Raw genomic sequence first — 144,179 nt, forward strand, 5'->3', positions numbered from 1 at the left:
CTTCTACAGAGGTTAATCCTTTCCAAGTGGGATGGCATGCCTTATCGGATCAGATCTCAAATGATCTCCTTGACTCTGGAGGTTCGTCTGTCACTGAGCTGGTGGCTACAGGACCAGCAGTTGAGCAGGGGCCGTCCCTTCTGGATCCCCAACTGGGTCCTACTGACTACAGACGCCAGTCTGAGGGGTTGGGGCGTGGTGCTGGAGCAACACTCTCTCCAGGGTCGCTGGTCCAAGGAGGAATCTCTCCTCCCGATAAACATTCTGGAATTGCAGGCAGTGTTCAATGCTTTGACTCTTGCCCTGCCTCTAGTACAGAACAGGCCTGTTCAAGTACAATCAGACAACACCACCACGGTGGCATACATAAACCATAAAGGCGGCACTCGAAGCCGCATGGCAATGATGGAAGTGTCAAAAATCCTTTGTTGGGCGGAACGCCATCTGTCAGCAATATCGGCAGTGTTCATTCTGTGAGTCCTCAACTGGGAAGCGGATTTCCTCAGTCGTCAGGACATACATGCCGGAGAGTGGAGTCTTCATCAGGAAGTCTTTCAACTCCTAGTGGACAAGTGGGGTCTACCAGATGTAGACCTGATGGCGTCACAACACAATCAATAGGTTCCGGTCTTTGGATCAAGTACAAGGGATCCTCAAGCAGCGTTCGTGGACGCACTGGCAATTCCATTTAACTTTCGGCTGCCCTACGTTTTCCCTCCAGTGTCACTTCTACCCAGGGTACTACGGAAATTCAAGCAAGAAGGAGGAATACTACTTCTAGTCGCTCCAGTGTGGCCCAGACGGCATTGGTTCTCAGACCTGCACGGTCTGTCGATAGAGCGTCCTCTTCTACTTCCTCATCGCCCAGACCTCCTCATTCAGGGCCCTTGTGTCTACCTGGACCTGGCCAGACTGGCTTTGACGGCATGGCTCTTGAAGATTCACTCCTGAGGGCCAAAGGATTCTCCGAGGCGGTTATCCAAACTCTGTTAAAGGCCCGCAAACCGGCTTCTGCACAGATTTATTATAGGGTCTGGGATTCTTACTTCATCTGGTGTGCTGCTAAGAATTACGATGCTTCCAAGTTTAGTACTTCCAGACTTTTTTGCAACAAGGCCTGGATTTAGGACTTCGTCTGGCCTCCCTCAAGGTTTACAAATCTGCCTTGTCGGTGTGGTTTCAGAGAAAAATTGCGTCTATACCTGACGTTGATACATTCACTCAGGGCGTACTGCGGATTCAGCCTCCCTATGTCCCTCCTGTGGCTCCATGGGATTTGTCTGTTGTCCTGAATGCCCTGCAAGAGTCTCCATTTGAACCTATTGAGTCAGTGGACCTTAAATGGCTCACAGCCAAGGTCCTGTTTCTGCTGGCTATTGTCTCTGCTACATGGGTGTCAGACTTAGGCGCTTTGTCCTGTCGTCCGCCCTTTTTGATATTTCATCATGACTGAGCTGTTCTTAGAACTCGCCCTGGTTCCAGCCTTCATCTCTTCCGAATTGTCCTCCAAAGAACGGTCTTTGGATGTGGTAAGGGCTCTCCATATATATGTGGAGAGGACTGCCTCTATCAGGAGGTCGGATACCCTCTTCGTACTGTTTGGTTTCCACAAACGTGGCTGGCCTGCGAATAAGCAAACCTTTGCGCAACCTGGACTCCCAGCTCCTGCTGCTATTAAAGACCATTCTACACTCAGTCTGTTGGACCCTCTTGGACGGACCGTCGTGGCGCATCCGCAGAACAATTGTGCAAGGCGGCTACGTGGTCCTCAGCAAACACGTTTATTAGGTTCTAAGGTTTTTGATACTTCTGCCTCCCAGGATGCTTCCTTTGGACGCCGGGTTCTCATACCCGCTAAGGTGCGTCCCCTCCCTTGAGGAACTGCTTTAGGACATCCCCAATGTATTCCCTGTGGAACACAGTGTACCCCGCTGCAGAAAAGGAGATTTATGGTAGACTTACCATAGTTAAATCTCTTTCTGCGAGGTACACTGGATTCCACAGGGCGCCCACCCTGACGCCTTAGCTTCTTTGGGTTTCTTTGGCATTAGCTGCTAGACCCTTCTCCTGTCGTGAGAACGTGGTTGTATGCGACTAACATCTGCTTTCTCTTTTACCTGCTTCTGCATTGGACTGGTTAACAAAACTGAGCGCACAGTGCCTGGAGGCGGGGTTATAGAGGACGCCCCGCACAATGTATCCTGGGACAGTCTAAAGCTTTAGCCAGTTGGTGCCTCTGGATCAAGATCCATCTCTACACCCTGATGTATTCCCTGTGGAACCCAGTGTACCTCGCAGAAAGAGATTTAACCATGGTAAGTCTACCATAGGTCTCCTTTTTTCTGTATTTATTTCTAACGGTGCATGGCCACGCCTCCTGTGATTAGTCCACGCCCCCTCAAAAGTACCTGGGCCCATCCAGGATCTCTACTGCCCTGGTAGCAGCTGATTGGTTATCGTGGCACACTTCTCCACTCTTACCACTGCTTCATACATTTGCCCTACTGTATCAAGCCACGCCCCCCCCTAGACTGAGGCAGATCTAATAGCTGCCTCCGTTGCGCTGTGTTTTGCAGCCCCACCCCCAGCTACTGGCAGTGTCTATCACAGGGGGAAGACTAAGCTCACCCCACCTCTGCTCTCTCGGTTATGGCTTAAACCAGGTTGAGGAAAAGACTTCTGACATCACCAGGGGGAGGAGCAAGGCAGAATGTGGTACCCGAAATGTATCCTCGCAGGTTTGCTTCGCTCGCCATGCTTCGGGCTTGGTGGCTCACTCTGCTTGCCACCGGGTTACTAAAGGGAATAGTTGTTTGCGTTGATTAATACAGTACTATCCCACCGGCCTTGCTCCTCCCCCTGATGTTAGAGGTCCTTTATCCCACTTGGTTCTAGCATCTACCCTGTTCTCTTCCTGACAGTTCCTGTATTTCCTGTTCACAGCTGCCTCACCCCTGCTCTCTCCCTGACAGTCCCGGTGTGCCCTTAATTTCAGGATACGTGTAATGCAGGCTCATGATTCCCATACTTTTCATACAATAATATTGAATTAAAGCAAAAAGTTTATACTTGAAGTGCATCTCCAGTGTTTCATTTCACATTCATTGTGGTGGCGTAATGAGACAAAATTAAAAAAAATTGTGTCAGTGTCCAAATATATATGGACTTTAGTGTGTGTGTATGTATGTATGTATGTATGTATGTATATATATATATATTATATATATATAATATATACACATACACACACACACACACACACACACACACACACACACATATATACTTACATGCATACTACAAAAATGTGAGCACTCACCAGTCTTCATACAAAATGTATTGATCAGGCCATCAGCAAGAAACAGGTACCATCAACTTTTCGGTCCCTTGTGGGACCTTTGTCAAAGGTCCAACAAGGGACCGAAAACGTTGATGGTAACTGTTTCTTGTTGATGGTCTGATCAATACATTTTGGCCCTCATTCCGAGTTGTTCGCTTGCTAGCAGATTTTAGCAGCATTGCACACGCTAGGCCGCCGCCCTCTGGGAGTGTATCTTAGCATAGCAGAATTGCGAACGAAAGATTAGCAGAATTGCGAATAAATAATTCTTAGCAGTTTCTGAGTAGCTCGAGACTTACTCCTACACTGCGATCAGCTCAGCCCGTTTCGTTCCTGGTTTGATGTCACAAACACGCCCTGCGTTCGGCCAGCCACTCCCCCGTTTCTCCAAACACTCCTGCGTTTTATCCTGGCACGCCTGCGTTTTTCCGCACACTCCCAGAAAACGGTCAGTTTCCGCCCAGAAACACCCGCTTCCTGTCAATCACACTCCGATCACTTCAACGATGAAAATTCTTCGTTCGGACGTGACTAAATCTACTAAGTTTTGAGCTAAAATACTTAGCACATGCGCACTGCGTACCATGCGCATTTTTGCCTTAATCGCTCCGTTGCGAAAATCAGCAATGAGCAAACAACTCGGAATGAACACCTTTGTATGAAGAAAAAAGAAATGTGTGTACAAGTGTGCTATCAACAGCAGCTGGTATAGGGGTGGTCTTAATCTCCAAAGTGGTAATAGAATAAGTGAATAAATAAGGATTTACCAGCACTGGCTATATAAGTTAATACACGACTATTCGGTTTGTTGTTGTTCACATTTATTAATTACAAAAAAATTAAAACATTAAAAAAAGACAATAAGGTCACATGTATATGTATTCCAATATTGTGCCAATGATATTCAGCCACTATTCGCCCAGTGTTTCACTTAGTCTGGCTAGGAATCGCCTGAGGAAGCTGGATATACTATACACCAGCGAAACGCGTTGATCCTGATGCCCAAATAAGAGGACCATAACCTCAGCAGTTTTTGGACACTCTGTCAGCGCATAAAGGACATCCCAGCTGATAAAAGAAGGGGACTGCTCTCTCCAAGGAGTTACCACTGGTAAAATCAATTCAAAGGTTTATAAACCTTGAACCTTTAACATATGCTGTTTAACACTGTTACTATCTGTTAAAGCAGATTATTTATCTTATATAATACCCTTTATGAGGTCTAAGAACACTGTACGCTAACTACGTATGAAGTACCGTAAGGGTACGCACGTTGCGTAACAATCGCTTAGCCGTGGTCGAGACGCTCAAGCGTTACGTTCGCTCACGGCCAAGAGATCACTGGCAGGCACGCTGTTGGCTGCCGAATACCGTAATGATTCGCTATAGCGATGCGACCGCTCGAGACCACGAGGAGATCACCAGCGGCGCATACGCTCACAATGTAAAACCTTTATATCTAAACCATAAACAGTGTATTATGCAGTAAACCCTTTGTGTAGTGATATGGTGTAAATGCAACACAGTATAACCTTACTAGCTTAAAAGCAGTTTGAGCGTCACCGACGCTCTGAGAATACTTAACTCTATAAGAAATACACAGATACCTGGGCTTAGGGTCCAACGCCTAATATATATATATTTTGAATGATATACTTGCAAAAGAATTAATACAAATACAAATCATACACTACAATATAACATAGACTAACTAACCAGGTAACTATACAGTAAATACAATACAATTAAGTTTAAGAGAAAAATGAGAGAAAGAGAAGAGAGAGAAAGATATGGCCCATAATAACAAGAGAGAAACAGTATGATTACGGAGAAAAACTTACGCACAAAGGAAACGATCGCATGCGCCTCTGGACATCCAGCTCCCGATTTTCAGCAATGATAACCGTTGAAGAGTGAGAGCTGGATGTGATCGGCCTTTCTATTTATGCCCCACACACAATGCAATTCAATGGTCCCTACAATCTCATTGTTCATTGGACACAGGAATTCCTCCTCGCATTATAACAAAAGGTCATAGGTTGATTCATACAGGTGGGCTGTGACTATTTCCAACAGCTCAGGTGGGAGGGAAACTGGGTTTCCCGCCGCATGGGTAATAAAGTGCAAATAAAGTAAATGTTCATAAACTTCTTATGTCCATAACTATTCGCACGAGCGATTGATCTGCTTCAAACCAACACCGGAATATTTCTAATTAAATATTCTTCCGATGGATACTAAACACCACTGTATTACTCCTGTCTGACCCTTCGTATCAAACAAAGAGGGATTTCTCTGTTCATGAACATTCTATATTAACCAAACTTTCAGAATCTATCAAAGGGACCATGATCTACAAAATACATTATATAGTGAAAATATGTAATGATTGAGTCGCACGCTACGATCACATAAACTCTACCGTAAATACGCATACCGTGCGCCTGCGGGTGCCCACGACTGTGAGTATGCGCACGTACGGGAGAGCGTACGCATGCGCAGCACGGACCTGTGTGAGGTGCAAATATGGTAGTGTGCATAGAGATATTTTTCTGACTTTGACAGTCCACCCTTTGGCAGTCAACAATAACTGCCACTTCCTGCAAACATTTCAAAAAAAAGAAAAATATATGTTAGGGGTTAATACATTTACATGGTTGGGTAAGGGAGGAGAGGAGAAGGTAGGAAAAGGGTATGACCTAGTGAGATAGCAGAAGCATGTGTGTATGAATCCGTGCTTGGGGGTCATGTATCATCGTGCCGTACGTGTTTTAAATCAAGCTTCGAGGTATTGCGAAGTATACATTTGAATTCCTTCTTATCCCGTGGTACGGGTCTGTGGATGGGCTGTCAAACTTTACCGAGCTCTTTTCGGCTTTGGTTGTAACAAAATGGGGGAGCACATTGTAGTTGATGATACATGAATGGGGAAGATATGTGATTGCTGATATCTGTGCCTGTATTCCCTATCGACTATGTGTGTCATTACCTGAGGGTTGTAGAAATGAAGAAAAGACATAATTACGGTAAATGCGGTGGTATTCTATGTCAGGTAAATGTACATTCGTCGATTGAGGTCTTGTTTGGTGTCTGTTGAATGCAGTCTTCTTTGTGCTTTTGCTCATAAGGTGCGAGCAAAAGCTGTCAATGTCCATAGATTTACAAAAGTGTTGGGCTAGCGTAATTTTAAAATTTCTAGGGAAACTGGGGATCCATGGCATAGTTCATCAAAAATCTGTGTATCAGGTTGTCAAAACTTCTTCTTTAATCCCTCTGTTGTCTGTATATCGGCTCATCAAATTCCTCGTCCAAGTGGGTCTTTTTACCTTGGAGGAAACGGAAAAACAGGTGAAAGAAACGGACCGTAGAAATCGCATTTTCATCACATCATTGTTTCTACATTTGGGTCATAAATCAAGTCCATTGGAATTACAGTTTCCTCACTCCTTAAACTCATTACCCTAGTACAATGATTGCACCTCATTAAAGCCTGACCGCATCTAAATATCAAACCAATCGTTATGATAACACCTAAGATACATAGGAGAAACTTCCCAACATCCATTATAACTCCTTGGGCCCATTCTCCTAAACCGGAGAACCAATTTTGCGGGTTCAGCCATGACACCCAACCAGTCAGCTCATTACTCACAGCAGCAAGGGTGAGATTGTGTCTTCTGCGAAATTCCCACTTTAGTTGGAGAATATCGTCCATCTTTTGGTCTATGACCTCGGGTCCTCGGTGCTATTCGTAATATATGTGCAACATTTCACGCCGTATTGTGTTGCCAGTGTGACACAATATCCGCCTGTTACTGCTGTGAGGTAATTAAGAACCATTCTATGCTGGACTAGTTCTGTTTTGTAAGCCTGAAGTTCCCTTCCAGTATACCTAAACGTGTCATCATACATTTCAGTGATATTATCTAACAAATTGGCGAGCGCAGAAATGTATTTATAATTCAACACTCCTCTAGCGGTGTGAGTGATATCTAACGCGATTAAGAATTGAATCCCGGTGGATTCATGGATCATGTCAGAGGCCGGATGCTCTGTTCTTTCTATCAGGTGTCGTTTAACTACGTGCTCGTAATGGGTGTGAGTATAAGGAGTTTGGGCAACACGGTGTATGTCTTTCATTTTGTCATGTGATACAGTCATTACTTCAGGCAGTACTTTTCCAATATAACACAATCCTTCAGAGTTTGGGGCAAGCCACTTATACGCCTTTCTCCCGCATATGAAATATGCATCATCGGGGAGAACATATGGGACGGAGTAGGACATAACCATATTACACACCTTCCATGTGAAATCTCCTAACCCTAATTCTTCCATCTGCTTAGTACACGTATCAGGTTGTATGATATGTGCACAGTATCCTGGTGATACCTCTCCAACTCTCGTAATCCTATTTCCAAAGGTATACCTATACCGGAAAGATTTTCCTCTACTGGCTATGTGGCGTATAAGCTCTGTATCTGTAGGCATTCTATCTGCTCTGTGTGAAAAGGTCATGGTTTGATTACTCCATGACACTTCCCAATTTCCCAGCTTTCGGGGATTGGAGATGTTAAAACATAATAGGGACCTATCCACATGGTATTGGTGGAGCTTCAAACTAGGAGGGCTGGAGATATTAAACCTCCTGTCCACCGGTCTCCCACCACTTAACTCAAGTACCTCCCCTAACGTTAAAGGAAATGGTACTAGCCCTGATTTGCTATGACCTTGAGGTACTTGAGAGCATACCCAACAATGGGGGAAATTTACTAAGCTCCCGATTTTGACCGAGATGCCGTTTTTTCATCAAAGTGTCATCTCGGTAATTTACTAAGCACTAATCACGGCAGTGATGAGGGCATTCGTAATTTTTTGCAAGTTCAGGTAAAAAATTACGAATGAATACACCATCGGTCAAAACGCGGCTGTTTAAGTATGAATCTCGGTCATTTACTAAGAAGTGCAAAGCAAAAAAAGAACAAACACTGCCGTGAAAAATTACAACTCGTAAAAAAGTGCTAAAAAAAACCAGACCTTTTTTTTTCTTCCCGTGATTAGATAGGCATGCAGGGATCCATGAGATCCGTGCATGTATATCAATGGGAAGGGGTGGGAAAGTGCTTATTTTGTCAAAAAAAAATGCGTGGGGTCCCCCCTCCTAAGCATAACCAGCCTCGGGCTCTTTGAGCCGATCCTGGTTGCAAAAATATGGGGGGGAAAATGACAGGGGTTCCCCCATATTTAAGCAACCAGCATCGGGCTCTGCGCCTGGTCCTGGTCCCAAAAATACGGGGGACAAAAAGAGTAGGGGTCCCCCGTATTTTTAAAACCAGCACCGGGCTCCACTAGCTGGACAGATAATGCCACAGCCGGGGGTCACTTTTATATAGTGCCCTGCGGCCGTGGCATCAAAAATCCAACTAGTCACCCCTGGCCGGGGTACCCTGGGGGAGTGGGGACCCCTTCAATCAAGGGGTCCCCCCCCCCAGCCACCCAAGGGCCAGGGGTGAAGCCCGAGGCTGTCCCCCCCCATCCAATGGGCTGCGGATGGGGGGGCTGATAGCCTTTGTTGTAAAAGAAAAGATATTGGCCCTCATTCCGAGTTGATCGGTCGCAAGGCGAATTTAGCAGAGTTACACACGCTAAGCCGCCGCCTACTGGGAGTGAATCTTAGCTTCTTAAAATTGCGACCGATGTATTCGCAATATTGCGATTACTAACTACTTAGCAGTTTCTGAGTAGCTCCAGACTTACTCTGCCTGTGCGATCATTTCAGTGCTTGTCGTTCCTGGTTGACGTCACAAACACACCCAGCGTTCGCCCAGGCACTCCCACCGTTTCCCCGGCCACTCCTGCGTTTTTTCCGGAAACGGTAGCGTTTTCAGCCACACGCCCCTGAAACGCCGTGTTTCCGCCCAGTAACACCCATTTCCTGTCAATCACATTACGATCGCCGGAGCGAAGAAAAAGCCGTGAGTAAAAATACTTTCTTCATAGTAAAGTTACTTGGCGCAGTCGCAGTGCGAACTTTGCGCATGCGTACTAAGCGGATTTTCACTGCGATGCGATGAAAAAGAACGAGCGAACAACTCGGAATGAGGGCCATTGTTTTTAGTAGCAGTACTACAAGTCCCAGCAAGCCTCCCCCGCATGCTGGTACTTGGAGAACCACAAGTACCAGCATGCGGCGGAAAAACTGGCCCGCTGGTACCTGTAGTACTACTACTAAAAAAATACCCAAAAAAAGACAAGACACACACACCGTGAAAGTATAATTTTATTACATACATACACACATACATACATACTTACCTTAAGTTCCCACGCAGGTCGGTCCTCTTCTCCAGTAGAATCCAAGGGGTACCTGTTGAAGAAATTATACTCACGAGATCCAGGGGTCCAGGCTCCTCGGCAAATCCAGGGTTAATCCACGTACTTGAAAAAATTAAAAAAACGGTGTCCCGACCACGAACTGAAAGGGGACCCATGTTTGCACATGGGTCACCTTTCCACGAATGCCAGAAACCCACTTTGACTTCTGTCTAAGTGGGTTTCTTCAGCCAATCAGGGAGCGCCACGTTGTAGCACTCTCCTGATCAGCTGTGTGCTCCTGTCCTCACTGACAGGCAGCACACGGCAGTGTTACAATGTAGCGCCTATGCGCTACATTGTAACCAATGATGGGAACTTTCAGCTCAGCGGTGACGTCACTTTAGGTCAACCGCAGGGCAGAAAGTTCCCATCATTGGTTACAATGTAGCGCATAGGCGCTACATTGTAACACTGCCGTGTGCTGCCTGTCAGCGAGGACAAGAGCACACAGCTGATCAGGAGAGTGCTACAACGTGGCGCTCCCTGATTGGCTGAAGAAACCCACTTAGACAGAAGTCAAAGTGGGTTTCTGGCATTCGTGGAAAGGTGACCCATGTGCAAACATGGGTCCCCTTTCAGTTCGTGGTCGGGACACCGTTTTTTTATTTTTTTCAAGTACGTGGATTAACCCTGGATTTGCCGAGGAGCCTGGACCCCTGGATCTCGTGAGTATAATTTCTTCAACAGGTACCCCTTGGATTCTACTGGAGAAGAGGACCGACCTGCGTGGGAACTTAAGGTAAGTATGTATGTATGTGTGTATGTATGTAATAAAATTATACTTTCACGGTGTGTGTGTCTTGTCTTTTTTTGGGTATTTTTTTAGTAGTAGTACTACAGGTACCAGCGGGCCAGTTTTTCCGCCGCATGCTGGTACTTGTGGTTCTCCAAGTACCAGCATGCGGGGGAGGCTTGCTGGGACTTGTAGTACTGCTACTAAAAACAATATCTTTTATTTTACAACAAAGGCTATCAGCCTCCCCATCCGCAGCCCATTGGATGGGGGGGGACAGCCTCGGGCTTCACCCCTGGCCCTTGGGTGGCTGGGGGGGGGGGGGAACCCCTTGATTGAAGGGGTCCCCACTCCCCCAGGGTACCCCGGCCAGGAGTGACTAGTTGGATTTTTGATGCCACGGCCGCAGGGCACTATATAAAAGTGACCCCCGGCTGTGGCATTATCTGTCCAGCTAGTGGAGCCCGGTGCTGGTTTTAAAAATACAGGGGACCCCTACTCTTTTTGTCCCCCGTATTTTTGGGACCAGGACCAGGCGCAGAGCCCGATGCTGGTTGCTTAAATATGGGGGAACCCCTGTCATTTTTCCCCCCATATTTTTGCAACCAGGATCGGCTCAAAGAACCCGAGGCTGGTTATGCTTAGGAGGGGGGACCCCACGCATTTTTTTTTATGATTTTACAGTGTTTAATTAAAAAAAAAACAAAAAAAAACCCCAGCACGGATCACACAGATCCGGCCGAGATTGATTGTAAAAAAAGTCGGCAGTGTTTTGCTAATCACTGCCGTAAAAATAGGTAAAAAACCACGAATGACATCGACATCGGAAGAAAAGAAAAACCCGAATACGACAGCTTAGTAAATCCATCGTAATCAATTCAAAAAGTTGCAATTTTACACTGTCGATGTCATTCGTGATTGAACTTGGACATGAATTTGGAAAATACGAATCTTAGTAAATGTACCCCAATCTGTTTTATTTAACACACTACCCACTAAAGAGTGATAGTCACTCAAGGGATGCCGGTCCATATGGATATTAAAACTGGATTGGCATTTCTTTATGCACCCATCCTCAATGACATTGTTACAAAGCCGACAGATACAGTTTTCTTCAGCTAACAATCCTTCACAATTCCTTCTATGGTCAATGCTATCGGATCGTTTTCTGATACTCGCCTTTGCTTGTTGATTATGTTGTTCTTGGAAAACTACGCCTCCATCTCTGTCATCAGAACCCATTCCAGAACCTCTCTCGACCTCCATGGTACTCTCGCCGGAACAGACTGCTCTGGTCAACATCATGGTCAACAGGAAAATCCGGATCACAGTCTCTTGGGGCAAGTCCATCTTGTAGGAGGAAACGGAGAAAAATGAGAAGGGGGGAAAAAATAATTTGAGGTAGAGGGGATGGGAAGTTGGAGAAAAACAATAAAAGGGAACAGGGGGATCGACAACTGCTTTTGATCTTGTGGTTTTCAATGCTCAGGTGCCGCCTCAATCTTCCTGGAACAGACACTCCAGTGATACAACCTCTACCGTCTGTTCCTTATCACGGGACCTCTCTGGATCAGCAACCTTTTTACAGTGGGACGAATGAACCCAAGTCTCTCTCTCAGCAACCTTCAATGCTGTAGTGCTAGTCAATAAGACCTGGTATGGTCCTTCCCATCTGTCAATAAGGCAACCTGAGCGTAGAAAATTCCGTATCATTACATAATCCCCAGGTTCAATGTCATGACAATTACTATCTGGTAACTCAGGAATCACTAACTTCAGATTATCATTTTGATTCCTTAACTGTTTACTCATGTTAATCAAGTATTTTACAGTCACTTCATTGTTACACTTCAAATCATCCTGAGGGTTAATCATAACATGCGGTTGTCGACCAAACAAGATTTCAAAGGGAGACAGATTAAGAGGGGACCTGGGAGTGGTTCTGATGCTGTACAGTACAATGGGTAAAGCTTCTGGCCATGTCAATCCTGTCTCTGCCATCACTTTACTCAGTTTATTTTTAATAGTGCTGTTCACTCTTTCCACTTTCGCACTCGCCTGTGGACGGTATGGAGTGTGCAGCTTGCTATCAATTCCCATCAATTTACACATTCCTTGAAAGACATCACCTGTAAAATGGGTACCCCTATCACTTTCGATAATTCTAGGGATACCATATCTACATACAAATTCCTGCACAATTTTCTTAGCAGTAAACATAGCGGTATTTGTGGCCGCCGGAAATGCTTCGACCCAATTTGAGAAAACATCTATACAAACAAGTACATATTTCAAATTTCGACAAGGGGGTAATTGAATAAAGTCAATCTGTATTACCTGGAAAGGGCCGCCGGCAGGTGGGATATGGGATGGTTCTGTTGGTATTGTTTTTCCGATGTTCTTTCTCAGACAGGTAAGGCATGACATTGCTCTTTTACTCGCATGAGATGAAAATCCTGGGGCACACCAATATGCTCTTACCAACTTGCACATCCCTTCCCTGCCCAGATGAGTCAGCCCGTGAGCTGCCTCAGCTAAACATGGAAGATATGCTCTGGGGGCCACCGGTTTACCTTGTACATCCGTCCAGAGTCCTGAGGACTCCTGGCCATATCCCTTTGCCTTCCAGACTGCCTTTTCCTGTGTGGAACACAAATTTTGCATCTCACACAACTTCTGTGTGTTGATGGTATTAAATACCATCAGTTGTGTGGTGTCTGTCTGTCTGGGGGTACCAGCTGCTAATTTAGCCGCTTCGTCTGCTCGGCTGTTACCAAGTGATATTGGGTCTTGGCTATATGTGTGTGCTTTACATTTGATAACAGCCACTCTGTCGGGTTCCTGTATCGCTGTTAGAAGCCTTTTTATGTGAGCTGCATGCGCTACCGGTGTACCAGCTGCCGTCATGAAATTTCTGAGGCGCCATAGGGCTCCGAAATCATGGACTACCCCGAATGCGTATCTAGAATCGGTGTAGATATTGGCTGATTTGCCCTTAGCCAATTCACATGCTCTGGTTAGGGCGACCAGTTCAGCAACCTGGGCTGAGTGAGGTGGGCCTAGCGGTTCCGCTTCTATGGTGCCTTGGTCATCTACGACTGCGTATCCAGTACACAAGTCTCCCGAGTCTGACTGTCTATGACAACTACCGTCCGTGTAGAACGTAAGTTCTGCATCTTCCAGTGGGTTGTCACTGATGTCAGGCCTTGCGGTAAAATTTTGGGTCAAATATTCCATACAATCATGAGTGTCTTCCTTTGTATTAAATTCTCCTTCCCCACCACTCTCATCCTCCACCCTTTGTGCCTGTCCAGGCACACCTGGGAGATATGTTGCCGGATTTAATGCACTGCATCTCCTTATGGTGATGTTTACGGGGGCCATTAGTGCCAATTCCCATCTTGTAAACCGCGCTGATGAGACGTGTCTGGTTTGTGCAGAATTTAACAAGGCTGACACTGCATGTGGTGTATGAATTGTGAGGTTGTGACCTAGCACGACGTCTTCGCTTTTCGTTACTAGCAATGCTATCGCAGCAACGCTTCGCAAGCATGTGGGGAGGGATCGCGCTACCGTATCTAGCTGAGCGCTGTAATATGCTACTGGCCTGCTGGCATCACCGTGCTTTTGGGTTAGTACGCCTGCCGCGCAACCAGCACTTTCTGTTCCGTATAGTTCAAAGGGTTTCCCATAGTCAGGCATACCTAATGCTGGCGCCTGCGTTAGGCACTGTTTAAGTCTCTCAAATGCTGCCTCAGACTCGTCTGTATGCGAAATCCGATCAGGTTTGTTTGAGGAGACCATCTCCTGCAAAGGTAACGCTAAAATAGAAAACCCTGGGATCCAATTACGGCAATACCCACACATTCCTAAAAATGTTCTGATCTGTTGCTGGGTTTGTGGCAGAGTCATGTCTCTAATTGCTTGAATTCTATCAGCGGTCAGGTGTCTCAGTCCTTGTGTTAGACAGTGTCCCAAATATTTTACCTTAGTTTGGCATAATTGCAACTTGTCTTTGGAAACCTTGTGTCCTGTGTCTGAAAGATGAAACAGGAGCTGTTTCGTATCCTTCAGGGATGCTTCCAATGAATCAGAACACAGTAGTAGATCATCCACGTACTGTATTAATACTGATCCACTCACTGGTTGGAAAGACTGTAAACAATCATGCAAAGCCTGAGAAAATATACTTGGACTATCTATGAATCCTTGTGGTAATCGAGTCCATGTGTATTGGACTCCTCTGTATGTGAATGCAAACAAATATTGACTGTCAGGGTGCAAAGGTACCGAAAAGAAAGCGGAGCAGAGGTCAATAACAGTGAAAAATTTCGCAGTGGGAGGGATTTGCATTAGGATGACAGCTGGATTTGGCACTACGGGGAACTGACTCTCAACTATTTTGTTAATCCCCCTTAGATCCTGCACTAGCCGGTAACCCCTCCCCCCACTCTTTTTAACAGGGAAGATGGGACTATTGGCAGTGCTGGACGTTCTTACCAGAATGCCCTGTTGTAGCAAGCGCTCTATTACGGGATAAACTCCTAACTCCACCTCTGGCTTCAGAGGGTACTGTGGGATTTTTGGAGCTATCCTACCATCTTTTACTTGTACAACTACCGGAGCTACGTTTGCCATTAATCCAGTGTCCTGTCCATCTTTTGTCCAAAGTGACTCTGGTATCTGAGATGTCATTTCTTCTACTTGGGAGGGAGTCCTATTTGTCATAATGGTATGTGACATTAATTTTGACGGGGAGTCTAACATGTCTCGTACTTCCTGAGCGTGATTCTCAGGTATGTCCAAGAATACACCTTCAGGAGTACAATAAATGACGCACCCCATTTCTCTAACGTCCTAGTGGATGCTGGGGACTCCGTCAGGACCATGGGGATTAGCGGCTCCACAGGAGACAGGGCACAAAAGTAAGCTTTTAGGATCACATGGTGTGTACTGGCTCCTCCCCCTATGACCCTCCTCCAAGCCTCAGTTAGGTTTTTGTGCCCGTCCGAGCAGGGTGCAAGCTAGGTGGCTCTCTTAAAGAGTTGCTTAGAAAAAGTTTTTAGGTTCTTTATTTTCAGTGAGTCCTGCTGGCAACAGGCTCACTGCATCGACGGACTTAGGGGAGAGAAGTGAACTCACCTGCGTGCAGGATGGATTGGCTTCTTAGGCTACTGGACACCATTAGCTCCAGAGGGAGTCGGAACACAGGTCTCGCCAGGGCCGGACTGGGACTAAAAATAGGGCCTGGCATTTTTGAAGCACACAGGCCCACCTCTGTGACTCCTCCCCTTACTATTCCTGACTCCTCCCACTTAGTCGTCTATGTTCTTACAAATATAATTAATATTCTAACAACATACAGGCGTACATCATTCTCTATTAAAATATACTCAACCAGTGGTTGAAGTGGAAATTTGTAAGTGGGGGCAAGGAAATGTGAGGTTTGTAACTAAGCGCGCGCCTTCGGCGCGCGCGCTCCGGAAAAGGGGGCGTGGCCACTTAAAGGGGGTGTGGTCACTCAAAAGGGGCGTGGTCTTCGGTGTAGTTTACCACACCATACACCCCTTATACGCATTATGCACCACGATAGTAGGACCCCTTATACTATCTAGTACTGCTGCCCCTTTCACATTATACCACACAGTATGAGCCAAAATTCACATTACAGCACCCGGTATGAGCTGAAATTTACATTATATGCCCCCGATAGTGCAGTGCCAGGTATACAAATGCCCCCACAGTGCCAGGTATACAAATGCCCCCACAGTGCCAGGTATACAAATGCCCCCACAGTGCCAGATCCACAAATGCCCCACACAGTGCCAGGTATACAAATGCCCACACAGTGCCAGGTATACAAATGCCCCCACAGTGCCAGGTATACAAATGCCCCCACAGTGCCAGATCCACAAATGCCCCCCACAGTGCCAGGTATACAAATGCCCACACAGTGCCAGGTATACAAATGCCCACACAGTGCCAGGTATACAAATGCCCACACAGTGCCAGGTATACAAATGCCCCCACAGTGCCAGGTATACAGATTCCCCCACAGTGCCAGGTATACAGATTCCCCCACAGTGCCAGGTAAACAATTGCCCCCACAGTGCCAGGTAAACAAATGCCCCCACAGTGCCAGGTATACAGATGCCCCCACACTGCCAGGTATACAATTGCCCCCACAGTGCCAGGTATACAAATGCCCCACAGTGCCAGCCAATTGCCCCCACAGTGCCAGGTATACAAATGCCCCACAGTGCCAGCCAATTGCCCCCACAGTGCCAGGTATACAAATGCCCCACAGTGCCAGCAAATTGCCCCCACAGTGCCAGGTATACAATTGCCCCCACAGTGCCAGGTATACAATTGCCCCCACAGTGCCAGGTATACAATTGCCCCCACAGCAGCCAGTGCTGCAGCTACTTACCGCTGCTGCACTGCTGCTGCTGCTGCTCCTCCTCCTCCTCCGGGCTGTGAGGGACGGGGGTGAGAGCGCCGGGCGCCCGCCAGCGCGGCTGCTTCTGGTGCGGCAGCGTATAGCATTCAAAGCAGCCGCCGGTTCGTGAGCCAATCAGAGCTCGCGGACCGGCGGCTTCTGATTGGCTGCCGGTCCGCGAGCTCTGATTGGCTCACGAACCGGCGGCTGCTTTGAAATGCTATACGCGCCGCGCCAGACACAGCCGTGCTGGCGGGCGCCCGGCGCTCTCACCCCCGTCCCTCACAGTCACATCTCTCATATCCTGTCAGCTGAGACGCGCTGCCGCCGGTCTGAGCGGCAGCGCGTCTCAGTGACCGCTGGACCGGCCCACGTGGCCATCGGCCCTTCTGGCATCTGCCAGAAGTGCCAGATGGCCAGTCCGGCCCTGGGTCTCGCCCTGGGGTTCGTCCCGGAGTCGCGCCGCCGACCCCCCTTGCAGATGCTGAAGATTGAAGAGGTCCGGAACCAGGCGGCAGAAGACTTTCAGTCTTCATCAGGTAGCGCACAGCACTGCAGCTGTGCGCCATTGTTGTCAGCACACTTCACACAGCAGTCACGGAGGGTGCAGGGCGCGGGGGGGGCGCCCTGGGCAGCAATGTATAATACCTGTATGGCGAAAAATACATCACATATAGCCCTTGAGGCTATATGGATGTATTTAACCCCTGCCAGATATCACAAACTCCGGAGAAGAAGCCCGCCGAAAAGGGGGCGGGGCCTATTCTCCTCAGCAAACAGCGCCATTTTCCCTCACAGAAATGCTGGTGGGAAGGCTCCCATGCTCTCCCCTGCACTGCACTACAGAAACAGGGTTAAAACAGAGAGGGGGGGCACTGATTTGGCGATATGAATATATATTAAATGCTATAAGGGAGGAACACTTATATAAAGGTTGTCCCTGTATAATTATAGCGTTTTGGTGTGTGCTGGCAAACTCTCCCTCTGTCTCCCCAAAGGGCTAGTGGGTCCTGTCCTCTATCAGAGCATTCCCTATGTGTGTGCTGTATGTCGGTACGTGTGTGTCGACATGTATGAGGAAAATGTTGGTGAGGAGGCGGAGCAAATTGCCTGTAATGGTGATGTCACTCTCTAGGGAGTCGACACCGGAATGGATGGCTTATTTATGGAATTACGTGATAATGTCAACACGCTGCAAGCCGGTTGACGACATGAGACGGCCGGCGAACAAATTAGTACCTGTCCAGGCGTCTAAAACACCGTCAGGGGCTGTAAAACGCCCATTTACCTCAGTCGGTCGACACAGACCCAGACACGGACACTGATTTCAGTGTCGACGGTGAAGAAACAAACGTATTTTCCTTTAGGGCCACACGTTAAGGGCAATCAGGGACGTGCAGTCAGGGGAGGCAGGGGAGGCAGTGCCTCCCCTGTCACTAATGACTAAAATAATACAAAGAAGATATATATGACACATATCCTGTGTCATATGTATCTTATTTATATTATTCTAATAATTTTAGTTTATTCAACTAGTCTGGGAGGCACTGATAGCAGTGCCTCCCGTAGACAGTGGGAACGGGGTTAAAGCGGGGGGCGGGGCCAAGCACTGGGCTGTAAAAGCCCGTTAAAACGAGAGGGGAAAGCGGCACTTCTACAAGTGCCTCGCTGGCAGGGAAAGCACACCCCTGCCAGTGAGGCACATGTGATTGGACAGCGGAACCAGTGCTGGATCCGCTGGCCCAATCACCGGTACGCAGCGGCAGGACAAGGTAGGGACTCGGGAGCTCCCCTCCCTTCATTCCCCCTGACCTCTCTCCTGCCGGAGGAACAGCATCCGCCAGCACCCGCAGTCAGATCCTGCTGGCCTCTTGTCTGGCGCGACACAGTTGCTGAGGTAGGGAAAAAGTAAGGCGCACCCCCCTTTGGTATCCCCTTGTCACCTGGTCCGGTCCCCACTCACACATCCATGTGCCACGGCCGCGCTTCCTCTCCTCCCTCTCACTGCGGAGTTGCCGTTGCGTACCTCTGATCGCAAGCTCTCCCCTGCAGCGGCCAGCAAGCACCTTCTTTGTCCCCACTCAGTGACCAGTAAATCACCCTCTCTGTCCCACTCCAGCAGCGGCTCCCCCCCCCCCCCCCCCCGCAGCAGCCGGCAACACCCCTCTCTCCCTGCGTATCAGCTCTTTTCCCCGACGGCCAGCAAACTCCTGCTATCTCCCCCTGCAGAAGCTGTTCTCACCTGCAGGCTGCAGCAGCCGGCAACCCCCATCTCTTCACACGCATTGGCTCTCTCCCCCGGCGGCCAGTAAACCCGTTATATCCCCCTGTGGATGCCGTCTTCATCTGCAGCGGCTTTAAACCCCCCAGCCGATGGGTCGTAGTGTCCACTGGCTGCCTCGAAGCAGAAGGTAGGACTGGGGCACATATGAATCAGTCCAGCCTGGTGGAAGGGGGGAGCACAGCCTGTAAAGAGAGGACGGGGCCAGCCTTTGATGCATCCTGCTCTCTGGCTTTTATGAGCTTCACCCGTGTGAGGCAGCCATGCGCAGGGGGGGGGGGGGGGGGGGACGGCCAATGAGGGGAGCAGGGGACCGGCTGGCCGGGATCTGATCCGGGGTCCCGGCGTCCCAATCCGCCCCTGTAAAGACTGCAACTTATAGGCCCCACACAGTCACACTGGTAGATATTCCTCAAAGATATGAACGATCTCGTTCATTAAGGAACGAGATACCGTTCATATCTTTGAGTGTGGAGGCACCAGCGATGAACGATGCGCGTCCCCGCGCTCGTTCATCGCTGGTGCTCCATCAGCTGTGCATGCAGGGTAATATGGATGATCTCGTCCATATTTGCCTGCACTTCTATGGAGCCGTGTGACGGCGGAGTGAAGAAACCTCACCCACCCCCCCCCCGTCGCCAGGTCGCCCGTCGGCCATATCCGCCGTCGGACAGCTCGGCGGCGGATCGACGAATGTGTAGGGCCCGTAAGATATCTGCATTCTATGCACAAATAGAAGTCAGTATTATTTTGTGTCTACTGACTGACCGCAAAGTTCTAGTTAAATTTTGTGTCTCTTAGCGAGGCGAGGTACATGTGATTGGACACATGGAGTGCCTCCCCAGCCATTGTCCTCACCGCACGTCACTGAGGGCAATGAAGGAGGTGTTACATATTTCTGATACTACAAGTACCACAAAAAAGGGTATGATGTGGGATGTGAAAAAACTACCTGTAGTTTTTCCTGAATCAGATAAATTAAATGAAGTGTGTGATGATGCGTGGGTTTCCCCCGATAGAAAATTATTGGCGGTATACCCTTTCCCGCCAGAAGTTAGGGCGCGTTGGGAAACACCCCTTAGGGTGGATAAGGCGCTCACATGCTTATCAGAACAAGTGGCGGTACCATCTACAGATAGGGCCGTACTTAAGGAGCCAGCTGATAGGAGGCTGGAAAATATCCTAAAAAGTATATACACACATGCTGGTGTTATACTGCGACCAGCGATCGCCTCAGCCTGGATGTGCAGAGCTGAGGTGGCTGGGTCGGATTCCCTGACTAAAAATATTGATACCCTTGACAGGGACAGTATTTTATTGACTATAGAGCATTTAAAGGATGCATTTCTATATATGCGAGATGCGCAGAGGGATATTTGCACTCTGGCATCAAGAGTAAATGCGATGTCCATATCTGCAAGAAGATGTTTATGGACACGACAGTGGTCAGGTGATGCAGATTCCAAACGGCACAAAGATGTATTGCCGTATAAAGGGGAGGAGTTATTTGGGGTCGGTCCATGGGACCTGGTGGCCACGGCAACTGCTGGAAAATCCACCGTTTTTTACCCTAAGTCACATCTCTGCAGAAAAAGACACCGTCTTTTCAGCCTCAGTCCTTTCGTCCATACAAGAGTCATATCTGCCCAGGGATAGAGGAAAGGGAAGAAGACTGCAGCAGGCAGCCCATTCCCAGGAACAGAAGCCCTCCAACGCTTCTACCAAGTTCTCAGCATGACGCTGGGACAGTACAGGACCCCTGGATCCTACAAGTAGTATCCAAAGGGTACAGATTGGAATGTCGAGACGTTTCCCCCTCGCAGGTTCCTGTAGTCTGCTGTACCAATGTCTCCCTCCGACAGGGAGGCAGTATTGAAAACAATTCACAAGCTGTATTCCCAGCAGGTGATAATCACAGTACCCCTCCTACAACAAGGAAAGGGGTATTATTCCACACTATATGGTGGTACTGAAGCCAGAAGGCTAGGTGAGACCTATTCTAAATCTGAAATATTTGAACACTTACAAAAGTTCAAATCCAGATGGAGTCACTCAGAGCAGTGATAGCGAAGGGAAGAAGGGGACTATATGGTGTCCCGGGACATCAGGGATGCTTACCTCCATGTCCCAAAATTTGCCTTTTCTCACCGAGGGTACCTCAGGTTTGTGGTACAGAACTGTCACTATCAGTTTCAGACGATGCCGTTGGATTGTCCAAGGCACCCCGGGTCCTTACCAAGGTAATGACCGAAATGAGGATTCGTCTTCAAAGAAAATGGACGACCTCCTGATAAGAACAAGGTCCAGAGAACAGTTGGAGGTCGGAGTAGCACTATCTCAAGTAGTTCTACGACAACACGGGTGGATTCTAAATATTCCAAAACCGCAGTTGTTCCGACGACACGTCTGCTGGTCCTAGGGATGATTCTGGACACAGTCCAGAAAAAGGTGTTTCTCCCAGAGGAGAAAGCCAGGGAGTTATCCGAGCTAATCGGGATCCTCCTAAAACCAGGAAAAGTGTCAGTGCATCATTGCACAAGAGTCCTGGTAAAAATGGTGGCTTATTACGAAGCGATTCCATTCGGCAGATTTCACGCAAGAACTCTTCAGTGGGATCTGCTGGACAAATGGTCCGGATCGCATCTTCAGATGCATCAGCGGATAACCCTATATCCAAGGACAAGGGTGTCTCTCCTGTGGTGATTACAGAGTGCTCATTTCTAGAGGGCCGCAGATTCGGCATTCAGGATTGGATGCTGGTGACCACGGAGGCCAGCCTGAGAGGCTGGAGAGCAGTCACACAGGGAAAAAATTTCCAGGGAGTGTGATCAAGTCTGGAGAATTCTCTCCACATAAATATACTGGAGCTAAGAGCAAATTTATAATGCTCTAAACTTAGCAAGACCTCTGCTTCAAGGTCAGCCGGTATTGATCCAGTGGGATAACATCACGGCAGTCGCCCACGTAAACAGAAAGGGCGGCACAAGAAGCAGGGGGCAGTGGCAAAACTGCAAGGATTTTTCGCTAGGCGGAAAATCATGTGATAGCACTGTCAGCAGTGTTCATTCCGGGAGTGGACGACTGGGAAGCAGACTTCCTCAGCAGGCACGACCTCCACCCGGGAGAGTGGGAACTTCATCGGGAAGTTTTCCGCATGATTGTGAACCGTTGGGAAAGACCAAAGGTGGACATGATGGCGTCCCGCCCGAACAAAAAATGGGACAGGTATTGCGCCAGGTCACGAGACCTTCAGGCGATAGCTGTGGATGTCCTGGTAACACCGTGGGTGTTACAGTCGGTGTATGTGTTCCCGCCTCTGCTTCTCATAACCAAGGTATTGAGAATTATAAGACGTAGAGGAGTAAGAACTATACTCGTGGCTCCGGATTGGCCAAGAGGGACTTGGTACCCGGAACTTCAAGAGATGCTCACAGAAGACTAATGGCCTCGGGAGCTAAGAAGGGACTTGCTTCAGCAAGTACCATGTCTGTTCCAAGACTTACCGCGGCTGCGTTTGACGGCATGGCGGTTGAACGCCGGATCCTAAGGGAAAAGGCATTCCGGAAGAGGTCATACCTACCCTGGTCAAAGCCAGGAAGGAGGTGACCGCACAACGTTATCACCACATGTGGTGAAAATATGTTGCGTGAGTGAGGCCAGGAAGGCCCCACGAAGAAATTTCAACTAGGTCGATTTCTGCACTTCCTGCAAACAGGAGTGTCTATGAGCCTCAAATTGGGGTCCATTAAGGTTCAAGTTTCGGCCCTGTAGATTTTCTTCCAGAAAAAATTGGCTTCAGTTCCTGAAGTCCAGACATTTGTCAAGGGAGTATTGCATATACAGCCCTTTTTGTGCCTCCAGTGGCACCGTGGGATCTCAACGTAGTGTTGGGATTCCTCAAATCATATTGGTTTGAACCGCTCAAATCTGTGGATTTGAAATATCTCACATGGAAAGTTACCATGCTGTTGGCCCTGGCCTCGGCCAGGCGAGTGTCAGAATTGGCGGCTTTGTCTTACAGAAGCCCATATTTGATTTTCCATTCGGACAGGGCAGAACTGCGGACTCGTCCCCAGTTTCTTCCTAAGGTGGGTCAGCGTTTCACCTGAAACAACCTATTGTGGTGCCTGCGGCTACTAGGGACTTGGAGGACTCCAAGTTGCTAGATGTTGTCAGGGCCCTGAAAATATATATATATATATATATATAATTCCAGGACGGCTGGAGTCAGAAAGTCTGACTTGCTGTTTATATTGTATGCACCCAAAAAGCTGGGTGCTCCTGCTTCTAAGCAGACTATTGCTCGTTGGATTCAGCTTGCACATTCTGTGGCAGGCCTGCCACAGCCAAAATCTGTAAATGCCCATTCCACAAGGAAGGTGGGCTCATCTTGGGCGGCTGCCCGAGGGGTCTCGGCTTTACAACTTTGCCGAGCAGCTACGTGGTCAGGGGGGAACACGTTTGTAAAATTCTACAAATTTGATACCCTGGCTGAGGAGGACCTGGAGTTCTCTCATTCGGTGCTGCAGAGTCATCCGCACTCTCCCGCCCGTTTGGGAGCTTTGGTATAATCCCCATGGTCCTGACGGAGTCCCCAGCATCCACTAGGACGTTAGAGAAAATAAGAATTTACTTACCGATAATTCTATTTCTCGTAGTCCATAGTGGATGCTGGGCGCCCATCCCAAGTGCGGATTGTCTGCAATACTTGTACATAGTTATTGTTACAAAAATCGGGTTATTATTGTTGTGAGCCATCTTTTTAGAGGCTACTTCGTTGTTATCATACTGTTAACTGGGTTCAAATCACAAGTTGTACGGTGTGATTGGTGTGGCTGGTATGAGTCTTACCCGGGATTCAAGATCCTTCCTTATTGTGTACGCTCGTCCGGGCACAGTACCTAACTGAGGCTTGGAGGAGGGTCATAGGGGGAGGAGCCAGTACACACCATGTGATCCTAAAAGCTTACTTTTGTGCCCTGTCTCCTGTGGAGCCGCTAATCCCCATGGTCCTGACGGAGTCCCCAGCATCCACTACGGACTACGAGAAATAGAATTATCGGTAAGTAAATTCTTATTTTTACACAGTAAGTCTCTTCCCAGGAGATTAGTCGGTGCCTATGCAGCCAGCAAAAAGGAATGCTTGGTATGTAAAGGCCCTACTGTAATCTCGGCTGGTTTGCTAACAGGGTAGTGCTGGACTACTCCCGTTACCCCTATGGCTGGAATTGTCTTACCAGTGGTTCTCATGCCCACTGTCGAATTTATCACTGATTTGGCCGCCCCTGTGTCTACAAGAAAGTTTAATGATTTACCAGCTACATTGATTGCAATTTCTGGTTCACTTCCAAGGCTTGCAATCAATTTTACTGGCTGCAGATTACAGGTATGGCCACACCCCTATTGGGTATGGTGACCTCCCTGAATCCCGCTGGCAGCAACTACTTGTGAGGGAGTTAGCTGGGAACTACCAGAGGTTTGCCAATCTCTGTTTGGGGGGTATCTTTTTGTTTCCCCTGCATGTGGCTCATAACTCCGTTTCTGCGGACCCTGCTCCCAATGTCGTGTGTCGTGTCGTTGTCTAGGGGGTTGATAAGATTTTTGTACATTTCTCGATCTACAGTCTCGTGCAAAGTGTCCCTGTCTGTGACAATAATAACATGTTACCACATTTGACTTACCCACAGGGTTTGGTGATGTTAACACAGGCTGTTTTGTGGTCAGGGCCTGTATACTTACTGCCATTAACTTATCACTTTGTTGTTCCCTGTGTCTGGTGATGTTCCTATCGTGATCAATAGCAGCCTCTCTCAAAGTAGCCACAGACAGACCTCGCCAACATGGTTGTGTGGTCTGTACCCTAGTCTTTAATGATTCTTTTAAACCATCCATCAGTACCGATACTGCTACTTCTCGATGGTTTATGTTTGTTTTAATGTCCTCTATGCCTGTGTATTTTGCCATTTCTGATAATGCTCTGTGAAAATACTCTGCAGCTGTTTCTGACTCCTTCTGTTTAATGGAGAATATTTTGTTCCATTTAACTACGGCTGGGAAATACTCCTTTAACTGTAAGCTTATTCTTTTTACATTGTCTTTGTTGTACACATCTGTAAGAGGTACATCCTGATCTAATCCACAGTCAGCTAAAAATTGAGTTGCGTCAACATTGGAGGGTAAACATGCTCTCAGCAATATCTGCCAGTCTTTGTTGTTGGGCTCTACAGTGTTACCTAGGTCTCTGATGTATTTTTGGCTGGCAACTAAGTCTTTTCTAGGGTCAGGGAATTCAGACACTATGGTCCTTAATTCCATTCTGGAAAATGGGCTATACATGGCAATGTTCCTCACAGGGGTGACTCCTGATGTGTCAGTTTTCCCATTTGGAACAGCTATTACCCTAACAGGATTAACTCTAACAATATCACTCTGTGTGGGTTCTACAGCCTGTGGTGAAATGGCTTCAGCATAGTGTATGGTGCCGTACTTATCTGTAGATACGACCTCACCTATCCCTCCGCTAGGGGCCCTTGTTACTAATCTCGTGGGTGGAGCTGTGCCTACTGTGGTCTCTGCTATGGTGGCTGCTAGAGAGAGCGCTGAAATTGTTGCCGATTCGTCTTCTTGATCACACTCCTGAGGAAAGTTCAAAACAGGGTACAACTTGCACGGGTTAATACTTGCATTGGTTAATTGGTTAACATTATCTTTAACATTTACACAGTTGCTAAGTGTTTGTGTGTTACACCTTAGTGCGTCATTCTCCGCAACCAATTTCTCTCCCGATATATATGGTGGCGGTGGGGCCGTGGCTATCAGTTTTCTGATTGAGCCAGATCCCGCCGCCTGAGCCAATCCTCTCTGTATGTCACCCTCCTGTTGCCACAACTGCAAATAATCATAATGCTTGATTCGTCTCTTTGCTGATTTAATGAGACATATCCTTCTCCTTAAATTCGTTAACACTTCTGTGCTGAAGCTACCTACTCTTGGGAATTTCTCCCCGTCATGTACCGTCATTCTCTCCCATTCATCACATAAAACCTCTGTGTGTGAACCGTATTTTTCACACATCACGTACCTTGCCGACCCAACTGGTCGGTTCACTGAATCAACCCGAACCGAGGTTGATCGCCCCCTACCTGAACAAGTGGCCCCCATAGTTCGAAGGTGTTGCTTTATTCAGCCAACCCTTACGCAAACCAAAATGTTCAAAATAGGCTGACGGTGGCGGTTTACCGAGTACCCCACTCACTCGCCCACGCCGACCAATACGACCTGATCACACCGATATGGTGCTGGCGTACTCGACCCAGGGCCCCTGCGACCTGAACCTCTATTTACTGGAACCTGTGAGGGTGATCCGAAGAACACTTACTCTTTCCAGTAACTATTGGTTGTTGGATAGTTCCTGAGTGAGCAGCGAACTTCCCTTAAAATAAAAAAAATTACACAAATCACGTTAGAATGTACAAATAGCGTTTATGACCTTCGTACACAAATAGTACCGGTCAGGTTTACTAATGTACACAATTACGTGCGGTACAATCGTTCAGCACATAAGCAACTAATCTTATGTACGGAGCGACCAGTGGAATCGAAAATTGCGGCTGCGAATTCCTTCAGCAAGAGCTTGTATGGCCTATATGGGTGTTGCACCAACCCTTTCTTGGTGTTGTGCCTGTGGACTGTATAGCGGACTTCCTTGTCTGCTGTACCTGAACCTGCTGGTCTGCTATGACCTCCTGGTCTGTTACAGTATGACCTCCTGGTCTGCTACACTCTAATGCTCAAATTGTATGTTTTAACCAGGGATGCCTCCCTAGCCACCATGTACGTCACTTACACGCATGTACCTCACGAGAACTCGACTTTTCTTGTGGTTCAACCTGTAAAATTGTATACAACACACTCACTCACCACATGTACACTTTTGTTTCTATTTCTATTTCTGCGCAGAAATTTCTCTTTAGACCAGATGTGTTACAAATTAGGAGAAGGATCTATTAATTTAAATTTCGAATTTAAAATAAATTTGTGCGATTTATCGCCTGGCGTTATTTACCGCGTGGCGCTACTTATCGCGTTGAGAGGAGAGAAAAAAAAAACTTGTGATTTGAGTTACGTGGGCGTACCCGGACGCTCCGCTGCGTGATATACGCTGCGTGCGTCGGCCCTTGGATTGCGTACACAAATCTCAGTCCTTTGTTAGAGACACGTGTACGCAAAGCAAAGATCCACCGTAACACAATTTATACGTTTATCAATGTAGATGATCCTTTATCATCTACCACGCACCACACTGACTTTGCCTTGTCTCTCAGGCAGAGCTGTGTGTTTGTCTATACTTTAACTATATTACCTTTACTTTTACACTTTGAAATAGCGGCAAATCTCTCTTAGCACGTTTATCAACTATATAATAGCAAACAGGAGAGTGATATACGAAAATACACGAATGAAAAGAAATGCAGATATGCGTGCGTGTGTACGCAAGACAGAAAAATAAACAGTTTTAAAAGAGACTAGCGTGTTGTTCTTACCTCCGGTTCCCGGATTCCTTCAGCACCCTTTACTAAGAGAAGCAGACGCTTATCCAAACAGCACTACAAGGAATATGATCTCCCGCCCTTTGCTGCTGGATAATGTCTGCTGTAATTACCTAGTGCAGATATGTGAAGGACAGGACGAGCCCGCAATTGTTAAAGCAGATTATTTATCTTATATAATACCCTTTATGAGGTCTAAGAACACTGTACGCTAACTACGTATGAAGTACCGTAAGGGTACGCACGTTGCGTAACAATCGCTTAGCCGTGGTCGAGACGCTCAAGCGTTACGTTCGCTCACGGCCAAGAGATCACTGGCAGGCACGCTGTTGGCTGCCGAATACCGTAATGATTCGCTATAGCGATGCGACCGCTCGAGACCACGAGGAGATCACCAGCGGCGCATACGCTCACAATGTAAAACCTTTATATCTAAACCATAAACAGTGTATTATGCAGTAAACCCTTTGTGTAGTGATATGGTGTAAATGCAACACAGTATAACCTTACTAGCTTAAAAGCAGTTTGAGCGTCACCGACGCTCTGAGAATACTTAACTCTATAAGAAATACACAGATACCTATGCTTAGGGTCCAACGCCTAATATATATATATTTTGAATGATATACTTGCAAAAGAATTAATACAAATACAAATCATACACTACAATATAACATAGACTAACTAACCAGGTAACTATACAGTAAATACAATACAATTAAGTTTAAGAGAAAAATGAGAGAAAGAGAAGAGAGAGAAAGATATGGCCCATAATAACAAGAGAGAAACAGTATGATTACGGAGAAAAACTTACGCACAAAGGAAACGATCGCATGCGCCTCTGGACATCCAGCTCCCGATTTTCAGCAATGATAACCGTTGAAGAGTGAGAGCTGGATGTGATCGGCCTTTCTATTTATGCCCCACACACAATGCAATTCAATGGTCCCTACAATCTCATTGTTCATTGGACACAGGAATTCCTCCTCGCATTATAACAAAAGGTCATAGGTTGATTCATACAGGTGGGCTGTGACTATTTCCAACAGCTCAGGTGGGAGGGAAACTGGGTTTCCCGCCGCATGGGTAATAAAGTGCAAATAAAGTAAATGTTCATAAACTTCTTATGTCCATAACTATTCGCACGAGCGATTGATCTGCTTCAAACCAACACCGGAATATTTCTAATTAAATATTCTTCCGATGGATACTAAACACCACTGTATTACTCCTGTCTGACCCTTCGTATCAAACAAAGAGGGATTTCTCTGTTCATGAACATTCTATATTAACCAAACTTTCAGAATCTATCAAAGGGACCATGATCTACAAAATACATTATATAGTGAAAATATGTAATGATTGAGTCGCACGCTACGATCACATAAACTCTACCGTAAATACGCATACCGTGCGCCTGCGGGTGCCCGCGACTGTGAGTATGCGCACGTACGGGAGAGCGTACGCATGCGCAGCACGGACCTGTGTGAGGTGCAAATATGGTAGTGTGCATAGAGATATTTTTCTGACTTTGACATATCTAAGATCCATAAGGGAGATTCCTAGCCAGACTAAGTGAAACATAGGGCGAATGGTGCCTGAATATCATTGACACAACATTGGAATATATATACTGTACATGTGACCTTATTGTCTTTTTTAATGTTTTCATTTTTTGTGATTAATAAATGTGAACAACAACAAGCCAAATAGTCGTGTATTAACTTATACAGCCAGTGCTGGTATATCCTTATTTATTAAAATTTTATATGAAGACTGATGAGTGCTCATATTTTTGTACTATGGGGGTCATTCCGAGTTGTTCGCTCGTTGCCGATTTTCGCAACGGAGCGATTAAGGCAAAAATGCGCATGCGCTAACTATTTTAGCACAAAACTTAGTAGATTTACTCACGTCCGAACGAAGAATTTTCATCGTTGAAGTGATCGGAGTGTGATTGACAGGAAGTGGGTGTTTCTGGGCAAAAACTGACCGTTTTCTGGGAGTGTGCGGAAAAACGCAGGCGTGCCAGGATAAAACGCAGGAGTGTCTGGAGAAACGGGGGAGTGGCTGGCCGAACGCAGGGAGTGTTTGTGACGTCAAACCAGGAATTAAACGGGCTGAGCTGATCGCAGTGTAGGAGTAAGTCTCGAGCTACTCAGAAACTGCTAAGAATTATTTATTCGCAATTCTGCTAAGCTAAGATACACTCCCAGAGGGCGGCGGCCTAGCGTGTGCAATGCTGCTAAAAGCAGCTAGCGAGCGAACAACTCAGAATGAGGGCCTATGTGTATTGGTGTGGACTGACTTACTGGTCCTGTTCTATATTGGAACGGTGTTCCTGCCCTAGTCCTGGGTCAAAATGTATTTTCCGTTAAGTCCCTTTTGAGTGCCTTCTTTCCTAAAATTTTTTTATTTTTATATATATATATATATATATATATATATATGTATGTATGTGTAAAACATTTTAATAGCTACACCACAGGTCCCGAACTGAAATATTGCACTGTATATGAATGGATTGTAATAAAATCCATCGTACATTACACCATTGTTTAATAGGCACCGTGTGTGATCAGTGAGTACTTTCACCTGGTGAGTAACAGATAAATATTTACAAGCTTCTTCGTGGTCTCTGGTGAATGACATGTGTTCCTAAATCATCAACCAGAGATGGTCGAGCGCAGAGAGTTCAAAGTTCATATCATTCCGACGTTACTTCTTCAATCCAGGGCCATTTAGCCAACTTTACCATAAACAAGGAGATAAAATATTGTTTCTATTAAGTTGGAAATGTTATATATTTGCTAAAAACAATATAAAGTTACTGACTGGTTGCATGATGGCGCTCTAATGTAGACTGTATGTTAGTATACACAACAACTTATTAACATCTTTCAATTTTGTTTTATTTCTGGCACAATTTATCGTACCCACAACAGACTTCAATGACTCAGCGTTACACAACTTGTCCGCCTTTCCTTTGCTCCGGTTGCAGGACAGGATTATACACGTAGGTGAGATGTTGCTTGGAGTCTGTTGGAAAATGTGCTTTTCTGCCAAAGTGCTACTGTGCAAATGTGTCATGCTACCAGTATGGTAGCGTCTAGTTTACCATCGTGGAGAGGACCTTTCCCATAACCCCCTGGGTCCATGTCTCAATCTATTTGGAATAGTAAAGTGTGGCGAGTGAAGTGTCAAAGTCGAAAAATATTGTTATACATATCCATTGTACTAACCCCTCATGCACATGCACGCTGCTCGTGCACCCGGTCCCCCGTACGTACACATACCCGCAAGTTGCGTAAGAGACGCTCCAGCGACTCGTGCGCATGATATGTGTATTTATGGCGGAGTTTGTGAGCGTGTAGCGTGCAACTCGAACGTAGCATATTTAACCCAAATAGTGCATTTTGTAGATATAGTTCCCTTAGATCATGTCAGCGAGTAATGTTAGTTTAAACAGTTCCTGGACAGAGAGATTCGTCTTTGCATGATAGGAAGGGTCAGACAAAGGTTGGTAGGTGATGTCTAGTATCCAGCTGTAGGATATTTTTAGGGTAACATTCCGGTGTTAGCTAGGAAAAGATCGCTTGCTCCTGCGTATAGTTATGTACAAAAGTAGATTATGAACATTAACTGTATTTGCTGTAAATTACACATGCGGCGGGAATCCAGAGGATACCTCCCACCAGAGCAGTTGGGGAAGGACATCGCCTACCTGTTCAAATCCACCTATGACCTTTGCTGTAATGTAGAGACACATCCCTGTGTCCAATGAACAATGAGATTACAGTGACCATTGTATTGTGAATGTATGTTGTGTATAAAAAGACCACTGTTGCCTGGCCAGCACACAAGACTCTGAAGGCTTTCACCCTGATAGCTGAGGACTGGTCCAGGACGCGCTTGCGAACGATTCCCCACGTATGTATATTCTCTGTAGCCATTATTCTCTATTATTCTGTTTAGATTTCCTTGTTAGCCTGTAGTGTATAACTTGTATCTGTTTACCCCTTTTCTCTGAATAATCCGCTGCGGTGTTAGAGCCCAGTGGTTTACCACAAACCGGTGTTGTGTTTTCACTTTCCTGCAAAGGGCTTTCTTAGCGTCTCAATCGCTATAAGGTGTATAAGCATTGTTAAGGTTTTCAGGTATTACATCGTTGCAGTACTAGACTGCTAAGGTTTAAAGTATAAGCACACCCTTACACTGTTTCATTACTTAAGGTTTACTGTATATCACTCTGTGTGCGTCCGCGCCGCGTGTACGTTGTACCCACGGCACGGCGTCTGATACGCTAATAGCGTATCAGTGCGGTACTCAGTACGCTAACAGCGTGCTTAGTACGAAGCGTGAATCCGTGTGCGTACGTGCCGCTCGTGCGTCGCGCCCACGGCATAGCGTCGGATACGCTAAGTGCGTATCCATACGGTACTCAGTACGCAAATAGCGTACTTAGTCCGTAGTGTGTGTAATAAGTCTAGCGGCCATAGCGGCTCCACGGTAATAGTGTACAGCTTTATGTTTTAAGGTAATATTTGACATTATTAGAAGCGAGACAGCGAGCCCGAAGTGTGGCGAGTGAAGCGTGCCCGCGAGGGTCCAGTACTGCATAGAAAAAAAAAATGTACCTCAAACGTACGGAGAACGAAGAAAACATTTAGGTGCTGTAAGGGCGGAAGTTTTCTCCTGCCCTCTCGTTTTGTCACTTCCAGGTCCTGAGCACGAAGGTAACATCGACACAACCCTATCAGTATAGGCTGTAGTGTAATACAGAACAAGGGGCCCAGGAATACCAGTCTTAGGGGCCCATTTATCAAACAATATTGGCATCTACGTCCCCAAAAACACCAGTTTTCTCTAACGTCCTAAGTGGATGCTGGGACTCCGTAAGGACCATGGGGAATAGCGGCTCCGCAGGAGACTGGACACAACTATAAAGAAAGCTTTAGACTACTGGTGTGCACTGGCTCCTCCCACTATGACCCTCCTCCAGTTAGAATCTTGTGCCCGGCTGAGCTGGATGCACACTTGGGGCTCTCCTGAGCTTCTAGAAAGAAAGTATATTTAGGTTTTTTATTTTCAGTGAGATCTGCTGGCAACAGACTCACTGCAGCGAGGGACTAAGGGGAGAAGAAGCGAACCTACCTAACAGGTGGTAGTTTGGGCTTCTTAGGCTACTGGACACCATTAGCTCCAGAGGGATCGACCGCAGGACCCGACCTTGGTGTTCGTTCCCGGAGCCGCGCCGCCGTCCCCCTTACAGAGCCAGAAGCAAGAAGAGGTCCGGAAAATCGGCGGCAGAAGACTTCGGTCTTCACCAAGGTAGCGCACAGCACTGCAGCTGTGCGCCATTGCTCCTCATGTACACCTCACACTCCGGTCACTGATGGGTACAGGGCGCTGGGGGGGGCGCCCCGAGGGCAATATTAGACACCTTGGCTGGCAAATCTACATCATATATAGTCCTAGAGGCTATATAGATGTAAAAATACCCCTGCCAGTATTCCAGAAAAAGCGGGAGAAGTCCGCCGAAAAAGGGGCAGGGCCATCTCCCTCAGCACACTGGCGCCATTTTTCCCTCACAGCTCCGCTGGAAGGAAGCTCCCTGGCTCTCCCCTGCAGTCTGCAAGCTACAGAAGGGTAAAAAAGAGAGGGGGGGCACTAAATTTAGGCGCAGGATATATATATATATATATATATGTGTATAAAAAGCAGCTATAAGGGATAACACTCATTTATAGTGGGATCCCTGTGTTATATAGCGCTCTGGTGTGTGCTGGCATACTCTCTCTCTGTCTCCCCAAAGGGCTTTGTGGGGTCCTGTCCTCTGTCAGAGCATTCCCTGTGTGTTTGCGGTGTGTCGGTACGGCTGTGTCGACATGTTTGATGAGGAGGCTTATGTGGAGGCGGAGCAGATGCCTGTAAATGTGATGTCACCCCCTGCGGGGTCGACACCTGAGTGGATGGTGCTGTGGAAGGAATTACGCGACAGTGTCGACTCCTTGCATAAAAGGTTTGACGACATACCAAATGTGGGACAGCCGGCTTCTCAGCCTGTGCCTGCCCAGGCGTCTCAAAAGCCATCAGGGGCTCTAAAACGCCCGCTACCTCAGATGGCAGACACAGATGTCGACACGGATACTGACTTCAGTGTCGACGACGATGAGACTAATGTAACTTCCAGTAGGGCCACACGTTACATGATTGAGGCAATGAAAAATGTGTTGCACATTTCTGATGTTACCCCCAGTACCACAAAAAAGGGTATTATGTTTGGAGAGAAAAAACTACCAGTAGCTTTTCCTCCATCTGAGGAGTTAAATGAAGTGTGTGAAGAAGCGTGGGCTTTCCCTGATAAGAAGCTGGTAATTTCTAAGAGGTTACTAATGGCGTACCCTTTCCCGCCAGAGGATAGGTCACGTTGGGAAACATCCCCTAGAGTGGATAAAGCGCTCACACGCTTGTCAAAGAAGGTGGCACTACCGTCTCCGGATACGGCCGCCCTAAAGGAATCTGCTGATAGAAAGCAGGAGGCTATCCTGAAATCTATATATACACACACAGGTGTTATACTGAGACCAGCTATTGCTTCAGCATGGATGTGCAGTGCTGCAGCTGCATGGTCAGATTCCCTGTCAGAAAATATTGATACCCTAGACAGGGATACTATATTGCTAACCGTAGAGCATATAAAAGACGCACTTTTATACATGAGGGATGCACAGAGGGATATTTGCCGGCTGGCATCCAAAATTAGTGCAATGTCCATTTCTGCCAGGAGAGGGTTATGGACTCGGCAGTGGACAGGAGATGCAGATTCCAAAAGGCACATGGAAGTTCTGCCTTATAAGGGTGAGGAGTTGTTCGGGGATGGTCTCTCGGACCTCGTTTCCACAGCAACAGCTGGGAAGTCTACATTTTTACCCCATGTTCCCTCACAGCCAAAGAAAGCACCGTATTATCAGGTACAGTCCTTTCGGCCCAATAGGGGCAAGCGGGTTAAAGGCGCGTCTTTTCTGCCCAGAGGCAGAGGTAGGGGAAAAAAGCTGCAGCATACAGCCAGTTCCCAGGAGCAAAAGTCCTCCCCCGCTTCCTCTAAGTCCACAGCATGACGCTGGGGCTCCACAGGCGGAGCCAGGTACGGTGGGGGCCCGTCTCAAATATTTCAGCAATCAGTGGGCTCGCTCACGGGTGGATCCCTGGATTTTTCAGATAGTATCTCAGGGGTACAAGCTGGAATTCGAGACGTCCCCCCCACCCCGCCGTTTCCTCAAATCTGCCTTGCCAACCACTCCCTCAGGCAGGGAGGCAGTGTTACAGGCAATTCACAAGCTGTATTCACAACAGGTGATAGTGAAGGTACCCCTACTTCAACAAGGACGGGGTTACTATTCCACAATGTTTGTGGTACCGAAACCGGACGGTTCGGTGAGACCCATTTTAAATTTGAAATCCTTGAACACATATATAAAAAAATTTAAGTTCAAGATGGAATCGCTCAGGGCGGTTATTGCAAGCCTGGACGAGGGGGATTACATGGTATCACTGGACATCAAGGATGCTTACCTGCATGTCCCCATTTACCATCCTCACCAGGAGTACCTCAGATTTGTGGTACAGGATTGTCATTACCAATTCCAGACGTTGCCGTTCGGTCTATCCACGGCTCCGAGGGTCTTTACCAAGGTAATGGCCGAAATGATGATACTCCTTCGAAAGAAGGGAGTTTTAATTATCCCGTACTTGGACGATCTCCTGATAAAGGCGAGGTCCAGAGAGCAGTTGTTGGTCGGGGTAGCACTATCTCGGGAGGTGCTACAACAGCACGGCTGGATTCTAAACATTCCAAAGTCACAGCTGGTCCCTACGACACGTCTACTGTTCCTGGGGATGGTTCTGGACACAGAACAGAAAAAAGTGTTTCTCCCGGAGAAGGCCAAGGAGCTGTCATCTCTAGTCAGAGGCCTCCTAAAACCAAAACAGATGTCGGTGCATCACTGCACGCGGATCCTGGGAAAGATGGTAGCTTCTTACGAAGCAATTCCATTCGGCAGGTTTCATGCAAGAACCTTTCAGTGGGACCTGTTGGACAAGTGGTCCGGATCGCATCTTCAGATGCATCGGCTGATAACCCTGTCTCCAAGGACAAGGGTGTCTCTGCTGTGGTGGCTGCAGAGTGCTCATCTTCAAGAGGGCCGCAGATTCGGCATACAGGACTGGGTCCTGGTGACCACGGATGCCAGCCTTCGAGGCTGGGGGGCAGTCACACAGGGAAGAAACTTTCAAGGACTATGGTCAAGTCAGGAGACTTCCCTGCACATAAATATTCTGGAACTGAGGGCCATTTACAATGCCCTAAGTCAGGCAAAACCCCTGCTTCAAAACCAGCCGGTACTGATCCAGTCAGACAACATCACGGCGGTCGCCCATGTAAACCGACAGGGCGGCACGAGAAGCAGGTCGGCAATGGCAGAAGCCACAAGGATTCTCCGATGGGCGGAAAATCACGTGTTAGCACTGTCAGCAGTGTTCATTCCGGGAGTGGACAACTGGGAAGCAGACTTCCTCAGCAGGCACGACCTCCACCCGGGAGAGTGGGGACTTCATCCAGAAGTCTTCCAACTGATTGTAAACCGTTGGGAAAAGCCACAGGTGGACATGATGGCGTCCCGCCTAAACAAAAAGCTAGAAAGATATTGCACCAGGTCGAGAGACCCGCAGGCGATAGCTGTGGACGCTCTAGTGACACCGTGGGTGTACCGGTCGGTTTATGTGTTCCCTCCTCTTCCTCTCATACCAAAGGTACTGAGGATAATAAGGAGAAGAGGAGTAAAAACTATACTCATTGTTCCGGATTGGCCAAGAATAGCTTGGTACCCGGAACTTCAAGAAATGTTGTCAGAGGACCCATGGCCTCTGCCGCTCAGACAGGACCTGCTGCAGCAGGGGCCCTGTCTGTTCCAAGACTTACCGCGGCTGCGTTTGACGGCATGGCGGTTGAACACCGGATCCTGAAGGAAAAGGGCATTCCGGAGGAAGTCATTCCTACGCTGATTAAAGCTAGGAAAGAAGTAACCGAAAACCATTATCACCGCATATGGCGAAAATATGTTGCGTGGTGTGAGGCCAGGAAGGCCCCAACGGAGGAATTTCAGCTAGGCCGTTTCCTGCACTTCCTACAGTCAGGGGTGACTATGGGCCTAAAATTGGGTTCCATTAAGGTCCAGATTTCGGCTCTATCGATTTTCTTCCAGAAAGAACTGGCTTCACTACCTGAACTTTTGTTAAGGGAGTGCTGCATATTCAGCCCCCTTTTGTGCCTCCTGTGGCACCTTGGGATCTCAACGTGGTGCTGGATTTCCTAAAGTCACATTGGTTTGAGCCACTTAAAACCGTGGAATTGAAGTATCTCACGTGGAAAGTGGTCATGTTGTTGGCCTTGGCTTCGGCCAGGTGTGTATCAGAATTGGCGGCTTTGTCATGTAAAAGCCCTTATCTGATTTTCCATATGGATAGGGCAGAATTGAGGACTCGTCCCCAGTTTCTCCCTAAAGTGGTATCAGCTTTTCATCTGAACCAACCTATCGTGGTGCCTGCGGCTACAAATGACTTGGAGGCTTCCAAGTTGTTGGACGTAGTCAGGGCCCTGAAAATCTATGTTTCCAGGACAGCTGGAGTCAGAAAGACTGACTCGCTCTTTATCCTGTATGCGCCCAACAAGTTGGGTGCACCTGCTTCAAAGCAGACTATTGCTCGCTGGATCTGTAGCACGATTCAGCTTGCACATTCTGCGGCTGGACTGCCGCATCCTAAATCAGTGAAAGCCCATTCCACGAGGAAGGTGGGCTCTTCTTGGGCGGCTGCCCGAGGGGTCTCGGCTCTTCAACTTTGCCGAGCAGCTACTTGGTCGGGGTCAAACACGTTTGCTAAATTCTACAAGTTTGACACCCTGGCTGAGGAGGACCTAGAGTTTGCCCATTCGGTGCTGCAGAGTCATCCGCACTCTCCCGCCCGTTTGGGAGCTTTGGTATAATCCCCATGGTCCTTACGGAGTCCCAGCATCCACTTAGGACGTTAGAGAAAATAAGAATTTACTCACCGGTAATTCTATTTCTCGTAGTCCGTAGTGGATGCTGGGCGCCCATCCCAAGTGTGGATTGTCTGCAATACTTGTATATAGTTATTGCTTAACTAAAGGGTTATTGTTGAGCCATCTGTTGAGAGGCTCAGTTGTTATCATACTGTTAACTGGGTATTGTATCACGAGTTATACGGTGTGATTGGTGTGGCTGGTATGAGTCTTACCCGGGATTCAAAATCCTTCCTTATTGTGTCAGCTCTTCCGGGCACAGTATCCTAACTGAGGTCTGGAGGAGGGTCATAGTGGGAGGAGCCAGTGCACACCAGTAGTCTAAAGCTTTCTTTATAGTTGTGCCCAGTCTCCTGCGGAGCCGCTATTCCCCATGGTCCTTACGGAGTCCCAGCATCCACTACGGACTACGAGAAATAGAATTACCGGTGAGTAAATTCTTATTTTCGGGGTCTAGCTGCAAATATTAAGCATCCCTGGAATGTAAGAAGGAGGGACAGCAGGAGGCATCTATGGGGGTTGCGATGCTGCCAGATTTACCAGTCGCATTCCCGATATTGTCCCCCGCAGCTACTGCAATCTTTTCATTGCGGTAGCCCATTGTAGCCTATGGGCTACACTTCGGGGGATGTAGTTTCGGCAGGGTTCCTCAGAATGGCGGTTGCCTTGACCCCGGCACCACACTCGGTATAATCGCATTCTGCAGTATGATCATAGCGCCCAGGATTGCATTGAAAATGCGATCATTGGCAAATGGGCCCCTTATCCTGTAACTCCAGACTTGCCACATTGCCAGTTATGTTGTGATGTCTAGTTTGGGTTTAGAGATTCTTAAGTCCTGCCAGGGGTGGGACAGAGTTACCAGTCCCTGTGTATGCGGGGGAACACATTCTATGTATAGAATAAACAGAGCCTATCCACTGGGAACGAGACAACCCAGGGCAGCCGTCAACGGGGTACTGCGGGGACTGGAGTCCTGGGCCCTTAGATAGAGGGGGGCCTCCCCTGGCTCCTACTGCCGATACCCGGAGAGCTGCACAACAACAGCGGGCTGTTGCCTTCCCTGTGCATCAGCTCTCTGTGAATCGTTCCAACAGATCCACAAAGCTCCACCTATACGTAACGTCAAGATGTGTAAGATCACATAGGGGTGGAGCGGTGTGAAAGAACCCTTTTTTTTTTTTTTTCCAGGGAGGGCCCTGTCTATTTTGTCAGTCCCGGGCCCCACAATTTCTGATGGCAGCCCTGGGACAACCTATTCTGCATCTATTGACCAATCGCTCACGAGCAGGAGGGAGGATATAGAGAAGGACATGTCCCAGGAACCAAGGTGAACCAGGGTCCATCGGTAATCATAGGCCTGCTATCTGGGACTGTCCGTAGGTAATGGCTGACGAGAAATTTAAAGAGTAGTGAATCCTTTGGCAATTGTACATCGTGTTTATTTTGTGCTAAGTGTATACAATGTAATAAAGGCAAGAAATAGTCTGACGCAGAAGCACATTATATCATACTTTGGGGCAGATGTATTAACCTGGAGTAGGCATAAGGAAGTGATAAACCAGTGATATGTGCGAGGTGATAAAGGCACCAGCCAATCAGCTCCAATATGTAAATTAACAGTTAGGAGGTGATTGGCTGGTGCCTTTATCACCTTGCACATATCACTGGTTTATCACTTCCTTATGCCTTCTCCAGGTTAATACATCTGCCCCTATGTACTGAACATGAGGAATGGTAGTTTGAGGGGTTAAACCCTGTCCCTGGCCGCAATTTTCTTTTCTCTGTCCCTGCAGAAGGAGTTGTTGGGTAAATGAAATATTGGGGGCACCCCCACTCCTACTGCACACATCCATCTCAGAAACTGCATTGTAAACAGATAATTTGGTGGGAACCCCTCCCCTGGAACCCCACTGTTACCTGATAATCCATGTAGGAGCTTGTGGCTTGGAATGATGGACAGAAGACATCAGCGATCTGTAGGGCAAGTCCATAAAATTGGTACGTCCAGCAATGACACTTCTAATAACATCGCAGTACATGGCCGGGGAAAGAGTAACGGTGAGAGTATGTAGTCATTATGGAGACTAGGGTTAGGTTGGACCTCTAACAGTAGAAAAACGTTTTGTTGACATTCTGGTGTCAACATAATATGTGACACGCAATGTGAGAGTATAAGAGACTGTACTAAATAGGTAGGATGGTGCCACAGCGGAATCCACGGTGTACTACGTTATGCCGGCAGTCGGGATCCTGGCGTCCAGCACACCGGCGCCGGGATCTCGACCGCCAGCATGCCGGCAGCGGGGTGAGCACAAGAGAGCCCCTTGCGGGCTCGCTGCGCTCGCCACTCTGTGGCGCGGTGGTGCGCCACGCAATTTATTCTCCCTCCAGGAGTGTTGTGGACCCCCCCAAGATGGAGAATAGTTGTCGGTATGCCGGCTCCGGTATATTAAGCGCCGGGATCCTGACAGCCGACATATCAAATGCCTCCCCGGATTCCCACCCACCCGTATAAGCATTGTGGAAAGTACGGGGCAGCATTAAATTAAAGGAAGCAGACCTACTGATAAAGCTGGACCGGAGGAAAAAGAATAGTTTTTCACATAAGTGAGATAGGAACGGGGGGGAAAAAAATAAAAAGAAAAAAAAAGGGAAAAACTTTAATTTTGTATCAGTAAACAGGGCTTACAGATGTAGCCACGCTCATCGTGGATTCACTTAGGTGTGGGTGCGCCTTGTTTGCCGCAATGCGCGCACATACCAGGTGTGCGTTCTAATCACCCTCCTGCAGCCATTCACTTTACACTGAAGCAGCAATAGTCGCAGCACGGCGCAGAAGTGCATATGTGGCTGTTTCCCAGCCACGTTGAGCGTGGCTACATCTGTACATTATTTTTTCTGGAGGAACTGGATAATATGTATCAATCTCTACATAGTATGAAATAAAGTCCATCGATGAGATATCTTTAACGGTTTAGGCAGCGTAAACCAAGAAAGCACTCGGACAGATGTTTTTTCTTTGACTTGCTTCACTAAAATAGTCACTGCTCGGATCCTTTTTGTCATAGATTAATGTTTCAAACACCTGATCCTTCCTCGACAATTGCTTTATACAACTGTAAAAACCGCTTTAAAATCCGGTCAGTGGTTCTCGAGATTAGCCCAATCAAACAGACAGACGACTACCGGGGACTAGCCCTGTCCTCAGTCTACATCTTGGCACATATACATAGAATTAGTGACACTTTTATTTTATGTGAAATATAAAAATGAAACACACACAGTGTAATTGCTGAGTACTCTGTGAATCCACTCAGATGCAGACTTTGGGGGAGCTTTATAAATATACTAGTGGGACAAATAGGAAAACTGGTGCAGACACAGCATTGTAACCGTAGCAAACAGATCACATGATTTCAGTAGTACAGATAGCAACGGCAACAGCTGGAAAGTTACTATGGTAACAGCACCATCACCTGTGCACCAGATTTCATAAATATCTCTTACAAACTTCTTCTAGGGGAGCATTATAATAATATAACATAATAAATGTCCAAATGTAACATTCTGTTACAAAACTGGGATAACACATGTTTCAGTGCATTTAGGACTACCGAAAACAATAATTCAAACAAGAAAAAGTGCAATTTACCAATATCCTATTATAAAACACAGTGTACAGTTCACAAATAAATACACTGATAACAAACCAAATATTTTACATATGCAAAAGGCCCATAAAAAAGGTGTAATATAGGTAGTCTATCTATTGTAGAGTCTCTAATCCTGTGCAGTTACTGTAGAGAACTTATCACTCGCTTACCAAACCTGCTTCATAGAAACAGTCAGCATTACCTTTAAGGGGTATATTCAATTGAAGTCGGATCCATTCCGACATTCATTTGTCGGAATGGATCCGACAAGAGCTATTCAATGCCCATCTCAATCCGACTTTAAAAAAAGTCGAATTGAGATGCAGGAGCTGAGACGGGAGAGCCGCGGGCAGACGGGGGAGAGCAGCAATACAGCAGCGGCTATAGCAGCGTAGCCGGAGGATGTGTCACAGCCACCGCTCACGCAGCGTCCACCCGGCTCCAGCAAGCGAGGTTTCGTGACACATCCTCCGGCTACGCTGCTGTAGCGCTGCTCTCCCCCGTCTCCTTCTCTCAGCTCCCTCATCTCAATCCGACTGTTTTTATAGTCGGATTGAGATGATCGGAAATGGGGCCAAAACCTGTCGGATTTGGCCCCGTCTCCAACAGAAGCACATGGATCGGCAGCTATTCCGCCGATCCACGTGTCGGATCATTTTGGGTTATATTGAATAGGTGGGAATCCCTTCCGACCTAAAAAAGTAGAAAACTGCCGTCTTTCCGACAGACGGCAGCTTTCGACTTCAACTGAATATACCCCTAAGTTGTTAATATACAGTGTACCGTCTCACCAAGCCATTAATAGCGCATAGATTTACCTTATTTATGACCATCTTAAAACTATAAAAGGACATCGGTCTTCAATTATCTAATATGAAAATAAAATACAAAGCTGATAAGCATTAAGTCTGTCTCTACTATGTAACACATCTTGAGGTTTTGGGTTTGTTTGGTGCTGTAAAATATGTTCTGCTACATAGGCCTATTTCTGTGTAACGTGTCCCATTGTTTCTCTCAGTCTTGCGGTAAGGCGGCCATGGTGGACACAACCACCAATAGGTCACGCTCGGACTCCAGGCCCATTACTTCAATTCAAAATGCAAATAACTTTAATGACAGAAATACTGGGGAACAAGTAACTAAAATGTTTCCTATTTTAAAAACATTGCGCTCATTTTGTTTATCACACTAGAGTCAATTCTGCCAACTTTCAGGGGGAGATTAAGACTCCCGGGGTGGCATGTAATGCCTCCCGAGATCGGCAGCCGTGTGGGATAGCGGTCGAACTCGGGCGTTTTTTTTAAAGGGGCATTCACGTACAAGGCATTAAAGGGGCAATCACTTACAAGGCAAAACCATGCCTTGTAAGTCATTGCTCCTTTAAAAAAAAAAAAAAAAAAAAAAAAGTCAGAGTTCGGTCGGCATCCCGCACGGCCGCCAAACTCGGCCAGCATTACATCCTGCCCCAGAAGTCAACAGACCAAACTTTAAAACCTAAAACTTTTTTAAAATCAATAATGAACATTGTACTGTACACGGTTTTAAAAACACTGGCATTGCCCAGCGTAAGATTTTACTTATTACGAATTAGTCATTGCTTTAAAATAAAAAATAAAATAAAAAAAAATCTGATAAGGGCATTCTACCTCATTCCATTGTGAAATGTGATCATGTGATCACAAGTGGGTGGAGACTGTTTTTTAAGTACAAATGCGCAGATCAGGGCTATAGCACATAGGAGGGTATTTTTTTTATTTTGCTATCGTAAAAAATACTTAAAATTCTGACTCTGTATAAATAGATTTATCAAAGAGGCTTTATCGCCAAATAGATTCCGCCACCCAATACAATGGCACGATTAAGCTGCCTAATCGGTCAGATTTGTTAATTTGTCAGTTAAACGCAAAGTTAAAAAGGACCAAAACGAGAAATGCGTTGCTGGGATGTAAAGGTTAGGCACTGATTGGGTAACGCAGTAACCATCTATCCAGAGACCCTGTATGGGGGTCCTCCACCCCAGCATCTGTCCAGAGACACCATGTGGGGGTCCTCCACCCCAGCAGCTCCTCACCGTCCTCTGTCTTCCCGCCTCGCTGCTTTTTTATTTCCATCATTGCGTCTGCTGTTCAGCACGCAGACACAGGCTGATACACCAGCCACGGTCTTGGGCAAATCCATGCCCTTCACCCACTTCCCCCTTTCCTTGTCGTATATTTGCACAGTTCTGGAAAATGCTGTGTTCTCCCAGCTGTATCCACCCAGGATATAGATCTTGCTGTCCAAAACAGCCACCCCGGACTCGCTATTTGGTTGCAATAAAGGAGCTATGCGCGTCCACTGGTCGCACTGGGGGCTGTAACACTCCACGCTGAGTATATCAAAACGTTCCATGGATTCCAGGTTGTCATCGCTCCCCCCTATAGAGTATATGCTGTCCTCCACCGTGCACATACTGTGCCAGCCCCTGGCGGTGATCATGGGTCTCCTCTCTTCCCAAACATCGGCACGAGAGTCGTAACACAGCAGGTTTTTCCTGTAAGGTCCAATCTGGTAGTCGTGTCCTCCAGAGATGTAAACAGAGTCCTTGTGGACAGTTCCAGCATGTCCGTATGTCAATCTGAAATAGAACAGTGTCATTATTATTATTATTATCCTTTATTTATATGGCGCCACAAGGGTTCCGCAGCGCCCAATTACAGAGTACATAAACAAATAATCAAACAGGAAAAGAGCAACTTACAGTTGATGACAGTATAGGACAAGTACAGGGTAAATAAACATAGCTACATCAGCAGATGACACTGGAATAAGTATCAGGTGACAGAAGACTGATGATTTGGTGCAGTTGAAGATTATTAAGGTAAGAAATTATAAGCACATGAGGGAAGAGGGCCCTGCTCGTGAGAGCAAACATTCTAAAGGGGAGGGGTAGACAGACAGGGGTGACACAGATGGGGTACATAGAGAGTGTAGAACAGAGGGTTAGGATGAGATTTAGCTGGGTTTGGTGAAGAAGTGGGTCTTGAGAGCCCGTTTGAAGTTTTGTAGAGAGGTGGAGAGTCTGAGGGGAAGAGGTAGGGAATTCCAGAGAAGTGGTGCAGCACATGAAAAATCTTGGAGGTAGGAGTGGAAGGAAGTAATCCGTAGGCAGGAGAGTCGGCGTGCATTAGCAGAGCGAAGAGTACGGGTGGGAGTGTAAAGGGAGATAAGGTCAGAGATGTAGATGGGAGAGGAGTGGGTGAGGGCTTTGTAAGCGAGTGTGAGAAGCTTGAAATGGATTCTGAAAGGGAAGGGAAGCCAGTGTAGGTCTTGAAGGAGAGGAGAGGTGGATGTAGTGCGTTTGGTGAGGAAGATGAGCCAGGCAGCGGCATTGAGGATAGATTGGAGTGGAGAGAGGTATTTGTCAGGAATGCCAGTCAGGAGGAGATTACAGTAGTCCAGTCTGGAGATGACCAGTGAGTGGATAAGAGTCTTAGTAGCATCCTGGGTCAGAAAGGGTCTGATCCTGGAAATATTTTTTAGATGAAAACAGCAGGTTTGTGAGAGGTGCTGAATGTGTGGTTTGAAGGAGAGGGAGGAGTCAAGGATTACTCCAAGACAGCGCACTTGGAGGCTATGGGAGATAGTAGTGCCATCAATAAATAATGAGATTGTAGGAGGTGAGGTTATGCGGGAGGGAGGGAAGATGATCAGCTCGGTCTTAGACATGTTAAGTTTAAGAAAGCGCTGGGACATCCAGGAAGAGGTAGCAGAGAGACAGTTGAAGATATGAGCGAGGACAGCAGGGGAGAGGTCTGGAGTGGAAAGACAGATTTGGGTGTCATCAGCATAGAGATGATATTGGAAACCAAAAGAACTAATGAGCTTACCTAGTGAGGACGTATAGAGAGAGAAGAGAAGAGAACCAAGGACAGAACCTTGGGGTACCCCTACAGTTAGTGGAACTGAGTGGAAGGTGGAGTCATGAGAGGAGACAGAGAATGAACGGTCAGAAAGGTAGGAGGACAGCCAAGAGAGGGCAGTGTCACGCAGACCAATGGAGTGAAGGATTTGCAGTAGGAGAGGATGGTCCACAGTGTCAAAAGCAGCACATAGATCAACTAGAATAAGTAGAGTAGTGTCCCTTAGATTTAGGAGCATGGCGGTCATTGCATACTTTTGTAAGGGCAGTTTCGGTGGAGTGGAGAAGACGGAAGCCAGACTGGAATGGGTCAAGCAGTGAGTGTGAGGAAAGAAAGGAAGTAAGGCGGTTGTAGACAATACGCTCAAGGAGTTTGGAGGCAAAAGGGAGGAGAGATGGGTCGGTAGTTGGAGAGAGTGTTTGAATCAAGGGTAGGTTTTATTTAAGAATAGGAGAGATGAGTGCATGCTTGAAGGCAGAGGGGACAGTGCCTGATGAGAGGGCAAGATTGAGAAGGTGGGAAAGATGGGAACAAGCAGAAGGAGAGAGGTAGCGGAGGAGGCAGGAGGGGAGAGGGTCAAGTGGGGAGGTGGTGAGGGGACAGGAACGAATGAGGGCCATGACTTCCTCTCCAGATGCATGGGAGAAAGATGTCAGAGTAGGTGCGAGGGATGGGGAGGGTTGGTAAGGGATGGGAGAAGGCTGATTACTGATGGTCTGGTGTGATGTGATGTCCTGGACAACTGCATTTATTCAATGCACATATACACCTCGTACTGTGTATTATGTATAAACAGGTACAAAGGCAGAAGAAAGAAATAAAGAGACTCTTTTGTGGGACACTCTTTTATAAAAAACAAAACAAAAAAAACTTCTAAAATATAACTTTTATTTTATGTATTAAAAATTGAACCAATATCCAAAGAAAATGTATAGACATATCCTATTGCTTTTTTACCATCCAGATATTTGTACGGCCCAGAACAGTCTCCCCGGGTAAAAGTTCAGCCCAGCATACACCAACCCGAGGTCCGACTGGAACCCCAACCCCTAGTATGTCTTCTTGGATCTAATATTACCACTCTGTGAAGTTTCCCCTCAAAATCCATCCAGTGGAAGGCCTAGAACAGGCTCCCCGGGCCGAAATTCTGGCCAGCGGACACCAATGGGAGGTCCAACTGGAACCCCAACCCCTAGTATGTCTTCTGGGATCCAATGTTACCACTCTGTGAAGTTTTCTTCCAAATCCATCCAGTGGCAGGCCCAGAACAGGCTCCCGAGACACAGTTCAATCCAGCGCATTCCGCCGCAAGGTCCGACCGGGACCCTGACCCCCTCTTAGACCTGGCCAGGACGCAACTTGACCACTTTGCGTTGGTTTCATCCCAATCGGTGCAGGGGTGCCCGAATATACAACCAGACAGACAAACAAACAAACCATTGAATTTTATATAAGATATATGGCCCTGGTCCCGAAACGGGCAGATTTTTTAGTTTAAACCCTGCCAGTATTTTAAGTTGGATAATGACGGGGGATACATACAATATCCTGGCTGAGGGGATGCCAGCAGTCATATGACCGACACAGGCATCCTGAAGCAGAGATTCAGGTCGGAAAGTATGGTTACCATCCCCCCTTACCCGATAACCCTCCCCGCAATCTAAACCTAACCTTCCCCGGTGGTGCCTAAACCTAACTCTTCCCCCCCCCTCCTTCCCGCATGCTAACCCTACCTCTCCTGCAGCCTAACCCTAACACTACCTAAATGGACCAATCACACTCATTGGGCCTAATTCAGACCCGTTCGTTCACTATTTTTGTTTTTGCAGTCCTGCGTTCGCATAGTCGCCGCCCATAGGGGAGTTTATTTCCGCTTTGCAAGTGTGCAAACGCATGTGTAGTAGAGCCGTACAAACAGATTTTGTGCAGTCTCTGAGTAGCCCAGGACTTCCTCAGCCACTGCAAACACTTCAGCCTGTCCGGGACCGGAATTGACGTCAGGAACCCTCCCTGCAAACGCATGGACACGCCTGCGTTTTTCCAACCACTCACAGAAAATGGTCAGTTGACACCCACAAACGGCTTCTTCCTGCCAATCTCCTTGCGAATGCCCATGCAAATGAATTCTTCGCACAAACCCATCGCTAAGCGTCGATCCGCTTTGTACCCGCGCGACACGCCTGCACATTGCGGTGCATACGCACACGCAGTTTAGACCTGATTATCCGCTGTGCGAAAACGCAGCCTAGCGATCAGGTTTGAATTAGGCCCATTGTGATGACTAAAAAAAAAAAAAAGAGGATTTTGGTACTTACTGATAAATCTATTTTTCTGAATCCACTCGGGACATTGGAATTTAGACAGCTGGGGTGTGATGAATGGAGTCCGGAGGTGGAACAATATATGTAAAATAGCTGCAGTGCACAGCTGGCTCCTCCCCCTTCACACCCACATACCTCCAGTTTGAAAAATGGATGGAGAGAAGAGGGAACATGAAAGAAAACATTTGAGAAGGAACCAAACACGCCATAACGTAAAACTTCAACCAAATACCTATCAAACTGTTATCTGACAAAAAACGTGTTTGAACCAAACAACAAGAAAAACACAGGCTAGCAGCACTGAGGCGGGCATCCAGTGTCCCCGAGTGGATTCAGAGAAATAAATTTATCGGTAAGTACCAAAATCCTCTTTTCTCTGTCATCCACAAGGAAACACTGGAACTTAGGGGACGTCACAAAGTTGGACCATAGAAGCTCCTGTGGCAGCCACCAAAGAAGCTCCTACCGACCTGGTGGTATGAGCACCCACCCGGAACGGGACTATCTTACCACTGGATACATAGGCCTGACGGATGATGAGTCTCATCCATCTGGACAAGTTTTGTTTTGTAGCTGGCCAACCCCTTTTTGGAACATTATACAGCACAAACAAAACCTCTGACTTTCTAAGGGAACTCGTAGCTTGTACGTAAACCCTTAATGCCCTGACCACATCCAGGAAACTGTCACCTTCCAACACCTGAAAAGATGGGACCACAATACGTTGGTTAATGTAAAAACCCGAAACCACTTTAGGCAAGAACCCTGCTCTAGTACGGAGTTCCGCCCTATCCTCGTGGAAAACCAAAAAAGGACTCTTACAGGATAAGGCTTACAATTCCGATACCCTCCTTGCCGAAGCCAATGCCAGTAGCAAGACTGTCTTCCAGGATACGTATTTCAGGTCTGCCCTTTCCAAAGGTTCGATAAGGCCTGATCTTAAAAATTCTAGCACCAGGTTTAAATTCCATGGAGCCGTGGGAGGGCGAAATGGAGGTTGTAGCCTCAACACTCCCTGTAAAAATGTCTGTACCTCCTGTAAGGAGGCCAGACGTTGTTGGAAAAAGAATGAAAGGGCCGAGACTTGTACTTTTAAGGATCCTCACCTCAAACCTCTGTCTAAACCAGCTAATAGAAAGCGCAACAATCTGGTGAGACGAAACTGTCTGGGGTTCCAACCCATAGGCTGGCACCAATCCATGTATCTTTTCCAGATTCTATGATAGTGTGCTGCCGTAACCGGCTTTCTTGCCGCTAACATTGTAGAGATAGCTGCACTGGGAATGCCCCTTTCCCCGAGTATCCTGGTCTCAAGAACCACGCAGTTAACGCAGGCGGTTCAGGTCTGGGTGTAGAAATGGACCCTGTGATAACAGATCCTTCCTCTGCAGAAACCTCCACGGCTCCTCCGCTAGGAGACCCCTTAGTTCCGCGTACCAACTTCTGCAAAACCAGTCCGGTGCTATCAGAATTACCCACGCTTTTTCCTGTTTTACCTTTTTTAACACTCTTGGTAATAGAGGAAAAGGTGCAAAGATGTAAACCAGTTCATAAGGCCAGTGAATCGTCAGTGTATCCACTGCCTCTGCTGCTGGATCCCGTGTACTGTTCACATACCGTGGAAGTTGACGATTGTGTCGTACCACTGCCTCAAAGACTTAGGGGTGTAGACTTCACTCTCCTGGGTGCATGTCTTGACGGCTGAAGTAATCTGTCTCCCAGTTGTTTACTCCTGGAATGAAGACTGCCAATAGAATTATGCTGCGCTTTTCTGTCCAAGACAGAATTGTTGTGGCTTCCCTTAAGGCCATCCTGCTCTTCGTTCCTCCCTGACGGTTTATATAAGCCGCTGCTGTAACATTGTCCGATTGCACTCTCACGTGTTGGGCTTGTACTAAGCTCTCCGCTTAAAGAAGCACAATGTGGATAGATCAGAGCTCCAGCACATTTATTGGTAGACTGCTCTCGTACTGGGACCATCTCCCCTGAAACTGATGGCTGCCCAGTACTGCACCCCAACCTCTGAGACTTGCATCCGTTGTCAAAATGATCCAATCCCATATTCCAAAACGTTTTCCCGCTGATAGGTTCCTGTGGACCGACCTCCAAACCAACAAAATTCTGGCCTTAGACGACAAGAGAATCTTCCTGTGAAGGCACAGGTGCATACCTGCCCCCTGTGTGATCAGGTTAATTTGAAAAGTTCTTGAGTTAAGTCTGCCGTACTGTATTACTTCGAAGGAAGCTAGCATCTTCCCTAGAAGCCGTATACAAAGGTATAGAGACACCGTCTGATTTTGGAAGACCTGGTGAACCATGCGTCTAATGTCTTGAATCTTGTCTTCTGGTAGGAAGACTCAACCGAATCATGTCCAGAACAAGACCTAAGAATTTAATTCTTTGGGTTGGTTGTAAGTTTGATTTTCTGAAGTTGACAATCCAACCGTGCCGAGTCAGGACCTGTTGAGTCATTTGTGCATCCCTGATCAAGATTTCTGAAGACGGGGCCTTGATAAGAAGGTCGTCCTGGTAATGTATTATTGTAAGCCCCATAGACCTCAATTTTGCTACCATGACCGTCATGATCTTGTTGAAGATCCTTGGAACCGATGACAGACAGAACGGTGGTAGTGCTATGAATTGGTAGTGGTTCTTCTCCACAGCAAACCTCAGACACGCTTGTTGTGGTGTCCAAATTTAAACATGGAGGTACGCATCCTTTATGTCCATAGACACCATGAATTCCTGTTGTTCCAATCCTGCAATGACTGACTGTATCGATTCCATCTTGAACCGGTAAACTGTCAGGAGATGGTTTAACACCTTTAAGTTTAGAATGGGCCTAACCAAGCCATTTGGCTTGGGTACCACAAAAATATTTGAATAAAAACCCATCCCTTTCTGTGGTACCAATACTATCACTTCTGTTAGAAGCAATTTTTGGATAGCTGTTTCTAATGCTCTTGCCTTTTGAGGGCACTGAGGTAGACCAGTAGTAAAATACTGACTGTGAGGGCGTATGAGAAATTCTATCTTGTAACCCTGGGAGACTATATTGTTGACCCAGACATCTAGAGAGGTTTCGGCCCAGGCTTCCTGAAACCTTGTCAACCGGGCGCCCACCTTAGGGGACCCAAGGTGAGCTGGGAGACCGTCATGCCACTGCTTTTTCAGTGGGCTTAGAGTCCTGTTTTCGGGTTGATGACTGGGAACGGCCTCTGCCGGTGTGGTTCTAGGGTATGTAGTAGGCAAGAAAGTCGATTTTCCGGCCGTGGTCTGTGAAATCCATTCGTTCAATTCTGGACCAAACAAAGTATCCCCAACAAAGGGAAAAGCTTCTATGGCCTTCTTTGAGTCAGAATCCACCTGCCAATCTCTGAGCCATAAAATTCGCTTTGCCGACACTGCCGAAGACAAAATATGTGATGCTATCCTACTAGCATCCTTTGCGGCTTGGCAAAGATAAGTGGCCGACTCACGGATATGCTCCGCTAAGCGAGATATCGCTTCCTGGTTATTATCTTCTGCCACTGCATGGACTATCTGACCAGCCCAAGCCACAATGGCTTTATTAACCCAGGCACTCACCAGCACTGATCTGTGGGATGCCCCAGCTGCTATAAAGATGGACTTAAGCGCCGTGTCCAACTTGCGGTCCGGAGCATCTTTTAATGTAGTCACATTTGGTATAGGTAAGATCGTCTTTTTTGACAATCTAGCTAAGGACGCATCCACATTAGGTGGAACCTCCCAGTTTGTCATGACCCCTTTAGACAAGGGATAATTTACGGTACATTTCTTGGGTAATTGGAAACGTCTATCTGGCTGTTTCCAGGCTTCACCTATCTGTTCCTGGAGTGTCTTAGGAATGGGAAATACTGCCACCTGTGGCTTCTGATACTCAAACAGATCAAAAACCTCAGGTTCCTTTACTTCTAACTCCTTGAAGTTAAGGACCTGATTTACTGCTTCAATAAGGGACTCCGAGCCCTTGAACTCTGAATCCTCCTGTGGAGGGGAAATCTCAAATACCTCCTCCACCGATTCCCTGTCCTCGTCATCTACCAAGAGACCCTCTTCTTCCTCTGACTCTTCTTGAAGAACAGGAAGGGGTCTCTTTACTGATTTGCGGACAGGTTTCTCTACCTGTGTAGGCGGAGTAAGTCTAATCAGGAATTCCTCCACAGTTCTAAAAAAAAACGCAGCCCATTCTAAATGTTGCTTGCGAGATGCCGCCATTTCTCTGGAAATATCTGCTAAGGCATTTTCCCACGATCCTGATGGACCACTACCCCCGGCCTGTGTGTCCATTCCCAAACATGTGTCGCACACCCCAGGGCTGCCAATGCTTGTGCTCTTTTTCTCACATTTTGAACACACATAGCAAATTTTTGTGTTTTTGGTTGGTGCTTTAGCCGCCATGTTTATAGTACACATATGTACACCACAACCAGCAGTCCTGTCACTCTATTAGAATAGATGGGGACAGACTATAAGTATAGGGGAGCAATGAACAACAGGAGAGATACTCAGCTGGTTCTTTTTAAAAAAAAAAACTAATTTAAGTGTACATTAAAAACTTAAAATAACATTTTGTACCAGCCGTAAGTTTACCAACCCCACACCACCAACTGTTAATTGCAGGTTGTTTCAGGTTTGTTTTGCCTCTGTTGACGTTTTTGATGCTCCCCTCTTCAGGACCTGTCAGCAGCGTCCCTTGGGAGATAATGCATAATGAGAATCAGTGAGACTTGGCGCTATGGTAACTAGAGCCCGCTTTGCTCCACCCCCTCCTATTCCAGGCCGCTCTCTGAGCACGCCTAATCTCTAATTAAAATGGCCGCCACTTCAAATTTTTGATCACCTCGTTCCCTTTGCTATAATGGCAGGAGTGGGCGCTGTACACTGTTTCCAGAGCTCACCTCCGGCTCTATAAACAACCCGCTGAGCTCCCCTTCGCCTCTGAGCTCTATTCTCGGAGCTCGCTGCCGGCGTCGTAACCAACCCGCTGAGCTCCCCTGCACCTCTGCATTCCGCTTCTCCCGCCTGTCTACCTCAGTGCGCTGGATGCCTTATCACGCCTGGCGCATCCGCCGCGCATCAGCCCCGCGTCTCCGTCGGTCACCACCGGACCAGAGACACTATACGCTGGCATCAGCTCTCACTAAGAAAGGGCTCGGTGGGGGAATGCTGCTGTTAGCGGCGCAAGATCTGGATGCCCTCGCTTACTGCAAGCCCGCTGCGGGGAAGGATGGGGGGCCTTTATAACACTCAGTACTCACTGTTGCTGGATTCTCTGAGTGAGCAGCGGATCCCTTCCACCGGGATCTTGTTCACACATACTCCAGAGAGTACCTTGGTGTACCGTGCTCCCTCCCTTAGTGGGGTGGGATTAGGCCACTGCAATCATAAAATCCACTGTTGACTGGAGCAAGAGATCCCTGATGTACTTCTACCGCCTCAGCACAATTTTTCAAACTGGAGGGATGGGGGCATGAAAGGGGAGGAGCCAGCTGTGCACTGCAATTAATTTACATATATTGTGCCACCTCTGGTCTCCAGTCTTCACACCCCAGCTGTCTAAGTTCCAGTGTCCCCTAGTGGATGACAGAGAAAAAATTTTAATTTAAGAATGTTTCCCTTTTGGAGGAAAGGATACATTGTTTACATTTATGTCCATAGCAGAATGTAAAGGGAAAGGCTGAACTACTGCAAACCGGATATAGGCCCTCATTCCAAGTTGAACGCTAGCTGCTTTCGTTCGCAGCGGGGCGATTAGGTAAAAAATAGGATTTTAGTACCTACCGGTAAATCCTTTTCTCCTAGTCCGTAGAGGATTGCTGGGGACTCCAAAAGGACCATGGGGTATAGACGGATCCGCAGGAGCTTGGGCACACTATAAAGACTTAAACTGGGTGTGAACTGGCTCCTCCCTCTATGCCCCTCCTCCAGACCTCAGTTAGAAAACTGTGCCCAGGAGAGATGGACATTTCGAGGAAAGAATTTATAAGTTAAACACAGTGAGTGTTACACCAGCTCACACCACGAACATACCGCAAGACATGGCCTTCAACAGAATACCAGCCCACGATATGAAAACCATACAACCATATGCTGACAGAATATGTAACACAACCCGTGTGTCAACCCAACCACTAATAAGAAAGCACATGCCAAGGCATGAACAACGTCAGTAACAGCCTGAAAAATAAGAAATACCACAAAGTGTCACCAAAACCAATACTGCAGACATAGCACGCACTGGGATGGGCGCCCAGCATCCTCTACGGCAGGGATGGGGAACCTTTGGCCCTCTAGCTGTTTTTGAACTACACATCCCAGCATGCCCTGCTCCAGTTTTAGCATGGCCAAATAGCAAAACTGTTGCAAGGCATGCTAGTACGTGTAGTTTAGCAGCAGCTGGAGGGCCAAAGGTTCCCCATCCCTGCTCTACGGACTAGGAGAAAAGGATTTACCGGTAGGTAGTAAAATCCTATTTTCTCTTACGTCCTAGAGGATGCTGGGGACTCCCAAAAGGACCATGGGGTCTATACCAAAGCTCCAGAATGGGCGGGAGAGTGCGGACGACTCTGCAGCACCGAATGAGCAAACATGAGGTCCCCATCAGCCAGGGTATCAAACTTGTAGAGCTTAGCAAAGGTGTTTGAAACCCAACCAAGTAGCCGCTCGGCAAAGTTAACCCGCCGAGACACCTCGGGCATCCGTCCAATAGGAGCCCATTTACCTAGTAGAATGGGCCTCCCCCAACTTTGTCCACTGCAATCCAGCCATAGAGCTAGCACGCCGAATCGTATCACAGATCCAACGTGTAACAGCCTGCAGAGACGCAGGCGCCCCAAGCACGCCGGGAGCATACCGGACAACCAAAGCCTCTGTTACCCCAAGCGGAACCCAATTTGCGACATAAATCTTCAAAGCCCTGACTACATCGAGAGACTTAGAAGCAGCCAATGCTGAAGTTACCACAGGCATCAAAAACGGCAGGTTTTCCGAGAACACCGAAAACCCTTTCCGGCAGAACTAGTATCCGCGTCCTCAATTCTATCCACTTGGAAGATCACACAGGGCTCTTGTGAGACAAAGCTGCTACTTCCGACAACCGCCTCGCAGTCGCCCAAAGGGGAAAAGCATGACTACTCACCAAGGAGAAAATCTTTCATAACCATTAATAAAGGTTCCAATCAGTGAGACACAAGAAACCTCAACACCACGTCAAGATCCCACTGTGCCAATAGGGCACAAAGGAGGTTGGATGTGCAGTACTCATTTCACGAAAGTCCAAACCTCCGGAAAGGTGCCCTATTTATTTTTTTTAAAGAAAAGTTATAAGGCCAAAACTGCCCTGAAAACCAAATACTGTTGTAAGGCTATTCCGGTACTTCTTTTCTAGCCTGAAGAAGTGTGGAAATGACCACCCTGGGAATACCCATTCGGACTAGGATAAGGCGTACAACCGCCCCGCCGTCAAACGCAGCCGCAGTAAGTCCTGATACACGCCCGGATCTTGTTGTAACAGTTCCTCGCGTAGAGGAAAAGGCCAGGGATCTTATATGAACAAATCTTGGAAAACTGGATACCAATCCCTCCTTGGCTAGACCGAAACAATGAAGATCGCCGGAACCTCCGTTCTTCTTACTTTCATCGCCTTCTGCAGAGTGAAAGCGGAGGGGACACACATACTGAAAACACCCAAGGTGTCACAAGGTCGTCCACCGCTATAGCTCGAGTGACCCTTGACCTGGAATCCTATTTCTGAAGTCTCTCGTTGAGGCGAGACGCCAACATGCCCAATTGAGACACTCCTCAAAAACTTGTCACAACTGCTACACTTCTCGATGACGACAGTCTTTCTCCCGGATGGAGAGGGCGTCTGCAGAGGAAATCTATTTCTCCTTCGTTTACGTCCGGAAACGAAGACTGCTAATATAACCTTTAACAGTCTTTCCACTCAAAGAAACCATTTCAGCTTCTGCCAATGGCGCTCCGGTCCTTGTTCCGCCCTAGCGACTTACTTACGCCACTGCTGTCAAATCGTCCGACAGACTTAATACGGGCAGATCACGAAGAATATTGTTCGTTGAAAACCATTCTTAATTCAAGAAAGCTTATTGTAGACAAGCTTCTCAGCTTGACCTGTTCCTCTGGAAATGCTTCCCATATAAGGACTACTCCCCAGCCTCGGCTATCCGCATACATGGACACCAGGATCTAATTCTGGATCTCGAACCGTCGTCCCTCTAGGAGGTGAGAACTGAGCAGACACCACAGGAGTGATATCCTGGCCATTAGAACTATATTCCGGTGCATGTGCCGGTGAAACCCGGACCACAACCCCAACAGGTCCCATGAAATCCACTCTGGCATTCGACCTGCTCACCGAAAAAACCTCTTAGGCCGTACCCAACTTCCTCATTGACAGAACATGCAGATGGAGTGGCACCACAAATCTGATCCGACTCAGAATCCTCAGACCACTTTTCCACAGGAAAACATAGAACCTCAACAGTTCAGTATCTACCCTGATACTACCTTCGACATCTGCATCGTTGGGAACAACAGCCCTTCCCTGTGTTGAAGAACAATCAGAGAGAAACAACGATTTGGACCACTTGTTTCTTGACCTCGCCTCAAGCAGGCGAACATCTCAGTACAGAATAACAATGGCTCTTACTATTGCGAGAAACCCATCATACTAGCATCACTCCAGGGAAATGGCCAATACCATCCTGGCTATCCCTCCAGGTAATCTGAATGCGTAGAACAACACCTTTTTTTTTTTCTTTTTTTAACCGGGACAGGAGGACAAGGCCTGAACCTGACACACCCTTAGTATGGCGCAGTCTACTACCTCCTCTTCCAGAGGGGAAATGGCAATATCCATTATAAAACCAGTGAGGGGAAACATCAGTAATCCAAAATGTCCCCCTTTGGATTCCATAAGTAACTCACCGGTCCTAGTCTATTCCCAGACTAACCGAAAGTAGTAACTGAGTCCTCACCGGAGCGGGGTCCTGCCATATAGACTCTGTGACATGTGTCGTATGTGGTAGAAAAAGAAACGACATCCTCTTCTGCGAACCTAACAGGCTGCAGAACTCTTACCTTTCCACCTTTCACAGGCTGTACAAAAAGTGAAAAACAAAAAACTGTATTTAACCGATTAAAATGACTTCATCCCCCAAAAGAATGCGTCACCACCTGTTGCCAGGGAATCCAACTCCCGAAGTTAGACTTACCAGGAATATCCACCGAGATCGGCTGAACTGAGGCATCCCCCCTAACCAGTGGTACACCGTCCCAGGGAAAAACTCCAGTAACTCTCGGGATCAGCCTCAGCCGTCCCCTGGCCATACTACCTGTATACGTACGGCAGTCTGCTGCAAAATTATAGAGAAGATCCAATATAAGGAACCTCCCCTCGCTCTTTAGGGTAAATCTATTTTATGACTTACCGAACACAACACTCCCTCACGTGCCTGTAACGCAAAATCCTCACAGCATAGAAAATAATGATATCACTTAGCTTTCCTGTATACGATCTTTTGAGACAGGGCTCCGTGTCGACCAGTCGTTGATTTTCACAATATTCCATCCGTGGCGGAAAAGGAATAACCCTTCGGACTTCTGGAGAGGGTGTGAGTCACGGTCGACCAGCACATGAGAAGAAATACTATTAATTCAGTATTCATTTTAAATCATAATATGAATTTACATATTGTAATACACATATAGCCACATATCCTAAATATATATATATATATATATATATATATATATATATATAACATACATATAATCGGATTGTTCCGAGCCTTCTGGTCCCCAGTGACATTAATGTGGTCTGAACGTGTATGACCATGTACTGAAAAGCCCCAGTTGTGGATCTACCAGGAAACATTATATTCGACAGAAAACCCCAGTATTCGTCGACAGCAGGGATTAGTAACCAGGCAAAATTCCTGTCTTGCGACCTCAGGCGGTCCGATGGAAGCAACGTACAACTGTATATACACAGGTATAAGTCAGATACCGCATGTCCATTTACCCCGGCGACAACAGATGGTGCCGACAGGGTCACCCACATACCATTGTGCCTCCCATATAATATTAACTTTTTATGTTGTAGGGAGTACCCACGTGCGTTGGCGATGCCGACAGGGAACCCCATATGTGTTTACAACAGAACACTCACGCCTGCCGACACAAGTGTACTAAAATGGGTATATCTGACAGGGACACACAGAAATTACACACAAGAATGAATTCATGGTCATTCCTAACTCAACTAGTGGTATGTAAGTGCAACATAACGCTAAAACACTATGCCCCCCTCTTGTTTGTGCTTTACAAACTTCTTGGCGGGGACAGAGGGAAAATGGCGCTGACTGTATGTGTGAGGCTAAGCTCCGCCCCCCTCGGCGCGCTATAGCTCCACTATATTCTATAAAGCCAGGTCGAGCACCGTATATAGTGTAAAGACACTATATACTCACAGAAAGCAATGCTTCTCAGGGCGCCCCCCCCCCCCCGTGCGCCCTGCACCCCAGGCAACCGATGGCGTGTTGGAGCCCCGGCGCGCCGCAGCCCTCTAATGGCGGGTTATCGCATGCAGCGCCCGGGACCCCCAAATCACATATATATACAATAAACTGTTAAATATATATATGCTGCCCAGGGTGCCACCCCCCGGCGCCCTGCACCCATGTAAGCCGGCGGCGGTGGAGAAATGGCGCGCAGTGCGCTATAACGCACTGTACACGGAGCCCCGGCAGCACAAGTTGTCAGCTTAAAAAAAAAAACCTAACTCGCTGCCCAAGGCGCTCCCCCCCCCACCCCCGCGCCCTGCACCCGTGTAAGCGGCGGCGGGGGATCAAAGGCGCGTAGCGCTAAACCATGCTGGCGGGGGAAATGCTTTAAAATGCCAGACTTATTAAGAAAACCAGTAACTTGCTGCCCAGGGCGCCCCCCCCCCCCAGCGCCCTGCACCCTGTGAGTGCGTTGGTGTGTGGGAGCAATGGCGCGCAGCGCGACCGCTGCGCTGTACCTCTGTTACTGAAGTCTTCTGCCGTCACTGAAGTCTTCTGTTCTTCACATAGTCACCCGGCTTCTTTCTTCTGGCTTCTGTGAGGGGGGTGACGGCGCGGCTCCGGGAACAAGCAGCTAGGTGCACCAAGTGATCGAACCCTCTGGAGCTAATGGTGTCCAGTAGCCGAGAAGCAGAGCCCTTGAACTAAGAAGAAGTAGGTCTGCTTCTCTCCCCTCACTCCCACGCTGCAGGGAGCCTGTAGCCAGCAGGTCTCCCTGAAAATAAAAAACCTAACATAAAGTCTTTCAGAGAAACTCAGGAGAGCTCCCCTAGTGTGCATCCAGTCACTCCTGGGCACAAAGTCTAACTGAGGTCTGGAGGAGGGGCATAGAGGGAGGAGCCAGTTCACACCCAGTTTAAGTCTTTATAGTGTGCCCAAGCTCCTGCGGATCCGTCTATACCCCATGGTCCTTTTGGAGTCCCCAGCATCCTCTAGGACGTAAGAGAAAAGTATGCGTATGGGGCACAGTGCGCACGCGCAATGTACTTTCACAAAATCCGATGCAGTTTCACACAAGGTCTAGCAATGCTTTTCAGTCGCACTGTTGGCCGCAGAGTGATTGACAGGAAGTAGGCGTTTCTGGGAGGTAACTGACCGTTTTCCGGGAGTGTGCTGAAAAACGCAGGCATGTCAGATACAAACGCAGGCGTGCCTGGGGAAACGGGGGAGTGGCTGGCCAAACGCAGGGCGTGTTTGTGACGTCAAAACAGGAACTAAATAGTCTGAAGTGATCGCAAGGTAGGAGTGTCACGATCCGGGTATCTGGACGCCATTTCTTACCCATCAGATGCCTCCTAAGGCTGGCTCAGCGCTCCAGGACCGGATCCCATCTGTTATCCTGATGTGTACATTCCTGTATCCTCTCCTGTCACTCTGGGACGCTGTCACAGTAAACGCCATATTACACCTGGCATGGCGTCTCCCGCGGCCTCCGCCGCCGTCCCTGAACTTCTGCATGCAGAGTGTCTGAGTGGCGATTACGTCAGCCGCGGCCTCCGCTGTGTCCGCGTGGTTGGATGTGCATCTGTCAGCCTGGCGCCTCCTGTCTCCGGTGGCCGGCGCCGCCATTACTGTTTTCATTACCACATGGATTACAAACCAAATTTCCCTCCAAGTGTCTGCATGGGCGCAGCCATCTTGGATTCTGTCAGCTGATCATTTCCACCAATCTGTTCTCAGTATTGATAATCTGCATAATTGCCTAGCCAATCCCTTCCTTGCTGCAGGTATAAATACACTGTGCCTGAGCAAGGAAGGCGTCAGTGCTTTGGTTGTCAAACCTAGTTCCTGTTTGTCTCTCTCCTGTGATTGTCTTCCAGGTTCCAGCTCCTGTCTCAAGACTTCCACCATAGAGACCCGCACCAGCATTCCACCTGCGGTGTAGCCTGACTCTCCAATCCATTGTGGATTCATCTGTTTCCAGCTACAACATTACCTGCTTCCAGCTCAGCTTCCAGCAGAGTACAGCTTCCCTTTAAGGGCCGGTGTCCTTTCTACACTTTACCACTCTCCACCGGTATTATTATTTCTCCGCTCTCAAGTTCTACATTTCAGTTCATATTTCATCGCTCCCAAGTTCATTTATTATTTAACTGGTTCCAGCCAGTACCCACTCCGTGCTAACAACAGTCTGGTTCCAGCCAGTATCCACAGCAGCTGTTTTATCTTCAGCAACCCAGCTTTTCCTGGAACACCATCTGGCACAATCCTGGGTTATCTCCACTGCTACAGTCGGGCCTGGTAAGGACTTTCCATCTAGAAGATCATAAGAACTATCTCACACTACCAGTGCCCTGTGGCTCCTGCCATCCTGTAGTACCCAGGAACTGTATTTATTCTTTGCTGACTTTTACGTTTTCTTTTACTGCTGCTGTGTTGCGGAGTTGTCATAATAAACATCATTGACTTTTATCCAAGTTGTCGTGGTCACGCCTTCGGGCAATTATTATTCATGTTACTTACATGTCCAGGGGTCTGATACAACCTCCCAGGTTCCGGTACATCTCAGCCCCTACAACTGAGGCTGCCTCCCGTCAGCTCAGGCCCTCAGTTGTGACAGTAAGCACTGACCTAATGAATCCAGCCGGAGACCAGGATCAAGCGGCCAGGCCGATGCAAGAACTGGCAGCCCGACTAGAACATCAGGAGGCTGCACAGGGCCACATCATCCGCTGTCTCCAGGATCTCTCTACTCGGCTGGATGGGATTCAGACAACTCTCCGTGGATCAGGCGCGTCTGGTGCGTCAACCACAGTGACTCCAGCTATAACCCCACCCACCTTACCCATTTCTGCTCCACGTCTTCATCTTCCAACGCCAGCAAAATTTGACGGATCTCCAAGATTCTGCAGGGGATTTCTCAACCAGTGTGAGATTCAGTTTGAGCTACAACCTGGCAATTTTCCCAGTGACCGTACAAAAATTGCCTACATTATTTCTCTTCTCAGTGGCTCAGCCCTTGATTGGGCATCACCGTTATGGGAGAGGTCCGACACCCTGCTATCTTCCTACACTGCCTTCGTGTCAACATTCAGGCGCATCTTCGACGAGCCAGGCCGGGTAACCTCAGCTTCATCCGAGATTCTCCGTTTACGCCAGGGGTCACGTACTGTAGGACAATATCTGATACAGTTCCAGATCCTGGCATCCGAACTGGCATGGAACGACGAGGCCCTGTATGCTGCATTCTGGCATGGCTTATCTGAGCTTATTAAAGATGAGTTAGCTACCCGAGACTTACCTTCTAAGTTAGATGAGCTAATCTCACTCTGCACGAAAGTTGATTTACGTTTCAGAGAGAGAGCAACTGAGCGTGGAAGATCATCTGCTCCAAAATCTTCTGCTCCTCCTCCTCGTCAACTGTCACCATCTAAAGATGAGCCCATGCAACTTGGCCGTTCCCGTTTAACTCCTGCTGAGCGCCGAAGACGTCTCTCCGAGTTTCTCTGTCTCTATTGTGCAGCTCCGTCTCACACCATTAATGCCTGTCCCAAACGTCCGGGAAACTCCAAATCCTAGCTCGCGAAGGAGAGGGCCGGCTAGGAGTAATGATCTCCTCTCCATCTCCTCAAGATTGTAATCTCCCAGTCTCGCTTCAAGTTGCTCAACGTTATCGGAACGTCATTGCCCTCCTTGATTCCGGAGCAGCTGGGAACTTTATTACCGAAGCCTATGTTAAACGGTGGTCCCTACCCACCGAGAGACTTCCTTCGTCCATTTCTTTAACTGCCGTGGATGGCAGCAAAATTTTTGATGCAGTTATTTCTTTAAGGACTCTACCAGTTCGTCTGAGAGTGGGAGTTCTTCATTCCGAACTTATTTCTTTTTTAGTGATTCCAAGAGCCACACATCCTGTGGTCCTTGGCCTTCCATGGCTCCGTCTTCACAATCCTACAATTGATTGGACGACTACGCAAATCCTGGCATGGGGTTCCTCCTGTGCTGAGACATGTTTGTTTAAAGTATTGCCTGTCTGTTCTTCCTCCCCCAGGTCGTCTGATGTTCCACCTCCTCCATATCAAGATTTCACGGATGTGTTCAGTAAAGCTTCTGCTGATATCCTTCCTCCTCATAGAGAATGGGACTGTCCGATTGATCTCGTTCCAGGGAAGGTTCCACCTCGAGGCCGAACTTATCCGTTGTCTCTGCCTGAGACGCATTCTATGGAGGAATATATTAAAGAGAACCTAGCAAAGGGGTTCATTCGACCTTCTTCTTCTCCAGCCGGCGCAGGCTTCTTTTTTGTAAAAAAGAAAGATGGTGGTCTGCGGCCGTGCATCGACTACAGAGGTTTGAACGACATTACCATCAAGAACCGTTATCCTTTACCCCTGATTACTGAGCTCTTTGACAGAGTTAGCGGAGCTACCATCTTTACAAAGCTGGACTTGTGAAGTGCATACAATCTCATCCGGATCCGTGAGGGTGACGAGTGGAAGACCGCCTTTAACACCCGTGACGGACATTATGAGTACCTCGTCATGCCCTTCGGATTGAGCAATGCTCCAGCTGTCTTCCAGCATTTTGTCAATGAGATCTTCAGAGACATTCTATACCGTCATGTCGTGGTCTATCTAGACGATATCCTCATTTTTGCCAACGATTTAGAGGAACATCGTTTTTGGGTTAAAGAGGTTCTGTCCCGTCTCCGTGTCAATCATCTCTATTGCAAATTAGAAAAATGCGTCTTTGAAGTCAAGTCCATTCCGTTTCTAGGGTACATTGTGTCCGGTTCCGGACTAGAGATGGATCCTGAGAAACTACAAGCAATCCAAAATTGGCCGGTACCCTTAACTCTCAAAGGGGTCCAGAGGTTCTTAGGGTTCGCCAACTATTACCGAAAGTTTATACGAGACTTTTCCACCATTGTGGCGCCTATTACTGCTTTCACTAAGAAGGGTGCTAACCCGTCCAAGTGGTCTGAAGAAGCCATTCAAGCATTTCATCTTTTAAAACAAAGGTTCATCTCTGCGCCTGTTCTGAAACAGCCTGACATCGACTCTCCTTTCATCTTAGAGGTGGATGCCTCCTCCGTTGGAGTAGGAGCGGTGTTATCTCAGAGGGCTAAAGATGGCCATTTACACCCTTGCAGTTTCTTCTCCCGGAAGTTCTCCCCAGCTGAGCGCAACTATGCCATTGGCGACCAGGATTTGCTAGCCATCAAGCTCGCTCTAGAAGAGTGGAGGTATCTGTTGGAGGGAGCTTCTCATTCAATCACCATACTTACAGACCACAAGAACCTTTTATACCTGAAGGGCGCACAATGTCTCAACCCTCGTCAGGCCAGATGGGCACTTTTCTTTTCCAGGTTCGACTTTAAACTCCAGTTCTGTCCGGGCTCTCAGAATCGCAAGGCCGATGCCCTTTCCCGCTCATGGGAACAAGAAAATGAGTCAGAGTCTTCAGACAAGCATCCTATTATAAATCCGTTGGCATTCTCCACGGTAGGGATGGACTCTACGCCCCCATCAGGGAAAAGTTTTGTGAAGCCGATGCTAAGGAAGAAGCTCATGCATTGGGCCCATGCTTCCCGTTTTGCCGGACATACAGGTATCCAAAAAACCCTGGAATTTATCTCTAGGTCCTATTGGTGGCCAACTCTGAAAAAGGACGTCTTGGAGTTTATTGCATCTTGCCCAAAGTGTGCCCAACATAAAGTATCCCGCCAGTCGCCTGCGGGGCAACTGGTTCCACTATCCGTTCCCCGTCGACCATGGACCCACTTGTCGATGGATTTCATTACAGACTTACCCATGTGCAACAAGTTCAATACCATCTGGGTGGTAGTTGACCGGTTCACCAAGATGGCACACTTCATTCCTCTCACCGGTCTTCCGTCAGCTTCCAAGTTGGCTCAAGTATTCATACAAGAGATCTTCCGACTCCACGGTCTTCCTGAAGAAATTATCTCAGATCGAGGAGTTCAATTCACAGCCAAATTCTGGCGAAGTTTATGTCAAGTCCTCCAAGTCAAGCTAAAGTTTTCCACGGCTTACCATCCTCAGACAGACCAATGGTCAAACCGAGAGGGTGAATCAGGACTTGGAGGCCTTCCTCCGCATCTATGTGTCCTCCTCTCAAGATGACTGGGTTCAATTACTTCCCTGGGCCGAGTTCTGTCATAACAACCAGTATCATTCTTCATCTGCTTCAACACCATTCTTCACTAACTTTGGATTCCACCCTAAAGTCCCTGAGTTCCAACCGCTTCCAGCAACTTCTGTTCCCGCAGTGGATATCACCTTGCATCAGTTTGCCAATATCTGGAAGAGCGTACGATCAGCTCTGCTCAAGGCATCGTTCAGGTACAAGAAGTTTGCGGATAAGAAGCGTCGAGCAGTTCCTGCTCTCAAGGTGGGTGATCGGGTATGGTTATCCACGAAGAATTTGAGGTTAAGAGTTCCCAGTATGAAGTTTGCACCTCGCTATATCGGTCCTTTCAAGATTGAACAAGTCATCAATCCTGTTGCTTACAGACTCCAGTTGCCTCCCTTCTTAAAAATACCCAGGACATTCCATGTTTCCCTGTTGAAACCGCTGATCTTGAATCGGTTTCATTCCTCACTTCCTCCAACTCCGAAAGTCCAAACTCAACGAGGCGTTGAGTATGAAGTGGCCAAGATCCTGGACTCACGTCACCGTTACGGTCAACTACAATATCTTATTGACTGGAAGGGTTATGGTCCTGAGGAACGTTCATGGACCAATGCTTCTGATGTTCATGCTCCTGCCTTGGTCCGGAGATTCCATTCCAAGTTTCCTCAAAAGCCAAAGAAGTGTCCTGGGGCCACTCCTAAAGGGGGGGGTGCTGTCACGATCCGGGTATCTGGACGCCATTTCTTACCCATCAGATGCCTCCTAAGGCTGGCTCAGCGCTCCAGGACCGGATCCCATCTGTTATCCTGATGTGTACATTCCTGTATCCTCTCCTGTCACTCTGGGACGCTGTCACAGTAAACGCCATATTACACCTGGCATGGCGTCTCCCGCGGCCTCCGCTGCCGTCCCTGAACTTCTGCATGCAGAGTGTCTGAGTGGCGATTACGTCAGCCGCGGCCTCCGCTGTGTCCGCGTGGTTGGATGTGCATCTGTCAGCCTGGCGCCTCCTGTCTCCGGTGGCCGGCGCCGCCATTACTGTTTTCATTACCACATGGATTACAAACCAAATTTCCCTCCAAGTGTCTGCATGGGCGCAGCCATCTTGGATTCTGTCAGCTGATCATTTCCACCAATCTGTTCTCAGTATTGATAATCTGCATAATTGCCTAGCCAATCCCTTCCTTGCTGCAGGTATAAATACACTGTGCCTGAGCAAGGAAGGCGTCAGTGCTTTGGTTGTCAAACCTAGTTCCTGTTTGTCTCTCTCCTGTGATTGTCTTCCAGGTTCCAGCTCCTGTCTCAAGACTTCCACCATAGAGACCCGCACCAGCATTCCACCTGCGGTGTAGCCTGACTCTCCAATCCATTGTGGATTCATCTGTTTCCAGCTACAACATTACCTGCTTCCAGCTCAGCTTCCAGCAGAGTACAGCTTCCCTTAAAGGGCCGGTGTCCTTTCTACACTTTACCACTCTCCACCGGTATTATTATTTCTCCGCTCTCAAGTTCTACATTTCAGTTCATATTTCATCGCTCCCAAGTTCATTTATTATTTAACTGGTTCCAGCCAGTACCCACTCCGTGCTAACAACAGTCTGGTTCCAGCCAGTATCCACAGCAGCTGTTTTATCTTCAGCAACCCAGCTTTTCCTGGAACACCAGCTGGCACAATCCTGGGTTATCTCCATTGCTACAGTCGGGCCTGGTAAGGACTTTCCATCTAGAAGATCATAAGAACTATCTCACACTACCAGTGCCCTGTGGCTCCTGCCATCCTGTAGTACCCAGGAACTGTATTTATTCTTTGCTGACTTTTACGTTTTCTTTTACTGCTGCTGTGTTGCGGAGTTGTCATAATAAACATCATTGACTTTTATCCAAGTTGTCGTGGTCACGCCTTCGGGCAATTATTATTCATGTTACTTACATGTCCAGGGGTCTGATACAACCTCCCAGGTTCCGGTACATCTCAGCCCCTACAACTGAGGCTGCCTCCCGTCAGCTCAGGCCCTCAGTTGTGACAAGGAGTAGGTCTGCAGCTACTCAGAAACTGCTAGATAAAATTTAGATGCCGTTCTGCGATCCTTTCGTATGCACTGCTGCTAAGCTAAGATACACTCCCAGAGGGCGGCGGCTTAGCGTTTGCACTGCTGCTAAAAGCAGCTAGCGAGTGAACAACTCGGAATGAGGGCCATAGGGCTTGATTCATGTATGTAAGTAAAGCAAAAACAACAAGTAACTGTTTCTGAAACAAAGCATGTTGCCATGCAAGGGGAGCAAATACATTTATATTTTTTCTGTGCAGGGTAAATACTGGCTGTTTTTGCATGTAGCCCACAAATGTTAGACAGCTTTATTTTTATACTGCAATTTAGATTTCAATTTGAACACACTCCACTGAAATCTGCACACGTTATATATCTGCCCCACCTGCAGTGCAACACGGTATTGCTCACTTGCTTGCTTTTTTTTGCTTTACTTACAAAAATGAATCAGGCCCATAGCCTGAAGGGGATGGGGTGCTGTGAGCTACTGGTGCCAATCTGGTCACTAACTGGGAGAGTGAACTATGTTTCAACTAAACGATTTTCTTTACATCTGGGGAACATCTGCATTTATACAGAAAAAAAAAAAGAGTGACGTGTGGGGGGGGGGTTAATAAATACCTGGCACTCTGCGGTGCGTAGGGACAGCACTCAATTGCCTGTGGCAGTGTCCAGGAAAATGAGGCAGCGCGAGAGGAGGATGTCTGCTGTGCCTACATATACCGCATAGCATAATATTGTCTGTGCCTACATATACCGCATAGCATAATATTGTCTGTGCCTACATATAACGCATAGCACAGTATTGTCTGTGCCTACATATACCGCATAGCATAATATTGTCTGTGCCTACATATACCGCATAGCATAATATTGTCCAGGACCTCCTTTCAGAAGAGGGAAAGTTCCCATATATCCCAACATGGGACAGAGATGAATCCAGCTGGAATTATCCTGTCTTGTTGTGCTACCATGGAATGGTCCACGTAGGTATTATGTGTGTGTGTGTGTGTGTGTGTGTGTGAGAGTGTGTGTGAGTGTGTGTGTGTGTGTGTGTGTGTGTGTGTGTGTGTGTGTGTGTGTATATATATACACACATACACACTCACACACACACACACACACACACACACACATATACATACACACCCCATGTGCGTGCCCCGGCACTCTTCTCAAACATATCCTGCTGTGGTGACCTCCTTGTGGATACATAGACCCACCATTATGCAGTAAACGAATGTAGGCGGCACTCACAGGCTTGAATAGTGCAAAAAAGCTTCACCCCCACGAGTGAGGTGTTTATTGAAACATGCGGGTATCAATCAAAGCTTTTTTGCACTATTCAAGCCTGTGAGTGTCCCGCCTACATTCGTTTACTGTATATGTATTTTATATATATAAAGATTTCCCCAGGGAGCTTGTCGTCCTTTGATATGTACAAGTTTACTAATACAGTCTTAAAATTGAAGTTTTATTATTATTTAAAACATACAATTGGTAAAAACTGTTTGACAATTTGCCCAGGTTGACAATAAGATATATTTGTACAGACAATACAGGTTGAGTCTCCCTTATCCAAAATGCTTGGGACCAGAGGTATTTTGGATATGGGATTTTTCCGTATTTTGGAATAATTGCATACCATAATGAGATATCATGGTGATGGGACCTAAGTCTAAGCACAGAATACATTTATGTTACATATACACCTCATACACACAGCCTGAAGGTCATTTTAGCCAATATTTTTTAGAACTTCGTGCATTAAACAAAGTGTGTCTACATTCACACAATTCATTTATGTTTCATATACACATTATACACAGAGCCTGAAGGTCATTTAATACAATATTTTTAATAACTTTGTGTATTAAACAAGTTTGTGTACATTGAGCCATCAGAAAACAAAGGTTTCACTATCTCAATCTCACTCAAAAAAGTCCGTATTTCGGAATATTTGGATATGGGATACTCAACCTGTAGTTGTGTTGATATTATTCCATTTCAATCAAAAAACAGTAAATGTTCTTTCCTGAAGCAATGACAGAGACCCTGTCCTAAACCAACGCGTTTCGTCCTACAGACTTCATCAGGGGTACAGTATGGTCTAGATAATACAAAAATATACCATAAACATCTTTTCATTGTATGTTACAAAAAATTTTGTTCATACCACTTTAAGGAGTACATTAAATACATACCAAAGGATCAAAATTTGGACAAATATCTTTCGTGTCTTCAAAGGCAATATAATAATTTTTTAAAAATGGTATTGGACCAGATTTCACCGTATGGAATATTTGTAAAATCATAACATGTGTCATACAAACTGTATAACACACTACGATATATGAAGAGGAATAGGAGAAGGAGGAATGGTTACAAAGAAGAAAGAGAAAGAAAAAGATGACCAAAATGGATTTTCACAGGCTGATTTCCAGTCTGACTGCTTTTCATAAATATATATAAAGTCTAAAGATAGTATAGTCTGGTGGCTTATTATGTTTTTTAAAATATTGGGATGTATCAATTGATTTTATACTCATACACTTGATACCTTATAACAGAAATACAAATATTGTGCAATAAAAACTTAACTTAATAGCCATCAATCTATCAGTAGCATACTATATATGCATTTTTTGTTTAACTACAGGCACTATCTCAAGAGTTTAGCCCTATTCAAACTCCGCTTGATTGTAATCCAGTGATTAGCTGCTTCATGCGCTTGATTTTACCAATATGGTATGTATGACTAATTTAATAGGGATCATTAGATAAGATGAAAAAGTGTCCATACCCTATAGCACCACAGATTTTTTCTTTGTTGTAGGTTTGAAATTAATTTTCTGAACCAGGCCTTACTTAGTCGATAATCACCAAATGGGTCATATCTAATTCCAATCGGTATGTATGATATTTCATACAAATATGATAGAAATAGCAATAAACATCAATGGTAACATTACCTATTTATGTGAATATATTGGCCTTATATTGGCCATATTAACACTAAGACTAGGGCAAATACACCATCTCTTTATTGTATAAATTTGTAAATCTATTGGCCTTATACTGGCCATTCAAACATCAAGACTAGGATAAAGACTCCATCTTTTTATTGCACAATATTTGTATTTCTGTTATAAGGTATCAAGTGTATGAGTATAAAATCAATTGATACATCCCAATATTTTAAAAAATAAGATTTTACTCACCGGTAAATCTATTTCTCGTAGTCCGTAGTGGATGCTGGGAACTCCGAAAGGACCATGGGGAATAGCGGCTCCGCAGGAGACTGGGCACAACTAAAAGAAAGCTTTTAGACTACCTGGTGTGCACTGGCTCCTCCCACTATGACCCTCCTCCAAGCCTCAGTTAGGATACTGTGCCCGGACGAGCGTACACAATAAGGAAGGATTTTGAATCCCGGGTAAGACTCATACCAGCCACACCAATCACACCGTATAACTCGTGATACCATATCCAGTTAACAGTATGAAACATAACTGAGCCTCTCAACAGATGGCTCATAACAATAACCCTTTAGTTAACAATAACTATATACAAGTATTGCAGACAATCCGCACTTGGGATGGGCGCCCAGCATCCACTACGGACTACGAGAAATAGATTTACCGGTGAGTAAAATCTTATTTTCTCTAACGTCCTAGTGGATGCTGGGAACTCCGAAAGGACCATGGGGATTATACCAAAGCTCCCAAACGGGCGGGAGAGTGCGGATGACTCTGCAGCACCGAATGAGAGAACTCAAGGTCCTCCTCAGCCAGGGTATCAAATTTGTAGAATTTAGCAAACGTGTTTGCCCCTGACCAAGTTGCAGCTCTGCAAAGTTGTAAAGCCGAGACCCCTCGGGCAGCCGCCCAAGATGAGCCCACTTTCCTCATGGAATGGGCTTTTACTGATTTAGGATGCGGCAATCCAGCCGCAGAATGCTCCAGCTGAATTGTGCTACAAATTCAGCGAGCAATAGTCTGCTTAGAAGCAGGAGCACCTATTTTGTTGGGTGCCTACAGGATAAAAAGCGAGTCAGTTTTTCCTGACTCCAGCCGTCCTGGAAATATAATTTTTTAAGGCCCTGACTACGTCCAGTAACTTGGAATCTTCCAAGTCCCTAGTAGCCGCAGGCACTACAATAGGTTGGTTCAAGTGAAAAGCTGATACCACCTTAGGGAGAAACTGGGGACGAGTCCTCAATTCTGCCCTATCCATATGGAAAATCAGATAAGGGCTTTTACATGACAAAGCCGCCCATTCTGACACACGCCTGGCCGAAGCCAAGGCCAATAACATGACCACTTTCCACGTGAGATATTTCAAATCCACAGTTTTAAGTGGCTCAAACCAATGTGATTTTAGGAAACTCAACACCACGTTGAGATCCCAAGGTGCCACAGGAGGCACAAAAGGGGGCTGAATATGTAGCACTCCCTTTACAAATGTCTGAACTCCAGGCAGTGAAGCCAGTTCTTTCTGGAAGAAAATCGACAGAGCCGAAATCTGGACCTTAATGGAACCCAAGTTTAGGCCCATAGTCACTCCTGACTGTAGGAAGTGCAGAAAACGACCCAGCTGAAATTCCTCTGTTGGGGCCTTCCTGGCCTCACACCACGCAACATATTTTCGCCAAATACGGTGATAATGGTTTGCGGTTACTTCTTTCCTGGCTTTTATCAGCGTAGGAATGACTTCCTCCGGAATGCCCTTTTCCTTTAGGATCCGGAATTCAACCGCCATGCCGTCAAACGCAGCCGCGGTAAGTCTTGGAACAGACAGGGCCCCTGCTGTAGCAGCTCCTGTCTGAGCGGTAGAGGCCATGGGTCCTCTGATATCATTTCTTGAAGTTCTGGGTACCAAGCTCTTCTTGGCCAATCCGGAACCACGAGTATCGTTCTTACTCCTCGTTTTCTTATTATTCTCAGTACCTTTGGTATGAGAGGCAGAGGAGGGAATACATAAACCGACTGGTACACCCACGGTGTCACTACAGCGTCCACAGCTATTGCCTGAGGGTCCCTTGACCTGGCGCAATATCTAGTTTTTTGTTTAGGCGGGACGCCATCATGTCTACCTGTGGCCTTTCCCAACGGTTTACCAACAGTTGGAAGACTTCTGGATGAAGTCCCCACTCTCCCGGGTGTAGGTCGTGTCTGCTGAGGAAGTCTGCTTCCCAGTTGTCCACTCCCGGAATGAACACTGCTGACAGTGCTAAGACGTGATTTTCCGCCCATCGGAGAATCCTTGTGGCTTCTGCCATCGCCATCCTGCTTCTTGTGCCGCCCTGTCGGTTTACATGGGCGACTGCCGTGATGTTGTCTGATTGGATCAGTACCGGCTGGTTTTGAAGCAGAGGCCTTGCCAGACTTAGGGCATTGTAAATGGCCCTCAGTTCCAGAATATTTATGTGTAGGGACGACTCCTGACTTGACCAAAGTCCTTGGAAATTTCTTCCGTGTGTGACTGCCCCCCAGCCTCGAAGGCTGGCATCCGTGGTTACCAGGACCCAGTCCTGTATGCCGAATCTGCGGCCCTCTTGAAGATGAGCACTCTGCAGCCACCACAGTAGAGATACCCTGGTCCTTGGAGACAGGGTTATCAGCCGATGCATCTGAAGATGCGATCCCGACCACTTGTCCAAGAGGTCCCACTGAAAGGTTCTTGCATGGAACCCGCCGAATGGAATTTTGCTTCGTAAGAAGCTACCATTTTTCCCAGGACTCGTGTGCAGTGATGCACCGATACCTGTTTTTGGTTTCAGGAGGTCTCTGACTAGAGATGACAGCTCCTTGGCTTTCTCCTGCGGGAGAAACACTTTTTTCTGTTCTGTGTCCAGAACCATCCCCAGGAACAGTAGGCGTGTGGTAGGAACCAGCTGTGACTTTGGAATGTATAGAATCCATCCGTGCTGTTGTAGCGCTTCCCGAGATAGTGCTACTCCGACCAACAACTGCTCCTTGGACCTCGCCTTTATAAGGAGATCGTCCAAGTACGGGATAATTAAAACTCCCTTTTTTTTTTTTTTGAAGGAGTATCATCATTTCTGCCATTACCTTGGTAAAGACCCTCGGTGCCGTGGACAGTCCAAACGGCAGTGTTTGGAATTGGTAATGGCAATCCTGTACCACAAATCTGAGGTACTCCTGGTGAGGATGGTAAATGGGGACATGTAGGTAAGCATCCTTGATGTCCAGGGATACCATGTAATCCCACTCCTCCAGGCTTGCAATAACCGCCCTGAGCGATTCCATCTTGAACTTGAATTTTCTTATGTATGTGTTCAAGGATTTCAAATTTAAAATGGGTCTCACCGAACCGTCCGGTTTCGGTACCACAAACAGTGTGGAATAGTAACCCCGTCCTTGTTGAAGTAGGGGCACCTTGACTATCACCTGCTGGGAATACAGCTTGTGAATTGCCTCTAGCACAGCCTCCCAGCCTGAGGGAGTTGTCGGCAAGGCAGATTTGAGGAAACGGCGGGGGGGAGACGCCTCGAATTCCAGCTTGTACCCCTGAGATACTACTTGAAGGATCCAGGGACCCTGTGAGCGAGCCCACTGATCGCTGAAATTTTTGAGGCGGCCCCCCACCGTACCTGGCTACGCCTGTGGAGCCCCCGCGTCATGCGGTGGACTCAGAGGAAGCGGGGGAAGAATTTTGATTCTGGGAACTGGCTGACTGGTGCAGCTTTTTCCCTCTTCCCTCATCTCTGTGCAGAAAGGAAGCGCCTTTGACCCGCTTGCTTTTCTGAAGCCGAAAGGACTGTACCTGATAATACAGTGCTTTCTTAGGCTGTGAGGAAACCTGAGGTAAAAAAATTTCTTCCCAGCTGTTGCTGTGGATACGAGGTCCCAGAGACCATCCCCAAACAATTCCTCACCCTTATAAGGCTCTATGTGCCTTTTAAAGTCAGCATCACCTGTCCAGTGTCGGGTCTCTAATACCCTCCTGACAGAATGGACATTGCATTAATTTTGGATGCCAGCCGGCAAAATATCCCTCTGTGCATCCCTCATATATAAGACGACGTCTTATGTTCGCAAAATAGTATCCCTGTTTGACAGGGTTACAGACCACGCTGCAGCAGCACTATCTGCAGGTCTCAGTCTAGTACCTGAGTGTGTAAATACAGACTTCAGGATAGCCTCCTGCTTTTTATCAGCAGGTACCTTCAAAGTGGCCGTATCCTAAGACGGCAGTGCCACCTTTTTTGACAAACGTGTGAGCGCCTTATCCACCCTAGGGGATATCTCCCAGCGTAACTTATCCTCTGGCGGGAAAGGGTACGCCATCAGTAACTTTTTAGAAATTACCAGTTTCTTATCGGGGGAACCCACGCTTTTCTACACTTCATTCACTCATTTGATGGGGAAACAAAACACTGCCTGCTTTTTCTCCCCAAACATAAAACCCTTTTATAGTGGTACTTGGGTTAATGTCAGAAATGTGTAACACATTTTATTTTTTATTGCCAGGATCGTGTAACGGATGTTCCTAGTGGATTGAGTATATGTCTCAACCTTGTCGACACTGGAGTCAGACTCCGTGTCGACATCTGTGTCTGCCATCTGAGGGAGCGGGCGTTTTTGAGCCCCTGATGGCCTCTGAGACGCCTGGGCAGGCGCGGGCTGAGAAGCCGGCTGTCCCATAGCTGTTACGTCATCCAGCCTTTTACGTAAGGAGTTGACACTGTCGGTTTATACCTGCCACCTATCCATCCACTCTGGTGTCGGCCCCACAGGGGGCGACATCACATTTATCAGCATCTGCTCTGCCATCACATAAGCCTCCTCATCAAACGTGTCGACACAGCCGTACCGACACACCGCACACACACAGGAAATGCTCTGACTGAGGACAGGACCCCACACAGCCCTTTGGGGAGACAGAGAGAGAGTATGCCAGCACACACCAGAGCGCTATATAATTTAGGGATTAACACTATATTGAGTGAATTTTTCCCAATAGCTGCTTGTATATACAACATTGCGCCTAAATTTTGTGCCCCCCCTCTCTTTTTAACCCTTTGAGCCTGCAAACTACAGGGGAGAGCCTGGGGAGCTGTCTTCCAGCTGCACTGTGAAAAGAAAATGGCGCCAGTGTGCTGAGGGAGATAGCTCCGCCCCTTTTTCGCAGACTTTTCTCCCGCTTTTTTATGGATTCTGGCAGAGGTATTTATCACATATATAGCCTCTGGGGCTATATATTGTGATATATTTGCCAGCCAAGGTGTTTTTATTGCTGCTCAGGGCGCCCCCCCCCCAGCGCCCTGCACCCTCAGTGACCGGAGTGTGAAGTGTGCATGAGGAGCAATGGCGCACAGCTGCAGTGCTGTGCGCTACCTTGGTGAAGACTGATGTCTTCTGCCGCCGATTTTCCGGACCTCTTCTTGCTTCTGGCTCTGTAAGGGGGACGGCGGCGCGGCTCCGGGAACGAACACCAAGGCCAGTTCCATGCGGTCGATCCCTCTGGAGCTAATGGTGTCCAGTAGCCTAAGAAGCCCAAGCTAGCTGCAAGCAGGTAGGTTCGCTTCTTCTCCCCTTAGTCCCTCGATGCAGTGAGCCTGTTGCCAGCAGGTCTCACTGTAAAATAAAAAAACTAAAATAAACTTTCTTTCTAGGAGCTCAGGAGAGCCCCTAGTGTACATCCAGCTCGGCCGGGCACAGAAATCTAACTGAGGCTTGGAGGAGGGTCATAGTGGGAGGAGCCAGTGCACACCAGGTAGTCTAAAAGCTTTCTTTTAGTTGTGCCCAGTCTCCTGCGGAGCCGCTATTCCCCATGGTCCTTTCGGAGTTCCCAGCATCCACTAGGACGTTAGAGAAAACATAATAAGCCACCAGACTATACTATCTTTAGACTTTATATATATTTATGAAAAGCAGTCAGACTGGAAATCAGCCTGTGAAAATCCATTTTGGTCATCTTTTTCTTTTCTTTCTCTTTCTTCTTTGAAACCATTCCTCCTTCTCCTATTCCTCTTCATATATCGTAGTCTGTTATACAGTTTGTATGACACATGTTATGATTTTACAGATATTCCATACAGTGAAATCTGGTCCAATACCATTTTAAAAAAATTATTATATTGCCTTTGAAGACACAAAAGATATTTGTCCAAATTTTGATCCTTTGGTATGTATTTAATGTACTCCTTAAAGTGTTATGAACAAAATTTTTTGTAACATACAATGAAAAGATGTTTATGGTATATTTTTGTATTATCTAGACCATACTGTACCCCTGATAAAGTCTGTAGGACGAAACGCGTTGGGTTAGGACAGGGTCTCTGTCATTGCTTCAGGAAAGAACATTTACTGTTTTTTGATTGAAATGGAATAATATCAACACAACTATTGTCTGTACAAATATATCTTATTGTCAACCTGGGCAAATTGTCAAACAGTTTTTACCAATTGTATGTTTTAAATAACAATAAAACTTCAATTTTAAGATTGTATTAGTAAACTTGTACATATCAAAGTACGACAAGCTCCCTGGGGAAATCTTTTCTCTATTTCTTCCAATATCATATCCCATCTAACAGGGGGTATCTTTCCCTAAGGTGTAGCTCTCCATACCATATAGCGCGAGAAAGGTCTTATCCCTTTTTAGCTATATATATATATATATATCTCCTATATATTTGCTCAAGTCTGTGACTCTGTGCCCGTAACGCTGGGCGGAGTCACAGCGGTGGGCGGAGTCACAGAGCCCGCCCACCACATGTGCAGCAAGTCTCTGCTCCTGCTGCCTGTCCATGTCACACCCCTTCCCCTCCCCCCCCCAGCAAATCTGACTAACCAGCCACGGCGCGCCGAACAACAACAACTGCTGCCCCCGGCATACACATTAGGAGGGACGGGTGGCGCAGGAGAAGGCTCTCATAGCCCTTCCTGCCCCGCGTACACAGACCTGCCGCCTCCTCCGCACACATCCAGCTGTCAGGAGCCGAGTGCTGCAGTGACGTCATCTCCTGCAGCACTCTCCTCCGGTCACATAGCCGGCACACACACTCTGCAGTCTCCGGGGGCTGCCAGCATCTACAGGCAAGCTGGAAACACCCCCGGAGCGAGAGAGAAAAGACCCGTGAGGCCACGCCCCTTTTACTCTAGGCCACGCCCCATTTCGCCGTGCGAGGGGGGGGGGGCCCTGGGGGAGGAAATGTCATAGTACAGACTGCTCTCCCACACCTGGTGACGTCTCTGGATACTGAACTATTTCACAGCCTGCAGCAGCCACCCACAGCCCCAACGGTGAGTCCCTCCGCCCATCCTACCCACTGTATGTCTGGTCACCACTTTACACAACTCCACCCCCTCCACTACTTCCCCCCCTTTCTTCATCAGCTTCCTCACTGGGGACCCTCCCTACCGCCCCGCGTCTCTGTATCCCCTCCCTACTGCCCCGCGTCTCTCTATCCCCTCCCAACCGCCCCGCGTCTCTCTATCCCCTCCCAACCGCCCCGCGTCTCTCTATCCCCTCCCAACCGCCCCGCGTCTCTTTCCCCTACCTACCGCCCCGCGTCTCTCTATCCCCTCCCAACCGCCCCGCGTCTCTTTCCCCTACCTACCGCCCCGCGTCTCTCTATCCCCTCCCAACCGCCCCACGTCTCTTTCCCCTCCCTACCGCCCCGCGTCTCTCTATCCCCTCCCAACCGCCCCGCGTCTCTCTGTCCCCTCCCTACCGCCCCGCGTCTCTGTCCCCTCCCTACCGCCCCGCGTCTCCCTGTCCCCTCCCTACCGGCCGCGTCTCTCTGTCCCCTCCCTACCGCCCCGCATCTCTCTATCCCCTCCCAACCGCCCGTGTCTCTCTGTCCCCTCCCTACCGCCCCGCGTCTCTGTATCCCCTCCCTACCGCCCCGCGTCTCTCTATCCCCTCCCAACCGCCCCGCGTCTCTTTCCCCTACCTACCGCCCCGCGTCTCTCTATCCCCTCCCAACCGCCCCGCGTCTCTCTGTCCCCTCCCTACCGCCCGTGTCTCTCTGTCCCCTCCCTACCGCCCAGCGTCTCTGTCCCCTCCCTACCGCCCCGCGTCTCCCTGTCCCCTCCCTACCGGCCGCGTCTCTCTGTCCCCTCCCTACCGCCCCGCGTCTCTCTATCCCCTCCCAACCGCCCCGTGTCTCTCTGTACCCTCCCTACCGCCCGCGTCTCTCTGACCCCTCCCTACCGCCCCGCGTCTCTCTGTCCCCTCCCTACCGCCCCGCGTCTCTATATCCCCTCCCTACCGCCCCGCCTCTACCACCCCGCGTCTCTCTGTCCCCTCCCTACCGCCCCACATCTCTGTATCCACTCCCTACCGCCCCGCGTCTCTCTGTCCCCTCCCTACCGCCCTGCGTCTGTCTGTCCCATCCCTACCGCCCCGTGTTTCTCTGTCCCCTCCCTATCGCCCCACGTCTTTGTATCCACTCCCTACCACCCTGCGTCTCTCTATCCCCTCCCTAACGCCCCGCGTCTCTCTTTCCCCTCCCTACCGCTCCACGTCTCTCTTTCCCCTCTCTACCGCCCCACGTCTCTCTTTCCCCTCCCTACCGCCCCGCCCCGCTGTATCCCCTCCCTAAGGCCCCATGTCTCTGTATCCCCTCCTCCCTACGCCTCTGTATCCCCACCTTACCGCCCCGCTTCTCTCTATCCCCTCCCTACCGCCCTGCGTTTCTCTATCCCCTCCCTACCACCCGCGTCTCTCTATCCCCTCCCTACCGCCCGCGTCTCTGTATCCCCTCCCTACCGCCCCGCGTCTCTGTATCCCCTCCCTACCGCCCCGCGTCTCTGTATCCCCTCCCTACCGCCCCGCGTCTCTGTATCCCCTCCCTACCACCCCGCGTCTCTGTATCCCCTCCCTACCACCCCGCGTCTCTGTATCCCCTCCCTATCGCCCCGCGTCTCTGTATCCCCTCCCTATCGCCCCGCGTCTCTCTATACCCTCCCTACCGCCCCGCATCTCTGTATCCCCTCCCTACCGCCCCGCGTCTCTGTATCCCCTTCCTACCGCCCTGCGTCTCTGTCCCCTCCGTACCGCCCCGCGTCTCTGTATCCTCTCCCTACCGCCATGCGTCTCATACACGGTCCATACCACCGGCTCCTTGATACCTCCCTGACAAACCCTCACCAGGAGGACAGGAGCCATAACCCCCTGCGGTGCCCCCCATAGTTACCGGTATATTGGTGATGCTCCGCTGTGCCGCCTCCTCCCTATCCCTCACTCTGCAAGTGCAGGGCGCAAGCCCAGCACCGAGCACATGACCGTGCTGTCCATGCCCATTGGCCTTGGGAGCAGCACCAGCCTGCGCACCCTCCTCCTACTGCACCTGAGGGGGGCACGCACATAGCGCATGCAGAGGGGACTGGTGCACCTGCGGCCGCGTGGAGACATTGCGTGCGCAACATGTCCGCGTTGCTACACCTGAAGGATGGTACGGTGTAGAGAGAGGACACAGCTGCCTCTGTTCCGCATTGTACCAGCACTCCTCTCTGTGTCTAATGACACCGTATACCTCTTCATGCGGGTATGTCTATATCACATACATCCTCATCTCCGTGTCCTATATATTGTTACACATACAATCATATAGTTATAGGTCCTGTACCCACCCCCCACCTGCATCCACCTCCCCCTCCACCCGCAGCATCTACGTACTCCCTGCCTCATCCGCCCCCCCCCCCCCCGCACCCGCTACATTCTGTACATCGTGCCCTGCAGGCACCGTTAACGCCGTCGCAAGGGCCTACACCCCTTCACCATCTCAAGCCCTTTCGTCGTGCAATATTTGACCACTGACAAACCTAGGAATGCAGGTAATACTCATACAAATATTGAACCCCAGCAAGGCGTGCAGGGGTTAAGGGGGCGTAGCCCCTTTCGACGGTGTGAAGAGCGCCCGTAGGGCGCGATGAATCGCCTAGTATATATATATATATATATATATATATATATATATATATATATATATACATATATACATACATACATACATACACATACAGCAGCAGCCGGCACTCCCGTTATATGACCAACTTGCTCCTAAGACAGAATCCAAAGGTATATACACATCCACAAAATGAACGGCACTCAGAGACCACAAAATAGTATAAAGTCACTTTTCTTGCCCTGGTCCTAATGACGGGGATCAACTCCCCAAAACGTGGATCACTGGATTACACTACTTTATACTATTTTGCGGTCTCTGAGTGCCGTTCATTTTGTGGATGTGTATATATATATATATATATATATATATATATATATATATATATATATCTCCTATATAATAGCCCAGATCTGTGACTTTGTGATTCATTTGCTAATGCTGGGCGGAGTCACAACACTGGGCGGAGTTAGTCAAATGAGTCACAGATCTGGCCAAATCTACAGGAGACTAGGAGCAGAAGCAGATAGTATGGGCATGGTACAGGCAGGAGTGCACACCTCCCAGCTTTCTGCAGGAGCTTTCTTCAGACAGGAGGGACACACACTCGGCGAAAAGGGGGCGTGGCTTCACGGGAGGGTCCCCGTTTTCATCAGTGAAGGGGCATGCCCAGCGCTCTGTGAGCTGCTGGCATGCCCCCAGGGGCTGATTATGAGTCCAGGGGGCCCAGAGCACTTGAGACAGGGAGCCCTATCTCATTGCTGTGCCTGCTGTGGGATTGGGGGCGTGGCCTAATCGCGGCCCGCGCGACAACGCCCCCTTATGCAAATTCCGAATATTTTTTTTTAATGGAATTTTGGCCCCTCAGCTAGGGCTAAATCCAGAGGAGGTGGTCGCTCCCCCCTACACACCCGCACAGGCAGAAGAAAGCAGGGAGACTGCTGCCTCCCTGCAACACCACAGACCTTCCAATATGCAGCAGCGTGTGCTGACTGTAGCACAATGCTGCCGTTGTTGCTGGCAGGACGGGGGGGGGGGGGGAGCTTCTGAGCTGGGACAGAGCTACTCCAGCCGGGGAGCCCCCTAAAACTGTGGGGCCAACGGTAAGTACCCCCTGCCCCCCCCCCCTTAATTCGGCTCTGCTGCTGGAACCCCCCCTTAATCCGTACCCCCTGATGCCCCCTCTCCCTCTGTCTCCACTATTCACCGCTGCTCTGCTAAGCAGAACAGCGAGTACAGGAGCTTTCCAACTGCCCCCCCACCGCGGGACACTGCGACCAGCGGGTGGGACAGCGGGACAGACCCCAAAAAATGGGACTGTCCCGCGAAAATCGGGACATTTGGGAGGTTTGGTTGTGTGAGTGGTATGTCATACAGACAGACGGGCACCGGCTCACTGTGTGCTTGACCCCCCACATCGGCATACTCAGCAGGGTCTCTCTGGCGCGGAGGAGCGTCACTTTCTGGCACACTCCACGCTTCTTAGCTGTAGTTTTGTGGGGCACCTGCCGCTGTGCAGGTTCCGTACTGCCTCTGTTATCTCCAGCCTCGGCAACCCCACCGCTAGCTGCAGCGCTGCCACCCGCAGTGAGGTGCGCCCAGCTCATTCACACAGTTTAGCTGGCGGGTAGCGCTGCAGAAATCCGAGCTGCTTGCAGGCTCCGACCCCCTCCTCCCTCCAGCCGCAGCGTCTCCTGGGAGCTAACCAGTCACTCCCAGTCTCCCATTACCACAGTACCCGGCAGCCGCGAGGTCCGCGCCGCGTGCATGCTATGACCCCCTCCTCCCTCCAGCCGCAGCATCTTCTGGGGGCTAACCAGTCATTTCCAGTCTCCCCTTACCACAGTGCCCGGCAGCTGCGCGAGGTCTGCGGTGTGTGACTGAGGAGGGTTGCGGACGGGCAGAGGAAGTAGGACTCCAGCCTGAGAGAGTCAGCCATGCCAGGTCTCCACCAGCAGCAGATCCCAACAGGTTGGAGTGGAACAGCAGCAGCCAGCAGCAGTGACTCCGGTAAGACACATCTGTCTGTCACCATTGTTCTGTCCCTAATACCAATCTCTCCCGTGCCCTGTGTTCTGTCATGTCCCTGTCACCCCTGGCCTTGCCCCGCCACCCTTATCCTGGCCCTGTCACCCTTATCCTGGCCCTTTCACCCTTATCCTGGCCCTGTCACCCTTATGCTGGCCCTGTTACCCCTATCCTGGCCCTGTCACCCCTGTGCTTGCCCTGCCACCCTTATCCTGGCCCTTTCACCCTTATCCTGGCACTGTCACCCTTATCCTGGCCCTGTCACCCTTATGCTGGCCCTTTTACCCCTATCCTGGCCCTGTCACCCCTGTGCTTGCCCTGTCAACCCTATACTGGCCCCGTCACCCCTGTCCTGGTCCTGCCGCCCCTACCCTGGCCCTGTCACCCCTATCCTGTCCCTGTCATTTCTGTCCTGGCCCCGTCGCCCCTGTCCTGGCCCCGTCACCCCTGTCCTGGCACCGTCACCCCTGTCCTGGCACCGTCACCCCTGTCCTGGCCCCGTCAACCCTGTTCTGACCCTGTCACCCCTGTCCTGGCCCTGTTACTGCATACCCTCCAACTACCTTTTTGGCAGGTACAGTACCCGCAGCGCCTCCAGACCTCTCCCCAATGCACCACACCTCCGCACCTTCCCCTCCACCACATGCGGCACTCCACCCCTCCCCCACATGCTGTGCCTCCAGACCCCCTACACCACCCGCGGCTCCCACTGCTCCGCCCCTTCACCACCCACAGCACCTCCAGGCCCCCTCCACCATTCACCCCCCTTATATGTCTCCCCCCACACCTGCCCCCCTCCACCCGCAGCATCTGCAGACACCCTCCTCCATCCGCGGTCCCCCCCCTCCCCCACCCCTCCCCCACCAATGGCACCCCCGCACCTGCCCCTCCACCACCTGCAGCACCTCCGGACGTCCTTCCCCATCCGCCGCACCACCCGTACCTGCCCCTACCCTACCCATGGTGCCTGCGGTCCCCTACCCCACCCCCGGCACTCCCGTCCCTTCCCATCCCACAGCACCTCCGGAACCCTTCACCCATCCACAACATCCCCACACCTGCCCCTCTCCCACCGGTGGCACCCCTGCCCCTCCCCCACCTGGAGTGCCTCCGGACCCCTCCCCCATCTGCATCCCCCACTCCTCTGCCCCTCCCCCACACGCAGCACCTTCCGAACCTTCCCCATCCGGGCCCCACCCCCACTTCTGCCCCCCCTCCACCCGCAGCATCTACAGACACCATCCGCAGTCCCCCCCGCACCCGCTACATTCTGTACATCGTGCTCTGCAGGTGCTGTTCACGCCGTCGCAAGGGGCTGCGCCTCCTTCACCATCGCACGCCCTTTCATTGTGCAATATTTAACCACTAACAAAGGAATGCAGGTAATACTCCATATAATACAAATATTAAACCCCAGAAAGGCATGCAAGGGTTAAGGGGGCGTAGCCCCTTGCGACGGTGTGAAGAGCGCCCGTAGGGCGCGATGAAGCACCTAGTATATATATATATACACATACATACATATACACACATATATGTATTTTCTCATACGCTAAGCTTACAGTGTCCTAATTCCAGTTGTGTAGAAACACTCAATAAAAAGAGGTGTATTAATAACCCCTATTTGCTAACTATAGGGTGAATGTAGCGAATCTCTTGTATTGGCTATAGTTTCTGGGATGTAAAGGTCATTGATTAGTTTGTGTTGCCGATATCACTTCCTTTGGCATCAGTTACTCTCACTGTAACGCATTGGTGCCTTCTCCTGTACGGTGTGCCCAGCTCATGTGGTTTATGGCTCCCTACATCATTACCGTACACAGATAAGAACCTTTCCTGCGTTGATTACTGCTGCTAGCCATTGTTACACAAACAGACACACGGCTACCAAATGTTTCCTTCTATGGTTACTGTAGGGCAGGAATAACCAAGATACGGCCAATGCTGTGTAAATTAATATATGGTATAGCGGCAACAAATATATAGCATAACAATATAAATAATAAATAAAATGAAATAGGAAAAAAAAACAAAAAAAAAACTATTAATGGAAATAAAACATAACGTATAAATAAGTGCACGGAGAGTAAATGTTCAGGAGTTACACATTCCAGCATGTCCAGCCATAGTTTTGCTATGAGGGCATTCTTGAACTGTGGCAGGGCATGCTGGGATGTGTAGTTCCATAGCAGCTGGATTTGAATGCTCTACTATAGTGTCTGTTAGGAGAATGACAGTGGTCATTGATAGATAAATAAATAAAAAATAAATTTCAGCATTCAGGATTATAGATCCCGTATCGGTAATCTCCTGGACATCAGCCCAAAACTCCACATCGCATGGTTTCCTGCTCACTGAAAGTTAGTGATAAACTGCAGAACCAGCGTCCGCCACCAGAGGGCCGGAAGAATGGATTTCCCACAGGATCATGCTCAGTCCTGGCGATAGATTTTGGGATAGGTGTGTGCCACGTGCCTACGGCCACTGATGGTGAAGCGTGTGCTCACCTTGGCCAACACGATGTATTGGTGATGTGAGTGAATTAGGCAGAACTGAACAAGATGTGATGATTGCATATAACAAAAGGTTATAGTCACCTGGGTAGCTCGGATACATAGTTCCAGGTATCACGCTGTGGGCAGTAGATCTCGGCGGACGAGAGGGCTCCATTCTCGTTCCTCCCGCCAACTGCCACAAGTTTGTCGGTCACCGCTGCCAAATAAAAGTCCACGCGATGCTGTTTCATGCAGGCCATCTGTCAAGGTTTGTGGTCAAGTTTCAAGGAGACAAAACAATACGTGAGAAATATGTCCGTCACAGGGTGGTAGGGGGGAGGCAATACAACGGACAGTGCTCAGGAACCTAAAGCTTCATGGGTCTGTGTGATTTGCTTAGTCTTCTTAGTAACTGGAACGCCTGGAACAGATCAGTCCGGTGACACCTAAATCCAGTCCAAAGGGCATATTACCAGCGCATGTTGTGGCATAGTTAGTACCACCATTATAAGTTGCGTCACCTGTGCTCCAGCAAGGAGATATGGAAAACGTCCTGTTAGGGTGCCCTGAGGACTGGATTTGGGAGACATTGGATTAGTTGTGTTACACAAACGGGTGCTCGGCCCTTAATCACAATTTTTTATTAATTTGCTGCAAATAAGGAATGGCCCTGTGACCCAGAAGGCACGCTTATGCAGGGGTCCCGGAATAAGTCACAGACCGGGCGTAAGCCATTGTATATAAAATAATATGAATGTTAGATATGGCAAAATTATAAATTCCAACATAAGGATGTAAAACACAAACCCATACTGACCCCATTGCCATCGCTCACACTGCTGAAGCCCCCCCCCCCCCCCCCCCCGTATGATGCCTGCAATCATGCTGCGGTGTCTGAAATGCGCTGTGCAGCTCTGCATGCGCAGATCCAAAAAACATCAGAGATGTACATAAAGATCGGGTTTACGTAGATCTCTGAATTAGGCCCACTGTCCGCTGACTCTCAATATCTACAGATAACCCCATTAACCCTAGTGAGAAAGGAGCCCTTAACTTCCTCTACTGCAGTTCTCGCTACAGCGTCATTCACACTTTATTTCCTTCATTTACAATATGTGTTAGTGCACTGCACCTTTTATCAGGAAGCGATTATGTGACCAGAGGTCGCAGGGAGCTCGCCCCTGCCGGTATTCTGCGGCTGGGATCCCGGGGTCAGTATACTGACCTCCGGGATCCTGGCTGCTGGTCTCCAAATACCAACCCCTTTTATCTACACCAATACTTGGCAATGGAAGTCAAGACCTCTTGGAAGGACTCACTAGAAGTGCCCATGACTTGGGCTGTACAACACTGATTGACATTAGACACGTAAAGCTTCATTTGACCATTGCCTCCTGCATGACAGTCTCACCTGGATCCACTGACTCCAGCGGGGATCATACCTGTAGAGAAGGTTGGATGCCGCATCACCACCGTTGTCCCTAGAGTAACTGCCTCCGGCCACATAGATGAAGTTGCCAAGTGCTATGACACAGTGGTGACTTCGTCTCGCTGGGAGCTGCGTCTCTGACAACCACCGCTCCCTTTTCATGTCCAGGCTGTAGACGTCATCGCTCAACTCCAGGCTGTGCTCAGAAACCTCCCCGCCGACAAAGAGAAGCTCCTCGGTCCCCATGCGCAAAGTGCTGCGGGTGTTCTGGAGTAAGGGCTGTGCGGCCACATTATTGTGGTAATAGATGGCCTTTTCCACCAAGCTCTCGCAATTTGCCTCTTTCGGCAGGAGGGAACAAATGGCCGGCTGGACTTGATGCAAGAGGTCGCTCTTGGAGATTAGCTGGAAGCGTATGTTCTGGAGGACTTGGTAGGCTTGGTTCTCCCGCTCTGGGCAATGAGTCAACCACTGTAGGGCAGACTGCAGAAGGTCATGCTCGCTTACATGTTGGACCTGACTGCTCATCAGATACTGGCACAGCTTCTGGATGGAGATGTTCTGTAGGAAATCGCTGGTGGAGGACAGAGTGCTGTAGTTGTGCAGGATGAACGAGTCAATATAAGACTCCAGGCGCTGCAGAGAGTACGTAGAAGCCAGTTCTTGCAGGTACAGATAATTCTCCTCATTTACCTCGCTTTCCAAATACTCACAGCAGAAGTCCACCACTGGCCAGATCTGAAGGAGGTGGGACGTCTCAAGGACATAATCTGTGTTGACTCCGTCCAAGGTGAGATCGCTGGTGTACAAGAAGTCAACGACGGCCTTGAGGCCTACGTACGAGGCACCTACCAACTCCACCTCTTTCTGGTGGACCTCCCTCATGCCGATAGTAAACAAGGAGTTGAAGTAGTCACTACAGGCAGACAGAAAGTTCCTGTGAGCTGGGACTCTTTGGTCATCAGCCACCAGAATAACGTCGCAGAAGAGACCTTTCTGCCTCTGTTCATTGAGGCTGCGGAGGACAAGGCAGGAGTGCTCAGCCCATCGGTACAGCTGGGAATTTAACAAAGGAAACAACAATGATCAAAGAAGAACAAGTAAAGCAGTTATCTGCCTAAATACATGGAGGACTGTCTATCCCTGAGCATAAATATATCAATAACTAGAGCATTAGCACGTAAGGAAATCTGTCCAGGATGAGGTATTTCCCTTCATTGGGAGGGAGCTGCTCCTGTAACAGAGCAGACAGAGTGACTGACCGTTTGGCAGGCTTGTGCATTGGTGGATTAATATTAAGGGGCGGGATTGATGGTGTCACAGCAGCTGAAATGACTGCAGTCTCAGAGGTCAGGATAACGCAAGTGTATTTTACCTGCATAATTCATAAGAAAATATTAATTTGGGGAATTTACCGGTCTTAAAACCATGGTGACCATCAGGATTGTATAGAACTAAGCAAACATTTTCTTAGACTGGTTGGTGTTAAATAGTGTCCCTCATGGATGAGAAATCATTTTATTTCTTTCATAGCAGCTCATCTAAGGCTATCCCAATTCCCATGAAAAATGACCAGACAGAAGAGCTTGCACTCCACTGCTTAACTAGGCAACATACGATGGGAACTCTCTCTGTCACAGTACTGGAGGTTTTATATTTGCGGGTTACCATTAAATATTAAATCAAGTTATAGGCCTTTAAAATCAGCGCAAATTGCACAAACCACCCAGCAGGTACACATGGGCAATTGGTGGGAATAAAACCAGGAACCCCGGATAGTCGCCCCGTCTGGGCACTCAACATATGGAAATTATGCACTTACCTTTGAAGACTCGCTGATCTTCTGTGGCCGGGACACTCTGCCCTGCCTGGACCCTTCCATCTCCACGTAGATGGTTCCCTCTAAGAAGAGTTATGCAACATGCGCCGAACTTGGAAGTCCCTATGTGGTAGAGCGAAAACACACATTTACACAAGCAGGTCATTATCACCGGCCAGCACAATTGCAAAGAAAATAATAGTGTGTACTACAATAAACAATTTATATTCTGTCACAGGATGTGCAAGTGTCCAGGAGTGCTCCTAGGTATAATGCCCGTGAGTTGGCATCTGGAAGCCGCCCCCAAACCTGCATGATCCCTACACCTCATACAGTGTGCAAATCCCTCATGCACATGCGCCGCATGCAGAAGATTTCATCAGGGCTCATTGCTAAGCCATGCCAACCTAAGCTTCAGGAAGCAGAATGACCATGAGCACCCCCTAGTGGTCACCAGCAATAATACACCTGAGGCAAAGTACCAAATACTTAAATATTGCAAGTGATTTCTGAATGTGTAAAAGAGTGTGGTGGGTTTGTGTGTGTAGTGCCTGGGAAAGGGGGTTTAATCTTTTTAATCAGCACCGGTCTTTTCCCTGTCCGGGTATTAGTCATATCACTGCACAGTTCACGTCGTTACTGTATGAGGTCAGGGCACGCCTGTGATAGGCGCAGCCCGCTACGTATACTAGGGACAGGCTTACCATTGGCTAAATCGGAGGCCATATATGGTAAAACCACATCTGTGAAATGTTCTGTAGTATGTTCTCCTTTATATCTTCACTTACATGGAAGCAAAGGGGTGATGGCGATGATCCTAAAACAAATCACTGAACGAGATAAGCAGATAGACATTGAAGGGAATTTATTTCCCTATAGGAATTCTCTAATAGAGTTATGAGTAAAAATGCCACTGTATAAAATTGCTACTGCACAGCCTACTATGGGTAACGTAGCGGTGTATAAACCAGGGACGTGCGGTGAGCTAAATAGCGCAGGAGGCACTGCCTAGCACCAGAGCCAGATTTACATGCAATATATGATCCAAAGCGTACATCTGGGCATTATACACAGGTGCAGCAGTATAAACTCCTTGAAATTCGGTGAGGGTGCTCGCATGCACAGACTGGTGCAAAATACAAATGGGGGTTTAGGTCACCTCTATATATTTATTATTATTATAAAAAAGCTCCTTAGTGACTCGGGAAACCATATAAAGCTTGCAGTGTGGAATAAGTTAGTGTATTATTATTATTTATTATTTATTAACAGTTTCTTATACAGCGCAGCATATTCCGTTGCGCTTTACAATTAGAACAGTAATAGAACAAAACTGGGTAAAACAGACAGACATAGAGGGAGGAAGGCCCTGCTCGCAAGCTTACAATCTATAGGGAAATAGGCATTGATACACAAGGATAGATGCTACCTATTGCATAATGGTCCATCAGATTGCTAGGTTCTTAATGGGTTGTATGATATGATCACCCAGCAATGTTGGCCAAGTGTCAGGAGGGTGTGAGAGTAAAGAAAGACAAGATATGTGATGTTATGTGTAATGTACAGAGAGGATGTAATTAGATAGGGAAGCATTGAAGGTTATGTGGGTGGGTCTGGAATTTGATAGGCTTGTCTGAAGAGATGAGTTTTCAGGGAACGTTTAAAGATTTGGAGACTAGAGGTGAGTCTTATTGTGCGTAGGAGGGCATTCCACAGAGTGAGTGAATCCCGGATAAAGTCCTGTAATTTTGAGTGGGAACAAGTAATGCGTGTGGATGAGAGATGTAGATCTTGTGCAGAGCGGAGAGGTCGGGTAGGGAGATATTTTGAGATGAGTGAGGAGATGTTTGTTGCTGCAGTTTGGTTAATAGCCTTGTATGTAAGTAAGAGTATTTTATATTTAATACGGTAGAATACCGGTAACCAATGGAGGGACTGACAGAGCGGATCTGCAGACGATGAAGATTAGCCACGCAGCTGTATTCAAAATGGATTGTAGTGGTGAGAGCCTATGTTTGGGAAGAACGGTCAGGAGACTATTACAATAATCAATGCGGGAGATAATGAGAGCATGGATTAGAGTTTTTGCTGTGTCTTGTATAACATATGGTCGTATTTTGGATATGTTTCTTAGATGTATGTAACATGATCTTGAGACAGATTGAATCAGGGGAACAGTGGACAGTTCAGAGTCAAGAATGACACCTAGGCAGTGAGCTTGTGCGGTAGGGATGATTGACGAGTTTTGGCCAGTGGTTCTCAATCTCGGTCCTCAGGACCCCACACCGGTCACATTTTCCAGGAAAACATGACCTCTGTGGGGTCCCGTGGACCGAGTTTGAGAACCTGTGGCCTAGGTGAGTGCCAGGCAGCTTATTTACTGCAGTAGGCCCCATCCCAGGCTGGCAGCGCACGCAGCTTACACTCTAACATTACTGTCCCACCATGTACGGCGTGGAAGACAGCATTACACATCACTATCACACTCAACGCCCATTGAGCTCACTTAATTTAGGACTTAAAAATTTGTGATTAACCATATTCCCATATCACATATGCAAAGACTTCGCTCAAGTTTCCTAGGAACCCTTTGGTGCCTTTTACATAAGCACTTCCTGCATGGCGCCGTCTAGTCAAACCTCGGTGAACTACTATTTCCAGCCTGTCTTGTTCTTTGAACTTGGCTGTAATATTTTTTTCATATATTAAATACTTGGTTTTTAAAGCCCAGAGAATAAAGCATTGTGTGTGATCACTGAAATTAAAAATAGGATTTTAATTACCTACCAGTAAATCCTTTTCTTGTAGTCCGTAGAGGATACTGGGGTTCCAATTAGTACCATGGGGTATAGACGGGTCCACTAGGAGCCATGGGCACTTCAAGAATTTGATAGTGAGGGCTGGCTCCTCCCTCTATGCCCCTCCTACCAGACTTAGTCTAGGAAACTGTGCCCGAGGAGACGGACATACTTTGAGAGAAGGATAGATAAAAATAGTGGTGAGATTCCGAACCAGCACACACAACAAGAGGAAAGCCAAGCTAACCAAACTTTAAATAGGAACAGCAACAGCTGAACCAACAATACTTAACTAAGTAACAGTGCAGGAAGAACTAAGCACCGGGCGGGAGCCCAGTATCCTCTACGGACTACGAGAAAAGGATTTACCGGTAGGTAATTAAAATCCTATTTTCTCTTACGTCCTAGAGGATACTGGGGTTCCATTTAGTACCATGGGGATGTACCAAAGCACCCAAACCGGGTGGGAGAGTGCTGAGGTTCCTGCAGAACTGATTGACCAAACTGAAGGTCCTCAGAGGCCAAAGTATCGAACTTGTAGAACTTAGCAAACGTGTTCGAACCAGACCAAGTAGCTGCTCGGCAGAGCTGTGAAGCAGAGACACCCCGGGCAGCCGCCCAGGAAGAACCCACCGACCTAGTATAGTGGGCCTGTACAGATTTTGGAACCGGCAAACCTGCCATGGAATAAGCATGCTGGATAGTGAGCCTGATCCAGCGTGCAATTGTCTGCTTTGAAGCAAAACACCCAATTTTATTGGGATCAAAGAGAACGAACAGCAAGTCAGATTTTTTGTGACGAGATGTCCTCTTTACGTATACCATCAAAGCCCTCACAACATCCAAGGACTTTGAAGTAGCAGAAGTGTCGGTGATAACCAGAACCACAATAGGTTTTTTTTAAGTGAAACGCAGAGACCACTTTCAGAAGAAATTGCTGACGAGTTCTGAGTTCAGCTCTGTCCTCATGGAAAATTAAATAGGAGCTTTTGTGAGACAAAGCCCCCAGCTCCAACACACGTCTTGCTGAAGCCAAGGCCAACAGTGTGACAGTCTTCCACGTAAGATATTTTACATCCACCTCCTGTAATGGTTCAAACCAGTCCGATTGGAGGAACTGCAGCACCAAATTGAGATCCCAAGGTGCCGTGGAAGGCACAAAGGGAGGTTGGATGCGCAGAACACCTTTCAAGAACGTCTGGACCTCAGGGAGAGAAGCCAATTGTTTTTGAAAGAAAATGGACAAGGCCGAAATCTGGACTTTTATGTAGCCCAGACGTAGGCCCACATCCACACCTGCCTGCAGAAAAAGCAGGAAATGTCCCAGGTGAAATTCCGACGCAGAATAAATTCAGCTGTCACACCAAGAGACGTATTTCTTCCAAATACAGTGGTAATGTTTAGACGTTACCCCCTTCCTGGCTTGGATCATAGTCGGGATAACTTTGTTAGGGATCCCTCTTCCAGCTAGAATCAGCCACTCAACTTCCATGCCTCAAACGTAGCCGCAGTAAGTCCTGATGGACGAACGGGCCCTGTTGCAGAAGATCCTCGCGAAGAGGAAGAGGCCACGGATCTTCGAGGAGCATCTCCAGAAGGTCCGCGTACCAGGCCCTTCTTGGCCAGTCCGGAGCAATGAGTACTGGTTGAACCTTTTCCCTTTTTATTCTTTTTAGAATTCTTTGGATCAGAGGAAGAGGATAAAACACGTACACCATCTGATAGACCCATGGAGTCGTCGGAGCGTCTACTGCCACTGCCTGTGGGTCTCTCGACCTGGAACAATACCGTTTGAGCTTCTTGTTGAGACGAGAGGCCATCATGTCAATTTGTGGATATCCGCACTGATGTGTCAAGCACCTGAACACTTCCGGGTGAGGGCCTCACTCCTCCGGGTGCAGGTCGTGCCTACTGAGGAAGTCTGCTTCCCAGTTGTCTACTCCCGGAATGAAGACCGCTGACAGCGCCACAGCGGTTTTTTCTGCCCAGAGGAGAATTCTTGACACCTCTGACATTGCTGCTATTCGTTCCTCCCTGTCGGTTTATGTACGTCACTACCGTCACATTGTCCGACTGGACCTGAATGGCCCGATCGTGAAGAAGATAAGAGGCCTGCAGAAGGGCGTTGTATATGACCCTGAGTTCCAGAATGTTGATTGGAAGGATGACTTCGTGACTTGATCATCTTCCTTGAAACTGCACCCCCTGGGTGACTGCTCCCCAACCTCTGAGGCTTGCGTCCGTGGTTAACAGGATCCAGTCCTGAATTCCGAACCTCCGACGAGGTGAGAAATAGCCACCACAGAAGGGAGATCCTGGCCTTTGGCGACAGACGGATCCTCTGGTGCATGTGAAGATGTAATCCGGACCATTTGTCCAACAGGTCGATCTGGAAGGGTCTTGCATTAAACCTTCCGTATTGAAGCACCTCGTAAGAGGCCACCATTTCCCCCAGAAGGCGAATGCATAGATGCACCGATATCCGGGTTGGCTTCAGGACCTCCCGAACCATCGACTGAATTACAAATGCCTTTTCCAATGGAAGGAACACTTTCTGCGACTCCGTGTCCAGTATCATTCCCAGGAATGGGAACCTCCGTGTTGGCTCCAGGTGAGATTTCGGAAGGTTCAGAATCCACCCGTGATCCTGGAGAAGTTTGGTTGAGAGACCAATGCTGTCCAGCAACCTCTCCCTGGACGGCGCCTTTATCAGAAGATCATCCAGGTACGGAATTATGTTCACTCCCTGCTTGCGGAATATAAACATCATCTCTGCCATCACTTTGGTGAACACCCTCGATGCCGTGGAGAGACCAAATGGCAGGGCCTGGAACTGGTAGTGACAGTCCTGCAGTGCAAACTGTAGATAAGCCTGATGAGGCGGCCAGATTGGAATGTGAATGTACGCATCCTTGATATCCAGAGACACTAGGAATTCCCCTTCTTCCAGACCGGAGATCACCGCTCTCAGAGACTCCATTTTGAAGTGGAACACTTTTAAGAATGTACTCAAGGACTTGAGGTTCAGAATTGGTCGTACCGAACTGTCCAATTTTGGTACTACAAACAAGTTGGAATAGTGCTCCTTGTTGTGCAGATGAGGTGGAGCTGGAACAATGACTTGAGTCTACCAGTTTTTGGATGGCCTGCTGTAAAGTTATACTTGCCTCTTGTGAAGCTGGTAAGCCTGATTTGAAGAATCTGTGAGGTGGAAGCTCTTGGAACTCCAGTCTGTAGCCCTGGGAAATAAGATCTATGACCCATCGGCACGAACTTGATCAGATGTGACTGAAGAATTTTAGTCGGGTTCCCACCTGACAGTCCTCCAGGCATCGCGGTCCACCGTCATGCTGAAGGCTTTGAGGAAGCAGAGCCTGAGCTCTGTTCCTGAGCACCTGCAGTTGCTGGTTTGCGTTGTTTACCTCTTGCGCCTCTGGAGGCCATAGAAGCAACTATTGATTTTCCCTTAAACTTGGCTGTCCGATAGGACTGTAAATTTGAAGCTGAATAAGCTTTCCTGGCCGGGGGAGCTGCGGAAGGAAGATACGTAGACTTACCCGCAGTAGCTTTTCAGGTCCATTTGTCTAGTTCGTCTCCAAACAAGGCCTCTCCTGTGAATGGTAGGCCTTCCACGCCTTTTTTGGAGTCCACATCAGCAGTCCACTGATGTAGCCACAAGCCCCTGCGTGCTGACACTGCCATAGCGGTGGTGCGTGCATTAAGAAAACCAATCTCTTTTATGGTTACCACCATAAAGTTTGCAGAGTCCTGTATATGCTGCAGGAGTAAAACAACATCCCCCTAGACAAAGACTCCAACCCCTCAATTAGGTTACCTGACCATTTAGCAATGGCTTTTGTGATCCACGCACATGCAATAGTGGGTCTCTGGGCCACCCCAGGAGCTGTGTACAATGATTTGAGTGTAGTTTCAATTTTAGGATCAGCCATATCTTTTAGGGAGGCTGCACCAGGAACTGGCAATACAATTTTACGTGACAGCCTAGAGACTGATGCGTCCACTATCGGTGGATTTTCCCATTTTTTCTTATCCTCCAGAGGAAAGGGAAAAGATGAAAGCAGGGATTTGAAATTTCTTATCAGGATTAACCCACGGTTCTTCAAACAGGGTATTCAATTCCTTTGACGCAGGAAAAGTGACTGAGGACTTCTTTTTTACATTAAAATAAGATTCCTCACACTCCTCTGACACCTTATCAGGAATTTGCAGAACATCTCTGATAGCCTCTATAAGAGCCTCTATTCCCTGTGACAGAGTAGCATCCCCCCCTCCAAATCCATCTCACCCTCCTCCATGTCTGACCCATCAGCATAGGAGTCAGACTGCAGGATATGGTCAAGAGATTGTTTTTGCGGACAAATTCGAGGAGATTGAGACGCTGGTTTGGAGACAGAGGCTCTATTCATAAACTCATCCACAGTCTGTTTTAAGTATTGCGTCTCTTTCTCATTTCGGGACAGTTTTGTAGAAATATTCGAGATCATTCCCTTAATGGAATTAACCGACTCCGGTTCAGCCCGCTATTCTGGGAAGGTGCACTGCCCAGAGTACCCAGCAGTGAGCTGTACAAGAAACACACTCTTTGCCTGACATAATGTAAATGTGACAGCGCGCACACACACACACACACACACACACACACACACACACACACACACACACACACACACACACACACACACACACACAGGAAAAGGTTAAGCCAGAGGTTCCCAAACTGTGTGCCGTGTCTCCCTGGGGTGCCTCGGGACACTTGCAGGGGTGCCCTGGGTTGGTGGTCCAGGACCAATTCAAATTATTCATGGTCAATATAATAGGCAAAACCAGTGCTGGTTGCTGCCAGTCATAAAATATGTGGCCAAACAGAAGCAAATCTTGTCCCTCACCACACAACTGACCCTAAGGATGACATATAAACGCGATCTACTTAATGTAATATTTCTTTCTAAATTTCTCAGTAAGAAATTTTTGGCCTAGGGGAGCCGTGAAAAACATTCTGATATTCTAGGGCGCCGTGATTCAAAAAAGTTTGGAAACCACTGGGTTAAGCACAACTAACCCACAAAGAGCCCTTCAGGGAGACAAAGAGATATTTGGAGCCAGCCCCCACTGCGCCCTTATCGCTAATGCCAAGCTTAGCCAGGTCGCAGACTAAGTACCCTGATAGGGGACTTAGTACACTAAGAATCGCTCCCCCCCTGCTATGACCCCCTGGTACCGCTAAGGAAATCTGTAGTCACTCCGGAGGAGCTGCGCGTCCCTGTCAGTCAGCGTCTGTGTCCACTGCAGAGGGAAAATGGCGCTGGTGAGCTGCTGGATCTGCTCATAGTGAAGGCCCACCCCTTCAATGGCACGCGGTCTTCCCGCTTTTTTTTATACTGGCAGAGGTAATCTGGTGCTTAAAATGGAGAGAAAACTGTTTTAAGGCTGTTTTTGCCAGAGTGGGTACTGTGTACAGTGTACTGAGACGCAGTTGTGTACTGTGTCCGGAGACGCATTTCACCCCGGTTAGAAGCCGTGCGTCTCCTTACCCTCATGTCGCCATTATGGCCGGCGACCCGCTAGCCGGGACGCCGGCTTAGTACTCACCACTCTTCATTCTTCTGGCTGTTAGGGGTGGCGGCGTGCTGCGGGAATATATGCTTGCCGTGGTGGGGTTTGCAAACAGTTCCCTCAGGAGCTCCGTGTCCTGTCAGTGGGGAACGGGACCATTAACCCTTCCCCTAAGTCCCACGAACCAGCCCTGCCTGAAAATAACAAACACATAAAATAAATGCAGAAAACTCTTCAGGTGCTTCCTTCAGCGTGACCGGCTCCTCCGGGCACATTTTCTAAACTGAGTCTGAGAGTGAGGAGCCAGCCCACACTATCAAATTCTTAAAGTTCTCATGGCTCCTAGTGGACCTGTCTATACCCCATGGAACTAAATGGAATCCCAGTATCCTAGAGGACGTAAGAGAAATATACATTTATAAAATAGGACGGATTACAGGGAGACACTTTTTTTTTTTCTTTCTGGAAATGATCTGTTGTCAAATATGACAGCGAGTCTAGCAAAGTGACATTTCTGTGTGTAATTCCACAAATGACCAGAAGAGGGCGCGTGTGACACTATCGCCATAAGGAATACCAGGTACTGTAGTTACCTGCAGACTGCAGCGAATACTGACAGCTCAGCACAACCATTACACGGAGTAAGGGGGGCAGAGAGCCCCCCCTCTCCAGATGCATATGCTACAGCTTATCATTCACTGCTGCTTCTGCTTGCAAGGGATACACTGTGTGTGTGTATATCTGCATCTATTACATAATCCTAATAACATTGCAGCATCCCTACCTGCAGCAGAGGGTCTCTCCTCCTCATTGCCTGGGTTTCCTCCTCTGGATCCAGTTTCTTACTAAATGCATGTAAGCATGAGTCCCCCTAGCCTGGCCTGGATCCTCACTCAGCTCCCTCTGCTGGGGCCTTCAGAGGGAACCCATTATTTTGCAGGAGCAATCTGAGTATTTCATGTGTATTCGGAGGAAGGGGGGGGTGCTGTGGTTTGGAAGGTGGGGGGTCTGCCAGATGCACCCCTCTCTCCTCTCTGATGCACACAATATATTACATGACATCACATGGAAATCCCAGTAATGCTTTGCTGCTGAGTAAACCCAATGCAGGAAGCAGATTAAACCATCGCCCTGCAGGAGGGGGAAGGCAGTCTAATCCCTGGAGGACAATTCCTCCCTCTGCAGCAGAGGGCGATGGGCTGCTCCATCAGCTCCAGTTTCATGCTGGGAGGAGAGGGGTTAACTCCCTGCTGCCTCATGCACAGGAGCTGAGATCAGGGACTGAGACCAGGGACCTGCTCACTTCTGTCCCAACCTTGGACTCAGCGCTGACCTGGTTCCAGGACATTGCAGGGACTCTGTGCTGCAGCTTATTCTCCTCTTTCTTAGCCTGTCATTGAACTTGCAGCTGTCTCATAATAATGGCTACTAAGATTGACAAGGAATCCTGCAGGGAAGTTTACAATGAAGTTAGAGATGACACCAATGATATTAGCTGGTAAGTGCTTCAGATCATTGCTACATCTGCAACATGCTGGTGGGGCACTTACCCACTGCACCCCCTGCCTCTCATCACATACTGAGCTGTCTAATCCTGGAGCAATCGCTGGGCAACTTTGCAACTGCCGCAATCTCATTTTCTGATGCTGGGATGCAGCATAGAGGGGCAGCTCTGCTAATGTGGCTAACTTGACTGAAGAGCTTACACTCATTTCAGTGGATACTTAATAGGACTGTATTTTCTGATTGAACTGATTAGATATTGTAGTTCTTAGTATCCTGTAAGTACACTGCAATGAATATCTGGTTACATAAGTGACATGGATGAGATGTGCCTGTTTTATTACTGTATGTACAAAGGCACTTATGTATTTATATATATATATATATTTATATTTCTCCCCAAAGGGCAACGTTTAAATATGACGGTAGCACAATTGTTCCTGGAGTCCAGGGTGCAAACTACGAAGACTTTGTAAATACCTGTACAGGTAAGTCATGGGGTCTTTGTCTATTACAGAGATCTATAGCATTGATTTGTAGGTGTCCGGTTACTGTAGCAATCATCTGGCACAGAGCCTGCATTAGGAGAGGCCCTGAGGCTATGTTTTAGGAATGTGCAATAGGTAATTACTGGACTCGGCTTGTTCAGCCCTGCCCTTACCCTAGTATTACTCTGGGACGTCACTGACCCCCAATCACCGCTCTCTGAGAATGGTCTTTCCTATATGACAGAATGTAGGGTCCTACTTGTGTATAATCTATAGTATACTATTATAGTATTGGGTATATACAGCCAATAAGAATATATTATCAGTGTCACGTTACAGTTTGCAGAAATAAGATGTTAAGTATATGACCTACCAAATATTACTAATCTCCCTCTTTCTTTTTCATATGTGATCAAAGGTTCAGGCATAACTTTTATGATAAGATCTAGAGATATCTATGATTGTGCAACCTTATAAATTCCTTTATTTGTGTTTTTATGGCCTCTCACAAAGGCGTGAATTTTACAATCTATGATCCTCCGGCTGTTGTGAAACTACAAGTCCCAGCATAGCTACCTTTACTCTACTGTAATTATTGTATTGCTAGAAATGTGCTCAGATAGTGTATATAGTGATTTCTCAGTCTTTGTGTCGTACACATGAGCTTAACCCTTCCTTCCCGGGCTTTATTGAAGCTGCACAGCAAATGCAGGGGCTGAAATCTCTCCAGGCCGGTCTGTCTATGTATTACCCAGAGGCGGTTTAAATCAAGTACAATTCGGGGGCTACCTCTAAAGGAACCAGGGTAGGTGTGTGCCCGCTGACCTCCCTTTACCGGTGTGCGCCCGCTGACCTCCCTTTACCAGGTCCTAAGGACCTCCCTTACCTCTATGTAGTATAAAGGGATGGAATGTTGGAACATTTTTAAAAATAAACAAATATATTTTGAGGTGGAAAAAATAACTAGTTGTATAAAAGCTTCTTTGTGGTAATGATATGATTGGCCACTAGAGGCGCTGTCCCATGGGATGATATGTGTGATTCTACTTCTGCAACTTTCCCTAATGCTATTAATTGTAACAAGCTAACAGAAATGTTCTCTACCCAATATTTATGGGTGTGGTTCATCAAATCGACAGTATCTAGGTCGACAATGTTTAGGTCGACATGGATGGAAGGTCGACAGGGTTTCTAGGTCGACATGTGCTAGGTCTAAAGGTCGACATGAGGAATTTTTTTTTTGTGTGTGTCGTTTTCGTCGTAGAGTGACCGGGATCCCAAATTAGTGCACCGCGTCCCCTCGCCATGCTTTGGGCATGGTGCCTTCGCTCCGCTACCGCTTCGCTCGGCACACTTTACCGTTCCAATCGTAGTCCACATGGATCGTTAAGTATGAAAAAATCCCCCCCAAAAAATATGTGAAAAACTCATGTCGACCTAGCACATGTCGACCTAGAAACCCTGTCGACCTAGTGACTGTCTACCTATAGTGGTCGACCTAAACATTGTCGACCTAGATACTGTCGATCTTCAGACCGGATCCCATATTTATACCCAAATAAAGGTATTATTTTTGTATTGCTCTACAAACAAGCTATCATCAGACAATGCACTTGACATATTCATAGGACGGAATGCCCCTGAAGAGAGAGCGGGTTAGATACACTCTGTTACAGAGTGTAACCTACATATAGGCAGGGACAACTGTTCGAAACGTTTCCTAAAGATCGTGTCTGGTGGACTGTGTAGAACTTGGCTGGTAATTTGGAGTACATTGGATTTGGCTGATATTTGACTGGAGGTTGTAATTGAATCATACCCCCCCCAAAGTGTTAAATTATCACCCTTCTGGAAGCGTCAAATACTTGTGTCCAATGGGACAGACTTGAAGTAGCCGAGTCAAAAGTGGTGGCATCTCTTTATTTCTACACAACTCAGGAGAATCTGGAAGCTGTCAGGGGTGTGGTATCTGCTTCCACGTAACAATAAGTCACGATTTGTGGGGTGGATGGTGGAGGAAGTGACTGGTGTCCTGTGAGATAACCTGGGAGGGGTCACAATGGAGGTTCTCAAATCTGCTATATATGGCAAACAGATGATGACCTCTCCCTGAGGATAAGTCTCTGTATAACCAGTACTGTGGTACGCCCCAAACTGAGTGCAGGTTACTGAATACAGGGGGAGATTTTTCAAAGCTTGGAGAGAGATTAAGTGGGGAGATATAAAGTACAAACCAGTTGGCTCCTATCTCCAAGCACAGCCTGTACAATGAAAGGAGCTGATTGGTTCGTATTTAATCTTTTTCTCCAAGTTTTGATAAACCTCCTCCATAACGGGCCTGATTCATGTTTGTAAGTAAAGCAAAAAAGCAAGCCGCTGGGCAAAACTGTGTTGCACTGCAGGTGGGGCAGATGTAACATGTGCAGAGAGATTTCGATTTGGGCGGGGTGTGTTCAACCTGAAATCAACATTGCACTGTAAAAATGAAGCTGTGTAACATTTGTAGGCTAAATGCAAAAGCAGTCGGTATTTACTCTGCAGGGAAATCCTATAACCCACCCAAATGTAAATCTCTCTGCACGTGTTACATCTGCCCCACCTGCAGTGCAACATGGTTTTGCCCAGTTGTTTGCATTTTTACTTTACTTGCAAATATGAATCACGGGCAGTGTTTGGGGGGAGAACCACACCCACCTCCACTCCCTGTCTGCTTTATTAAGTGTGGCCCTCGGGCCGCTACATGTTCTGCCCCCCTTACATGCCTTCCTCTCCCTCAAGTCTTTATGCTTATTGTGCTGTAGGAATTGATGGGAAGTGATAGGGGTGGCTGCTGTATTTTATCCAGGCATGATTAATGAGCATATCTGTCTATACAAATCTCACACCCCTTTTATCAGTGTGTAACTGGTACTCCTTAGGTCGTGGCAGACGCACACTGATAAGACCGAGCACCTAACCGCACCCAGGAAATTCCCTTCAGCTTCAACTACTGTTCCATATTCAGCCAATCGCGTGTATTGTGCCCGGCTGCCGTCTTCTCAGGTCTCATCCCATGATCAACAAAACCGCAAAGTGCAGGAATTTTACATGACTGTGGGTGACCTGGAAACGGGATACAAATAGCGCATCAGTTCTTGTATTTTTTGTAGAGTCTTCAAATCAGCAAATAAGACAGGTGTATGCGATGTTGGGGAAGGGCGTGCTCACAAATCTGCGGCTTATAGAGATCCGCACGTAAATGTATTAGGAGCCGTATATTATGTGCCTATTATAGGGCCGGTGTGCTCCTGATCAGAGCTTGTGATGGAGCATATGTTGTGATGACCCTGTACAGGTTGCATGTTCCCCCTGTATTCCTTATCTGATTGCTGATGATACTGCACACCTTGGCACAGAATTGTCCTTTGTACATTGCACTGTTTAGCAAAGGAAACATAGAATGTGGCGGCAGATAAGAACCACTTGGCCTATCAAGTCTGCCCCTTTTTTAGCTTTTGGGAACCTCCATACTATTTGATTCTTATCTCTTTATAAGGATATTCTTTGATATAATCCCATTCTCTGCTGTATTCAGCTCTACCACCTCCGATGGGAGGCTGTTCCACTTATTCACTACCCTTTCTGTAAAGTAATTTTTCCTTAAGTTTCCATTGCAGATACCCCCTCCAGTTTCAGCATGTGTTCCTTTTCCTGTGAAGAATCTCTCCCTCGTGGATCCTGTTAAAACCCTTGATATATTTGAAAGTTTTTATCATCTGAAACGGTGACTCCTAAATCCCTTTCCTCCTCCGTAGTTTCCATTATACTGCGGTTGATATTATATATTTAGCCTTTGGGTTTTGAGACCTAACTGCATGATTTAGCATTTTGTGGCATTAAAGTGTAGTTGCCTCGTTCTTGACCATTCCTCTAGTCTAGGAAGTTTTACTTAGCATGGCATACTGTCACTTGTAGTTCTACAGCATCTTTACGGCAACAATTGCTGGTAGATTCAAATTCATCACCTGAGTGTCGGGATCTACAGTCTATCCAGTCTGGACACGTAAAACTAGCACAATCAGCTTGTGACCATTTTATATAGTCGTAGGGCAATGATCAGACATCTGGATTATCCGCCAGATCAGGTGATAATTGGGGCCAGAGCTTGTTTCATACATATTGCGATTTACGGCCAGTTGGGTCTTAAACAGCCTCGCTGGCCGCAGAATCAGTAGGTATAGGCAGAATCGGATCTATAAACACTTATTATTTATTACCAGTTATTTATATGGCGCATACATATTACAGAGTGTAAGTAATTCAGCCTATGGGTATGTTTTTGAAGCGTGGGAGGAATCAAAATCAACCAACGCAAACATGGGGAGAACATACAAACTCTGCACATATACGACACTGCTTGGAATCAAATCGACGACCTCAGGGGAATGACACAGCAATGCTAACCACTGCACCACCGTCGGCTTTAATTATTTCTTCCATTTAATTAAGCAGTCGTTAAAGTCTGCAAAGGGTCCCTAAAGGCAGCTTCTCAGGAGCCATCAGGTGTCTCAGCCGGTAATTACGGTCAACAACGATCAGCGCTAATTGTATTTGGTTTGGACTTTTCAGGTATTACCGTTAATGTGTATCGCTAAATCCAGCACATTTGCCTCTCCCTTGTTCCGACCAGCTATCGCTGTTTCTTATTAATGGCATCATGCTTAAATTATTGCTACTAACTGGTTACCACTGTGTAGCCGAATAATATTTACACGCAGGACGCAAATTGCACTGCCGGCGTTATAGAGAAGTCATGTGTGGTTTTATCATGATAAACAGACCTGTCAGGACAATCTGTAATTATATTGGTGTCTTCGCAATGCTCTTCTCATCTATAGTGTGCAATTATCCATCCCAGGGGACCAGTCTCACAGCTGGAGATAGCCGTAATAACAGTAGACTAAATATGTTTTTCTCCGGTGTTTGTGCAGATTTGTCACCTGTTCGTATCTGCACGCGACATCCAGCGTTAATTCTCTGTCGTTCGCGTTCCTTCCCCCAACTCTTTTTGTCCTCATCATTTCTCTATATAATTCTTATTTTACCCTTTTGTTAAAAATGAGAGAATGAGACGTGATCGTATTTCACTCAATTATTTGGTTTTGCTGCATTGTTTGCAGAATCAGAACTGAAAGGAGCGCATTATATTGCTTTTTACATATCATTGTTTCTTCTGTCTCACCCTAGTGATGGAAATTTGTTTTCCCTGAAGGTCATTATCTAATGTTGGCTCTCAGACGTTACACCTGGGTGCTGCGCCAAAGTTCACGAGGGGGGGAATTGTTTATGTTTTGACCTGGAAGAGGTATTGCTAAATGCCTGATTACGTTTAGTTTTAATACAGTCCAACTCAATATAATCACACACTACCTATAAATTGTCCATCGTGGTGGAATTAAAGACACCATGGGCCAAATGTAATAGAGTGAGAGTTCAGAAAGTGAGAGATTTGGTAAGATTTTTCAGATTTTTTTTTTTTAAAGTGGCAATCATTTACACTGCAAATCCAGGGTGATCTTGCTGTGTAAATGATTGCCACTTAAAAAAAACAACTGCAAAACCTTACCAAATCTCTCACTTTTTGAAACTCTCACTCTATTACATTTGGCCCCATATGTATAAATGGTGATAATATTCCATATTACACTAACCATGTGTGACCAATAGACTGGTTCAAATGTCTTATGAGGACACTGCATCTGGTCAGATAAGGATTTGGTCTTGCATAACGTCCATGCGAGCTGATCTGTAGAATTACCCCGTCTGCACAATCCAAGACCTCACCTGTTCGTTACAGAGATTGCTTTAATTTCCAGAATGTGCCGAGGTATCTATCCCGCCCCCCAGGTAATCTGTGCGGACATGCCCCTAGTTACGGCTCTGCAGATTCGCAGCTAGATTGTACATTCCTCGATGCACTCCTCATCATGTTCAGGGCACTTGGCAAGTATTATCTGTGTTGTGTAAATGAGTGTGGGGCGTGGTGTAGCTATTTAGTTCTACTGTAATATCTACTCTACAGAGAGTATATGTTATATACAGTGTGCCGTGTCTTGCTTGTTTTTATTGTTATGAGAGCCCTGTTTTATTTCTCATGGCTAAAAATCAACCACACGTTGCTCATCGCAGGTTGCCACATTTATTTGAAAGGCTGCCTCTCAACTCAAGTCACTGGCTTCAATAAACGAATAAATAGACTTTCGCTTCATTTGCTTGTTAATAATTGATCATGGTTTTTTAGAGACGGGCAATCAGAGCAAAATCTTTTAATCAGAATGCAATTAGAGTTCAGAGAGATTGCCACGGGAGCTTGCAGTCTACACAGTCAGTGTAAAGCGGTGTAATGTGTATTGGGCAGTTTGGGTGACTTCAGCTGAATGAGGGGGTACCCGGCTCCCCGATGCAATTTTGATCAGAATTGCTACGGCATGATGAAAAGTCACACCAGCCGATGGCCTCCCTGCCTTTATGCGAGTGCTGTGTCCCCTATTTATCCTGACTTCTCTGTGACAGTCCCCATTTTTTTAAATTATAAATCTTCAGCTCACATCACTCGTAAATGAACAGCATTCCCTTTAGCTGAGACCCTTTTTCTGTTTGCACTACATGGATGTGACCCCTTTGGATGTAAACCAGTTTTGCATACATTGGCCAGGACTGCAGAGTTGGTGACTGGTGCCCGCACAGCGGGCTGATCTCCTGCCTAGCCGTCACCCATCCGCCTCACAGGAATAAATCTGTGGCTTGTGAGAAACCTCTTTTGTTCTCTGTGTGGCCTCAGAATTCCCTTGAAAGTTCAAGTGCAGCTGAACTCCACTGGGGGAATATTAATTGAATCCCGGCTGGCGGGAGTTTGTGTAGTTGCAGCTTCTCCGCAGTGAGTCAGGGAGTTTACGCTGGCACCGATTTACTGATTTTCAGCAACGTGCCGGCCAGACCTGTATGTGCTTATGGCAAGCAATGCCAGGCACACAAACTTCCATTTAAAACTTTAATTTGCCATGAAGTGTTTGAGATGCTCTCGGCATCCCCTAACCCTACAGCTGGTTCCCTGCTGTTGGTGAGAGGGTGACGGACACAGCCGGGAGCTGGATCCTGGCTGAGCAGCTAAATGCACCTTATATATTACCAACTCCCCCGGGTGATCTACATATGGGAAACTTTATGGTGGCAAAGTACCAACCAATCCGCTCCTGTCATTTTTCAAACACAGCCTGTAACGTGGCAGTTAGAAGCTGGCTGGCCGGTACTTTATCTCTCTCCAAGGGTTGATACACTGGTCCCAGCTGAGAAGGCCCTCCTGCCCAGCTGCTGCTGTATGTTGGTGACTGTGCAGGTAGATGGGCAGCATGGTATTACGTATCTCCTAGAAGTTCTATTTATAAACCGTAAGAACACAAATGCCAATTTCTTAAGGAAGCGCACTGTAAATGGCTACGTTGGACACTATCCAGCGTGCTTCCGGTCTTCCCCGCAGTGGACGGTGGCGGCTCCATTTTGGGTAGACGACACATTAAATATATATCTAAACTGCAGCGTCCGGCTGTACAATACATCAGCCCTTCCAATAATTCCCTTCAGTTTTCAGAGTTCTTCACAAACCAAAACTGACTGTTCTCTTTTCCCAGTGGGATATATTCCCAGTCCCAGCCTCTTGCTGCTTTATGAAGGACACTGTACCACGGTCCTCGCTGTGATTCATCAGCCATTTAAAGCTGCTCATTTATACGAGCAGTAATTCTCAACTGCTCTGTGTGTATATGTAAAAGTATTCAGTTGCTATGTGCATGCTGCCATATTACTGCACCAAGCCACTTACTTTAAGCAATACTTACAAATAAATTGGGGAAATATCATCACTGCAGTGTTGCTTATTTTTAAGCGCCATTTCTCTGTATTTGTTATGTGCCCGATGGCAGCTGCAGATCTACTATCTGAGTATGGCCTTCTATGTGAACCATTGAGTGTCTGTGTGTGCAAACCATACTTGCCTACTTTTCACATCTACTTTCCTGGAGAAGCCCAAAGAGGAGACGCTGCTTGGCACTTTGGGGGGCGGGGCTGAGTTATCACATCATCAGGCCCCACCCCCAAAATGGTACAAATTTGCAGGTCCACTGGAGTGGGTGGGGCTAAATGCAATTCAAAACTTTTAGCCCCACCCTCTTCATTCAGCGCAGGGATTCCCCTGTTAAGCTCTTCATCCTGCCCACTTTACGAAGAGGCAGATGGAATGTAGGAGATGGGGACACTTTTCCAAGGGTGTGGGGGAACAAAATTGTGAGTCTCCTGCAACTTGCGGGATAGTTGGCAATTATGACACAACCACTTCAGTAACATGCCCATAAATCGGATCATCTTGGTGCGGCTGTTTAGTTACTTCCCGGCAGCGCCCAGCACTTTTTCTAGACCGTTCTAAAATTGTGCGTCTCAGTGCAACAGCGCCTCTGAGTACATACAGGGTAATGCACGCATACACTGTTAGAACCATCGTAGCAACACAATCTAAAACAAAAACACTAGTGAGAGTTGCATAGAACACGCACTGTCACTACCACACGTGCGGATTTAGGCCTACGTTGTGAATATTCACTGGGGTTTGTTTTTTTTCCACTTTAAAGATTTCTTGCACCTTGTGTAAATAAAGAGGAGCACCCTGCGCCTGCTGAGAGGTCGTGTCAGAGATTGGCCACTGGTGGCGCTGTTGCAGGGTGTGGGTGTAATCTGTTTTCTGCCACTGTAAGTCGCAGTACACCTCTACCCTGGCTCCTTACCATCCTGCTGGTTCCTATATTTCACTGCTTGACCCCAGGGCCTTTTTAACGTATTGGCCTACTGTGCAGCTGCATAGGGGCCTTCAAGAAGGGGCTGCCCCCCAGTCTGGTGCCTCCAGAGCTTTTAGGGAGGCAGGTAAAGAATGCTGCCCAGCCGCTATGATTGTGAATTACACACAGCCAGAGCAAACAGGCAGCGTTCTCTACCTGCCTCCCAGCCTGCAGCCAGACAGTGAATGGATGTCAGCATGTTGATTGGTGGATGGCTGAAGCTATCCACCAATCAGAGTGCTAACAGTCATCCACTGTATGGAAGCATGTGGAGAGATGGAGCGGTAAATTATGATTTAGAGAAAAAAATTATTCCCGTGAATGGGTGTGTAGGGCCCCCAGTGCATTGCTTTCCCCAGGGCCTACAATTCTGTTATGACGGCCCTGCTTGGCCCCTAAATTCTGCCTTATTTCTATACCCCTGGTCTTAAACTGGGGACAGGAGCTATTCTTTGGCCTACAGCGGAAACTAAAATGGCGCCAATTTATCCCTTGTACAGATGGCCTGAAACTGTGTGTATTGTCCCTACTCTAACATGAACGTGTTGTGCTTTCTGAAGGATGATTAATTCTAACAACAACTTCTATACCAGACACGTTTAAAACCAATATCCTTCATTTTGAGACCCCCTCCCCTCCGCTCCCCTCTCAAACAAAAACTTGTTGCCTTAGTATAGGAACTGCCTGTAACTCGATCAGCATTTCCTCTGTATAAATAATCCATTATCCTGCGGACGTTTCCCGCCACGGACATGAAAACCTTTGGAGGATAATGAAAATATCTGCAGCCAGGTCACAAGAAAAGAATGTAAGGAATTCGTATTCACCGCATGAATGACGCGCTGTAAGACGCAACTGAGGAATTCTCCTCCGTTCTGGACTATCCTGCCTACATCAGGACAGCTGCCTAACTATAAACTTTCTGGGGTTGGTGAATTGGGACATATCCGCACGGAAATTCCGGGTTTGTGTTCACAGCGGGATTTCTGTAGCAATGGACCACCCCCATCACCTCATACCCTACCCCTAGCACCCTTTGGCCTGATTCACAGCTGCACGCAAGGCCAGTGTTCCTTTAGTTGAGCGATTGTTTGCTACTGTGTGTGCGCAGACATTTCCAAAAACACAGACTACGCACAAAGGTGCTGTTGCGATTGGGTCAGACAGCATCAGAAATGCTTTAGACGTATATGGAAGTCCTCTGTGATATATAATTATATTTGTGTTCATTTTTGCCCTCTGTCCATGTAAGGACAGACAGGGCATTGTACCTTCATCTTTCCCTTTGGTAAATCAGCATTATTGGAAAAGTCCGTCTGCCAAGGACTGGAACCTATCGTAAGATGGTATATTGCAGCCTCTCTACTGGGCTTTCTGAAAATAAGAATTAAGGTGTACTCTAATGAGACCTCCGTCCTGAAGTGCTGAATGGAGAACCTGCTGTTTAGTGCATTGTTTGTAACAGCAAAGTCCGTTATTAACACCGTCCTTTCCAGATCATTGTCAGCGCTGCCCACCCACAGGTGTTCTTGCCTGTCCATCTGACTCTGGCCTTTTACCTTCTCTAATACGTTAGTCGCCATGGTAACCATGCTGCTTCTCATCGCTCAGGATTCCTTGCAAGATTATTACCTTGTCCTGACCCCGCATCAGTGTTTCCAGCTGATAATCCATTCTCAGTTTAGCTGTGAAGCTCAATTCTTGCACCTTTTCCCAGGCCTGAAAATTAGCCATGATTTGAATTTCAGCCGATGCGCGCTCCACAGAGTGACCGTTCCATGGGTGACTGCTGCATTAATACAGTTTACAGCAGCACTTCATAAGCAGGATAGTTTTATCCAACGTCCTGACATTAAGCTGCTTTCTTAAGACGAATGTTGTTGGCACCAGACTGTAAAGGTCTGTGAGGAAATCTCTGCAACAGCCTGTCAGTGCCGTAATTCCTGGTATCCGGGTCTGCTTTCTGTGCAGCTGGGGCTGTTAGGTGAGGACGGGGACGCATAGTGGGTCGGTCTTTTAAAGAAATAATTGCTTCAGCCTCACCATGTTCATGGAGTAACTGGGGATGTGAAAGTTAATATCGGGATATAAATAAAATTCTGTTTTTCAGCCATGGTCGATGCACCTGTGACCTATATGTAGTGTGCACAGACGTTTTTGTGGTCTGAACCTGTATTTAGCCAGTCTATTCAACAAGTACCTCACTGAGACATGTTTGTGCCTCATGCCTCGGCAATTCGCTAGTTCCTAGCTACTCCTGAATATATCAGCCCAGCAAACAAAATGGATGACCATCTGTCTTCACTGTTATGTAGGTGATACATTGACTTTTATTTAGTGATGTGCACCGGAAATTTTTAGGGATTTGGTTTTGGATTCTGTTCCGCGGCCGTGTTTTGGATTCTGACGCGTTTTGGCAAAACCTTCCTGAAAATTTTGTCGGATTCGGGTGTGTTTTGGATTCGGGTGTTTTTTTACAAAAACCCTCAAAAACTGCTTAAATCATAGAATTTGGGGGTCATTTTGATCCCATAGTATTATTAACCTCAATAACCATAAGTTCCACTCATTTCCAGTCTATTCTGAACACCTCACACCTCACAATATTATTTTTAGTCCTAAAATTTGCACCAAGGTCGCTGGATGGCTAAGCTAAGCGACACAAGTGGCCGACACAAACACCTGGCCCATCTAGGAGTGGCACTGCAGTGTCAGACAGGATGGCAGATTTTAAAAATAGTCCCCAAACAGCACATGATGCAAAGAAAAAAAGAGGTGCAATGAGGTAGCTGTGTGACTAAGCTAAGCGACACAAGTGGCCGACACAAACACCTGGCCCATCTAGGAGTGGCACTGCAGTGTCAGACAGGATGGCCGATTTAAAAAATAGTCCCCAAACAGCACATGATGCAAAGAGAAAAAGAGGTGCAATGAGGTAGCTGTGTGACTAAGCTAAGCGACCCAAGTGGCCGACACAAACACCTGGCCCATCTAGGAGTGGCACTGCAGTTTTCTAGCGAGAGGATGAGTGCTTCCATCCTCATGTGAATCTGAACCACTAGCCATGAACATAGGCCAGGGCCTCAGCCGTTCCTTGCCACTCCGTGTCGTAAATGGCATATTGGCAAGTTTACGCTTCTCATCAGACGCTTTTAATTTTGATTTTTGGGTCATTTTACTGAACTTTTGTAGTATACTTGACGACACAGAGGTAGGTAGAGCAGTGGACTACTGTACCGTACTGCTATATATTATATACTGGTGGTCAGCAAAATTCTGCACTGTCCTCCTACTATATATACTGCGCACAACTAAAATGCAGCACAGATATGGAGTGTTTTTCAGGCAGAGAACGTAGATATTTGCAGCACACTGAGCACAGATATTTGCAGCACACTGAGCACAGATATTTGCAGCACACTGAGCACAGATATTTGCAGCACACTGAACACAACTGAGAGAACGCTGCACGTCCTCACCCTATCATCTCCAATGCACGAGTGAAAATGGCGGCGACGCGCGGCTCATTATATAGAATCCGACAGCGGGATGATGACGTTCGGGCGCGCTCGGGTTAACCAAGCAAGGCGGGAGGATCCGAGTCTGCCTCGGAACCGTGTAAAATGGGTGAAGTTCGGGGGGGGGGGGGGGTTCGGATTCCGAGGAACCGAACCCGCTCATCACTACTTTTATTAATACTTTGCAACAGTGACGTGCCGTGAGGTTAGTGGCTGGGGAGGCACTGGCTTCTCACCACCCGTGCTCCCCCCCCCTCCCCCCACCACAACAAAAAAAAGTGTAGTCCCAAAAACCAACACCAGCCAGGGGGATCATGCCAGAGCAGGGGAGACACTCCGTGTGGGGTTCCCCTGCCATAACATTAAACAGCCCCCCAAACCAGTCAGCCCAGGGCTGAAATAAAAATGGGGTCCCCCTCCCGAGCAACAACCAGCCAGTGCTATGCCCCGCACCCCTGGTGGCAGTGGGTGCAGGGTTCATTGTATGTTAATATTGTTCTTTACAGGTGGCCTACAGGTCCCAGCAAGCCTGCCCCAGCATGCTGGCACTTAAAGAACCACAAGTGCCAGCATGCCTGGACATAAAGGGCCCGCTGGCACCTCTAGTCCGCCTGTAAAGAAAATATTAAAATATAAACACCACGCGTTTAAAAAAAAAAAAAAAAAGTTTTATTATACAGGGACTTCACCTGGGAGCGGCGGTTTTAAAGCTCTTTTTCATGGCCGCCGCCTTCCCAGGGCTTCCGCCATTTTCACCTGGTGGGCGGCAGCCTTTAAGCTCTTTTTCATTATGCCGCCCATGCAGGACTTCTATTGGATCTTCAGTCTTCTTGAAGAGCTCTTCACTGCTCCTCCTCTGCCGTCTGACAGCCGCTGCCTCGCGCTGACTTATAAAAGTCAGCCAGAGGGGGCGGGGCGATGACACGGCGAGCCGTGATTGACTCGCGGCGGCCATCTTGAATTTAGAAAATTATGCTGAGGTGCCATTTTTTTGGGTTAGAAAGCACGTCCCTGTATCAAGGCGGCACTTTAGTAGGTGCCACTTTACAATAGATTTTCAAAGGGCTTTTCCAGCCCGCGGCATGGCCCCGCCCCCTGCTACAGCCCCTTTCCCATTGACAACGGGAGGCACCACTGTCGGTGCCTCCCAAACCCATTTTAACTGCAAAAATGATGAAATTAATATAAAGGAGATACTTATGACAGAATATGTGTCATAAATATCTTCTTTGTATTATTTTAATCATTAATGACAGGGAAGGCACTGCCTCCCTGCCTCCTACCTCCCCTGCCTGCACGTCCCTGCTTTGCAACATTTACCAACCTTGGCTCCTACATCAGCTGTATTCCCAAATAGACCTATCCCTCTTTCACTTTACCTGTAGATGCTCCCACTGAGGCTCACTATAGAGATCTAGTAGACAACAGGAGACAGCAGGAAGTTCTTCAGATAAAAAATGTAGGTCAGGGACATAGAGAGAATCCCTTCTTCCTGGAGTTTAGTGGAGACCGGTGGTTGCACATTATAGATAAGATGCGGATACAGCAAATTAGGATTTTGTTCATGCTTTACCTAGGGAGGAACCAATTATCTGAGCAGAGTATCTATCTAGAAGCAAGCAGTCATACCTGGTGCCAAGTGTAGCGCGCTGAGCCGCACCTGGCGCCAAGTGTAGCGCGCTGAGCCGCACCTGGCGCCAAGTGTAGCGCGCTGAGCCGCACCTGGCGCCAAGTGTAGCGCGCTGAGCCGCACCTGGCGCCAAGTGTAGCGCGCTGAGCCGCACCTGGCGCCAAGTGTAGCGCGCTGAGCCGCACCTGGCGCCAAGTGTAGCGCGCTGAGCCGCCCCTGGCGCCAAGTGTAGCGCGCTGAGCCGCCCCTGGCGCCAAGTGTAGCGCGCTGAGCCGCCCCTGGCGCCAAGTGTAGCGCGCTGAGCCGCCCCTGGCGCCAAGTGTAGCGCGCTGAGCCGCCCCTGGCGCCAAGTGTAGCGCGCTGAGCCGCCCCTGGCGCCAAGTGTAGCGCGCTGAGCCGCCCCTGGCGCCAAGTGTAGCGCGCTGAGCCGCCCCTGGCGCCAAGTGTAGCGCGCTGAGCCGCACCTGGCGCCAAGTATAATGTACTGTTTTTCCTATCTTTTGCCTTGAACCGATGTGCAGACTTCCACACTTGGGGGCTGTTGCAACTTGCATCTGTTGCAACATGTGGGATTGAATTAGGCATATGTCACACATACTTACTCCCATGTTTCTATCATTTGTGTTGCTCTTCAACTATACTATTAATCTTCAGTGAGAATTTAAAAAAAACACAAACTTGTACTATGGGCCTAATTCAGCATGGATCGTAGATGTGCGAAAAACCGCACATCTACGATCCACTACACTGACATGCGGGGGGACGTCCAGCACAGGGCAAGTTCACCCTGCATGCCAGGTCCGCACAGCAGCGATTGCTTTTGCATGTTTAGTGTAGCCCTCTACCTACTTTGTCCAGACCGGGCCCCCACCCGCCACCAACACCGTCACAATGCCCCTGTGACGTGTCGGTGCCCCCTCCTGCCCAGTGAACGCTTCTGCCTGTCAATCAGGAAGAGGCATTCGCAGATGTGAGATGCCGTCACATCTCACTGTGTGCACATACGCAGCTGCTGCGAGTGCGCACACTTCACAGGGCTTAAGCTTGCGAACGCAATCGTACCTGCGTTCCATGCTGAATTAGACCCTATATCAGGTGCAGCTGTCTGTCTGGGTAGGAAAATACAGTAATGGCTAAAACTTTCACTCCAAACAATTTCAGTGGTGCATTCACAATCGGCCAATCACAAACGGTTGTGTATTTGCACATGCCCTCAAGCATCTGCAAATAAAACGGCTGGAACATGCGTGCAGTCACCCTTACTTTACTCGGCCTACATTAATCCACACCCCGGCCTCCTCTCCAGGAACAGGTGGGCGAAAGTGTCATCTGTATATGCTTACACCTGATTTCTGGGCATGTGCAAAGGCATGTGCAAAGTGGCGTAGCTCTCACTTCCCAGTTAATACATTACTGCCCTAAACTCTGATCTTCAAGTAATAATAGCAAATCTTTACTGCCTGTGAAATGATAACTTAGCTGCTGCATTCTGCATTCGTGTCCTCTGCTTGGCCGGGCGCCAGACCCTGTCACATGGGGCTTCATAAAATCTCTTGTGACCTCAGACTAGACAATAGTTTAACATACAATAGGCAGCAATCTTGTTCAGCCGGTCACAGTGACCCCGATCTAAAAACCTGTTCTCCTTTTTCAGTGCTTTCTAAGCGGCTATTATTACATGTCCTTCTTTTATAAATCATACTTATTTATCTAAGGTAGTATGTGTTGTGCACAATGAAATATGTTAGGGGGTTTATGTAACAAGGTGTGAGTTCAATTTCAGCAACCAGGTTGTAGGAGGAGTTCAAAAAGTCCCTCTGCAGCGAGCATGGTCTCTGACTGTAGATCTATTCTGCGGCTGTCACTGCAGAGGGACTTCCTGAACTCACTGTATTAACAGATACAGTTCATGCTGAGATAATATAATATTGGTTATTTTATTCATTTATTCTGTTTGGGTTTTTTTTTTTTTACACTCCAGGGTCCATTAAAAGGGTTATTAAAACTGTCTTCACTTGTGTTGCAGATGACAACAGACAGTTTGCATATATCAGATTTACCACCGGAGACGCCCTGAGCAAGAGGGTTAAATTTACGTTAATCACCTGGATCGGTGAGAACGTTAGTGGGCTCCAGCGAGCCAAGATCGGTACAGACAAGACGTTGGTGAAAGACGTTGTGCAGGTAAATCTTCTGCTATGTTCTAGGACTTCTTCACGATGTTATATGACTTATTCACATTGACTCCCGTCTCACCAGTGTTTTATACAATACAAAGGCCTATCTTGTACTTATACACTGCAATCTACAACTGGACGTGCCAAGAACACATCTCCCACTGGGTTAGTAAAGGAGGATTATGGGAAAAACTCATCCCAACACTAACTGTATGGGCCATGAAGACTCGATGCCTAACAAGCTATGAGGGGATCAGTACGAAATCCCGCTGGACGGGATCCCAGTGGTCGAAATACCGGCACTGGAATCCCGACCAGCACAATCCCGACAGGGGTGGCGAGCGGAACGCAGCCCCTTGCGGGCTTGCTGCGCTCGTCACGCTCAGCACACTAATTTATTCTCCCTCTATGGGTGTTGTGGACACCCACGGAGGGAGAATATGTCGGGATTGTGCCGGTCGGGATCCCGGTGTCGGTATTTCGACCGCCGGGATTCCGTCCGGCGGGATGTTGACCGCATCCCGCTGTGAAAGTGGTATAATCTGTGGTTTCAACAACCATCCGAGGGCCACAGTATTCCAGCTTTAGTGGCCCTTGGATCCTGATTTAGGGGGTCATTCAGAACCGACCACAATAGCGTCCCGCAGCGGCAAACTGCACATGCACAGCGGCCATACACATCCATAGGCGATGCAACTGCAGTGTGATTAACAGGTGACGACATTTCGGGAGCAGGGTTACGGCGGTGCGGTGGGGCATCGTCGGAAAAACGGCGGCGAGCCGGGACCATTTTCGGGGCGGCTGTGTGACATCACACGCAGCTGCTCCGGAAAAAAAAATGACCGCCTGACAGCGCAGTCAGGCGTCAACCTTAGTTCCGATGGGAGGCGGCATTACACGTGCTGAGCGGCCTTGCCTTGTGCTCTGCGGCCCACAGCATTTGCAGAGATGAACGCAGATCTGGCTGCGAATGCAGCGATTTGCGTTCATCGCTGAATAACCTCCTAAGTCATCAGCAAAGTACCGATTTCTAGAACGTGTTCTGCAGCGGCTATATCCCATGTGTGGGTTGCCGCTTCCCTTCCAGCTAATGGCCTGTTTCTGGGTACTGAGCTCTCGGCTGCTCTGTACCTGTCTGCTCCTATCCAGCCTAAAATATAAGTTGTGAAAAACTATTTTCCTTTTATTCATTTGTGAATGTTACCATCTGTATTTGGGGTTTAATGACCGTGGCAGAGGTTAGGACACAGGAGTGTGGGCCCAGTACTGCTTATCGCTCCTCTTAGTCAGTAACACAGTGATAATAAAATAATGATTGACAGCCAAACCAGGCGAGATAAAAAGTTCCATTATACATATTGACCTATTTCTTGGCCGCTGAGCTTAATTTGTCTCTTAGCTTGGCAAAAAAAATGGGAGCAGCTGATGAATTAATATTTATGGTCCCTCATGTTACCGTCACAGCCCATAACACAGCTTGTGTATTATCGCAGACACTTGTGTTTTCGCTTTAGCTATATGTGGGGTATATCACAATATATTGGGGAGTTGCAGACTGTCCCATTTCAGCCACTCACACGGTGCGTTTTCCTGGAGCTGGTCAGTCTTGTGACAGCCGTATGGTGGCAGATTCACCCGTAGGTCAGTATGGGTGGGAAGTGGGGGCCTGATTCATAATTAAACCCCTCTGGAGCAATCAGCAGTCAATAGCAGCCAATGTTCAGATGCGAACAAACAGCCACTTGTGCTGTGTCCGGGGGAATCCATGGCTGTGTTATCCTGATGATGTCAGATGTGTCCAACGTGAATAAACTGCCGCTCTAATATGTAGACTTTGATTTTAAGGAACAGCGTTTTGCTGTCTGACGATCTGTGCTAGGCCCAGTTCTGAGACCTTTAACTCAAGAATTCACTGCAGTTTTTATTTTACAACTTGAAATAAAAAGCTGATTGGGCCTGGCCTGTGGTTGAGGACCATGGCTGACCTTAGTCCTCCAACAAGGAGGAACCTAATACTGCAGACTAACATTGTGTGGTGGCCACCCCATATTGCGCCATGGCGCTGTTTCTGCGCACTGACATACCAGAGTCCCATTATGATTATCATGGGGTTCGATTCAATTCAATAACAGTTGAAAAGCGCTGGGAATTAGCTCTCGCCGCTATTCAATTCAGCTAAAGTTAAGTCGGCGAATGCCCGTTCTCGCGGACTTAACAGGTTGTTTTGTCGGGAGAACGGGCATGCTCCGACTTAACTACCCGCGGCGATGCTGATTCCCGACAGAATCAGCTTCGCGCCGGCTGCGCGGCATCCCTTTTGTCGGTTTTCTTCTCTCACCCCCCGGGGGTGAGAGAAGAATTCCCGACAATTGAAGGTAACTAGTCGCTGTATTGAATAGCGCCGGGAGCTAATTCCCGGCGCTATTCAACTGTCGCTGAATTGAATCGACCCCATTGGCTCAGGCAGCGCCTTGTAGATTTCTTTTAGTGTCTGGATGTTCCCTGCGATTGGTACAATGTAACACCCTGTCTCTCCCCTCTAATTCTAAATACGTCTCATTTTCACGTATTCTTACATGTAACAATGGAAATTGACAACAAAATGTGCATTTGTTTTCCTGTCCTCTTAGAACTTTGCCAAAGAGCTGGTAATCACAGACCACAAAGACCTGGACGAAGACTATATTAGGAGCGAGTTGAAGAAGGCTGGTGGTGCCAATTATGATGCCCAGACAGAATAAGGGCATCCCATGCCCAGATGCTGCTTTGCCGGATCAAGCGCAAAAGTCGTCTCGGTGAAAACAACTGGAAACTGGTGGAAACTATATTACAGACAACAACAAAAAAACTGGTTATTTCTTTGCCTACGTTTCTCCCTTCTGGTGACCCAGCCAGGTCTCCTGTAGCCCATCCTATGGTCTGGTGAAATTGATCTCTCCCCCCCCCCCCCCCCCCCAGCCAGGCTGGTTTCGCCGTGGTTACTGCACAATTACCTATGCTGCCATCTCTCATATACTTCACCCACAAGAGCCGCCATGTATTCCATAACAATGCCTTGGACTGCATAAGCCGTTACTCACCGGACGTTCGCTATTCCGACCCGGAACCCACTACCCTTCTGCACTTCCATATATTTGTGTCTTTTACTTTAGAACGTTCAATAGAATTGTAATAGTCTTAGATGTAATCGGAAACCAGAAACTGACGCAAGAAACGGTGTCTGACTCCCAGCCCCCATCGTGGTGTTATCCAGCTGTCCGTTCTGGAGGATGATTATTGTAGCTGGATAGATGGTTTCCCTGCATGTAATAACAGCCAGATCCTGTCATACCGCAGGCAGGGTTATATCTCGTTAGTATTCTGTGCACAATGCAACACTCTGATTTTCCATAGTAACACAACCCTTTAGGTGAATGTGCGCCCATTCCTTCTCGCCCCTGAGCTCCGCTGCTGGTTTGTGTGGGAAGTTTTTTTGTTTGTGCTTTTTAATAGGACCAGATCTCAAAATAAGATTTTAGTGTTTGTGGGTTGTACATTCCAGCTGGCGCACAGTGCTACAGATATAACCAGAATCTATGGCTGTGCATGTACATTCCAGCAAATAAAGGCTCCACGTGATTCCCTTATAATCCAGTAACCCCATCCCCATAATAGCACCTGGCTGCAGCACATGAGGAATAACACAACGCATCATGCAGCGTTACTGGGTGTTACATTAACAGAAGCTGATATTTGCAGAAAGTTATTCATCACTTATAAAATGGGATGTGAGATTCCAATCTGTGTCTGTGATTAGTCAGTGCTACTGGACGGGTTACAGCAGGATAGTGTTGCCCTGGCTCTGAAAGTACGTCGCCACGCCTCAGGGTGGCAATAGATCTTTAGGGGAGGGGTAAACAACAGAAAGATTAGACAGAGGGGGTCATTCCGAGTTGATCGCTCGCTAGCTATTTTTTTGCAGCGCTGCGATCAGATAGTTGCCGCCTATAGGGGTGTGTATTTTTGCTTTGCAAGTGTGCGATCGCATGTGCAGCCGAGCGGTACAAAAAAGTTTTGTGCAGTTTCTGAGTAGCTCAGAACTTGCTCAGCCGCTGCGATCACTCCAGCCTGTCCTGTTCTGGAAATTGACGTCAGACACCCGCCCTGCAAACGCTTGGACACGCCTGCGTTTTTTCCAAACATTCCCAGAAAACGGTCAGTTGACACCCAGAAACGCCCTCTTCCTGTCAATCTACTTACGATCGGCTGTGCGAATGGATTCTTCGTTAAATTCATCGCTGAGGAACGATCCGCTTTGTACCCGTACGATGCGCCTGCGCATTGTGGTGCATGCTCAGTAGTGACCTGATCACAGTGCAGCGAAAAATCCTAGCGTGCGATCAGGTCGGAATGACCCTCACAGACTCTTCTCTTATCACCCTTCTTCCTGTACTTAATATTCTTTGTTCTCACATATGGTGGCGTTGAATGCACCCGTCTGGCCAACTGGTAAGACAAATGGTCCGTGAACTGGAATTGGGAGGGACTGATTACTGCTCAGAAAAACCACATTAAAAAAAATTAAAGATTTTTTTTTTTCAAAACTTGTTTCCTGTGGGGTTTATTTTTGCAGAAATGTTTTACGGAGAAAGATCTGTCTGTCATGGCTCGTTTTCCTGTGTATGTTACTTTTTGTTGCCTGTGAAATCTCTTCCGGTCACGGCAGCAGTAATGTACAGTGGCGGGTCATTGTTCTATAGAGCACAGCAACATTGTTTAAACCACGTAACGCAGTTGTCCTGGCAGACGGACATGTACTATTGAGGATGCAGAGCTCAGTGTATTAATGCATTATTTCTGCGGTCTTCAGCTCACAAGGAGATAGGTTATACACTTTCACACATATGCCAAAATCCTGTGTTTTTCCGGTGTACACACATCGGCCTGGGTTTTGGCTAAGTGTGAACAGAAACCATCAGGGTCCGGTTCCCATGTCCGCAACCCTGTTCTGGACCAGGGGTTTTCCCGGTAGCGACTTGGGTCGCCTGTAGTGTGAACGCAACTGACCCAGGTTATCAGAAAAGTGTCTGGCAGTTTGGCGCTCCTGCAGATGACCTCACCTTCAGGAGCCTGGACCACATGACAGGGGAGCACCAGGGCACACCAAATTCCAGGGCAGACCCGAGTTCAGTGTGAGTGCATCAGACCTAGTGTGAATGGGGGTCGTAGCCGTGTATTTCCGGTGTGTGGAAGTGGTACTAGAAAAAACTTTAAGGTAAGTGGATTCATTTTTTATTTAATGTACAAGTAAAACCCTGACACAGACATTGGTCAGGATGTGCAGAGAGGGGGAAATGAGTGTGTAGCTAGGTGGAGGTCATCCCTGCTGAGGTGGAGGTCATCCCTGCTGAGGTGGAGGTCATCCCTGCTGAGGTGCAGCGTAGGAGCAGAAAGTGGCTCCCAATACATGTGTAATAGGAGACTGGCTGTGGGGAGGAGATTTCCTATTCGATGCGTCTTTCTTTTCTTCATTTGATGCCAGGATTGCAGTAGTTGTCACCATTGCTTCTCTCTGACGGCTTACAGCGCCCATTCAGCTGCAGACCCCACAAAGGAGTGACCACAGCAGAGCTCCTTCACGCATGCATAAGCTGCAGGGGTCTGATGTGCAATAGATACCGATGGTTAGACCATTGTATGGTAACCTTGCGGTGGCTGCATTTCACACCGTGATGGCTACATGTCACTCTGTGATTGCTACATGTCACACAGTGATGGCTACATGTCACTCTGTGATTGCTACATGTCACACAGTGATGGCTACATGTCACACAGTGATGGCTACATGTCACACAGTGATGGCTACATGTCACTCTGTGATTGCTACATGTCACACAGTGATGGCTACATGTCATACAGCGTGGCTACATGTCATACAGCGTGGCTACTTGTCACTGTGATGGGACCATGTCACACTGCGATGGCTGCATATCACGTCACACTATGATGGCATCATGTCACAGGTCACGCTACGATGGCTGAGTGTCACAAGCAGTGCGTACATCCCTGTGTATCTGGAACAATCCATGCAGCAATGTAAGGGGTGGGGTGTAGTATGGTTTTCCGGCGGTCAGGCTCCCGGCGACCAGCATACCGGCGCCGGGAGCCCGACCGCCGGCATACCGACAGTGTGGCGAGCGCAAATGAGCCCCTTGCGGGCACGGTGGCGCGCTATTTTATTCTCCCTCCAGGGGGGTCGTGGACCCCCACGAGGGAGAATAAGTGTCGGTATGCCGGCTGTCGGGATTCCGGCACCGGTATACTAAAGACCACCCATGCTGGACAGCTTCATTATTACACTGCAGTTTAGACTGCAAAAGGGTTTTACCAGGGTGCAAAGTCTCCTGCTTACCTCCCACCTCAGAGCCAGCCCTGTGCCTGCGCTGGACAGCCGGGACTGACAGGAGCTCTCTATGGTCTGTCGGGTACCAGTCCTGGCCGGCATGAGGGACTGCAGGCTCCACGCTCTCAGGGCTGAGTCCTTTGTCATCGCCCACAGAGCAGCAATATGGACATTTTTGCTTTTATCTGACAAATTTCCATTTAAAAAATCCCAAACATGGGATCACTCCCCCGCTACTACAAGAATAAGAATTCAGAGAAGTCTGGCGGGAGAATGTACAATGAATGACCCAGTGTGTATTCATGTATGTGCCAGCCGTACCATGGGTAACGGAACACCCTGCACACGGACTGCTCACCATAATGTGTGTAAGCGTTCTCACAGCCTGAGAGAAACAGACGGGAAATTCTCTGTACGGTATCCGGTCTGAAGATCGACACTGTCTAGGTCGACAATGTTTAGGTCGACCACTATAGATCGACAGTCACTAGGTTGACAGGGTTGGAAGGTCGACAGGGTTTCTAGGCCGACATGCTAGGTCGACAGGTTAAAAGGTCGACATGAGTTTTTCACGTTTTTTTTTCCTTTTCATACTTAACGATCCACGCGGACTACGATTGGAATAGTAATCTGTGCCGAGCGAAGCGAGGCACCTTGCCCGAAGCATGGCGAGCGAACACGGTGCACTAATTGTGGTTCCCGGTCACCTTACGAAGAAAACGACAAAAAAAAACCTCATGTCGACCTTTTGACCTGTCGACCTAGAAACCCTGTCGACCTTCCAACCCTGTCGACCTATAGTAGTCGACCTACACATTGTCGAACTAGATACTGTCGATCCACACCCCTCTGTACTTATCCCTGTGCAATGAGTGTAGGACACAGTCTCCTGGTCGGGTGGTATTCATGTGACCGGCGGTCGGGAGACCGACGGTCACATGACCTCCGGCAGCCCGACCCCTCACTATCCCGATGGTCGGCATGCCGACCAACAGGGACTATTTCCACTCGTGGGTGTCCACGACACCCATAGAGTGGGAATAGAACCCGTGGCGACCTCAGGTCGCCACAGAGCCCGCAGCGTGGCGAGCCCGCAAGGGGCTTGCTGCACTCGCCCCTCCCCGCCGGGATCCCGGCATCGGTATGGTCAGGAGACCGCCAGTCAGCCATACTACACCCCTCCTGGTCACCTCCTGTAGTTACTTTACCATATATAACCACAAATTAGTCCAGTATCAGGCATTGTAATGTAAAACGCCAGGGGGCTGTAGCCTGCTAGATGACTGGAAGCTTCTTGCTGCATTTCCAGAACATACAGTAAACGTACACACAGAACAAGTTACTGATTGTAGAGGGATGGAAAGGTCTGCGCAATATATGGACGGGGTGTGCTGTAGTTATGGGGGATGTCCACTCCTCTTTTCAAATAATTGGGATACGGTTGGTTCATTAACCAAACTGCGTTATCGCCCCTTGGTGTCTGATGCCTGTAGTCTGGCTTATTAAAGCCTTCGTTGTGAAATGATTGGTATCTAACAATGAAATGCAACAATCTGAACCGGTTCTGAAACGTTTACTTATGATAAATGAAAATGGAGTATGCATAAAGATATACAGTGCATTAATGCATGAATCAATATTGCATCAATCAGATATTTAAATACTGAGGTGCAAAAATCATTCAGTTCATTTGAAAGTTCTGTATACTCAGCATGTAATGCGGAGATGAATGAGATATCCAATGATCACTATCGGTGGTAGAGACCGGCGTCCCGTGTCTCTACAGTGGCTAAAAGTCTGTGCGGTCTTAAGCGATACCGTTGCGGCCGTTCGACTCAGACGGTGGGACGCGGGTAGCGTTCAGGATAAACACAGGGGCTCCGGGCTGACTGCGCTCTGGGTGCCGTGCCTGCTTCCTCGGTTGGTCTTGTTCCAGACTTCCCCGGGAGCTTGTGTTCTGCACCTGACTCGTCGTTGCCTGGGGTGGGAATGTGCCAGCTTGGGCTCTGCAGAACCTTTTGCCGGACACACACCCTCACTTGCAGAGACTCCCCTTTTGTTCTCCATTGGGTGCCACCCGTCCGTCCTTTGTGTTTGCGATGTTCCTTGCTGTGTCTTTGTAAACCCGGCGCCGGGGCTTCTTAGGAGTATCAGTGTCCTTAATGTCCGTACTTCTAGGTAACTTTGTGTCTGTATCTCCAACGCGTTTCAGCTCGCTGGCCTTCCTCTGGGAGTCTGTGTGATATACTGTTCTCTGGCATAAGTGAGGTTAGGTAGCCATCTTGTGGGTGGGAGCATTTACTGTTGGTAGTTCATGCTTAGATTGTGTCATCTATTCAATCTAGTCAATATCAAATGATTGACATCTAGAAAAACCAATCACAATCTAATCTAAGAACTAAGGGCCTAATTCAGACCTGATCGTAGCCGTGCAATTTTGTGCTGACAATCACCTGATAAAGGCTATGTCCAGAGAACAGTTGATGGTAAGCACCTGCCTCACGCCTCGACTACTCACGTCTCATGGGTGGGTTCTACTTTAGCAGAAATCCCACCTGGAACCGACACAGAGGTTTCAGTTCCTGGGAATGGTACTGGACACAGTGTCTAAGTAAGTTTCTTTACTTTGAAAACGGAAAAGACAATTCCGATGATGGTTCATTCCATCCTGACGCCACGCAAGATCTCGGTACATCTTTGCATACGCCTTCTAGGTAAGATGGTGGCCTCTTACGAGGCAATTCAGTACGGATGAGTCCATGCTTCACCATTCCAACTGGTTCTGTTGGATGTACGGTCAGGGTAACATCTGCACATGCATAAGATAATCCGCCTATCGCCAAAAGCAAGAATTTCCCTGTTGTGGTGGTCACAAACTTCTCACCCGGTGGAGGGTCGTGCCTTTGGGTTTTGGATTGGATTCTGCTCCCCACGGATGCAAGCCTCAGAGGTTTGAGTAATCCTGGGGCTCCGTTCCAAGGACGTATCTAGATGCCACCTTCCGATAACTTTTGGACTCAGGGCGGCCTACCATGTCCTTCTGAGGCCATTCAGGTACATTGCGATGGCAGTGGTGTCCATACTTTAAAGCATAGGTCTGCAAACTCTGTCCTCATTACCCCACACAGTGCATGTTTTGCAGGTAACCCAGCAGGTGCACAGGTGTATTAATTACTCACAGACACATTTTAAAAGGTCCGCAGGTGGAGTTAATTATTTCACTTGTGATTCTGTGAGGAGACCTGCAAAACATGCACTGTGTGGGGTAATAAGGACCGAGTTTGCAGACCTATGCGTTAAAGAAAGCTGAGCACATTGCAAAAGCCATATCAGTCATCTCCATCCTGGGAGTAGACATCTGGCAAGCAGGCTTCCTCGGCGGACACGAGCTGCACCTGGGGGACAGGGCCTCCACCCGCAAGTGTGTCCACTGATAATACAGCAGTGGGGCTGTCCGCAGATCGACTCAACAAGAAGCTCATACGTTATTGTTCCAAGACAGGCGGGGGATTTACAAGTTGGTGTACTTGTTCACTCCAATTCCTCTAATTCCCAGAGTTCTCAAAGAATAAAAAGGGAAAGAGTTCAGACAATTCTAATTGCCTCGGACTGGACACGCAGACCTGATATGCAGACCTCCTGGCCATGCCATTCGAAGATACTTGACCACTACTCTGCCACTTCGGAAAGATCTTCTGCAAAAAGGTTGTCTATCCAGACACCACGGCTAGTTTAACGCCATAGAAGTTGAAAGGGTGTTTTTAGCCAGGGAAGGATTTCCAGGCACGGTTATCCCAGCTATGAACCAAGCAGGAAGGTGGTCAGGTCAAACCTTTACCATTACTTTTGGAAGTGATTTGTCTCTTGGTGTGAAAGTCGCATATATTCCACTGTGGAATTGGTTCTGGGACGATTCTTGCACTTCCTTCGGTCAGGAGTGGATATGGGCCTAAGTTTGGGCTCCATGAACGTTAAGATTTCTGCCTTGTCTGTTTTCCTTCAGGGAAAATTGGCTACTCTCCCAGAATTCCAGACATTCTTAACAGGTGTCTTTCATATGCAACCTTCCTTGCGCCTCTCAGGGTGCCTGAGGATTTCAATATGGTTCTGACATTCCTCCAATCAGACTGGTTTGTACCGTTACACTTGGTTGAAGTAAAGTGTCTTACGTGGACGAGTGTCACGCTTTTGGCCTTGGCAAGATGTGTCGGAACTAGGGGCCTTTTCTTGTAAGAGCCCCTACCTTGTGTTCCTTGAGGACAGAGCGGAACTCCGGACTCGTCAGCAGTTCCTGCCTGAGGTGGTGTCAACGTTTCATATTAACAACCGATTGTGATTCCGGTTATTGTTGACACTTCTGATTCTCCAAAGTCCTTGGATGTTGTACGGGTTTTGAAGATGTATTTCAAAAGGATTGCTCGCGCCGGAAATTTGGACTCGCTGTTGTCTTGTGGGATGCCTACAAAAATAGTTGCCCTGCTTCAAAGTAGTCTGTTGCTCGTTGGATCAGACTTGCTTTCCAACAGGCTTACTCCTTGGCAGCCTTGCCGATTCCGAGGTCTATTCAAGCTGTTAAAGCAGATTATTTATCTTATATAATACCCTTTATGAGGTCTAAGAACACTGTACGCTAACTACGTATGAAGTACCGTAAGGGTACGCACGTTGCGTAACAATCGCTTAGCCGTGGTCGAGACGCTCAAGCGTTACGTTCGCTCACGGCCAAGAGATCACTGGCAGGCACGCTATTGGCTGCCGACTACCGTAATGATTCGCTATAGCGATGCGACCGCTCGAGACCACGAGGAGATCACCAGCGGCGCATACGCTCACAATGTAAAACCTTTATATCTAAACCATAAACAGTGTATTATGCAGTAAACCCTTTGTGTAGTGATATGGTGTAAATGCAACACAGTATAACCTTACTAGTTTAAAAGCAGTTTGAGCGTCACCGACGCTCTGAGAATACTTAACTCTATAAGAAATACACAGATACCTGGGCTTAGGGTCCAACGCCTAATATATATATTTTGAATGATATACTTGCAAAAGAATTAATACAAATACAAATCATACACTACAATATAACATAGACTAACTAACCAGGTAACTACACAGTAAATACAATACAATTAAGTTTAAGAGAAAAATGAGAGAAAGAGAAGAGAGAGAAAGATATGGCCCATAATAACAAGAGAGAAACAGTATGATTACGGAGAAAAACTTACGCACAATTGAAACGATCGCATGCGCCTCTGGACATCCAGCTCCCGATTTTCAGCAATGATAACCGTTGAAGAGTGAGAGCTGGATGTGATCGGCCTTTCTATTTATGCCCCACACACAATGCAATTCAATGGTCCCTACAATCTCATTGTTCATTGGACACAGGAATTCCTCCTCGCATTATAACAAAAGGTCATAGGTTGATTCATACAGGTGGGCTGTGACTATTTCCAACAGCTCAGGTGGGAGGGAAACTGGGTTTCCCGCCGCATGGGTAATAAAGTGCAAATAAAGTAAATGTTCATAAACTTCTTATGTCCATAACTATTCGCACGAGCGATTGATCTGCTTCAAACCAACACCGGAATATTTCTAATCAAATATTCCTCCGATGGATACCAAACACCACTGTATTACTCCTGTCTGACCCTTCGTATCAAACAAAGAGGGATTTCTCTGTTCATGAACATTCTATATTAACCAAACTTTCAGAATCTATCAAAGGGACCATGATCTAAAAAATACATTATATAGTGAAAATATGTAATGATTGAGTCGCACGCTACGATCACATAAACTCTACCGTAAATACGCATACCGTGCGCCTGCGGGTGCCCGCGACTGTGAGTATGCGCACGTACGGGAGAGCGTACGCATGCGCAGCACGGACCTGTGTGAGGTGCAAATATGGTAGTGTGCATAGAGATATTTTTCTGACTTTGACAGTCCACCCTTTGGCAGTCAACAATAACTGCCACTTCCTGAAAACATTTCAAAAAGAGAAAAATATATGTTAGGGGTTAATACATTTACATGGTTGGGTAAGGGAGGAGAAGGTAGGAAAAGGGTATGACCTAGTGAGATAGCAGAAGCATGTGTGTATGAATCCGTGCTTGGGGGTCATGTATCATCGTGCCGTACGTGTTTTAAATCAAGCTTCGAGGTATTGCGAAGTATACATTTGAATTCCTTCTTATCCCGTGGTACGGGTCTGTGGATGGGCTGTCAAACTTTACCGAGCTCTTTTCGGCTTTGGTTGTAACAAAATGGGGGAGCACATTGTAGTTGATGATACATGAATGGGGGAGATATGTGATTGCTGATATCTGTGCCTGTATTCCCTATCGACTATGTGTGTCATTACCTGAGGGTTGTAGAAATGAAGAAAAGACATAATTACGGTAAATGCGGTGGTATTCTATGTCAGGTAAATGTACATTCGTCGATTGAGGTCTTGTTTGGTGTCTGTTGAATGCAGTCTTCTTTGTGCTTTTGCCCATAAGGTGCGAGCAAAAGCTGTCAATGTCCATAGACTTACAAAAGTGTTGGGCTAGCGTAATTTTAAAATTTCTAGGGAAACTGGGGATCCATGGCATAGTTCATCAAAAATCTGTGTATCAGGTTGTCAAAACTTCTTCTTTAATCCCTCTGTTGTCTGTATATCGGCTCATCAAATTCCTCGTCCAAGTGGGTCTTTTTACCTTGGAGGAAACGGAAAAACAGGTGAAAGAAACGGACCGTAGAAATCGCATTTTCATCACATCATTGTTTCTACATTTGGGTCATAAATCAAGTCCATTGGAATTACAGTTTCCTCACTCCTTAAACTCATTACCCTAGTACGACGATTGCACCTCATTAAAGCCTGACCGCACCTAAATATCAAACCAATTGATATGACAACACCTAAGATACATAGGAGAAACTTCCCAACATCCATTATAACTCCTTGGGCCCATTCTCCTAAACCGGAGAACCAATTTCGCGGGTTCAACCATGACACCCAACCAGTCAGCTCATTACTCACAGCAGCAAGGGTGAGATTGTGTCTTCTGCGAAATTCCCACTTTAGTTGGAGAATATCGTCCATCTTTTGGTCTATGACCTCGACCGGGTCCTCGGTGCTATTCGTAATATATGTGCAACATTTCACGCCGTATTGTGTTGCCAGGGTGACACAATATCCGCCTGTTACTGCTGTGAGGTAATTAAGAACCATTCTATGCTGGACTAGTTCTGTTTTGTAAGCCTGAAGTTCCCTTCCAGTATACCTAAACGTGTCATCATACATTTCAGTGATATTATCTAACAAATTGGCGAGCGCAGAAATGTATTTATAATTCAACACTCCTCTAGCGGTGTGAGTGATATCTAACGCGATTAAGAATTGAATCCCGGTGGATTCACTGATCATGTCAGAGGCCGGGTGCTCTGTTCTTTCGATCAGGTGCCGTTTAACGATGTGCTCGTAATGAGTATGAGTATAAGGAGTTTGGGCAACACGGTGTATGTCTTTCATTTTGTCATGTGATACAGTCATTACTTCAGGCAGTACTTTTCCAATATAACACAATCCTTCAGAGTTTGGGGCAAGCCACTTATACGCCTTTCTCCCGCATATGAAATATGCATCATCGGGGAGAACATATGGGACGGAGTAGGACATAACCATATTACACACCTTCCATGTGAAATCTCCTAACCCTAATTCTTCCATCTGCTTAGTACACGTATCAGGTTGTACGATATGTGCACAGTATCCTGGTGATACCTCTCCAACTCTCGTAATCCTATTTCCTAAGGTATACCTATACCGGAAAGATTTTCCTCTACTGGCTATGTGGCGTATAAGCTCTGTATCTGTAGGCATTCTATCTGCTCTGTGTGAAAAGGTCATGGTTTGATTACTCCATGACACTTCCCAATTTCCCGGCTTTCGGGGATTGGAGATGTTAAAACATAATAGGGACCTATCCACATGGTATTGGTGGAGCTTCAAACTAGGAGGGCTGGAGATATTAAACCTCCTGTCCACCGGTCTCCCACCACTTAACTCAAGTACCTCCCCTAACGTTAAAGGAAATGGTACTAGCCCTGATTTGCTATGACCTTGAGGTACTTGAGAGCATACCCAACAATCTGTTTTATTTAACACACTACCCACTAAAGAGTGATAGTCACTCAAGGGATGCCGGTCCATATGGATATTAAAACTGGATTGGCATTTCTTTATGCACCCATCCTCAATGACATTGTTACAAAGCCGACAGATACAGTTTTCTTCAGCTAACAATCCTTCACAATTCCTTCTATGGTCAATGCTATCGGATCGTTTTCTGATACTCGCCTTTACTTGTTGGTTAAGTTGTACTTGGAAAACTACGCCTCCATTTCTGTCATCAGAACCCATTCCAGAACCTCTCTCGAACTCCATGGTACTCTCGCCGGAACAGACTGCTCTGGTCAACATCATGGTCAACAGGAAAATCCGGATCACAGTCTCTTGGGGCAAGTCCATCTTGTAGGAGGAAACGGAGAAGAATGAGAAGGTGGAAAAAAATAATTTGAGGGAGAGGGGATGGGAAGTTGGAGAAAAACAATAAAAGGGAACAGGGGATCGACAACTGCTTTTGATCTTGTAGTTCTCGATGCTCAGGTGCCGCCTTAGTCCTCCTGGAACAGACACTCTAGTGATACAACCTCTACCGTCTGTTCCTTATCACAGAACTTCTCTGGATCAACGACCTTCTTACAGTGGGACGAATGAACCCAAGTCTCTCTCTCAGCAACCTTCAATGCTGTAGTGCTAGTCAATAAGACCTGGTATGGTCCTTCCCATCTGTCAATAAGGCAACCTGAGCGTAGAAAATTCCGTATCATTACATAATCCCCAGGTTCAATGTCATGACAATTACTATCTGGTAAGTCAGGAATCACTAACTTCAGATTATCATTTTGATTCCTTAACTGTTTACTCATGTTAATCAAGTATTTTACAGTCACTTCATTGTTACACTTCAAATCATCCTGAGGGTTAATCATAACATGCGGTTGTCGACCAAACAAGATTTCAAAGGGAGACAGATTAAGAGGGGACCTGGGAGTGGTTCTGATGCTGTACAGTACAATGGGTAAAGCTTCTGGCCATGTCAATCCTGTCTCTGCCATCACTTTACTCAGTTTATTTTTAATAGTGCTGTTCACTCTTTCCACTTTCGCACTCGCCTGTGGACGGTATGGAGTGTGCAGCTTGCTATCAATTCCCATCAATTTACACATTCCTTGAAAGACATCACCTGTAAAATGGGTACCCCTATCACTTTCGATAATTCTAGGGATACCATATCTACATACAAATTCCTGCACAATTTTCTTAGCAGTAAACATAGCGGTATTTGTGGCCGCCGGAAATGCTTCGACCCAATTTGAGAAAACATCTATACAAACAAGTACATATTTCAAATTTCGACAAGGGGGTAATTGAATAAAGTCAATCTGTATTACCTGGAAAGGGCCGCCGGCAGGTGGGATATGGGATGGTTCTGTTGGTATTGTTTTTCCGATGTTCTTTCTCAGACAGGTAAGGCATGACATTGCTCTTTTACTCGCATGAGATGAAAATCCTGGGGCACACCAATATGCTCTTACCAACTTGCACATCCCTTCCCTGCCCAGATGAGTCAGCCCGTGAGCTGCCTCAGCTAAACATGGAAGATATGCTCTGGGGGCCACCGGTTTACCTTGTCCATCCGTCCAGAGTCCTGAGGACTCCTGGCCATATCCCTTTGCCCTCCAGACTGCCTTTTCCTGTGTGGAACACAAATTTTGCATCTCACACAACTTCTGTGTGTTGATGGTATTAAATACCATCAGTTGTGTGGTGTCTGTCTGTCTGGGGGTAGCAGCTGCTAACTTAGCTGCTTCGTCTGCTCGGCTGTTACCAAGTGATACTGGGTCTTGGCTATATGTATGTGCTTTACATTTGATAACAGCCACTCTGTCGGGTTCCTGTATCGCTGTTAGAAGTCTTTTTATGTGAGCTGCATGCGCTACCGGTGTACCAGCTGCCGTCATGAAATTTCTGAGGCGCCATAGGGCTCCGAAATCATGGACTACCCCGAATGCGTATCTGGAATCGGTGTAGATATTGGCTGATTTGCCCTTAGCCAATTCACATGCTCTGGTTAGGGCGACCAGTTCAGCAACCTGGGCTGAGTGAGGTGGGCCTAGCGGTTCCGCTTCTATGGTGCCTTGGTCATCTACGACTGCGTATCCAGTACACAAGTCTCCCGAGTCTGACTGTCTATGACAACTACCGTCCGTGTAGAACGTAAGTTCTGCATCTTCCAGTGGGTTGTCACTGATGTCAGGCCTTGCGGTAAAATTTTGGGTCAAATATTCCATACAATCATGAGTGTCTTCCTTTGTATTAAATTCTCCTTCCCCACCACTCTCATCCTCCACCCTTTGTGCCTGTCCAGGCACGCCTGGGAGATATGTTGCAGGATTTAATGCACTGCATCTCCTTATGGTGATGTTTACGGGGGCCATTAGTGCCAATTCCCATCTTGTAAACCGCGCTGATGAGACGTGTCTGGTTTGGGCAGAATTCAACAAGGCTGACACTGCATGTGGTGTATGAATTGTGAGGTTGTGACCTAGCACGACGTCTTCGCTTTTCGTTACTAGCAATGCTATCGCAGCAACGCTTCGCAAGCATGTGGGGAGAGATCGCGCTACCGTATCTAGCTGAGCGCTGTAATATGCTACCGGCCTGCTGGCATCACCGTGCTTTTGGGTTAGTACGCCTGCCGCGCAACCAGCACTTTCTGTTCCGTATAGTTCAAAGGGTTTCCCATAGTCAGGCATACCTAATGCTGGTGCCTGCGTTAGGCACTGTTTAAGTCTCTCAAATGCTGTCTCAGACTCGTCTGTATGCGAAATCCGATCAGGTTTGTTTGAGGAGACCATCTCCTGCAAGGGTAAAGCTAGGATGGAAAACCCTGGGATCCAGTTACGGCAATACCCACACATTCCTAAAAATGTTCTGATCTGTTGCTGGGTTTGTGGCAGAGTCATGTCTCTAATTGCTTGAATTCTATCAGCGGTCAGGTGTCTCAGTCCTTGTGTTAAACAGTGTCCCAAATATTTTACCTTAGTTTGGCATAATTGCAACTTGTCTTTGGAAACCTTGTGTCCTGTGTCTGAAAGATGAAACAGGAGCTGTTTCGTATCCTTCAGGGATGCTTCCAATGAATCAGAACACAGTAGTAGATCATCCACGTACTGTATTAATACTGATCCACTCACTGGTTGGAAAGACTGTAAACAATCATGCAAAGCCTGAGAAAATATACTTGGACTATCTATGAATCCTTGTGGTAATCGAGTCCATGTGTATTGGACTCCTCTGTATGTGAATGCAAACAAATATTGACTGTCAGGGTGCAGAGGTACCGAAAAGAAAGCGGAGCAGAGGTCAATAACAGTGAAAAATTTCGCAGTGGGAGGGATTTGCATTAGGATGACAGCTGGATTTGGCACTACGGGGAACTGACTCTCAACTATTTTGTTAATCCCCCTTAGATCCTGCACTAGCCGGTAACCCCTCCCCCCACTCTTTTTAACAGGGAAGATGGGACTATTGGCAGTGCTGGACGTTCTTACCAGAATGCCCTGTTGTAGCAAGCGCTCTATTACGGGATAAACTCCTAACTCCACCTCTGGCTTCAGAGGGTACTGTGGGATTTTTGGAGCTATCCTACCATCTTTTACTTGTACAACTACCGGAGCTACGTTTGCCATTAATCCAGTGTTCTGTCCATCTTTTGTCCAAAGTGACTCTGGTATCTGAGATGTCATTTCTTCTACTTGGGAGGGAGTCCTATTTGTCATAATGGTATGTGACATTAATTTTGACGGGGAGTCTAACATGTCTCGTACTCCCTGAGCGTGATTCTCAGGTATGTCCAAGAATACACCTTCAGGAGTACAATAAATGACGCACCCCATTTTACACAATAAGTCTCTACCCAGGAGATTGGTCGGTGCCGATGCAGCCAGCAAAAAGGAATGCTTGGTATGTAACGGCCCTACTGTAATCTCGGCTGGTTTGCTAACAGGGTAGTGCTGGACTACTCCCGTTACCCCTATGGCTGGAATTGTCTTACCAGTGGTTCTCATGCCCACTGTCGAATTTATCACTGATTTGGCCGCCCCTGTGTCTACAAGAAAGTTTAATGATTTACCAGCTACATTGATTGCAATTTCTGGTTCACTTCCAAGGCTTGCAATCAATTTTACTGGCTGCAGATTACAGGTATGGCCACACCCCTATTGGGTATGGTGACCTCCCTGAATCCCGCTGGCAGCAACTACTTGTGAGGGAGTTAGCTGGGAACTACCAGAGGTTTGCCAATCTCTGTTTGGGGGGTATCTTTTTGTTTCCCCTGCATGTGGCTCATAACTCCGTTTCTGCGGACCCTGCTCCCAATGTCGTGTGTCGTGTCGTTGTCTAGGGGGTTGATAAGATTTTTGTACATTTCTCGATCTACAGTCTCGTGCAAAGTGTCCCTGTTTGTGACAAAAATAACATGTTACCACATTTGACTTACCCACAGGGTTTGGTGATGTTAACACAGGCTGTTTTGTGGTCAGGGCCTGTATACTTACTGCCATTAACTTATCACTTTGTTGTTCCCTGTGTCTGGTGATGTTCCTATCGTGATCAATAGCAGCCTCTCTCAAAGTAGCCACAGACAGACCTCGCCAACATGGTTGTGTGGTCTGTACCCTAGTTTTCAATGACTCTTTTAAACCATCCATCAGTACCGATACTGCTACTTCTCGATGGTTTATGTTTGTTTTAATGTCCTCTATGCCTGTGTATTTTGCCATTTCTGATAATGCTCTGTGAAAATACTCTGCAGCTGTTTCTGACTCCTTCTGTTTAATGGAGAATATTTTGTTCCATTTAACTACGGCTGGGAAATACTCCTTTAACTGTAAGCTTATTCTTTTTACATTGTCTTTGTTGTACACATCTGTAAGAGGTACATCCTGATCTAATCCACAGTCAGCTAAAAATTGAGTTGCGTCAACATTGGAGGGTAAACATGCTCTCAGCAATATCTGCCAGTCTTTGTTGTTGGGCTCTACAGTGTTACCTAGGTCTCTGATGTATTTTTGGCTGGCAACTAAGTCTTTTCTAGGGTCAGGGAATTCAGACACTATGGTCCTTAATTCCATTCTGGAAAATGGGCTATACATGGCAATGTTCCTCACAGGGGTGACTCCTGATGTGTCAGTTTTCCCATTTGGAACAGCTATTACCCTAACAGGATTAACTCTAACAATATCACTCTGTGTGGGTTCTACAGCCTGTGGTGAAATGGCTTCAGCATAGTGTATGGTGCCGTACTTACCTGTAGATACGACCTCACCTATCCCTCCGCTAGGGGCCCTTGTTACTAATCTCGTGGGTGGAGCTGTGCCTACTGTGGTCTCTGCTATGGTGGCTGCTAGAGAGAGCGCTGAAATTGTTGCCGATTCGTCTTCTTGATCACACTCCTGAGGAAAGTTCAAAACAGGGTACAACTTGCACGGGTTAATACTTGCATTGGTTAATTGGTTAACATTATGTTTAACATTTACACAGTTGCTAAGTGTTTGTGTGTTACACCTTAGTGCGTCATTCTCCGCAACCAATTTCTCTCCCGATATATATGGTGGCGGTGGGGCCGTGGCTATCAGTTTTCTGATTGAGCCAGATCCCGCCGCCTGAGCCAATCCTCTCTGTATGTCACCCTCCTGTTGCCACAACTGCAAATAATCATAATGCTTGATTCGTCTCTTTGCTGATTTAATGAGACATATCCTTCTCCTTAAATTCGTTAACACTTCTGTGCTGAAGCTACCTACTCTTGGGAATTTCTCCCCGTCATGTACCGTCATTCTCTCCCATTCATCACATAAAACCTCTGTGTGTGAACCGTATTTTTCACACATCACGTACCTTGCCGACCCAACTGGTCGGTTCACTGAATCAACCCGAACCGAGGTTGATCGCCCCCTACCTGAACAAGTGGCCCCCATAGTTCGAAGGTGTTGCTTTATTCAGCCAACCCTTACGCAAACCAAAATGTTCAAAATAGGCTGACGGTGGCGGTTTACCGAGTACCCCACTCACTCGCCCACGCCGACCAATACGACCTGATCACACCGATATGGTGCTGGCGTACTCGACCCAGGGCCCCTGCGACCTGAACCTCTATTTACTGGAACCTGTGAGGGTGATCCGAAGAACACTTACTCTTTCCAGTAACTATTGGTTGTTGGATAGTTCCTGAGTGAGCAGCGAACTTCCCTTAAAATAAAAAAAATTACACAAATCACGTTAGAATGTACAAATAGCGTTTATGACCTTCGTACACAAATAGTACCGGTCAGGTTTACTAATGTACACAATTACGTGCGGTACAATCGTTCAGCACATAAGCAACTAATCTTATGTACGGAGCGACCAGTGGAATCGAAAATTGCGGCTGCGAATTCCTTCAGCCAGAGCTTGTATGGCCTATATGGGTGTTGCACCAACCCTTTCTTGGTGTTGTGCCTGTGGACTGTATAGCGGACTTCCTTGTCTGCTGTACCTGAACCTGTTGGTCTGCTATGACCTCCTGGTCTGTTACAGTATGACCTCCTGGTCTGCTACACTCTAATGCTCAAATTGTATGTTTTAACCAGGGATGCCTCCCTAGCCACCATGTACGTCACTTACACGCATGTACCTCACGAGAACTCGACTTTTCTTGTGGTTCAACCTGTAAAATTGTATACAACACACTCACTCACCACATGTACACTTTTGTTTCTATTTCTATTTCTGCGCAGAAATTTCTCTTTAGACCAGATGTGTTACAAATTAGGAGAAGGATCTATTAATTTAAATTTCGAATTTAAAATAAATTTGTGCGATTTATCGCCTTGCGTTATTTACCGCGTTGCGCTATTTATCGCGTTGAGAAGCGAAAAAAAACTTGTGATTTGAGTTACGTGGGCGTACCCGGACGCTCCGCTGCGTGTTATACGCTGCGTGCGTCGGCCTTTGGTTTGCGTACGCAAGTCTCAGTCCTTTGTTAGAGACACGTGTACGCAAAATAAAGATCCACCGTAACACAATTTATACGTTTATCAATGTAGATGATCCTTGATCATCTACCGCGCACCACACTGACTTCGCCTTGTCTCTCAGGCAGAGCTGTGTGTTTGTCTATACTTTAACTATATTACCTTTACTTTTACACTTTGAAATAGCGGCAAATCTCTCTTAGCACGTTTATCAACTATATAATAGCAAACAGGAGAGTGATATACGAAAATACACGAATGAAAAGAAATGCAGATATGCGTGCGTGTGTACGCAAGACAGAAAAATAAACAGTTTTAAAAGAGACTAGCGTGTTGTTCTTACCTCCGGTTCCCGGATTCCTTCAGCACCCTTTACTAAGAGAAGCAGACGCTTATCCAAACAGCACTACGAGGAATATGATCTCCCGCCCTTTGCTGCTGGATAATGTCTGCTGTAATTACCTAGTGCAGATATGTGAAGGACAGGACGAGCCCGCAATTGTTAAAGCAGATTATTTATCTTATATAATACCCTTTATGAGGTCTAAGAACACTGTACGCTAACTACGTATGAAGTACCGTAAGGGTACGCACGTTGCGTAACAATCGCTTAGCCGTGGTCGAGACGCTCAAGCGTTACGTTCGCTCACGGCCAAGAGATCACTGGCAGGCACGCTATTGGCTGCCGACTACCGTAATGATTTGCTATAGCGATGCGACCGCTCGAGACCACAAGGAGATCACCAGCGGCGCATACGCTCACAATGTAAAACCTTTATATCTAAACCATAAACAGTGTATTATGCAGTAAACCCTTTGTGTAGTGATATGGTGTAAATGCAACACAGTATAACCTTACTAGTTTAAAAGCAGTTTGAGCGTCACCGACGCTCTGAGAATACTTAACTCTATAAGAAATACACAGATACCTGGGCTTAGGGTCCAACGCCTAATATATATATTTTGAATGATATACTTGCAAAAGAATTAATACAAATACAAATCATACACTACAATATAACATAGACTAACTAACCAGGTAACTACACAGTAAATACAATACAATTAAGTTTAAGAGAAAAATGAGAGAAAGAGAAGAGAGAGAAAGATATGGCCCATAATAACAAGAGAGAAACAGTATGATTACGGAGAAAAACTTACGCACAAAGGAAACGATCGCATGCGCCTCTGGACATCCAGCTCCCGATTTTCAGCAATGATAACCGTTGAAGAGTGAGAGCTGGATGTGATCGGCCTTTCTATTTATGCCCCACACACAATGCAATTCAATGGTCCCTACAATCTCATTGTTCATTGGACACAGGAATTCCTCCTCGCATTATAACAAAAGGTCATAGGTTGATTCATACAGGTGGGCTGTGACTATTTCCAACAGCTCAGGTGGGAGGGAAACTGGGTTTCCCGCCGCATGGGTAATAAAGTGCAAATAAAGTAAATGTTCATAAACTTCTTATGTCCATAACTATTCGCACGAGCGATTGATCTGCTTCAAACCAACACCGGAATATTTCTAATCAAATATTCCTCCGATGGATACCAAACACCACTGTATTACTCCTGTCTGACCCTTCGTATCAAACAAAGAGGGATTTCTCTGTTCATGAACATTCTATATTAACCAAACTTTCAGAATCTATCAAAGGGACCATGATCTAAAAAATACATTATATAGTGAAAATATGTAATGATTGAGTCGCACGCTACGATCACATAAACTCTACCGTAAATACGCATACCGTGCGCCTGCGGGTGCCCGCGACTGTGAGTATGCGCACGTACGGGAGAGCGTACGCATGCGCAGCACGGACCTGTGTGAGGTGCAAATATGGTAGTGTGCATAGAGATATTTTTCTGACTTTGACAAAGCCTATCCTCTAGGTCGGTGGGTTCTTCCTGGGTGGCTGCCCGGGGAAGTCTCGGCTTTACTGTTTTGCCGAGCAGCTACTGGTTCAGAGGACCGTCAGTTGGTCAATCAGTTTTGCAGGAGTGTCAGCACTCTCCCACCCGGTTTGGGAGCTTTGGGACTTCCCCATGGTACTAAGCACCATTCCAGTATGCCCTAGGACGTTACAGAAAATAGGAATTTAATACGTACTGGTAATTCCTTTTCTCGTAGTCCGTAGGGGATACTGGGCGCCCCCCTCTGTGCTTCGTTTTTGCCTGCAGGTTCTTGTGTCTATGTTGTTTGGTTCAGCTGTTGCTCTCCCTATTTTTTCAAGTTGTGATTAGCATTGCTATCCTCTTGTTCTGTTGTTGTGCTGGTTCGGAATCTCACCACTTTACTCAGCTATTTTCCTTCTCTCGAATATGTCCGTCTCCTTGGGCACAGTTTCCTAGTCTGGTAGGAGGGGAATAGAGGGGAGGAGCCAGCACACACTCTGAAGAATTTAAAGTGCCAATCTATACCCCATAGTACTAATGACCATCCCAGTATCCCCTATGGACTACGAGAAAAGGAATTAAAGGTAGGTATTCAATTTCTATTTTCTCAGCATTGAGGACATGGGATGTACTTAGGAAACCAGTGTTCTGGATCCTGGCGGTCAGCATACCGCCGTCAGGTTCCCGACCGCCAGAATGCCGATAGAGGACTGAAGTCTATTCCCACTCGTGGGTGTCCATGGCACCCATGGAGTGGGAATATAACCTGTGGCGAGTGCAGCGAGCCCGCAAGGGGCTTCGTTGTGCTCGCCCCCTGTCGGCATTCTGCTGGTCGGGATCCCAGCGTTGGTATGCTGATCGCCGGGATCCCGAACGCCGGTCTCGCATACCCAACGCGAGGACACCATTAATCCTGACCAAATCCCCAACTCCATTTGCTGAAATGCAGCCCCAAACTTGCAAGGAACCATGCGTCACTGTTGCCTGCAAACACTCATCATTGTTCTGCTCTCCAGCCCTTCTGCAAACAACCTGCCTTCTGTTGCAACCAAATATTTCAGATTTTGACTCATGAGTCCAAAGCACCTGCTGCCACTTTTCTGCACCCCAGTTCCATGTTTTTGTGCATAGTTGAGTCGCTTGGCCTTGTTTCCACGTCGAAGGTATGGCTTTTTGGCCTCAATTCTTCCATGAAGACCACTTCTGGCCAGACTAGTAGATGAGTGTACCTGGGCCCCACTGGTTACTGCCCGTTCTGAGCCGATGACACTGCTGGACATCTTCCGATTTCAAAGGGAAGTAAGCATGATGTGTCTTTCATCTGATGCAGAAGTTTTCTTGGCCGACCACTGCGTCTACGGTCCTCAACGTTGCCTGTTATTGTGCTTCTTCAAAAAAAAGCTTGAACAGCACATCTTGAAACACCAGTCTACTTTGGAATCTTTGCCTGGGAGAGACCTTGCTGATGCAGTATAACTACCTTGTGTCTTGTTGCTGTGCTTAGTCTTGCCATGGTGTATGCCATGTGACATGAAACGGTCTTCCACAGCCTTACCTTTTGTAGCAGAGTTTGGCTGTTCCTCACCCAGTTTTAAGCCTCCAACACAGCTGTTTCTGTTTCATTTAATGACTGTGTTTCAACCTACAAATTAAAATGATGATCATTATCATCATCATCTGTTTGGTATGACGGATGTTGCTGGCTGCTTATTTCTATCTGAAGTCAAAATTGTGTGACGCTGTTTGCAAACATCAGCGCATTTCTTACTGAAGTCACTGCACTGTGCCTTGCCTAGCCAGAAAACAATAATCACATTTTAGACTGACGATTGGCCGTTCCTCCAGCACAAGTCCTGGTAGGAAGGTAGAGCTGTAACTGGGGTCACACTTCATAGAAGTGATAAGTACATGCGGCAGTGACATCTAACACCTGGTACAATAAAGGTGTGACGGGTAGATTACATTTCTACTCTCCAGGAAAAGACCTTTCACTCTGTGCTACAAAGTCTGCTAAGAAATAAACCAAGCAGACAATCTGTCATGTCGGGGTATTTACCAACAGCTTGGGATGTAACGGTAACATCCGGATCGCACGGGGAGAGGGTAAAATCTGGATCCATACCAAATATACAGAAAAAGCCAGATCCACTCTACACAATATATGGTTCCAGTTTATACCCACGCACACAACACTGTACTCTGGGGGTCATTCCGAGTTGATCGCTCGCTAGCTAGTTTTAGCAGCCGTGCAAACACTATGCCGCTGCCCACTGGGGAGTGTATTTTAGCTTAGCAGAAGTGCGAACGCTTGTGTAGCAGAGATCTGCAAAAACAGTTTGTGCAGTTTCTGAGTAGCTCTGAACCTACTCAGCGCTTGCGATCACTTCAGCCTATTCGTGTCCGGATTTGACGTCATACACCCGCCCAGCGAACGCCCAGCCACGCCTGCATTTTTTCAAACACGCCTGCGTATTTGCAAACCCTCCCTGAAAACGGTCAATTAACACCCAGTAACGCCCCCTTCCTGCTAATCTTCTTGCGGCCGTCAGTACGACTGAAAACTTCGTTAGAACCTGTGCACAACCACAACGGGCTTTGTACCTGTACGTTGCGTGTGCGCATTGCGGGGCATACGCATGCGCAGAAAAGCCATTTTTTAGCCTGATCGCTGCGCTGCGAACAACGGCAGCTAGCGATCAACTCGGAATGACCCCCTCTGAGATAATTACAGGTCATTTACTTAGGCTTACCATACTTCCCCTTTAAATCTGGACACTAATGAATTACACAGGTTCTATGGCTGGCTGACTTTAAGCTTGCATTTCACCTGTTTATAATCAGCCACAAAACCTGTGTAATCCATGTGCGTCCCAGTTGAAAGGGTTGGTATGCATAGGCATTTCTATAATGGGTGCAGTGCACACCACATACCCTGTACCAATATATAATACTTACCCCTCCGGAGTCCAGCGGCTGTGGCCCTGCAGTGCAGACACAAATCACTTGAAAAAATGGCCGCCGCGGCCATTTCCAAGTGATTTGCGAACTCGCACTGGAGTTGTCCCCGGGAACGAGGCGCGGGCGCCATGTTCCCGGAGACCTGCACATGCATAGTAGACTCTGGCAGTAGGCCAGTGTCTACTTGCTGCCGGAGCGGAGGGGGCCCCACAACGGAGGCTGCATGCGGGTCACAACTACCGTTCTCACGTACCCCCAACAAGTCATGTTTTCTGGATTTATTTAGTCATGTACAGGTGAGTAAATCTACTTTGCTGGGTTAGTAATTATCCCACCAGTTTCCAGACAGAAATCCTGAAAACATGAGCTGTTAGGGGCACTTGAAGACTGGAATTGAGAACCTCTGGGATATGTTATTGTGCTCAATCTTCATCTTCTGCCAGTCCTTCAGTGGTATAATTTATGGTATCCAGACTCTGGGCCGACACCACTTAGGCCGACACCCATTGGTCGACAGTGAATAGGTCAACATGAGTTTTTCATATTTGTTTTCTTTTTTTTTAACTTTTTCATACTTTACTATCTACGTGGAGTATGATTGGGAACGGTAACCTGTGCCGAGCGAGGCACCTCGCACACCATGCGAGGGGACACGGTGCACTAAATGGGGTTCCTGGTCACTTCACAAAGAAAACGACACCAAAAACACATGAAAAACTCATGTTGACCTTTTTTCATGTTGACCTTGTTCATTTCGACCTAACGGCTGTGTCGACCTAGCCACTGTCGACCAATAGGTGTCCCATACTCAGAATTTATTTGGCCATAGGTTCTCATATTCGGACCCCAAACAGCTCACATTTTCCTGGCCACCCAGCAGGAGCACAGGTGTAGCCATTACTCACTGACACATTTTCAAAGATCCACAGGTGGAGCTCAGTATTTCACTTAAGGGCCCTACACATTTAACGATCCGCCACCGAGCTGCCCGATGGCGAATACGGCCGACGGGCGACCCGGCGGCGGGGGGGGGGGCAGTGACGGGGGGAGTGAAGTTTCTTCACTCCCCCCGTGACCCGGCTCCACAGAAGTGCAGGCAAATATGGACGAGATCATCCATATTGGCCTGCATGCACAGCCGACGGGGCACCAGCGATGAACGAGCGCGGGGCCGCGCATCGTTCATCGCTGGTGCTTCCACACTGATAGATATGAACGTTATCTCGTTCATTAATGAACGAGATCGTTCATATCTTGCAGTCAAATCGCCCAGTGTGTAGGGCAAGTAAGACTTGAATGACACAGCGCTCTACAAAGGTCACGAATCAGAGCAGAGATGACAGAAGAACGGAGGGAGAGGATGGAAAATTTGAAATGATTCGGGGGGGGGGGGGGGGGTGGAGAGGAATGGCGCTGCTGTATGTTGAGGTGTCCCTCCTCCAGATAACGTGGATATGGTAGGAATACAGTGCTGCTCAGAGGACAGTAGAGAGGATGGGGGGGTTAAATGAGACTGTGATGTATGAGGCAGACAGGTGTCCTAAGATGTCCTAGATTTATTCCCTTTCAGGTGTGTGTACTTATAGATTTTTTTATATAGTATAATGCTTTCATCAAAAGGCACAAACACAAAACAAAAGCAAAGAAATATGTGACTAAAGGTGGGTACACACTGGTCGATATATCGCGGGTCCGTCGGCCAGTGTGTACGGGCGATATGTCTGTGAGCTCCATCGTTCACAGACATATCACGTTGGCCCCGCAGCACAGCCGACGGCCAATATATCTACCGATATATTGGCGCATTGCTGTGTGTGTACGGGCGGTGATTGACAGCTGAACTGGGCGGGCGTGTGTACACGCCCGCCCAGTTCATGACGTCCGTCCCCGCCAGATCGTGCAGTGTGTATGCACAGCACACTGCCCGATCCGTCCATAGATATATCTGCCGATCAATTGATCTGCAGATATATCTATCAGTGTGTACCCACCTTAAAAAGTATGTAAAGTCTTCAAAAGTTCCTTGATGACAAGTCTGGGTCAGGTATCTGGATCAATGCAGTGTCACCAGAGGGGGAGTCTCACTTGTAGTGAGAATGGGGTTATTCTTTAGGAACACCTGTCCCTAAGTTTATCCCCCCCCCACCTGGTGATTGCACTGATTTAGAGGAAGGTTAATCCGGTGATTGGCAATTGGCAGCGTTTCATTCACTATATTCATGTATTAAGTGAATATAGTGAGCGGGATGCCGCCAATGCCATTTGCCAATCACCGGATTATGCAAACCACAATGTAACCTTAGATCCTATTATAGATGTCCTGCTTCATGTTTGTGATTTCGGTGTCCTCAGAGTAGAGCCATACTTCATTTACTAAGTTATAATCCACATGAAGCTTTATATCTTGTACTTTTCAAGAGTTTAAGGGCTGGATTCTGACTTGCAAAAAAAACACATAAAGAGCTAGCAGCCACCTGTACGTTCTGTAGATCTTAAGCAAATATTGCTCTGCCCACTTGGTAAACACGCTTTGCTGTATGCTATCTGATAAGACTCAGTCTGGACTTGAATTGCTCTAATACTTTATATATTGGGCAGGCTGAATATTTGTGCAATGGGATAATGTACTCCCAGTCGTGGTTATGTTCCTGGAGCCATTGTATGGCACGAGTTAAGCTGGCCATTCACTGAACGATAATTGTTCAGATCAGCCAATGAGATGACTGTTTTGAGTACTGTTCAGTGTATGGAAAAGAACGGTAATTAGAATAATTTATAGCTGATGACAATAAAGTGTCAGTGGAGGCAGACAGATCAAGGAGGATGAGGAGAGAGTAGAGACCCTTGGATTTGGTGATGGGAAGGTCAGTGGTGAGCTTGCTAAGGGAGGTTTCAGTGGAGCGATGGGGGTTGAGAAGGTAGAGGATGGGAGGTGGAAGGGAGGACCGGAAGTAGATGAGGAAGGGAGGATGGAAGATAGATGGGGAAGGGAGGGCAGGAGGTAGATAGGGAAGGGAGGGAAGGAGGTAGACGGGAATGGAGGGAAGGAGGTAGACGGGGAATGGAGGGAAAGGTAGATGGGGAATGGAGGGAAGGAGGTAGATGGGGAAGCGAAGGAAGGACATAGATGGAAAGTGAGGTGTGAGGTAGACCATCCTCTGAAGTATGATGGCGGCATAGGGGACGAGAGAGATGGCCATTACATTACTGTTGTATACATAGGGGGGTATGCAAGGCTTGTCGGAAACTGCCGTCTTGTCGGAAAGACAGCAGTTTCCGACAGGTTTAGGTTGGAAGGGGTTCCAACCTATTCAATGACTCGTTTTTTTCTGGCAAGTTGGGTATTCCCGGCTTGTCAGAAAACACGTGGATTGTCGGAATCCACGTGTACTGTTGGAAGCGCGGCCAAACCCAACAGTTTTTAGCCCCGTTTCCAACAATGTCAATCCGACTTTAAAATAAGTCAGATTGGCATTGTTGGGAACGGGCCAAAACTGTTGAGTTTGGCCAATTATTGAATACTCACATGTCGGATCATTTCCGTCGGAATAACATGTAGATGTGTAGTAAATGCAACATCCGTCGGCAAAACAGATTAGCATGCGTCTCTGCCACAGACCCGTTACAGATATTAGTGTTTATTCTAGCACCCTGCACCTTTCAAAACCTATGCAGCTCCTCTCTCCTGCCTGGGTTGTTGCTCTCTACTTTGGTGCTTCTAGTACACTCTGTTATGTATCTCAGCACTGAGATACAGACCAGAATGTGCTAGAAGCACCACAGCAGAGAGTGACACCCCAGACAGGAAAGAGGAACTGCATAGGGTTTGAAAGGTGCATGGTTCTAGAATGAACACTAGATATTATTATCCGGTCATGTGATATCATGCAGATTTGTTGGAGAGTGGATCCAGTGGGTCTCAGGTCTGTGATGAACTCCTGCCGATGTCATGAGGAGCGTGTTCGAAGGTGGAAAAGGGTAGCGGGGTGCATCTCCAGGTTGCCAGCGTTGTAGACATTGTGCTGACTCTTTAGCCTTGGAACCTGGGAAGCAGTTCCAGTCTCGCTCCCCTTGTTATAACTCTGTATGAACACAGAAGTTTCCGCCTTCTATAATTGATGGTAACACATCCTGTACAAGAAGCATT

At 47.5% G+C, this 144,179-nt stretch overlaps 2 protein-coding genes across 3 annotated transcripts; one reads left to right on the forward strand and one right to left on the reverse strand.

The window, feature by feature from the left end:
- Positions 1–40,952: 40,952 nt before the first annotated feature.
- Positions 40,953–96,616, reverse strand: KLHL36 (kelch like family member 36). 2 transcript variants are annotated; one of them, XM_063945707.1, is made up of 6 exons: positions 96,257–96,616; positions 95,509–95,666; positions 87,104–87,223; positions 85,264–86,337; positions 83,955–84,112; positions 40,953–44,089 (listed from the first exon to the last, which is right to left on the reverse strand). In XM_063945707.1, the coding sequence occupies exons 3-6, from the start codon at positions 87,161–87,163 to the stop codon at positions 43,540–43,542; spliced, it is 1,842 nt and encodes a 613-aa protein (XP_063801777.1). In that variant the 5' UTR covers positions 87,164–87,223; positions 95,509–95,666; positions 96,257–96,616; the 3' UTR covers positions 40,953–43,539. The 2 variants fall into 2 exon arrangements, with proteins under 2 accessions (XP_063801777.1, XP_063801776.1); XM_063945706.1 differs by lacking the exon at positions 95,509–95,666 and having other exon boundaries at positions 40,954–44,089.
- Positions 96,617–96,685: 69 nt separating this feature from the next.
- COTL1 (coactosin like F-actin binding protein 1) lies at positions 96,686–118,235 on the forward strand. Its single transcript, XM_063945708.1, has 4 exons — positions 96,686–96,970; positions 97,381–97,463; positions 113,502–113,659; positions 116,283–118,235. Exons 1-4 carry the CDS (start codon positions 96,894–96,896, stop codon positions 116,391–116,393), a joined length of 429 nt encoding a protein of 142 aa, XP_063801778.1. The 5' UTR covers positions 96,686–96,893; the 3' UTR covers positions 116,394–118,235.
- The last annotated feature ends 25,944 nt before the right edge of the window (positions 118,236–144,179 follow it).

The sequence above is a fragment of the Pseudophryne corroboree genome, chromosome 11 (assembly GCF_028390025.1).
Source record: "Pseudophryne corroboree isolate aPseCor3 chromosome 11, aPseCor3.hap2, whole genome shotgun sequence".
NCBI classification, from domain to species: Eukaryota; Metazoa; Chordata; class Amphibia; order Anura; family Myobatrachidae; genus Pseudophryne; species Pseudophryne corroboree.

What these genes read in the sequence shown, in the direction of transcription:
- KLHL36 (XM_063945707.1), bottom strand. Translation starts at nt 87,163, where the DNA reads ATGGAAGGGTCCAGGCAGGGCAGAGTGTCCCGGCCACAGAAGATCAGC. An exon ending in AGATCAGCGAGTCTTCAAAG is followed by an intron (nt 86,338 to 87,103) that starts GTAAGTGCATAA and finishes TTAAATTCCCAG; the next exon opens with CTGTACCGATGGGCTGAGCA. An exon ending in GCTGGAGTCAGTGGATCCAG is followed by an intron (nt 84,113 to 85,263) that starts GTGAGACTGTCA and finishes AAACCTTGACAG; the next exon opens with ATGGCCTGCATGAAACAGCA.
- COTL1 (XM_063945708.1), top strand. Translation starts at nt 96,894, where the DNA reads ATGGCTACTAAGATTGACAAGGAATCCTGCAGGGAAGTTTACAATGAA. An exon ending in GACACCAATGATATTAGCTG is followed by an intron (nt 96,971 to 97,380) that starts GTAAGTGCTTCA and finishes TTCTCCCCAAAG; the next exon opens with GGCAACGTTTAAATATGACG. An exon ending in CTTTGTAAATACCTGTACAG is followed by an intron (nt 97,464 to 113,501) that starts GTAAGTCATGGG and finishes CTTGTGTTGCAG; the next exon opens with ATGACAACAGACAGTTTGCA.